This window comes from Anoplopoma fimbria, chromosome 17 (assembly GCF_027596085.1).
Source record: "Anoplopoma fimbria isolate UVic2021 breed Golden Eagle Sablefish chromosome 17, Afim_UVic_2022, whole genome shotgun sequence".
NCBI lineage: Eukaryota > Metazoa > Chordata > Actinopteri > Perciformes > Anoplopomatidae > Anoplopoma > Anoplopoma fimbria.
This window is the reverse complement of record NC_072465.1, coordinates 21,139,371-21,283,549: the sequence shown is the minus strand read 5'-3', so window position 1 is coordinate 21,283,549 and position 144,179 is coordinate 21,139,371. Positions and strand designations below refer to the sequence as shown.

At 38.9% G+C, this 144,179-nt stretch overlaps 1 protein-coding gene across 1 annotated transcript; it reads right to left on the bottom strand.

Moving 5' to 3' along the window:
- Window positions 1–53,904: 53,904 nt before the first annotated feature.
- Window positions 53,905–124,341, bottom strand: LOC129105412 (cadherin-22). Its single transcript, XM_054616418.1, has 12 exons — window positions 124,114–124,341; window positions 113,501–113,795; window positions 98,003–98,122; window positions 94,941–95,108; window positions 92,913–93,094; window positions 92,567–92,823; window positions 88,213–88,349; window positions 78,368–78,489; window positions 64,970–65,087; window positions 61,464–61,613; window positions 61,019–61,120; window positions 53,905–54,437 (listed from the first exon to the last, which is right to left on the bottom strand). Exons 1-12 carry the CDS (start codon window positions 124,339–124,341, stop codon window positions 53,905–53,907), a joined length of 2,412 nt encoding a protein of 803 aa, XP_054472393.1.
- Between the last annotated feature and the right edge of the window lie 19,838 nt (window positions 124,342–144,179).

The following is a 144,179-nucleotide window of genomic DNA, read 5'->3' as shown; positions in this document are numbered from 1 at the left end:
GCTGTTTTTTTAACCTGAGGGACTGTGCTCAATCTGGGGGACATAATACTCGCCACACTCCCCCCCCCCACACACACACACACAACTGCTCACTCGGCTTGGCCTGCACACTCGCCTCCCCTCACTCCCCAACAAACTGATATCCTTTAAAGGCTGCCCCAGGCCAGGCCAGTTAACATATATCCAACTCGACAGGCGAGCCAGAAGGAAAGAAGACCAATGACCCGCATGGATCCATTCACATGCAAAGACTGGAGAAAATGAGACACTATCTTGTTCTCTCTTCGTCACACAGTCTTTTTTCCCTCCTTTCTAATTTTGTTGTTTTACTGCATCACAGTGTGTTTATGTATCTACACTGTCTCCACAATCCTTTTATCCGTGTTAAACTTTTGTTCATGAAATATTTTGTTTATTTTTCCTGGACAGAGTAAAAAAATAAATAATAATCAATTGAAGATATGGTTTTATTTCAGAATCCAAATTTTATTCAAATTAAGCTTTTTGTGAAATTGGGGAACATGTCATTATAAACCTTAAAGGGCCTGCAGTTTAAAGGCAAGTACTTCCTTTAAACTGATGAGCATTTGAGATGCGCTGAGCTCAGATCACAGAGGCTTCTCTAAAACACAACTTTTTGTTGTCATTTGCACCAAAATGCCCCAAAACAATAGGCACTGGAACTGTACCTACTTGCTGTTCAGCACAGTTTATAGGAATCAAGCCTAATCCGTCAAGAAACAAATGAGAAGAGAACATTTTTGATTTCCTTTTGGGGATAAAAAAGTCACTTTTTTATCATTTTGTTTTCATTTCTTATTGAAATAATTACCTATCTCTAGTTCCAGCTCTTTGCAATGGCCATACAGTAATATTGTACATTTGATTATAACAACAAATCTCTCCAGACACATAATACTTGTAGAATGCTTTCTGTATAACCTTTTTATCTAAAAAGGAGTTAACACAACAGTGGCATTTCAATAGAGCATGTGTTAAGGATTTATAAATTATGTTGCAGAAGGGACTCCATCAAGCCTCAATTCCAGCTCACCTGATGTGGTTTATTCACAGACTGAGCATTTGAAAGTGGATGGAACAGTAGAAAAGACTCAAGAACATTCTGTTACACTGCCGTTCTGACAAAAACAGCCCAAAGTTGGTTCAGAATGAACATGATGCCCATGTCATGTTTAGTAAAGCACCAATTTTCTGTGAAAGGACATCCCCCGCTCTTGATGTGTGATACTCAATGTGTGACGCAATATTTTGTAAAAAAAAAGAAAAAAGAAAAAGATTATAAAGCAGGCACATCCAGATGATTAATACTAGGTTCTGGACAGAAGAACATGTAAAATATGTATAAAATAGAGTACACATACTCTTCATCAGACCAAAAGAGGATTTTGATGCTCAAAACATAATTTGGTGTTGATTAAATATATGTTCATGTGAGCATTATCTAGCGTCCGTCTGTGTAACATCATTTAGCCATTGGGGAGGCCAATATCTAACCTGAGGCAGTCATTGTAAACAGTTTGGAAAAGGGCGTGCGCTTTCAAAAAAAACAACTTTTGGATGAACCATCTGTCAATCATATTCTTGCATAGCCTGTCAGGAGAAGAGCAAACACATCTTTTCATCAAGGAAATCCTTCAGTGCTCTTCTTACAATGAATAAATACTATTCAGTTCTGATATAACAGTTGCGTCCCCTCATACACACCTAAACCATGCCTGTAGCTCCTCCTCCAGGATGCTGGTTGGTCCAGATCATAAGCGCTTTACTTTTGTGTGATCTCTTGATGCTGCAAACATCCCACTGCTGTGCAAGGTAAGCCAAGAACAGCATGAATAAAATAATTGGAAAAATCATTTACTCAAAGTAGCTGTGTTACAAACGGTATATTACTAAACCTGACAAAAACAAACAAACAAAACATTACATTAAATTATCAGCAAATAAATGGGGTTTACAAGAGCACCAGTATTGAACATTATTGACCAGTAATGAGACAGGTTTTTTTTTACTTATTTCACCTTAATTCAGGAAGCTCCTAAATGTTAACTGGACTTGTCTTAGCAATATGAGCGACACATATATAGAGACCAGAAAGCCGGCCAACACATTGCTGCCAATGCAAACAGGACAGTACTGAATAAACTGGCCTGCACATGACAGGGTTACATCTGTCCCATATTCTGTACAGTGTGTGTGTTCCGGGCCGAGATTTCCTTCATCAGCTCTCTGTGACACTCACTAGACCCCACACAGTTCCAGCACCATGCTCATTTCTCCACAATGTTTTGGTGAATAAAACTTATTTATAAAAAGTATCTATAACTAAGGAGGGCAAACAATGTCAATACACATGTCCTGGTAGAGTATGTCAAATCTTTCTTGTCACAGACCATCCATCACATGAAAAACGATGATAAATGGTACCCTAACAAGCACTTTATCCACCTATCCAGTCTGGCGTATTGTATTCCACAGGGGCACCTTGATGTTTCTATATGATAATCTAACAGTGAAGCCCTAGGCTATGCTTTCAAGATGATATCTTAATTACTCAGGTTAAATCACAGTCTCTGTGCCACCAATCAGGTAGACGCAGCATCCTGGGCATGTGTTGATTGAGGAAGGCTGTTTTGAGAGACAGTTTATCTCTTGCTTTAATTAGGGGCAGATTTGGGGTGAGACGTTACAGGTTAATTACAGTTACATTCATTAGGTTGCACACGTGTATATTTCTTGTTCGGTGTTGTTATCGGCACAGATATAGAGTTATTAATTGGCTTTCACCTTTGGCTTTATTACCTGATCTACAAGAGTTTTTATTTTGGCTTGCAGCTCCAGACACTGCAGTCTGGTTGCAGCAGATCTCCTATTAATGTTTGTGCTTTGTCACTTTGGTAATTGGCAATACCTCCAGCACACAAACACCTATCTAATTAGGAGAGCTGAGAGACAGCTTGGAGAGACATCTGAGAGAATCGAAAATGTGATTCCGTAGAATCATTAAACCTTATTAATTTAATATATAAAAACAAGTTGCTTAATGATATTCCTAATCATAAGATCGTGGCTGAGGCTATATATTTGTTATAATAAAATTACCAGTCTAATATGCTGTAATTGAGCCTTGCCTTTAGCTGTTAAGTGTTGCTATACAGGGTGCACATCACTAATTAACAATTATTTTAAATATATTGAAAAAATAAATGTTTCTTTACTCAAGAAATCATCCATTTACTTTCCACTCCCCTTCGTTGTTTGTCAATTGATTTTTGTCACGTCCTCACAGAACCCTGGTAATGATTCTAATAATTGAATCAGATTTTCACATTATGTTTTTTAATCAAAAAACGCAGTAGCAGGATGAATCAGATACAAAGGATACTGTCAAATACTGCATACCAGTAACTTTGTAGCCACTCCTGTGCAAAGGATAGCAGTTGTAGAACCTGGGGCTTCAATTATAAAAGCATTATGTAGGCTACTCAACAGAGCTGAGCTCAAATTGAGCTCATTATCAAAAACTGCATTCTGAGTGAAACTGTTGAGTTGAGGTCTCAAGAAAATATGGAAAAAACACAGATGAATTCCGTGCTCACAGGGAGTTTATGTAAGGTTCGTTATTTCTGATTTTGTAATTACATACATGGTTGAATGGTTGTCAAGTTTAAAAGCAGGTTGTTATGTAATTTTGAATAGAATCACACTTTCGGATCATTGTGATTCAACTAAACTTCAATTTCACTGAGACAGACCTACCTCCACAGTGCTGTGTCCGCACATATAAAAAGGTCAGGTTCCAAGCATTATCATTCTGGTATATGAAAAAAAACACTCTGGCAATACAGCATAATGGTCACAAACTGAGAAAGCTCCCATTAAGGCTGGACTATTCCTATTTTCTCCATCATCTGTGATATAGTAAGTGTTGGGCAGAAGCAGTGCTACAAGTATCAGCTTTACTAGTTTAATTATATTTCTTAGTAGCAGGGTGGTATCATTGCTATTTTCAGAATCAAATAGCTTTTCAGTAGCTACGTTCTTTTATTGATCAAATACTGTAGTAGCATCCACACAAGCTACATTTAACCAAGCATTTCTGTATAGCTCAAGCATATGGAAATGTTTTGTTGCCGTCTGAAGTAAAACTGCGGATGATCAGTAAGTGACATCATCATCAAACACAGATGTGTTTGTAAAGCCGTCAGAAGCACTTCCCTATGACTGGAACTGCAACATTATTTACCAATTCTTGGACTGCTGCCTACAACGTCTATGCTGCAACGCAATAAAGACAAGCAAGCTGTTGTTTTCTTAATGGAAAGGTGACAGAGGGCGAGGATAAAGAGGATTGATCACGATGGGTTAACTATGGCAGTATGTGTAGGCCTACGGCTATAAACATACATGGTTTAATTAAATGAATATGTTACAGTTTAGTACACCGTGCATTAGTGCAAGGCAGGTGCCATGGTAATAAGGTGCATGATTGTCAATGGATGTTAGAAGTATGTGTGCATTGATAGTTGGATGTACATTATAATATATAGTTAACATAGCATTGCCTTGAAATTAAGTTGGTTTGATGTAAAAAAAACATTTTAATTTATTGTAGAGTAACTGATAGCTTAGCTCACAACATTTTCTAAGTAGCTTTCCCAACAATGGATATAGTAAGCGTCTAAGACATTTTATGAATGTTCCTCCATGTATATTATCCATCATGTTCTTAAGATGAATAATATATTGCAATTGTCATGTGTCATTTTATTATTTTTCGCCTGCTCAAAAAGAATGCCTTGTACTTGAAATCAGTGTTACTCAGTGCTGTTTAATAATGTCTGATCTATTAAACAGCAAAGAATTGTTGATGGTGAACAGGCCCCAGCTGAGAGAGGTAATGTCGGTTTTCTGAGATGCTGTTGGATGGTATTAGAATAACATCTACTTATACACTGCCAAAAAAAAATGTACGCGCACAGAGATAGGCAGATAACACTGGCCTGAGGTACTGCCTCTAGCAATATTTCTTGCTTTCCTTTAAAAGCAAGACAAATACAGAGGAGTGAAAGGGGGCGTAATTGATCTACAAACCTCTATCTTGAGACGAGACTGTGCTCACCGGAAAAACTGCTGCACTGGTAACTTATTAACACATACTTATAATAACATGTTATTGTGTGTGTTTTCCTGACAAGCAACCTGTTGTGGTCTTGAAAATAGTGACTACTCTTTCTCAAAATTTCCCAAGCAGTTTTAGTTGCTTAAAATGAACCAAACCTTTTCAGAACATCATATGGAAGACCTGTTGTTCATCTTAAACATGTTAGATATTTTCTGATAGGACATTGTCTTAATACCATTGGACTCTTTAATCGAATGGCTCAGTTGGATCTAAATTGACCCTACAATGCAGCATATGAAGGAGAGATGATTGATAGCCTCAAACTATGAAAAAGTTAAAGGCTTGTCTCAAGTGAAATATATATATATATATATATTTTCTTTTTACAGAGAGTAATGAAACACTTGAGGGCAGTGACCAGACAAGTCTGTCAGCCTTGCACCTTCATAAGTGTCAGGATGAACTAAAATTATCTTTAAAGAAGTTTGTCTAGTCTCATTGAGTTGGACACACCAGACTTGGACACAAATGACTAGTGATCTGAGATTACTGGCAATAAGCACTTTGACAGAATTTGCCTTTTTGTATGTTGCATGCAGTATTCCGTTGCTCATATTTACCAATGTTAGAGCGACACACAACTGCTTAATAAGCCTGGTCAAAAAATAAATAAATAAATGAACAAAAACAAAGAAACTAATTAATTCTGACAAACTGCAAGAGGAAGGGTTTAAATCCAGATCTGTAACTTTAAAAATCATCAGAAACCAATTTTTATTTGGAATATTTATAAATGGAAAACAAAACAGAGCTAATTACACATGCATTTGCAACTTGTTTTAATGGTTAATCATTTTTTTAAAGAGGACATATCAGGCTAATCTTCAGGGTTATACTTATATTTGGGGTTTCTACAAGAACACTTCAACTTAACTTGTGAAAAATTAACATAATATTCAGAAACCACCTACTTTCTGTCTGAATATAACTGTATTCACCCTCTGAAAAGCTCCATTTTAGCACCTGTCTCTCTGAGCCCCCACTCTGATTGGCCTGCAAAAAAATAGGGCGCACCTTTGCAAAAGTATTGAGCCATATATACATACGATATAAATTATATTAAAATAAGCCTGGTGGGGACATCAGAAGGGGATCCAAATTTGAATGGCTTGTTGATCATATGTTGTCTGATCTAGGCAGCTCACATTAAACTTACTGGGTTGTCTCATTTTACAGTTTGTGGGTTGGCAGGCACTCCAGTTACCCAAATGTAAGTGCACAAGTGCTGAAAAACTTAATATTCTGTAACGTTAAAAGAAATGTCATAGATAAACAAATGAAACAAATTATTGTGAAAATCTCAATAGAGTTAAAAGTCAATCATTGGTTGAAATATGCTGTATATCTACTAGTCTGACTTCTAGCTTCATGTTTGAACCTGCAAAGATCAGCCACCTTTACACAAGGGTAAAAAATGTTGACCTCAAACAACTCTTCAGACAAGGATGATTGAGTAATTAATAGTAGATTAATCACGATATCCTTAGTCTTTAGTCATCAATTCACTGTCAGTGTGATGTATGAGCATTAAAATGGGATTTGGTGGAAGATTTTTCCATGTTGAGGTGCCCTAAACTCACATTACAAGACATATTATGACACAAAAATAAGAGAACAAAACAAGATGGATGCAAGTGCAAAGGGCTCAAACACTGCAATACTTGTACTGATTGAAATTGAACCAAATAGCAACATCAAAATATATCCTACATCGAGAAAACTGGTAGCCAACCCTCTGGTTTTAATTCAAGTGGCTCTCATGTGGTTAGCAAGCGTGAAATTCAACAGATAGCATTTCATTTTGATCCAAAGAAATGGATGAAAAGACAGTACTATATGGCTGTCAATAAATATGGCAGATTGAGAAAAGATTGGAGAGGATCTGTCTGAGCTGAATTAAATTAATTAGCATTTTCCATTGAAATGTTGCATGAATGTTCTGATCACATAACACAGAAGTAATGATGACACGGTGCACAACACTGAAACAAATGAGGCAAAAAAGAAAGACAGTCACATTTCACTGCTTTTTTCTGTTGTTCCCTTGGCTCTCTAAATTAAATCTGTACAGACATGAGTGGGTTTGCATTAAAATGATCATTTATTGTGCCAGTTGTGTAAGACTTGTTCATATGTTATTCACATTAACTCTGTATGTTTAATACAGTATGTTAATCATATACACAAATTCAGTCACTGATACTTTTAACCTCTAAGGCAACAAAAGAGATATTCACACAGACAAACACACATGCATGCATAGGAATTCTGGGAAATATAACATACACAAAAACACTTTGCTTCAAAACTTTTACAAGTTTTACTCTTGAAGCAATAAAAAAACAAAACAAAGGAAAACTACTTTATTTTGCATTATTGTTGACTTAATGCAGTTATATTGTGTTGTTTGCATGTGTGAAGAAATTTAAAAGAAAATTGAGAAAAGAGATAATCGCAAAGAATACAAAATTCATGGCGGCAGAGAGTGTACAAGCACTTTTAAAAATGAAAACAGACACGCCAATGTCTGTAATTACACAATAACACAATTACAAGAACACACAGCCTTTGTGCCAGACAAAAACTCATTATCCTATCCCAAGTCAAAGTCTCTGGCAAGTTTTTATTCAGTATTGTCTACACTTCTTTGTATTTGCCTGTTCTTGAATAATATACTGTAAGTCATCATGGGAATTCAGATCTTGACTCAACCAATTTTCAACCCACACAGTCTGTAATTTGCAATTTGTATGCTCCGTAATGCAAGCTGCTCCTCAATCCAGGCACAGTAAAAAAAAACTAAATATTGTGAAGGTTCATAAACATACAAACAACCCACAAGTGAAGTCTGCATCTTTCGGTCAAAGTAATTCCTCTGCAGAAGCTCTGGGGTGCTATGTGTGGTGCAAAACATTTTACAAAACAAAATGTTCAAACTGGATAACGCAAGTCATTTCAGAAAGTGCTACATGATTGAAATTCAATGATATTACTTTCGAAGGGAAGAACTCAAAGGAAGTAGCTGCCTTTGCTTAACTCAACTTGGTATTATACGCCCTCAAACGCATATTGCCCCACATTGTATTTTGTCTGTTACTATTCTACAGTGCTATCAGCCACAGCCGCATGAGGATCCATAAGAGAAGTAGCATGGCAGAAGTTTGCCCTCAACTAGTCTCACACAGCCCAACCTATCTCCATAGCACTGTCAAAGCTGGAGAATGGTGGGGCTTTACCTATTATCATTCTGGTATAGGGGAAAAAAAACACCCTGGCTTGTTTGAAATTTGTTAAACAAATCGCAATCATCTCGGAGGGCGGCAAGCATATAATGCAACAACAGCACCCTTGCAAAACAGAACCACGCAAATAGTGGAGGCAGAGGAGAACAAATGTGCGCAATGACAAGCTTATACCCACAGTCTACGTCTGGTTAGTCAGACTAACCCTCAACCTACTCACAGAACCAAAGACTTAATTTTGAGAAAACTATAAATATGGATTTATTAACATACGCCCCTTTAAATTTTCTGATCAGAAGAGTGAAGTGGATATTGAAGAATTAAAGGGAAATTGGATGATATCCCTGATCTCTATTTCTGTCTTTTCCTTTGTCACTGTGAAATCACGAGTTTGGTATTATGTCTATGCAACTGTCTCATTTACTAATATGAATCATAGATGAAACATTCTATATTTTCTGTTTGGCTTGGATAACAGCTATAGTTATAGTAATAACAATAATAACAATAATGATAAAATATCAATAACAATAATTATAGCAATACTAAAACTATTACTACTACTAATAATAATACTAATAATAGTATAACTGCTAATACAACTACTACTACTAATAATTATACTTGTAAGATATGCAGCACAAAGTGCTTTACAACAAAGGAAGATGGATATAGAACGAACATTCAAAGAAACCTGCAGTGGAGGTAATTTGAAAATGTTTTAACGTAACAACAATTAAAACTAAACTCTGAAAGTGGGAAGCATTATGCACAATTGATATAAATATATTACAAAAGTATTCTCTTTATTTACAGTATGGTTAAGTAGTTGATCATTTTTGTGTTTTAAAATCGTAAAAGTTACAACAATTTGACAAACCTTTTTTCTACCTGTAAAAGGGTAATTTCTAATCCTCTACATAGATCATTTTGCGAGACACTCAGAGTTATTCTATTGCATTGGAATCTCATAGGTAAATCATCATTCTAAAGATAAACAAGAAACAAGAAATGTCTACTAAAAGTAGATGTAATAAGTCTGTGTACATAATTTGGGGTAGGATTAAACCACTACTCCCAAGCTTCTCCATAGCAAACATGGGTGAAGCTCATGGGTGTATTATCGTACTTAATGCCATCTGTGATGGAAAAATGATGACAATAATAATGTTATCCAGCATTTGCTGAAACAACTGATGCTGTTGTTTTTCTTGGGAGTGGCTTTTAAGTTTTGTTGTGCAAAGTATAGACATTCAAAAAATTGCTTACATACTAAATGTTTGGGAGACTTAAATCTAAATCAAATATATGAAGGATGTGACACAGATTGAAAGTTTGGATTAAATAAAACACCAGACATTTACACATTCATATTTTTCCTTTGATTGGATGTGGATTCATGAGTCCAACATTTCAAAACAGTGAGGGTGTATGGGCCCAATAGCTGATGTGAAGGAGACAGTTACCAGGTAACTGTGAAAGTGAAGAATGTGGCCAATTCTCAATGCTTAAGGATGCATCTCATCTTCAGGCAGAGTTGATAACCTCTGCTTTAATGATCCTGTCGGGGTCATTCAAATTAGAGACCTGCAAGTTAGTAAATGAGAATTAATCGAGATATAATCCTAAAACACTGCAGACTTCATCAGCAGGATGCCAGCGATATATCTCTTTTAAAAGGTTCTTTATGTGGGAAGGAGGAAGCTGTCCAATGACAAACCTATTATCTACCACTGTTCAAGGTTAAAGCCAGAAGATCCATAGAAATCAGAATTGGAAAAGAGGGCATTTCTACATGAACTTGGGTTTTTATCATATCTGAAACCGTTATAGATGATCAGTGTCATTATGAATGATGAGGTCCCACTCTCGTTATTCAAAATGCTAGTAAGAGGTGAGAATGACTTTCATTTCCCTTGATAACATCTTTTGTGTAGCTTGCAGATGTAGATGAGTTGGACAGAGGCTCTTGGGTAATAGGTGACCTGCAGCCAAGTTCAACATGGACAGCTACACAGTTTGAAATACAATTGATAATAACGGCTTATATTATTACGGCTGGACATTGTTACAGCTAAGTCCATTAACAATTATGTAGTAGTTAGTTGATAATTAATATATTTTTGAACTCACTATTTTTAAGCCCTTGATGATCTAGTATAAACATAACTTTTATTGCTTTGACATTTTTTTAAATAAATCAAAATTAAAAATTTCAACAAATGTCTTTATATCTAAATCAAAATTCTATATACGGTACACATATTTAAGAATAAAAATATGACAATGGGATTTTAATATTTTTTTTAAATTACCATATATTAAGTAAACAGATATTGTTAAACTGGTAAGTTTTGGGAAGCTGACATACAGATTTTCTAGCATTTTTTTTCGAGTACTGAAGTACTAAGTATTTATTATGATCATCCAGACAATGTCAAACATGTTAAATGCAAATGTCTTAAATTGGTTAAGTGATCTACATCTAAATCCATGTACTGAGGATTTGCACACTACTAATATAGCTGCATTTTGAGAACTGAGCATTTGATTTTAGGTTTATAATCAAAGTAGGCATTTTAAAGTCAGATTTTTAATGGCAAGGCAGACTATTGTTTGCATTAAGACAATCATAAAAATTCATACACAGCTGTACACAAGGCAAACTGTGGTGACAGTTTACAAATGAAACAAGTTACTTACTCCAATTGCAAGGGTTAAACTGACATTGTTTCAAAAAATATATTTCCTCACTCAGTGCTTTCTGTACTCAACTGTGATTTTTCAAATTCATTTTTAGCTGTGGCTGACTAAGCACTTCTAATATATTCTGTCAAGAGAGATCAGTAAGTTCTATTAAGATATATATAAGATATGTCATTGATTCGAAATGTATTTTCTATACCATGGGCATTTTTACAACAAGTGCAGTTTATAATACTTGTATCCCACATACATTGTACTTATTAGTCTCTTAGACATCAGACGTTGATGGACTGACACCATAGTGGACACTGTCTAACGTGACAGAAAGAACACAAAAGAAGGTTGGTTTCCCAGTTTACACAACAAACTCTACTAAAAGTAAATTTTCCTAGAATCTCAGCAGACTCACAATTTCTAGCTTTGATATTCTGCTTCCTATCAATTAGCCTATGTTATTCCTGCTTTTTTATCACCAACAATCTGCTCCAGCTCAGAGAGTTGGAAGCAAGGGGAACTATGGCTGATGCCTAATTGGATGCCTTTTGCAAGTGGGCACAGACAAAGAAAATTAAATCAAAACTAATGAACAACACAAAAAGGAAGATAAATAGTTTGATGGCAGAAAAAGACAGGGAAGGTTGAGGAACTCAAATAACTTTTTGCCTTCGTTATTTTTATTCGGCTTTAGAGGTATAATAATAGCTAGGAGACCAGGAACAGAAAATACATAAACAAGAAATTTCAATTTAATGGCAATTTTTTTGGTATTTGGTCATTTGTTCAATTCAATCGATTTTTTAGTAGCAATAACTAACATATATGTGTTTGTACATATATTCATATATGTTTATATACATATATCAGACTCTTTTGTCTCTTGGCATTAATAACAGACCTGTTTCGGATCTGTACATTTTACAAAGTGTTGTGGCAAGAAGTGGAGCCTTTAATCATAAATGACTTCCTTCATGCATTCACCAACCTTTTTACTAAAACACTATGTAAAAGCATTATAGATTTAAAGTAGTAAAATGAGTAAAGGAATGCCACTCATATTTGAGCATTGTACTAACACACAGTGAAATAGATTCTCTGTGTGATACATATACATACAAAACAGGGTTTTCTACTTGTTTGAAAACAAGGTTTTTTAAATGTGTCTTTCATCATGCTGCTCAAGACAAGATTACTGTAACATATTCATACAGCAATGATAATTGACCACATATAAAGCTAATGCCAACTGACACATTCAGCATATAGGTTTGTGGTTGTGGAACAATCACTTGTTTGTGTCCTACACTAAACAATAGGCTGTGTTACATGCCGGCGAATGGTTATTGTCAATTATGCCAATCAAAATCCAATTGTTCAAGCACAAATCTTGCATTATTGAATTTATGTCTGATGTTCTCACCCGGACATGCAGACCTATTATTAGATCACATTATCCTCTGACGCTACACTTCCTACCCCGTGTAAAGCTTAAAATGACAATAACATAATTAAGACAATTTCATTCATTAGATAACAGGAAAATGCTGATTGAGAAGTAACAGGCTTAGTAATGACACTGATGATCCCCCGACGAGTGGGCATTTTTACAGAGGTCAGCTCAAGCAGCTCATAAACAGTTTTCAAGGGATTCATGACCACGCTCGTGTGAGTTCTGTCCCAATGAAAACAATCTTTTTTCCCCCTTGGTACAGGCTTTGCAAAAGGAATGACTTTGATGTCATTGGCAATGTCAAAAGCTCAGATGAAATGTATCCACAAACATCTTTATTTATACACAAGACATTCAGCACTCAGAAGCTGACAAGACACTGGGGCCAGACGGCTGTGGCCTAATCAGCCAAGTAGAAAAGTAATTCTTCTCCATTGCCTGCAGATTAAGCTTCCACCCAGGAGTCATGACTTCCTGCTTTATCTTCTTGAAAAACGGGGGCGCAATTTAACAACTGTCTCGATTATTTCAATTAACCTTATTTTACAGAATTAGTACTAGTTACTTATGTAGTTTATTTAATTCTTCCATATTTGAAATCTTGACTATTTCAGCTGCAAAACGGTACCAATAGTTTGATATAATCACTGAATACAACCTGATCAATTAAAGACAGAATTAATGAAAAAATGACACAACATAGATAGACATTGTTATCCGTAAATATAAAGGATTAAACTTAACATTTCAGCACAAATCAGTGGTCTGGGTGAGACGCAAGATAGGGAGGGGAGAACTTATCACACATGCAGAGAGGGTACAATCATTACATCCATACTTAATAATAAAGCACTGATGCTTGCCCAAAGAACAAAAATGTACCTTATCCACTTATTTTAACTGCTTAGTAAATCCTCTCCAATTTGCGGACCCTGACCTTCTCTCATCAAACAACTGTGATGCAAAGAGACAAGACAATTAAGTTGGTTGGGTTTATTGTCTGCAGAAGTACCGCACACTATCGATGTCTCAGTGAAGATTGATTTTCCTTTAACTTTGTCTTGGCCTCCTCTGAAAAAAGCATTCCAATAACATGACTAACTCTTCTTTTTAGTTCAGGTTTAAAATAAATGCCCATCAGCAAGGTTCCAGAGTTGGTGTTCAACAGTGACAAAAGTGAAAACACTGCATGGGCTTCCTAACGAGGAGCATGGCTGAACAGCAGTAACAAAATGATTTGAGTGCAAAATCAAAATGACAAATATTCTACCTGGCAAGAGGAAAGTGAGGGAGCAAAGCAATCTGACACTCACCAGCAAAAGAGAAATAACGCTGTACGATACTGTGGTTGGAAACAGGCCTCAGCTAATCATCCTTAGCCACCTGCACACATGGGCATGTGAAGAATCTAGGACATGGACTGTACGGAGTAGTGGGTCTGGGATAGTCAGCTGTCCATGTATATGTAACAAACTCATTGCACATTGTTAATAAAGGGGTCATACTTGTTGAGCAGTGAGAAAAGACGCAGCAACATCTTAATTCAGGATGGTCTCATCCAGTATTCGTACCTATACCTACAAAAAATAATGCACCGTTATTTGTGAAATCCCCCAAAATATTGGGGATGTAATGCATGCATCATGAACAATGAAGTATATTAACCTCAAAAGTCCAGACGGAGCGGGTGGAAATTGAGGTGGATGGGTCCAACAAACAGCAAATTTCAACAAAAAACGAGGAGTAACTTTCATAAGATATCTCACATAGCCTGTCAGTCAGGTTGTCTCATGAGCTGGAATGGGGGCCTTATACTTTGACAGGTTCTAACCGCCAACAACATTCCAAGTCCAAAACATAATGTAGTTGGTGCTGAGCAGTTCAGGCAGGCAGAGAGTTAGGCGCTTGCCTGCAAATGACATATGTCACTGTCTGACTACTGGCAGATCGACAGAAGAATAGTCTAGATGTATGTTGTCATGCAAAGGCTGGGGAAGCTACAAACCAATGGGAGCAGCAGTGCCAGAAGATGAGGCTGACACTGAACCAGTGAAGCTGGATCCGAATTTGTTTTCCATGTATAGACATGTATTTAGACATACAGTCCCATTTCTTCAGCTATTGAAATGAGTCAGATGTAGTGCACATTGATGGCAATTTCTGCGAGTTGGAGAAACAATTAGCTATTTGAGCTTGTATGCAAGTTAAACAATGAATATGTTGCTATCACTAACTAGTTAGCCACTGTAGCAACATCAGTGAAGATTACTGACAGAAAAACTGCCACAAAAATGGCCAAAGGCATTGATTCAATCCCCTGATTGAAGGACGACCCTGCTCTACCACTGAGCCACATATGCCCCCTAATCCAAATAGATCCACATTTTAATGCATTAGTTACAAGATGCACCACGAAATTAACTAACACATGAAAAGCTTCTCTCTCCTAAGCTGTGTACCTATACAGTTCAACACAGATAAAGCCTCTCTGATTACTTCATCTCAGTTTGCAATTGGTTATCCTTGGCATGCCAATATAAGATGATTGGATAAAGTGGATTGAAATTAATATACTTCAACAAAACAATCCACGGGCATTCAGGTGCATTCCTCCAGGATTAATAGTGTGATTACAGTTGAGACGACACACAATCAACCACAACAAAATAACTTATTTTCACTGATCTCGCAAAATCACGGAATTGCACAAACGAATGTATTTTTTCTCTCCTTATTTTTTTTTTTTATGTTCTCTATGTTGGGAGGTGTTAGACCCAAATCACCTTAAAAGGATGAATAAAAGCTCATGCTCATGCTCTCATATTTTAGACACGTTTTTTAGACAAACCTGAGACAACCTAAAATGTCTCACTTTAAATATGCCATTTACTGTGTATCACATTGCATGTTGGAAGGGTGGAAGCATTCTTGTATATGCCACCTCAGTCCACTATTGATATAAAGCACCAGTACAGCTCACATTGCATGTGGCCTTGGCTAGGCAGCATCATCACTAGCTAGGGCTTTGAAGATGCTGAGAGCAGTTTTTGTTGGATTTTGCAGATGCCAGTACAGAGAGAAGGTGACATGGGGGTTATTTACTTCAAAAATAAACCTAGCAAAGCAGTGGTTCCTAATGCTAGCTATTTAGCAAAGCAAAAATGGGGACTTAACCACTTTAACCTCCAAAAGTTAGTGTTCATTGTTGCATTGCCTATTTAAAAAAAAAAGTTACGTACAAATTACGTGACCTTGTAGATCACTTCAGATATTTTGCAGCAGTATACCAACTGCACACTACTTCCACCTTTGTTCCTGACAGACAACAATCATTATTCACACGGCTACAAGGTGTCTGAAAATTGTAGGTTGATTCAAATGCGGACAGTATTTTTTTTTTAAAAAGTAAAAAATTACACTTACCCATGCCTTTACCCTCAAATTAGTGTCTGCTGTCTTTAACATTAATATTGCACAGGACTTAATATAAACATAATCAGCAGTGATATTTCCCCAATATATTACCATTATATGGTAAATGGACTTGCATTGGCAGAGCACACTTCTAGTCTTCTGACAACTTAAGCCCTAAACACTACATGTCAACGTTCACCCATTCATACACTGATGGCAGAGGCTACCATGCAGAGTGTCACCTGCCCATCAGGACTCTAAACTAATTCACATTCCGGGGATCAAACTGCCGATCTTCCGGTTGGGAAATGAACTGCTCTACGAGCCACAGCTGCCCCCTAATTTGGTCTTGCAACCATATGATACATCTATTGTCACAATGAATCATTGATTCCTGTTACCTAGACTAAGAAATGGTTGGTGGATTTACAATACTGTACAGTCATCCAGTATGAGGTCAGTACAGTATGGCAGTATGGTGTTTCATGCAGGGGTAATCTACCATGCAAAATTCCCAAACTAATGAACCATGACTATTCTCCAGGCTTTGAACTTCTTGCGCAAAACATCCAACTGCAGCCATTGCTTCTACCATAGCTGGAGAGGAGGGGTACATTATAATTTACCATTTAAATACAGTGGGGAGAGGGAGGAAGTCCTAATTGCTTTGTGAGATTACCCCTCTGAAGTAGATCGGCAGAAGACAGATCGCTGGGCTGATAGGGACCAAAGGTGTAATGACAGGTGCTGTTGACTGAGCTAGGCAAGTCCCCCATCCCATTCACATTATCAGCCCATCAAGATAGGAAAGCAATTTCCCAGCCTTTCATTTCATAAGCTATGCATATAAATGCTCCATTAATCAAATGATAAAGTTCCCAAAAACCTGCCCTGAAACACATCCTTCTCCTGCCCTTTCAGGTTCTGAATACTATCAGGATTATCTAAAGGAACTCACCTTTATTGGACTAAACTGATAATGCAAGTTTCCTTAATTGATACAGCCAAATAGAGTTTTCCCTAGCATTGACTCTACTGTGTACAACATTTTGTACATCTTTCAGTGAATACTGATTTAGTTAAATCTGCATATGAGCATGTTTTGCAGCAAAATTACTCATTGATTATTCAGTAATTATCCGCACACTATAAATGATCAATTGAGAGTGAACACAAAATGAAGATTGACAGATTATAAAATCACCACATTATGAAAAATCCTCACATTTTCTCCCATTGACTGTAAAAAATATTTTAGGCAGTGGAAAAGTGCTTTGTTTGAAAGAAAAGATGGAATAGTGTCCCTGATCTATTTCACGGCTGGACAGTATGACAGGTAACTAGTGAATGGTATGATTGATTGCCACTTTGTTAAACAAAGCAATTAAGTAGGAGAGTAGAGGAGTTGTTGCTGTGAAGCGCAGAATAGCTTAAATAACAGCAACCACTGGAAAGACCCTGAAACAGGCACTAATTAAAATGGATGATAGAAGAACGTGCCGCAAAGATTTTGACATCATATAATACGTGTATGCAAATTACACAAAAGAAGTATATAGAAAGTCTTTTTATGTGTGTCAAGCATTTGTATCTTGCTGCACACTATTCAAAACATCTGAGATAAGAGAGATAAAATAAGATAATCCTTTATTAGTCCCGCAGCAGGGACATTTGCAGGTTTACAGCAGCATAGAGTAAAGTGCACACAAGAGACATAGTAAAAGAAAGACAAGATAAAAATAAAAAATGAAATAAAAAACAAGTATTATAAATAAGCAATAAGAAACAGTAGAAAATCAACAATAACTGAAATATTATATTTACAGACAGAAAAACTATTATAACTATTATTGCACAGTGTATTGTATTGCACAGGTTTTTATTGTCATGTGTCATGTGTCATGTGTCATGTGGTCTGCTGGGAGCAGAGTTGGTCTACATTATAATTTAACAAAAATACAACATCTGGAATACAAGAATAAAAGTTTAGCCTTCAACATCAATAACTCCTGATTTTCAAAGCAGTCCATTAAATCTTTCCAAGCGGTATTTTTCTATGAGCTCTGCAATTTTCTCTCTTTTCACTAAAACTGTAAGGGACTGGATTAAAGCCAAAACACTGGACAAGAGAGAGGTGACTAGTACCCTCTGAAGTGGACAAACAACACCTTTTCTGCTCTTATCATCAATGACATGAACACAAGCCAAGCCAATTAAAGGGCACAAGCAATCAGTATACCCTTCAATCAGGACATGTTAACAATAGTTCAATTTGTTCATTAGTTGGCTCACACACTAATAGAATCACAAATAAGGCCAGCCAGTGAATCGATGGTGTTCATGTAATTCCATCAACCTGGTATGCTTAGACCATGTGGGGGCTGATCCAGTTTTCTGGTTTTCTTTTATTGGCTGATTCTTCCTAGAAGAGGATGATGCAAAACACATACAGTAGTGTTCAGTATCTTATTGCTAGACAGCAGAGATGGAAATACCACAAGCTATTGTAAAGGTTTATTTTTTCTTCTTGACGATCATTGCAGCCATTACAGCTGAAGCAGGTTTAAAAACATTTTTGGCAAGTATGCTGCATTTTCTTTTTTGAGTTTCTTTGCCCTTCCATAAAGTCTTGGTTAGGCTAAATGTTTATGACAAGTCTATTCATTTAGAATAGGTTGCAGAGGCTGCACAAGTGAAGGTTAGTTGCTGAAAGGGAAGTTGCTTGATGATGAAAACTTTAAACATTTTTCACAAATATGCTGTAATCTTAAATCTTGTTGGGAAATAGATTGAAATGCCCTTCATGGGTGATACAGTGATGTAACAGCTTTCCGGAGCCTTTGATAGGGAACATTTACGGCGAATGGCTACATTGGCAGACTCTTTATCTTTGGGACGTTTAAAGCAGATCAAGTCATCACCTCACACTACAATACACTCACACACATACGCACACTGAGAGGGAGGACTACTCCATAAGACATAGGCTAACTGTGGGAACTAGACGTTTGTCCCCTGAAATTACTTAGAAGCAGAGTACAACACTAAATAGACCTTGTTAGCTCTTGCCTGAAGGTATTGATTTGATTTTACCTCTGGGGGGCCACCCTCCCTTCTCCTCAAACAACTCTCATAGAAAGCAACCAACTAGCCTCAAGCTGAAGGAGCTCTTATAGTAAGTGATGTAGAAATTGCATAATGAGTTTAATGAAGGCGCCCAGTTGGGTTCTGAGGCTAACATTACTAAATTAAACGGACGGATTTGTTTGCCCATTGAAACAAATGAAATACAAGGAGAATAACAATGACAAACCATAATCTGAGTTGACAGATTCTTCAACATTTTTAGACACTTACTATATTTTGTATTTATAGTATCTCCAAGACAGGAAATGTGCAGTATTTAAACTGGTAATTGGTCTTCCATATTGACTTTTGTGAAGTTGTGGGAGGCAGAGATTACAGGCTTAGCAAGGTCTCAAACCTTTCCAGGAGCACAGGGGATTATGAAGCGAAGATGCTGTCTTGTCTGAAATAAAAAATCACCTCCCTTCTTCCTATTTTTACATCTGCAGGGTAAAATTGGCTGACTTTTCAGTACAGCTTTGCTGGGTTTAATGAATGACATGCACCATGGAGTGGATCCAATGTGAAAATGCCTCTTGCAAACCTCAACCAAGTGTTAAAATAATTTACTGGAGGTCAAAATAATTTTTCCTCAGGAGAATGACTGTATCAACTCAAATCAAACAGCAGAAAAACTGTCAAGTTTAAATGAAAATCTGACTTATTTTTGTCTGCTGTTTCACATAATAGTATGTTTGCCAAGTCTTAAATCACCATACATTTGCCAAAGCAATATTGGTTGATGGTAAAACAGACGTATATTTTAGTAAACAGATGTCTTTTTCTTTACAAAGATAATTCCCAGCAATATGGGGACATAAAAAAACTATCACAAGGATCCATGGGGAAAAAATGTTTGGTTTGACCCTGGGTGGTTTTAATTTAAGGCCTTACAATTCAATTTAATGTAATGTAATTTTAACAGGACTCCCTGTGGGTCATCATTCATTTAGTTGCCCAGAGACTCTTATCCTCAATATGAGTAAGTGATAATGCGACTGGGTAGGTTTTCATTTTTTTTTACACAGAGAGATTGAATGGATATGAAAATGGTATGTTATATAGTAATGATTAATTATTTTTTACTCTTTGCTTTGAAAAGTAATAATAAAATAAAATAACAAGTATGTTGGAGGAAGTTTCTTAAGAGACTACTGAATATTTTGACATTTCTTTATACTTCAAGAATTGTATGTGTGAACCATAATATGTAAACATTTCAAAACCTTTTTTACTTCAATTATAAACATTTTACAGCCAATAAATACATCCACAAAAAACTGTTATATGTTTCTCATTCTGTGGACTTTGACAATAAATTAATCTAGTAACTTGTAAAACATGTTTACAACGAAATAAAATACAGATAATTGGCCATTGTACAACAGGCTGGTGCAAAGGAATGCAGTTTGTAGTCCTATTTTGCACGATAACATAAAAAAAAAGAAGAAAAAAACGTATATATGGAAGGTGGAGGATGAATTTAGGAGTCTCTCAGTCTCTCAACCTATCTGGTGGTATTGAAGTTGATCATCCATAACGCTTGCCAGAAGGCAGCAGGGTGAACATGTCATGGCGGGTATTGTCTTTTAATATGCTTCGGGCTCTTTGCAGGCACCTCTTATCACCAATATCACTGAGGATCAGGGTATGGATACCAATAATGTTATGGTTTTAATCACCCTCACTCCAGTCCTGGGCTGTGCACATCCCATGCCAGCTTGTAATGTTTTCAGTCAGGATGCTTTCTATTGCTCCTCTGTAAAAGTTGATAAGAACTTGGCAGGGGAATTGTGTCTTCTTAAGTTTTCTTAAAAAATTCAGCTGTTTACGAGATTTATTTACTGGAATGGAAAAGTGTAATGATCATGTCAGGTTGTTTGTGATGCTTTTTCGCAGGAATTTGAAACTGTTCAATTAGTCCACCTCAGCTCCATATACGTATCTAGATGGGGTTAGGTTTCTTTGACTCCTTTATATCTGAAGTCAACAAGCAGCTCCTTGTATTTACTGGAGTGGATCATAAGGTTGTTCTCTGAGCACCACTCTGTGATTTCTGCTCTGTATGAAGTCTTGTCGTTTGCAATTTGGCAGATGACGGTAGTATCATATGCACATTAAGGATTGTTTTAGCCACATCAGTAATTATTAATTGAGAGACACTGTGTATTGCAAAAGATTATGCCATATAGCTTATTAGTACTGATCATGTAAATTCCAGAAAGCAGTTTCTGAACTGCTGGAGTACATGAGTGGGTAACATCAGCAGCAGTAGAAGTACTTCGCTCTTGAGGCAGCAGGGCTTGACCACTTGAAGAAATCAGAGTTTTGGAGAAGTGCTGCACTCAGAGTCACCGCAGGGGCAAGCAAAGAAGCAATGATTTTAGATAGTATGCGCCATAGTGTTTAAATGCCATTTTGAGGGTAAAAAAGTTTGTCATGGGAATAATAAATGAAGACTCTTCATCTATTTGATTATATCACTCCTATGCCATCCATAGGTCAAACATTAATGCCTCAGTGATTAAATGTACTTATTCGGGAAAATCCTGCTCTGAAAATTTAAGTAATCTTAATTAAAAACCTCATTAAATATGATTGCTGACGGATTTGTATTGCCATTTGAGGGGGACAATCATCGTGAAGATAATCATATTAAGAGGAATCTTTTTTGTACAATGCCTCTGACATGCTAACCTTTTACAGCTAACCACCCACAGCCTGAAGCCTAAAGCCAGTGATTCAGACTTGGCTGTTTCATCAGTCACCATGTCCAAAAGCGACATTGTAAGGGGCCCACACTGTCACAGAAGATATTGTGTGAAGGGAGAAGAGATGGAGAGGACAGGAAATACCATTGTGCCCTTAATGCATTTCTTTGATAGGAGTAGCAAAAAAGAATAAAGGAAAAAAGGAAAAACTCCACAAAAGCATTCATGTCCCTGTAGGAACTGCTTAAAATACAAAACAAGTGGAGGAAAATAAGTTGAAAAGGGGTGACGAGGAAGAAAATGCATAACCCAGGGTCAGAGACTGAAGACAGAGGTTTGTCTTCAAAGTCATTAATTGCCTATGTGGATGGCTGCATCCCTCAAACACACACCTCCCCTTCTTTCTCCACTTGTCCCTCTTATTCTCACCCCTCCTTCTCTGAATGCAGTTAGCCAAAGGTTTAGCTGGAATCTAAAACTATTACAGCTGTGCAGCCTCAGTGAGTAGCCAGACTAAAGAGAAGTGACAACACTGTCTCAGGGGAAGGTTGACAACAGAGGACAAAGGGAGTTCAAGAGAGAGTAACAGAGACAAGGGAGAGCAAGAAAGCAGATGGAAAATAGCAAAAAGCTGTAAGGGAATTAAAGCAACATGAGATAGAGAAGACTGGAGAAGATGAGTACGGCAAAAAAACAAAGATGCAAGGGATGGAGATTCGTAGGATCAGCCACAAAGAGACCCTCTGCAAATGATAAGAATGCCAAAAAGATGAACACTTATTGTATTCCTGCCCTGGTGTCATACAAGACATTTAGGATACTTAACCACTTCCTCACCTACTAGCCCTGCACAGTGGCAGAGGGCTGATTACCATTGTCAACAGACTGCAGACTCAACACTTTATCACTTCCACTGTTAGTGCAGCTCTGTTGGGCATTATGGATAGTGTTCAATTTTAACTCTTCCTCCCAGCTACATGATAAAAAAGATCTCATCTATGCTCAGGAAAAGCACATCATTGTTTTCCCTACCACCCTAACATAGCAGGTATATGTATTTAGACATACTTATACTTACATGTTGTTTTTGCATAGGCATTTGTGAGACACATTTATGGGGGTATTTATGAAAACATGCATGCATTTACTAGCAATGGCATAATTATTATTCATGCTGTATTCTCCAACATGCATAGGTACACAAATGACAATCGGATGTAGTTTTGGTGTTGACACGGATGTCTGATTACATGTTAATGACCTTGCCCTGTACACAGTAATTGCAAGAAAGATTAATGTAACCTACAGAAACGTTCTCAGGATGGATGACTTGAATCCGATCAATCATTCTTGAACGATGCGTGAAGGAGGAAGAGGTGTGAGATTGGCAGACAGTTAACCATGAAATTCACTTTTACTGACTTTTAGAGGGTTGAATCATTTTCACTCACGTGTCACATGCAGTAAGAGTGTGTATGTGGGGGTGAGAGGGCATTCCATTTTCCGTAACCTGCTTATCCAGTTAAGGGTCGCAGGGTGCTGGAGCCGATCTCAGCTGTCAATGGGCGAAGGCAGGGTACACCCTGGAGAGGTCGCCAGTCTGTCGCAGGGCTGACATATAGAGACAAACAACCATTCACACTCACATTCACACCTACGGGCAATTTAGAGTCTTCAATGAACCTAAGCTGCATGTCTTTTGACTGTGGGAGGAAGCCGGAGAACCCGGAGAGAACCCACGCTGACACAGGGAGAACATGCAAACTCCACACAGAAGGTTGTCTAGCCCGGGAATTGAACCCGGGCCCCTCTTGCTGTGAGGCAACAGTGCTAACCACTACACCACCGTGCAGCCCAGACTTCAACTTGTTATGATAAAAAAAATTACCGAAATTATTTTACTTAATGGCTTAGTGCATAGGAGAATGCATTGGAAAAAAAGGCAAGAAGGTGGATTGTTCTATTTAGAAATACCCTATGGATTGTGTGCATATACACTATTAATTTATATTTCTCTTTTCTTTCCTTGCAAATATGCCTTTGTTCGAAACAGTCTTACACTCACGTTTTCTCTCCAGAAGGACATGGGTGAGTCTGATTGCACCCCTGAGACAGGTTTTTAGAGAGGAAAGTAAAGGCCAAACAGCTCCATCAATCACAATCAAATGGAGATGTGTTTGGAATAATTTGAGTTTCATTGGAGGTGATAGCAGATTATACATCTTTTTCAATTGTTAACATTGAAGCATTCAATGGTTTTTTTTTAACATGTAGGTGATCCTTGTTGACTGACCTCTGCTTTGCTTTGACTGATGCTGCAAAGTCGTCATAGAAGTGGTAAGTATAAGTAATATTAAATCATTTGCCTTTATTTTTAACTGCATTGTATGGTGGTTAAATAATCACTTAGACTGACTTTCCTGCATGATTACGTTTTATTTTTCATGAAATCCGACCCCATGGCATCGATGATAATCATTAAGAATAACTACAAAGGAATAGCAAATCTTCTCGCTAATGGTCTTATACGACCTTTATACGACCTACTTGTTCAGTTTGTAAAAGGGCATCAGTATTAAATTGATGGGCTGCATGTTGGCTAGCACTGTTGCCTCACAGCAAGAGGAGTCTGTGTTTGAGTTTGCATGTTCTCCCTGTGTCAGCTTGGGTTCCCTCCGGGTTCTCCAGCTTCCTCCCACAATCTAAAGACATGCAGTTTAGGTTAATTGATGACTCTTAATTGTCCGTAGGTGTGGATATGAGCGTGAATGGTTGCCGTCTATATGTGTCAGCCCTGCAATAGTCAGGAGAAGATAAACTGTTACGGATAATGGATGAATAGAGTATTACATTGAGACCGTTTCATAACCAGTTAAAAGTTCATCACAGTAACTTTTAGGATATTTGGATACTATTTATTGTGCATGTGTATATTTGATTTGATCTTATATTGTTTTACATCAAAATATTTGATCATAAAGTTCTCATCCAGGGATTTGTTGAGGAGACCACTGAAGCAATACATGTTATCAAAGAACAGGATGCCTGTGTATAAACCAGAGGACATCTGTACCATCCTCAGGGGCAAGTCAATGTTGCAAGATTTGAATAACTCAATTTGTTTGAAGACAAACTGCCCTACTGAACTGTAGTACACCTTTGCAGCACTCCAGTAGTCTACCAAAGTGTAACGGCGAAGCGGGCAGGATGCAGTTTTCAGTGTTTGCCATCTTGGATTAGGTCAATATTGCTCCCTCCCTCTATTACACTCATGATGGACTCTGTGTTATTTTTCTTTCTAATGGCTTTGGAGAAAAGGTCATCTCATGGACAAGGACTTGTTACATCCTTCCTGCTTTTTAATTTGTTGTTCCACTTAGACGTAGTATTCCTCTAATGTTCTTTGGTGGATGACGACTTTGCTGTACTGATATTGTCCTGCTTTTTACAAATAGAGACGTTTGACAGTCTTGTGACATGATACAATTTTAGTAAGTAAGTCAAAACTTTTTATTTGCACAAAATTCATCTGTCATTAATTATTGATATTTACTACACTGCAGTGTAGTGCTTTTTCTTGTCAAAAATAATTGTCTTATTGTTTTGAAAAAAGTAGGTAATGCTCAGAATGATCAAGAAAAAAATTGATTCATTGTATTATTATTAGACACAAAATATATTTGATTGCTGAAATTTGAATTTATAAACACATAAACCTAATTCATTAAAATATTTTGTTTTAATTATTATTTAATTAAAGTGATCAAAGGGTCAAATTTCAATAACTTTATATCAAAACAAAGTAATTGTGTTTATTGAACTTAAATAGGTTGTATTTATTTAACAAAATTATTTAGGGTACTGCCAAAGCAATCAATGTCAACTATGGAATTAAATTAATTCAATATCTTATTTTTTTTCCAGGTTCGGCATGATAACATAAATTGTGTTGATTCACATTTACAATATTACAAATGTAGTGCTTTGTGAAGTGGAAAAAAAATGCTAATTTGCCCAAAGCACATTATACCTCTGCACTTGTTGACTTGGCAAATAGAAACACTCCGGACTACTTTTACCACTTGTGAATTATTTATTTATCATTGGCTCTTGGCATAGCTCAAGGCAATAGATACACACTTCATTGTGCGGATAACAAGGTTTAGAAAAGTCCATACCAGTGTTAATTTTTTTAGCTTTTATTCCCAATTAGGATATGTTTCCCATTGCCTGTTAATGACTTTTGACAACCACTGCCTGAACCTCGAAGCCTCTCTACTCTGCCAAGATGTTGGGCCATTTGCTGGTGTAGTATATGGGTATGTTCAGTAAATTATATGGATTTCCGTGGATGTCAACCGCGAGGGCTCGAGGGGTTCTGGTTCATCAACCTTGCCAGTGGTCAAAGAGCGGGGGAGTGGATCGGGCCAATGACAGCCTGCAAGTAAACAGGAAATGTATCAGACAGGGAGAATGAACACAAACTACCATGATATGAGAGAAATCAGTCAGTTATAAGGCTGGAGAGAGACAGAGAGAGGAAGACAGAGAGAGGGGGAAAGAGACGATGGTTATACTAGAGCGCTCTCACCCAAATCTGGATTCCCTGCAGCATGAATTAACATTTTATTTTCACAGTGAGTCGCTCTGGCTCAGCTGAGAGCTCAGTGAACTCTCATAAACTTGGCAAGCTCTGTAGGCTTCTACACTGGCATTTATAATTAGCCATCCACAGACAGCCTTTGGGAGACAAACAAAGTGTTCTATTATAATTATACGTATTATTATAATAACAATTATACTTATTATTACTTATTATTAATATTCATATTATTGTTACTATTATTAATAGTCTTACTTCTATTACTATTATTTTTAAATATTATTCGCATTATTCGCATTATTCACATTATTATTATTAATATTATTCAATTACTATCATCATCAAAAAAATATAAACTAGAACTATCACCATCACCATGCTAACCGGGCTAAGTGTAATTGTTTTTTTCCAAAAGGTCAAATGATTGTGATGTATGTATGTGTGTTTTAAAAGGTATGTCAAAAAAGAATGGTGCGATAACCACAATTCTGTGAAATGACACAATTGTACCCTGAAAGCTTCAAAAAGATTTATGAACAATTAGCCTACAAATTACAGTGGACGTTTTCAAAGGGAAAGCCAAACAGAGAGGTATCTCTTTTGACTGAGAGTGAGTTTTGTTGGTAGCAGCATCCATGTGGAAATGTGTGTGCACGTGGGCTTATGCACTGCACATGCATGCATGAATACATGCCCTCCTCTGTTTGTTGAAGTGGCTAAGGTCGAGTTTGCAATGGCTTTGCTCTGTTGAGAGCTCTGTATAGGCCATGAGAGTACAGAGGTGATGAAAGAGTGTTCAACCTGACGGCATCCTTGCAGGGAAGGACTTAATGACATGCTCAATATCGTAACAACAACGTCGTTAGGAACAAACAGATCCTGCCTTCTCCATCATTGATGGGCAAGATAATTATCCCCCAATTTGCATAAGAAATGTTGTCAAACCGATTGGGGTCTTGAGCAAATAAGCATGTACATAATACAGCTGATGCAGAATTAAAGGTGAAGAGGTACTGATAATTAACCAATGACCTTAGGAAATGTCAATCAAAATGTTATCTTACGATCAGAGGGCAAAGGGAACAGAAGTAGAACAGAGTGGTGAGATAAACACAGACTACATCCCTGTACTTTCTAACTATCTTTTACCCTAGTCCCATATTTGAAGATTCATATTATTATTACTGAGCAAGTAAAAGTATCAGGGTCTCTTCAGGGTCTAGTGACTTTCAATAATGGACTAGAAATTCATCATGAGTTGGAATAGTAATCTTTGAAATGCATATTTTTGTGTCACCACAACGTAAGGCAATCGCAATCCATTATCGCCCATTAGGTCTTGGGGTTTGAAAGGGAACACAGGTTTGATCAAATTACTCGTAAAAAAAGACAACCCCCCAGGTTTTTAACTCTGTTCAATTTTATGAACTCACCTTAATTGATTCAGGACTGCCTCTCTCCAGCTGGCGTCAATCCATCACCAGTGCTGCCTGTGTGGAATGTAATACAGCCACCAGTTAGGCCGGCTGCATACCTGCTTCTGCTTGCCCTCCACCACTCCCCTCCCCATGTCATTCCCTGTTTGAAAGACAGATTATATTTGGCCTCCTCTCAACACACAAAACCCTCACCCCTCAGCCGTATCATAACAAGCTGTAAATGAACTCAAATCGTGCCGTCAATTGGAGAGCAATCTGGCAATGGACAGGAGCATGTTCCCGTTCTTTCTCTTTTTTTCTCCCTTTTTTTCCAACCATGGGCGAGTAGTTGGATTTACTGTTTTAATAAAAGTACCATAAATCTTCCTCCACTGTATCCACCAGCCACATATTTATGGTACCATGAATTATTCCACCAAACATTGTGCCAGTACGGACAGAGTTATGAGGACATCATCACGCATCACCACAGATGTATCGCGTGATGAAAGATTACCGCACAAGGCGTTGCTGTACGGCCCTGCCATGTGGATAAACTGTCAGATGGTCTTACAGCAGAGAGCAGAGAGAGCAGGATGATATTTCTGCTTATTGCTTTACATGCAGTAGACTCAAACATCAGTCATTGCTGCTACATTTCCCTCCTCAGCCTCCCAGAGACAGCAACAGGTCCTCGATCACAATAAATGCCTATAGCAGGTGTTTTCACAATGGCTCTTTTCAAAAGTCAACTGTTTTCTGCTTCTTGCCTGCCACAAACTGGACCTGTAAATCAAAGCAAGTCAAGTGGAATAGCATTGTTTCTGATAACTGTCAAAATTCAAGACACTAGAAGTCCAAAGAGAAAGATATTCACTTAAAGAGGAATTTCACAGTAGTATTTCTGTTACAGTGAAAGCCCAGAGGCAGGAGGCTCGCCATAGATCCTGATGTCAGTGTGTTCGACATCAAGAAGAGCATAAAAATAAGAGCTACCTTTTAACATCGTATCATGTGGCAAAGCTTGCCCCGGTTGTCTCCTCAAAACTGTTTAACTAAATGTTCATAAATCAATTATTGTAGCCTATTTTTAAAGGCTATTGTCAATAATGTATAGAAGAAAGATCATTTAATTTGTGGGAACTACTCATGAGGGACACCCAAAGCCGTTTTAGGCCCCAAGCAGAATTTGATCTTCCGTCACCCTTAATAAAATATAAGAACTGAATTGTTGACATACACTGCTTTTAAAAGCAAGTGCTACCTCTTTCAAACAGGGGATCCATGTGGTGCCTTTATCAGCTGCTATGGTAGGAAGGAGGGTGTATAAAACAAAGGGTCCCCACTTGGACTTGTATTGGGGACTTTGTGATTACACGTTTATTGTCATTAGGAAACACAGGGTTTCAAAATGAAATGCAGTTGTAGCCAATTCGCTACAGGAAAAAAATGACAAACAACAAAACAAAAACAGTAGAACATTCCTGTGAATTTTTTTATTGGATATTTTTTATTTTTAGGGGGTCTCTGATGGAGTGAATGTATGTAACAATAAATGGAAAAACAGAAACATTTTGTCTGAAGTAGAAGCAGCAGAAGTGAGTTAGGCAATGTCAAGGTATATTTGAAAATGTCACCTTTTTATTTTTTAGATGCTAAAATTGAAGATTTACACTAAAAAGGATTATTGAGATCTTTTTTTCTCTTTGTCTTGTTCTGCCTTGTTGTTAACTTGCTCTTGTTTAAAAACAATAAAAGTGTGAAACACTGAAGAAGAACAGTGTCATGAAGGGCATCCAGTGTAAAACCTATGCCTAATCAAATAGGCAGATCATAAAATCTGATTTGGGAACAGCTAAAAGAAGAAGAAGATTAAAGTAGTATTTTTGAGGAGAAAAGGTACAGTATGTTCTGAATGTTATGCCATGAATATAATCAAGCAGTATGGGCAGAAGATGACATGGCCCATGAACTGCTTACAATGTTCTGAATGTCCCCCTAAGCTGTTCGACATATACAGATGATCTGCAGCTACACGGCCAACAGAATGACCAGAGAGCTAGAGGATCACTGTTCACCATGTCAACCACTTCAGCCCAATCTTCCTCCCAGCTTTTGCTCCTAACTCACTCCATCATAATGCGAGACATGTCAATCAGAGCTCTGAGATGGAACACTCATCTCCTAAGGAGATTATATGTCATCAGAGGATGGAGGAACTTGCAAATCCCCCTTTCCTTTCATTGCTCCTGTTGAGGGCTCGAGGAGTAGCCCATCTCCTCCTTGGTGATTAAAGTGGGAGATTGAGTGTGTTTGCAAAGCACATAGAGAGGCTCATTACAATGCACTAGCATGTTGTTGGAAATAGCCCCGGCCAGGAGCTTTAATCCAAAATGAGCTTAATGAGGGGCCACACAGCCTCTACATGGGCCAAAAAAGTCAGTCAGACCTGGAGGGAAGAAAGATACAGCTCTCTCCACCACCATATCAATCTTCACAGTGATTGAAAAATTATAATAATAGAGCTCACCGATGATATTTCAGCCTCTCCGTCTCACAATGCCTTTGCTTTAATGAGATTCATGTCAGATGTCTATTCAAGGGAGAAAATGAGAAAGTATGGAGTGTTACAGGAGCGTGCTAGCAACTGATAAACAAAGATAATGCAAGAGAAGACTTGACAAGATGTTATGGTGATTAAGGGTATATTGAAGAGACAATTGGAATCATTGCATCTGCTTGAAGCTCTAGGGTGGCTTATTTATCTGTGCTAAAGACCCTACGTAATGTCTGTAAAAGTATACTTTTTTTTAAAAGTACACTTTTCTTTCAAGATAATGAATAAAAAGTGTCACTCTCGCTTTGCAACACTAAAAACCAGTGGAATACATAGCGCTCATGGCTTCACTACTACAAACCAAATTCCATCAATCCATCAACATAGTGGCGGTAACAGTAATGCAAGAGCTCCAAACAAATAACAGCTGATAAGGATTGACATCTAGAAAGGGAACTTTTACCTGTGAATGCAGTCACAACTGTGCAAAATGAAGCTAACTTGTTCTTTATTCCACTGCAGCATACTTTACTTTTAGCTGGTCAGGCCATTAGGCATTTGTCCACAGCCATTACTCAGCATGCCACAAATCTACATCTTAATTATTGATGAAAAATAAAAAATAATAATGATAAAAAAAAGGATGTGTGTCTCCCTAAAACAAGAATAATGCCTTAGGTATTATTGTGTTATGTTGGCAATTCCAAATAAGTAGTGGAAATCTTTAATAGGTTAACGATGCTGGAAATAATGTAAACAGTATAAAGATAATAGACCATTGTGTTGTATTGGGCATTTAATATGGTATAACAATTCATGGTGGTACATTAAACACATGATTCATAAAAGATTGCTTATTACTTGTTACTACTTGTACTATAGGCCCATATAATCAATTGGAGTATACTCAAACCCAGTATTATCATTTGATTTGTTTATATATTACAGGTGCTCTGCGCCCCCGTAAATCTAAAATCGAGTTAAGTGAAATAATCACACAACAAATCAGGTCTAACAGATCACTTTTATGCAACATTGTGTTGTTATTAATTCTCATTCAAATAGTTATTTTGCAATATAACTATAATGGAAAAGGAAAATAATATTGTCAGAAGACAAATAGCCTAATTTGAAGAGATTCCACGTACAAGTGAGTCCCAAGCTTCCAATGTTATATGAAACAATAGCCTGATACATAATTGTGAGAAGATTAGTTTTTCTCTCCCTAGTTTTCTCGATGCATCTTCCCACAGGAGAGCCTGCATACATATTTCTCAATTCCTTGTTTTGGGTCTTTTCAATTAATTTACTTAATATTTTTTCATCCCCTGGCTTCTATCTAGTCAAAAGTAACTGCCTCCATCTAGCCGGGGGACCAGTGGTATTATCACAATCATTCATCCTTGCTGCGCTCTCTTGGGTCAGTATGTGACTAGAGTACTGTGCACATAGCTTGTTGTGCAGTGACATACAGCTTGTCCTTTTATAGTCCCAAATTAGCCAAACAATTTCTAACTCCACAAAGAGTGTTTAGAACTAAACAGGAAAAGTGAGTGTTATAATACTTTTGTTTAAATAAATATATATATACATATTAATGTTGCTGCATGTATTTCAATAATAGTAAATCATTGTCAAATTACACTATTCAGTAGTTACCGTGAAAAACTAAACCAACAATTAAGGGATTGGCAGTGTTGCTGACTCACAAAACAGGCCATTGTCTAGTCTTCCTGTTCTTCCTTTTCTGCTCTAAGAGAAAATCACCTCCACATTAAAACAAGGGAGAAAACAATCATAAGTACTGAAACACACCCAATGTGCCATTGTATCTTCTCTACAGGCATGCATGCAAATCTATACATATTTTGGCATTTGTGACTTAATGCGTTGATGTAAAGAAAATTTTGAAGGCAACCGAAAAAGTGGATTTGTTTTTTTCTTTTTAGTGAATGCCATTTAATTTTGACATTTACATTCTGTAAAGTAGTGTGACATGGAAATTTGTTCAAAAAATACAATTAAAATTAATTTTACAGATTATTAAAATTGTGCAAACAGTAGCATTCTCATTAGTTTGTGGTGTAGAGTTATTTTGGTGCTGTGGTTTTTAAGGAGCCGGGCATTTAGTATAGCTCATGCTGGCCATCAGTCACCAACAATCAGCTGTGTGTGCAATTGGCACATCCACAAAGAGCAATTTTTCAAATTTTGAGACACACTCACCAGGCCTGCACACATGGTGTAATTATGCGACTTGAACATGCAAGCTTGTGCCAACAGCTGTGAGTGCCATGCAAGGGCCTTAAGCCACACGGCTCTAAAAACATATGGTCTTATTGTTGACACAGTCTCTGGTAAAAGATGCACTTTTGGTATTCCTTTTAAATTTCCTCTAGTAATCTGATATATAGGCTCTGTATATTTGCTCCTCTTTATATGTGTCCTGACTTACATCATCAATTGCCATATTGAAATTGGTTGTTTATGTAATTTTTTTTTTTTTCAATGGTTTGTGTGTTTTGCACATCACCATATGTAATACTTTTCACATTAATAATCAGAATAACATCATCTAGTTAATTGATTGGTGGTGAGTGGTAGAAGCAAAGCGTTGACAGGGCCACCAAAGCAATTCCTTTTTTTTTTTTAATGCCCACACTGGTAGATAGATGGATCGAAATGCTGGGTAACATCTTTTCTGAAGCTGTTGTGTTGTTGAAACCAAGATGTTACCTTATCTGTACAACACCACTTCAATGTAAAGCTTTACATTACTGTAGCTCTGTAAATTGTGTACGCTTAGTTAGTTCAATGTGTTGAATAAACAGCATTACATTGAGTTTAAGTTTATTTCTACATAACATTTATAGACCTACATGTGACTGAATATTAGCAACAACTAGAAAAACAATTACAACAGAAGCAAATGATTAGACACATTCTTCATAACATAGCTCATGCTATTTTAATTACTTTATTAATGCTTGTGTGAAGCAGCTAAATGTGAAATCTTGTTTGTTGACATTTTAAATATTGGAAGGTTAGAAAATTTGTTGCCAAACCCAGTAAATCTCAAAAATGCTGTAATATAAAACAACATCCCATCATTCAGAAACTTCCACCCTTATGATGTCTGTGGAGACACATTTCACAGTACAACAGAGTGCTTTTCAGAAATTGACTGAAATTAGCTCTGCGCCACAGAACCATAAAAACACAGAGACGGAGAGATGGAGTGGCTGGTGGCTGAATGCCAGGTGAAGCTCTCCTTAGAGGACCATGGGCATTGTGGCAGAGAGATCCAGCCAAAGAGCTTTGTTGTGATAAATCAGATTCACAACCTTATTTTTACTCATCTATAAATCTCATTGAGGGGGTGGGGAAACATCAGAGCCAGGGAGCCATGGAGGCTTCATATGCAGGAAATTAGCAAGTTACTTCCTGGTGCTGCATTGGTTGAACATGCTCTAATGACCATTATTTATTTCTGCTGTCGTCCCACTCCCCGATTCTAATCTGTAAAAGATCTGTATACCGAAATGAGAGGATCATTAGGGAAGGGAGAGAGGGAGAGAGGGAGAGAGAGAGAGAGAGAGAGAGAGAGAAAGAGAGAGAAAGAAAAACAGTGCAAGAGGGAGATAGGTAGGCAATTACCATGCTTTGTTAATTGCACTTATTTGCACTTATCATGGCAATTACAGGCCCCTGTGAAAACAAATACAACAATGGTGTTATTGAATGCTGGCGGAAAAAAATTCAGGTGCTGTTGTGGTAAAAGATGGAATTGGCAGTAGTTCATATACAATCGGTCGTAATGCAATTACTCAAAGAATTTAATCTTGGCTATACCTCAGACGTCATAGTGCAATGAATTCCAGCTCTGCAGCAGATGATCCATCAGCACACCATAAAGAAATCCATTTACATTATAAAGCAACAGCTTCTCTCACAGTTTATGAGAACAGTAGTAAACTAGTGATGTATTGTCAGTGTATAAGTGGTCAGTCACCTACACAGACCATAATTAGAAGTAATATGTGCAGAGCTCAAAGCATTTTAGACTGAGAATCACAGTGAGCAGACTATAATATTCAGACAGAGAGAGAGAGTTGATCGAGGTCATACACTCTACTGCAAGATGTACGTGACTCACCACACTTGATACATGTGCTAATAGGGGCATTTTAAGTTAATGAAATGATATGGAGGATACTGGCTAATGAACCACACAGTTTATGGTAATGATTGGTCCTGGTCCATAATTTAACCAACCCTTCCGCTTTGACAAGAATATTATTGATTGCCTTTTCTGAATCCAAGAGCTCCACTCCGTCTGATTCAGGGTCTGTTTCCAGACATCGTGTCTCAATTCTGAATTATTCAGAGGATGTCTTTACATTACATTAAATGCATTAGAGTTCATTATTTTATTTTAACTTCTTTGCAAGCTTGTACTTTTTTTATCTCTTGACATGGCAATGATCTGTTTATCCATTTAATTAGTGTGTGAGAGAATCATCTCACTCACACATGCAGGTAAAAATTAATGATGTACAAACACTGATAATTAATAGTGTGGCATATCTGCTTTCTTGCACTACCAGCTTACTCAGCAAAGGGCAAATACTGTATATGCTGGTTGTGTATATATTCAAAATTCCTTGTTGGATTAACATTGGATTGAGGAGTTGAAGCTCCATGAGCAAGATCATTTTTGATCCAGCAATAAAGGTTCAAGTTAAGCAATATTGTGATACTTTACCAAAGCAAAGTATCATTATGTTTGTTTGAATAAATTAAACAATAAACACCAAGACCAATAGTCTTTATTTTGACTGCCACTGGAAACAGAAGCACCAGGTTTTTTTCTACTTCAATTCACTAAATGAGCAAACTTTAAAAGCAGTGGTTCAACATTTTGGTCAACACATTTATTTGCTAGATGAGAAGATCGATACTCTCTCATGTCTCAATGCCTTAGGTATTATTGTGTTATGTTGGCAATTCCAAATAAGTAGTGGAAATCTTTAATAGGTTAACGATGCTGGAAATAATGTAAACAGTATAAAGATAATAGACCATTGTGTTGTATTGGGCATTTAATATGGTATAACAATTCATGGTGGTACATTAAACACATGATTCATAAAAGATTGCTTATTACTTGTTACTACTTGTACTATAGGCCCATATAATCAATTGGAGTATACTCAAACCCAGTATTATAATTTGATTTGTTTATATATTACAGGTGCTCTGCGCCCCCGTAAATCTAAAATCGAGTTAAGTGAAATAATCACACAACAAATTAGGTCTAACAGATCACTTTTATGCAACATTGTGTTGTTATTAATTCTCATTCAAATAGTTATTTTGCAATATAACTATAATGGAAAAGGAAAATAATATTGTCAGAAGACAAATAGCCTAATTTGAAGAGATTCCACGTACAAGTGAGTCCCAAGCTTCCAATGTTATATGAAACAATAGCCTGATACATAATTGTGAGAAGATTAGTTTTTCTCTCCCTAGTTTTCTCGATGCATCTTCCCACAGGAGAGCCTGCATACATATTTCTCAATTCCTTGTTTTGGGTCTTTTCAATTAATTTACTTAATATTTTTTCATCCCCTGGCTTCTATCTAGTCAAAAGTAACTGCCTCCATCTAGCCGGGGGACCAGTGGTATTATCACAATCATTCATCCTTGCTGCGCTCTCTTGGGTCAGTATGTGACTAGAGTACTGTGCACATAGCTTGTTGTGCAGTGACATACAGCTTGTCCTTTTATAGTCCCAAATTAGCCAAACAATTTCTAACTCCACAAAGAGTGTTTAGAACTAAACAGGAAAAGTGAGTGTTATAATACTTTTGCAGCTTAGTTTAAATAAAGATATATATACATATTAATGTTGCTGCATGTATTTCAATAATAGTAAATCATTGTCAAATTACACTATTCAGTAGTTACCGTGAAAAACTAAACCAACAATTAAGGGATTGGCAGTGTTGCTGACCTTCATTCTACATTCAACAGACTTTTTTTCCCAATTTTTTGGCATGAATCACAAAACAGGCCATTGTCTAGTCTTCCTGTTCTTCCTTTTCTGCTCTAAGAGAAAATCACCTCCACATTAAAACAAGGGAGAAAACAATCATAAGTACTGAAACACACTCAATGTGCCATTGTATCTTCTCTACAGGCATGCATGCAAATCTATACATATTTTGGCATTTGTTACTTAATGCGTTGATGTAAAGAAAATTTTGAAGGCAACCAAAAAAGTGGATTTATTTTTTTCTTTTTAGTGAATGCCATTTAATTTTGACATTTACATTCTGTAAAGTAGTGTGACATGGAAATTTGTTCAAAAAATACAATTAAAATTAAAATCAAAGAGCAAATACTGTATATGCTGGTTGTGTATATATTCAAAATTCCTTGTTGGATTAACATTGGATTGAGGAGTTGAAGCTCCATGAGCAAGATCATTTTTGATCCAGCAATAAAGGTTCAAGTTAAGCAATATTGTGATACTTTACCAAAGCAAAGTATCATTATGTTTGTTTGAATAAATTAAACAATAAACACCAAGACCAATAGTCTTTATTTTGACTGCCACTGGACTGTCTGTCCATTAAATATAGGGCAACTTAGGTTAGCTTAGCATAAAGACTAGAAACAGGTGATTTATTGGCCAGTTGCTGGGCAACCAGCAGAGACTCGAGGAGGTTAGTGCTCCCGACCACAAAATAGTTGACTTGACACAATAAAGTCCTCTCATACTCTCATACTCTTTCTCCAGACGGCAGAAATTAATTAGTGGTAAGGATCTGGTTCTTAGACCCTCCATTCCACTGACCAAAGCTCAAGTGCTGAGTGCAGCGAGCTCTACAGAACCCATCAATGCTGCTGTCTTGGCTAGGACAAGAGTGAAGCATCATCTTGTTTGAGGGCTGTAGGGGGAACACTACTGCCATCTCTACACCACCAACATCCAGGTGGGCTTCCACAATTTCCGTGGTGCTGCTAGTACTCTGTCATCTCTGTGTACAAGACAGTGTTATGAACGAGAGGCAGCGTCTCTCAGGGCTCTTGAGCCACACCGAGACTTGAGTGTCGACTGCAGGCTGATGTCCTAGAAAGGCCGGAACAGCAAAGACTGCAGTTCTTGTCTTGACAAAGAAGAAAAGTCTTACTGATGGATTTTTGTGTTGTTTTTAATCAGCCCCCTGACGCTCTATGCAGTCAGTGTAATTTGATTGTATGTAATTGTATCAAATGAAAAAAACAGCTTATTAATTAAGGCTTGATTAGGTTGGAGAAACCAGAAAGAGTAAGACTAATCCACTCAAAACCCTGGTTATTGTTGCCAACTCTCTTCCAATACAAGTAGATAGCATCACTACTGCAAATGTTGCTAAATCTAGCAAGAAACGTGTCAAGGTGGCAACACTTCCATCCGACCGAATAAAATAATTTCAGTCCTGCAACAGCCTCAGATACAAGATTTTTTCTTTATTTTGTCAGAGCATTTCATTTATTGATTTCTAGTGGGATAGTGACAGTCTCATGACTATTCAAACATGTGACAGAGAAATAGACTCAGTTCACGCATGTTCTTCATTTGGACTAATCATAAACTTTAATATTAATTCTGATTAGATGACAATTATAAAATTAAACTAAAGCTCTCATTTGGACCTATTTTCTGGTGTGAGAGCTGATGTAGTTCTAAAGACCCCATACTTAGTTAATCAAGTTAACGGATGTCCCAATCAATTTCTTTGGACAAATCAGTAATCAGTGCAAACATGGATTTGATAAATCTTTTCACCAAGAATGAGTACATCCAAATTGCACGAATCATCCCCCTTTCTCAATTCACATGTCAGAAATTCATGAGGTTAAAGTTGCTAAGTGTATTATGTATATTAGTACCATTGCATTCCATTAAGAACAGCAGCAGCAGCAGCAGATTTCTCCACCACAAGTTGAGATGGAAATAATGGCTCTGGCTCTACCTATCGGGTCAGCCACAGGCAGCTGTGTGAGGAAAAGTAGGCTGTTGTACCTGTCCTCCTTTTCTCCATAGTTTTGTTGACATCAGCATCACATCGAGGCTTTATACAGATGTTTTTGAGAACTGGCGGTATCAAGCAGAAGCAGCAACATCATTCTTCACTGAGCCCTACTGAGTGTGCATCTTTGTTTACTCTGACATTATGAGCCATTTTCTTGATCAATGTAAAATGAAAAGCCCATTGTGAATCTGGAGCTGCAATTTTATGAAGACATTTCTTTCTGCCTGTTCAAAACCCTCTGTTAATTTGAAGCACTGGTGAAGGGGTTTGATTCAGATACAAATGTATCTGCTATTTAACCCATAAATGTTAGAGACTTGTTAGAATGTTAGAAATTTCTGTGACACATTTCCATTTTTGACTAGGCTACTAAACTCCTGTAGAGTCTTTGTACAGTGAGTTGCACCAAAAGTTAGCAAATAAGAGTGTCCTCTTGAGATGGTGCCGAGAAGTGGTTTGGTTGACCCTGCTGCTTTGTAGGTGACTAAAATATAGGACACTATCTTCAATCAACAGATTAATACTATCATATATCTTCTGGTTTTCAATAACATTCTGTTTTGGAATTAAATGGATTGACTCAAATTATACTGACATTGTATTTTCCATCAATAGCACCAACTATGCTGATTAAATGAACACCAAATAAACTTTATTTATCCTGCAATTGGGTATTATATGTTGTAAACTTAACTGATAGCCTAAAAATGTGGGCTCTAATGATAGCATTTAGTTTGATTGATAATGCTGCTAATACATTATCGGGGTTACAATTGTTGTAAAAAGCAACGTATATTTTCATTATAAAAATCTTTTAGAAGTCATGTTTTAAAGATAGAATAATGAAATGTAATTATTAATCTGCACACACAGTGACTGCTCAACCAATAGTTTAATTTATTCATCCTTTGTACAACCATATCATTTATGTATAATCCAGAATAATTAACCACTGAACATGTCTGACCCGTCCAAACAATTTAAGAGCAGTGGGTTGCTTTGACATGTGTACAGGAGTAGCCAGGGATTGAACCACCGACCTTGTGAACGACATTAATACCCACTCTACTAACTTATTAAGTGAAGAAACAGAGAGTACTTTATCAAAATAGACTTAGAAAATGTTAAATATTTGTTGTGATGATGATTTTAGAATCTGTTTGCACAGATTTTTCCCAGTTTCCCTGCATGAGTAACTACTTCTCTTTCACTCAGCCCCAAGCTGACCCTGAGAATTTGCCAGGCAGTATACAAACAGAATATACAAGATCACAATAGCATTGAAAATAAATAAATTACACATTTCATTCATAGAGTTCCTAACTTCTATCAGGAAGCACAACAGCAACTTCTGAAAACATGTCTTAAACTCCCTGAGCAGAAAAGCTTGTCAAGTAAAAGCCAGGAAACAGGAGTTGGCAGCACTTGTTCTTGGCTGAAACTGAGGCCATGAATACCATAAACAATCCTCATGTACAAAACGTCCCAGCTACAAACCACTTGGCATTTTATAAGTCAAGATAGCATTTTTAATCAGCATCAGGTCACTCTGGTATGAAAAATACAGGCTGCAGACCTCAAACAATCTATCTTTATGCAACATTGTACAATTGCTGTGCACACACAGTGTAAAAGCTTTTTCCAATAGTACTCAATTGTTGTTGTTGTGGGTTGATTCAATGCAATTGTAATTTTGGAGTGTGTTTGATTGAGATGCCTAAAATACAGACAACTGAATGAATGAATGAATTCCAAATGTCAGATTAAAGTGTGCACTTAGGCATTTTTTCTTTTTTTAATCAGCCAAAATAGAAAACCTCCAACACTCATGAAGATGACGATGGACCTCTTTGATGTATCTGCAATGACGTCCTCATTATTTTTCATAGAAAAAAGAGAACAGATCAAAAAGTAGAGAAGAGAGAGAGATTGTAAGGACACATGAGACTGAGTAATAACCTTGCCAATGGCATTCATTGTCTGAAAATATGTGTGTGTGTGTGTGTGTGTGTTTGTGTGTGTGTGTGTGTGTGTTTAGTGTGTGTGTGTGTGTGTGTGTGTGTGTGTGTGTGTGTGTGTGTGTGTGTGTGTGTGTGTGTGTAGTGTGTGTGTGTGTGTGTGTGTGTGTGTGTGTGTGTGTGTGTGTGTGTGTGTGTGTGTGTGTGTGTGTGTGTGTGTGTGTGTTGGGGCATGCACTGTGTGGGCATGGACTGGCCAACTGAGACAGCTTGTACAGATCGCCGAGCCCGTCTGGCCCCATACAGATACATAAAACACACACACACACACACACACACACACACACACACACACACACACACACACACTCACACACACACACACACACGGAGCAGAGCATGTACACTCATCGGGTGGTTCCATGTAGAGAGGAGTTGCAACCTTCTCACCATGGGGTCTGGCCTGTTGCCTTCACATCACTTAGCAGACTGCTTGATTGCGAACTCTTTGGTAATGGTAATTACATTTGTCAAGGGTGTAGGAGTAACAGCAATTTAGAGGAAATGTCAGTGGTAAACATGCCAGATTGTGAGCAAGTGTGGTCTGCAATAAATGAACATCAAAGTAAAGAAAAAAAAAAAAAAAATCCTGCTTTTGTGACAGGGGGAAATAAATTAAATCAAAATACAAAGAAAAAAAGGAATCTTTGTGCTGCATAAACATTTTCTATCACACAGCAGCCTTCTTTGCAATATTGAAAATGTCAGATAGTAATTTTATTATTTCCACATCACAATTTCATAGACCTAAAGTAAGTAGAACCTACTCTATCGCTGTAAATATTACATGAGCCAGGTCATTGAGAAAGTAATTGGCTTTTAGAGTTGGCTGATACAGCTCCACTGTCTCAGCTGATATTTATAATGTTGACTTACTGTACAAGACAGAGAGGGTAATCACTGAGACAGTTTATCCTAAAGCTCCATCTGTCTCTCACCCTCCAACATTGGGTGAGGAGTGCAATTGTTTTGGGGCAAAACAGGTGTCAAACTAAATCAAGTTGGCATGCTTCATGGATAAAAAGGCCGAACAGGAAACAAAATGGAAGGTTTAATCTATTGAAATTAGATCCAGGGAGAATCTAATGCTTCATTCCAAATGCATTTTGTTGTATTTCCTTTTCATCTTTTTCAAATTCATCTTCCTCTCTCGCCAAGCCTCTCTCACTTTGTCTCTCCAGGTTTTAGCTGACATTAAATCTATTTGCATAATGATAGGAGATCAAATGTACTGTACAGAAGTAAAATAGAAAATAAAGGGGACCTTCCTCTGAGGGCGGATGGGGTATGAGCCACAAGAGGAAGGGAGAGGTGAAAGAAAGAAACAATAAAATGCAATTATACAGCTTCAATAAACCCATAATTCCAGCACGAACAAAAATACCCAGATAGGCGGCTCACATTATTTAATTCGACAAAGCTATAAAGACTCATTCAAAGCCGCAGAGAGCCTTTACAATGCCACAAATGGGCTAAATACTGGTGTTTTTAAAAAAAAAGGAAATTAGAATGTCGCTAACCCTAGTGACAGCCTCCACTTTTAAGGTGTTATTACTAATTACATTTCTATTATCATGGTAATGCTTGGCAACCTTCAATAAAGAATCTCATCCAATTATTCTGTCATTTGTTATATCTCTGTTCTGGGTACCATTGTGAGGTGTGCGATTGCTTGTGATTCTGATACATCCGGGCCTATAATCTCCCAAATGATGACATAAATATGCTAGAGATGAGGGAAATGTGAAGCGAGTAAATCACCATTTGTAAATTCAGATCAGTTAAATTAGTTTTGAAGTAAACTTTTATGGTATGGAAGGATCATTAAAAGCCCAAAACATGCACTATAAGGGCTGTTTGCAGACGCACTATTGTCATATCAATTCGCTTTTTACATGAGCTTCGTTCATGGATCGAACTTTACATAAAATCAGACCAATGTGTTTCTCTTTATTGTCAGAGAAATCAACTACAACTCAGCTGGATGGGAATAGACATAAAAGTGTCTCAGAGGATTGATATCTATAGACCTGCTGCAGCTCCACTGCTTTGCACTTAATAATGTATGAAGGCTAAGTTTTCATGTCTGCTTCCTCTGTTCATTCCTGAAATGTCAGTGGTGAGAAGAAAGGAGGTGTGAACAAAGAGAATTAGCACACTATTTGAAGCAGCAATGCAAGCTTTATACCTACAGTACATGCGGGCATGCACACAAACATACCTGCACATTTTCCTGAAGTGTTAATTTTCCAAAAAAGTGGAATGTGTAAGATCTGGCCTCAAAATTCAACGAACCTCCTGAAAGAGATGATCAGAATTACACTGCTATCTTGTAATCTTCACATGTGGCATTGGCCTATTATTTTCTTTAGCCATCTTTGTGTTTACTGTGCCCTTAACCTCAGGCTGTACATTTTGAAGGTTTCTTCAGTGAATCCAAAGTAGCAGAAACAAGAAAAACTACTTGTATTTTCATTTCATACTCCCCACCACCAGGACACTACTTTGCTAGGAGGTGTATGTGTGCAGCTTGAGGAAGAGGAACCTAATTCAGTAGAAACATGAAGTTAGAGTAAACTATTTTTCCTTTTTGTAAAGATTTTCCCTCGAAACATCACTGACAATGCAGTTAAGTTGTATGGTAATTTCATTTTTAAGAGTAAGGGTTGCATACAACTTAGATTCGGGGCCCTGAGTCATAAATGGAATACAGGACACAGACTTCATGTCCCCTGAATTGAGTCCCTATTCATGTGACTCTCGTGAGTCTTATAACAACGTGGGTGGGTTTTACGTTGAAGTCTTCTGAATGCGCAGTGCAGCGGTATCAGACGGGGCACTGACCAACAGTTGGTATTTGATGAGTTGGGAGTGAGACCAGGTATGAAATTGTTTGAAATGATCATGCCAGGGGGAGCAATGCCCCACCTCACATGGTATCATGTGGAAGCCAATTCAAACATAATACGGACTGTGGTACGGAAACCTAATAATGCTCTCATGTGAAAAAAATCAAAAGCAGGCAACTAAAGCAGTCTGGATGAGAAACGGTGGGGGAGGTGCGTCATGCGTTGTCTATTGTTCAGCGGGGTCTGGAAATGAGATTTTAACTGACAGTTTTAATATCAGTTAACATTAATATGCTAGCTAGTTAGCCTCAATGTCTACAATGTTTACTGGAAGCTTGGAACCACCATCAGCTGCTCCCGCTTGTCACTTTCATTGGCCTTTGTGGTCCCTGTTACTGACATAAACATCCAAATTGATATCTCCAAAATGTTTGAAATTACATCAGCAGCCCTGGTGAGTCTGTGAACAGTTTGGGAGGTTCCAAAAAATGTATCTGCAAACGTCTCACATAACCAGATTATCAGATCTCGGCCAAACATAGTTACCCACCGAGGTCCCGGACCAGATTTCCCCTCTGATTCTTGGAAAGGGTGAATCAAGGTAAAATCAGCCCAGGACTCCTGGTGTCTGAGCCTGGCTTAACTGACTGCTGACGGCTTCATATTAAGTCAGGCTGAGTGATATTGTTTTTCTGATCTTACTCTTGGTAAGAAAGCAAATATAATTTCCCAAATTGTCAAACTATTACTTCAAACATCTTAGAGACCTTTTTCTTGGTGTCTGAGACAAATTTTCTTTGCTCTAAAAATGTTAGAATTCCACTTAACCTATGTTTTTACCAATATATCAAATACTCAGGCTCAATCATAATTTGGCTTGTAATGAAACATGTTTTTTGTAACCTTGGAGGGAAACTGAAATATAACGCTGTCTAGAACTGGAGGTTGTTCATGGGAAAATGAACAGCTGCTCATAGATGAGGTGGCAGTAATGTAAAGAGCGCTGACACTATTAGTTTCGGGAAATTACCTGATTCAGCAAGAAAGCACTCAGTATGCTGGAACTATTGGTGTCAAGTTGTACAACTGATTTTAGAAGTTGTAACAGAAAAAATAGGGCCTTCGCATTTTAGGGCCCACTAAAGTTGGAGCTTGAACTGGGATACATTAAGGATGTATGATTGAGTTTGGTCAGTTGCTTTCGAGACAGACTTGGTTTACTGACTCATTTTTTATCTATTCACATGACATTTTAATGTTTGTTTTTTGTCCTTGTTTCTTATTTGTTATTCAGTTCTAAGAAGCAGTGTGGCGCAGAACCTAAACCATTAGACAAGGGTAAGGTTTTTTTTGGTTTCCCGCAGTGCTATGTCTGAGTGTGGTTGCCTGCACATCACTGTCCACAGCTAATCTCGGATGCCGCTGCACCGAACTGCATAATATTTATGGCTGCATGCACAAGGACCTCTCGTGGTTGCTGTGACTCACTCTCATTGCCAGTTTGATACTGCCAAAGATTGACTGCTGACTCTTCACCCTACTTGGCAACCCTCACGATTTCCCCAGGAGACTCACAATTTTCATTGTCCTCTCAGTTTGGTCCCGGGGTCACAACACCTATTTTTTACCCTTTTTTTCTGGAGGAGGACCCATAGATGCTTTGGTTTGAAACACCTCCATATTTTTTAGGTCTAAGGTTGGAAAATATGCTCCTCAAACATTACTCTTACTCCACAGTAAGTGCATTGGTCGTTGGAGACACACCTGCCGGATCTCGGCACTCCACTGAGTTTACCTTTCTAGCTTTTTACTAGACCCAACACACACATATGCCATCACACACATACATAATTACGCCGCAGACAATGCCATTCTGGTATAAACACAAGACGAGATATTCATCTCAAGGTGCATAGATATAAGATTCACAAGCCTGCCAACGTAAATGCACTTAAATATAACATTTCACACAATTATGCAACAGATACGGCTTGCACAAGCAGCAGACAACAGAAACAGATGTGTGCACATTTCAGCCTCAGATTCTGAGATCACAAACTCATTCTACTAGAACCTTGACTAATGAATCAACAGTATTCCATTCCATAAACCTCATGGTATATAAATGAGTATTGGATCACAACCTTTTCGAGCCACGACCTCCCAGAATAATCAGGTTAGTGTTCAGAGATGCATAAATGGCATACACAGCTTTTATGTGCCTCCCCCAGCAGTTTTGAGTGATTTTTGTAAATGTTCCCTTTATTAAATGTAAATGAATAATGCTTTGTTTATGATGACAGTTTTGTTCAGTTTTAACAGCAAGCATCTAGCCATTGTTCAGTGTGCTCCACTCATTGTGCACGCACACTTTCACCCTAAAAAACACGCTCAATTATATCTGTTATGATGTACTTAAATAAGAATGAACCACATGCATTTCTTGGAGGTGCTAGGGCAACACATTCTCACTCCCAACTTGTCAAATACCCACGCTTCAGTGACCCTAAGCTTCAAATTATGACTCTCTCTCTAGATACCCCTCTAGCATCAAAAAACACCACTAGTAAATAATCATTACAATAATAATAATAATACATTCAATCGTTATACTACGTCAGTGCCATCTGACAATGACGCAAGTGCATTTGTGGCCTAGGGGCTCTGGCCATCTTCTGTAATTAATGAGTTGGGAGTAAGACTGGGTTGACTAGGGGGTTGCTATGGACAACCTAGAGGTAACTACAGCCCCACCATGCCCTTCCCTGGAAACTGCCTATGCTACACTGACACATGATGAACTTGCAACTCCTCACAGAAATGCCCCAGCTTGCAGACCACTGTCATATCTTCTTTTTCTATTTAAAGGAGAGGTTTAGTGTTCAGTCACTGGAATGACCCTACATATATATGGGTTGTCTCATATTAATGCAGGCACATGTGATTTCTAATCAAAAGACTGAAGCCAAGGCAGACCGAGGATTAGGTCCATGGTTGAAGAAGCCTCTTCAGTGTCTCGAGCTCTTATATTTCGAGATGACCTTATAACATCTTCTGCTCATGAATAGCAATGACTCGTAACAGCATTGATATAATTTCTATTACCAAAGTCTGAGGACATTTTTGAAAAGACAATGCTAATTCATGTGAGACCCAGACGTGCGCCATATACCCTGTGCATTACTTTTCCTTTATCTTCACAACATCTGTTGTGCCAAATGCCGTTTTAATGGCCAATTATAGCACAAGTGAAAACAAAGTGCTGGCAAGCACATCAAACTGGCAGAACAAGCCTAGGCCAGGTATTCCTGCTCAGTTACCATTTACTCAATTTACATAGCATTGGTATTGAATATTGAATACCAATCAAGTGATTGGTCATTGTTGCTGTGTAGCTCATGTCTGTAGGACCACTTTGCGATTTGAATAGTCAATCAAGAGGGAGAAAGTGTTAAAAAACACATTAAGTAATCACACGTAAAAATATATATATAGTATCCCAGAAAATTATGATTTATAGCGTGACTGGACTAGACATCGAATAAAAAAAATGGAGGAACACAGTAAGACAGCGTTACCCTTGCCCTTGAGGTATTTGGTACTTTGTCAACCCTGAGCTGAATTATGACCTCCATTTAAAGGACAATTGATCCAACCAGGGTAAGAAATCGTGAAAGATAGGGGGAGAACACCTCTGCATGGAGTGATATATGCTCCATCTGTGTCTTCCTACCATTACATAGAGGCTAATGCAGTATGGCTTGAGGCAAGAGAAACTCAGTCTACCTCCCTGTGGGAATAGAGACTTATGCTTGAAACACTTCCCAGTAGAGAGATCAACTACATGGACACCCATTAATTCATCCATAAATTTTAAATGTGAACATCACTGATGAAGTGCTGCATGTTCAATAAAACAACTTTTGACGTGACGGTATGGGCCTATATGTCTCCTTGGATGAGGTCTATGCAAGGTGCTAGTTAAATGGCTGGATTAGGTAATATTAGTATGCAGCCTGTGTTGCATGCACTGGATCAGACTCTGCAGACGCGTTCCCGCTGCATGGGGCTTGAAAGGAAAACAAAAGTAGCCTTTAGTTGTGGCATCAAACATGGTCGTCTTCAACTTTTTGAATGTGGCATTTTATATCATTTTATTTTTTAAGAAATTGAAGCCTCAAGGGGGCTCCTGTTAAGTGACAAGGAGATGTTTTGAAAACATTTACGGCGGATGTGATGACCGTTGTTGTGGAGTGATGTTCTTAGGGAAGGGGAGGGATCATCTAACAGCTCTGGCAGAGTGTAATGCCAAAGAAATAGGTTCTCAAGAGCATCTGGGAAAAGAGACACGAGAATGGATCAAGCCACATTTCAACTGTGTAAACTTGCTAGTTAGATCGTCAGGTTTCTACTCATCAAGCAATGTTTTTGTTGTGGTTTGCCAGAAATGAGAAAGAAAGGTGTGAGAAAAGACAAAGTCAATGATATTCATCATGTCATGTTATACCTTTCTGTTAATAAAGCAATTCATATGCAGGTAGTTCTTGTCAAAGTAATCTTGTACAACGGTTGCTATGATATCTTTTGAAGAGTAGTTCTCCTTTTATTTATAGATTAATGTTAGATCAATAGATTAATGTTAAATGAAAATGAATACAATACCAGCAATTGTGGCTTCTGTCAAAAGAAGTTCACAAACGCTCTCCATGTTTGTAATAATGTGTTTCCTCGCTGCCTAGGGGAGCAGTCCGAGTAACACTTAATGGTTTGCTGCCGTATATTTGTTAGCAATGTGTAAAAAACCCTTAAATTATTTTTTCCCTTGTGCATCTAAAGCTGTGAAACAATGCACTTCACACAACCCACACAAACCGCTGCATGTCAGGAGACTATACGGCATTAATGTTTTCCACATTGCATATTGAGGCCTCAGCGGGATGTACTCCTTTATTTAAAGTGACAGACATGCCGTCGAGGCAGACTCAGATGTAGTAACAAAGACAAGCTCAGATCAATTGTGTGCTACACTGTCAGTGTGCAATGAGTTATAGAGGACTCACCACCACTGTCCTGGTGCTTTCACACCTGTAGTTTGGTCCCTTTGGTCTGGACAAAGGGAAAAAAAATAAAAATAAACATTGTTGCATGTAAGTACTGGGGCGATTCCTGTACTGTTTATTTTTGGCGGAAATGTAATATGTAATATGTAAAATATTAATATAAGTATTTGTGTAAACAATGTGCCATTGATTGTTTAAATGTGTATTATTTTAGCGAAGTACAGCTTTTAGAGTCTTAAAGACCCCCTCCAAAGAAAATATTTTTTTTTAACCTTGAAAACATGCCAATATGGTGTTTTTTTCTATGCTACAAGACATATGATCAAAATAAACCACGGCTAATCATTTCCAACTTGGAAATGCAGTGTTCCAGTCACAGTCTTTATATTTTGGATCAGACATCCAAGGTTTCATACATCACATAAGTAAACAAGCAATCCCATCAACTCGCAGCATCGAGCTTTCCATATCATTAGGGTACCACTATGCCGAAACGTGGGTCCCAGAAGAGAAGCCATACATAAATAAGTATTTTGCAAGTCAAAGTTCACTGTATTAACAATTACATATTTCTCCCATGTGCACTTCTTCTCATGGGCGAGGCTAGCCTAAAGGGATTTTTGAGATAAAGTAGACACTTTCGGGCAAAGAACATTGAGCGGTTAACTTCTTCTATGTGCGGAGCAGAGTATTGCCATCTTGATGTTCACTGCTCAACCCAGCTAGAGCATTGGTTGTTGGTGGGCGAGGCCATATCCACCCTTTTTTTCCAGGGAAAACAATGTCCAACAAAATATTATTCATAGCAGAGTATTTTACACATTTAAAAACGTGTCTGGAGGGGTACTTTAATTTCTCTTACTTTAAAGGGAGTAAAGGACAATGTTTTTTGGTGGTTTGACAATCTAAAAACTAGAGGCCCACAGGTTTGATCCCTGCAGTACCCAAAGTGCTTCATTGTAGTAGTCACCAAACCCTTGGGTTGGGAATGGATTTTAAAGCCTTTTTATGAGGTTTTTGGGCCAGCAAATCTGTGAGGCTTGGAGATCGAACAATAGAAGCAATAATTTAAAGACTTGGATCAGAGCTTATGGTTTTTCATTCTGTCTCCTTCACTGAGCAAAGCAATGATTGCAAAACAAACACAAAAACAGAGAGAGGAGTTCCCTCATCCAAAACACCAAACCCTTGCAGTAGGACACAGCAGCTTTAAATACCCCATGGCCCAAACCTCCTACATATTTACAAGGGTCAGACAAAAAATGACAAACTTAATCGATTACTTTTACAAAATACATAAAGTCTAGGGATTTACTTTAGTCACTTTTACTGGAAGGGAAGATAAATACTGAATATAAAGGCAAAAAGCCATGGCTTCATCCCTCTTACAAATCACTTTTGGTACGGTCCAAATGCCAACACCTGTTGGAGCACAGATCATGTCCACCTGTTAAAGAGAGCACAACACCCAACCAGAACAAAGAACAGACGAGGTCAGGGAGTGAATGTAGCTCCGTCACACTCTGCGTCCCTTTTGAGTGAACAACAATGATGAAACACTATTAGTAACCTTGGGGAGGGACTGTAGGAAAATATAGTTAGAGTCATAAACCTTGCAATGACACTAAGAAAATAAACTTTTCACAGTTGTGATAGCGATAGACCAACAAACCAAAAGAAGAAAACTCAAGCTAATGAAATTTGTGAGAAGCGGTTGATTTTGTGGTCAATACTTACATCCCTTTGGAAAAAAAATGTTTTAGGACATTTCTATCCTTGTTTAGACAACTGTAACTTTCTTTATTGTAGAATAAATCAAAAGTATCCATGTCAGCAGCCTGCCAAAAGCAAAATCCTCTCTTAACCATTTTACTGATTATCTTTTAAAACCCTGTTTGGCGTGGCCGCTGGCTGTACTGAACACATTGGACCCTGTTATGAGCCAGTGCACAGCCTCTGATCCTCCAGCAGGGCCCCTCTGGCAGATCCACTTTTAGAATTAAAAGAAGGGGTAACTGGGCATTTTCCATCAGGGCCTCTGTGATTTGAAACAAACTACCTGAGGAGCTCAGGCAATAACTGAATCAATATCATTTTACCGACATCAAACGTATTTTTGTAGATGTGTTTTTATTTGATGGGGGCACTGTTGCCTCAAAGGCACTTTTCTCTGTTGTTGTCCTCATGCAGTCCAAAGCCATGCATGCTGGGAAAGACCACTGCTCAAAAAGTATATGCATGTTAGTATTTGATTTTCTTCTTTTTATCCTTAAAAAAATACAAGCCTTATATTGTTGTACTGTTGTTGTTTTTTGTTTTATCTCACAAGCTTGATTTGATTAGATTTTCAAGCTCTGAGTTTTTTAAGTGCTTTACAAATAAATGGTAAACAAATTGTTCTATTTAATTAAGTATAATTAAATGATCTTCACAACCACAAGTAATATATTTTCACAAAACAACTAAAAAGTCATCATCATTATCCAAGCTTTGAATTGAGTGCTTATCAGAGCATGGGAAAGGTGTGTGTGTGTGTGTGTGTATGTGTGTGAGAGAGAATAAAACACACACATTCTCAACCTGAATGCAGCTTTCGTAAAGAGTCAATGGTCTTCTAACTATAACAGTCATCTCACATAATTAATTCAGCTTGCATTTGCTGTGGTAAAGTCAGGTTTGTGCAGGTTACTTTAGATTAATGGATTTGTTGTTGCCTTGGAGGAGGTGAAGCCTTATAGTTTTGATTGTGTCTGAAAACTAAATAACTAATGCTTTCAGGCTACAAATGATTGCTATTTTCTGTGGTGCACAATCATATTTCCCTCCCAATGTTTAATCAATCGTCATTACCCAACCAAATATAGAGAGAAGAGAAAAGGTTATTTAACAGCACACATTTGTCCCTCCAGAGAACTGTCAATCACTAAACCTATCTCGTGATTTGCTTCCTTTTGCCCTTGAGTTAGAGAGGGTTGGCATTCATAGGTACATATGTGCGGGACATCACTGAGGCACTGAGGAATGACAATCATGTAAGATGAATCACGGCTTGTTTGCGGCAAAAAAGTATCGAAATGACCTGGGAAATGTGCTTACTCTTTAACCTCAGCTTTCACAGCATTAGTCACATGACCTGTAGCCATTCGGATGACATTGTCTTGAACAGAGCTTCTTCTTAAGGATCATTCTGCTCCCTTCCATGACTGTGACTGTGAAGTACATTCATCCAGACCATGACATTTGCTTGTCACTTAGCAAATACTGTTGGGCTCAAGGCTATGATTAATGATGAACGGCCAAATCACTGCTTGGCAAAGATACCCAAATAAATACATACAATACACTATTATGAGGTCAATGCAGAATAAGACAGTTTGCATAATGATGAAGGCAGTAGTGTAAAATGTGATTCAAATTGTAAGTTTGAACTTTAGCCTCAATTACCTCACACATTTCTCCAGACTATTTCTCCATGCCTTTGATGATTTACACAGTTTTAAGATGGTCAATCAGACCATTTATAATTATAAGTAAAACTTGCCAATTTGCAGTCACACAGTGATTGCAAGACTGTTGTAAAATGAGTAAAATCTGCTGGCTTTGGCATCACTCCAATACTAGTTTAGACAAAAGGGAGTGTGACAGCTGCAATAGTTTGTATATTTCCAAGTTGCTGCCACTTCAGCTCCATAACAGAACCCTAAGAGCTTCCTTTTTGTTTAGCACTGATGCATAATGTAGCTCAGCTCTCAAGTCAGTATAGCAGTATGACAGCTTTCAGCAGTCAATAACTGGATACAGTAGACCTGCTAATGATAAATAGCTGACATTTTCTTTGAAACTCAGCAATGAAAGCAAGTCAGTGTCTGACTGTCTGACTGGCCATTTTAGCAGCAGATCATAAAGATCAAAGCATCCACGTACGCCTCAGCATCCTCTGAAGACTTTTACAATTACAGCAGTTTGGCAGAAGGCCTCCAGGAGGGAGCCATGCTGAGAGGAAAGTCTTTGTCTGGCTGTGGCCTGTCATATGGTCTGTTTGTTTCCATCTAGGACTATTCTCTGAACCTACCCCTAGTGTAAACGCAAGCTAGCACCACAATTATTCATAATTCAGGAGACATCTTCAGCAAACATTTCGCAAATACTAATTAGTGTCATAGATTCTCCATTTACTTCGTCACTGATCTCATTACTGAGGCATTCACTCAGCAATTTAAGTTTATTGAACACAGTGAGATGTAGGATTTTACCAAAAAAATTAAATATTTATTTCTTTTCTTTTTTTTTAATTTTCAATACATTTGCAAGTTAAGGTCAACATTGAACAGGTTGTGGAAATCAGGTGGATGTGACCAGTCCATTCATCATGTGTTACCCTTAAACCGCTCCCTCTTAATTAGGCATCACCATCCTTTTGTCACTAGTTCCCACCTCCCTCCACTAAAAGAAACAAAATGTGAAAAACGAAATCAAATGTCTCAGGATATAAAATGAATTAAACATATTGTACACACACACACAAAATCTGGCATGAAAATTGGCTCCCTGTGGGTCAATGCTGGCAACCAGCCAACTCCATGAAACAGTCATTTTGTTAAGTGTTAAATCATTGTTGCGGTTTGTGCCTTATTGCCTTACAATTGGCTGTGGTGAGAATAAGAAAAGAAACTGTTTACACACAATTGTCCTCAGTTTGTAACCTTCAAAAAACCCTTTATAAATCACTAAAATACAGCAAAAGTAAGTCAGTCTCAATTGTTCAGAAATAACTGGCAGCTTTTTTTCTTCTGCAGTTCTTTCACTCCATATGTTCCCTATTTTTACTTGTCACTGCTTTTCATCGGTCTTACGTTTTTTTTTTAAAAGTGGTCATAGAAAATAAATACAAATATTTTCCAGAATGTAATTTTTGTATAACCCAGATGTCACCCAATTTGACTGTTTTCTGTAGTTATCTGCCACTGCAGTCCGTCTTTCTTTCATCCATGTTGTCTCTCGTTTTCTTTTATAATGTCCTCCTCCCCTCACTGTTCCTTTAGCACTTCAGCAGAGTTCACTGTTGCAGTTACCATAGTGATCATGGTGTAAATAAATAAATAAATAAATACAAAAAACCCCAAATAAATACATAAATATTTCCTCCTCAAATAAATACATGTTTGTCAGACAGTTTGCATTGGCATAGTTTGACCCTACCTATGAAATGTTGTTACTATGAAAACAGTCTCACAATTTATATCTTTTTCCTTACTCTTTTGTCATATCAGCAAGAGCTTCAATGTGTAAAACGAAAAAAAAAAGTTCAGATTTCGACACTGGGATTTTTCTTGAATGGAAACAAAGAGGAGGTGCTCGGTCTTTAAGGAGTACACAGTGCTGGCTCTGAGTGCCAGAGGGTGAGCATTGGAGGCAGAGAAGGAGGAAGTACTTTAAACGTCTCTCTGCTGAGGAGAAGCTGTGCTAGGACCCTTCTTCCTCAGGGTTTCCTGGAGCGTAGTAGCCCGCCAGCTGCCTGAAACGTGGTCCCCAGTCGCTGAGGTAGGAGAAATCCTGCTCGGAGGTGGTGGACAGCGTGTGGATGGAGCTTAGTGAAAGCGCTGGCGAACTGTTGCCCTCAAAGGCGTACGTCTGGAAGGAGTCATACGGCGGCACCGACAGGTCAGCATCGGCCTGCTCCACCTTCTTTCGGATGTAGCCTTTGAATAGGGAGAAGTCTGCCGCCGCTGCTGCAGCTCCGTCTGCACCACCACCACTCGGCCGGTTGGACTGTATCCACTGCGGCAGTGAGCGGATGTCCGGGCCAGAGTCACAGCTCTTTGCCTCTGGGAAATCATAGAGGTTCCTCAGAGCGCTCATGTCATACGCCTGAGTGTCCTGCTCCCCTCCGCCCTCGTCGTTGTACTTGATGACGTTATCTCTCATGTCCTCCTCATCCTCCGTCATCCTCTGGCCCTTCCTGTGGCGTTTCAGGGTCAGGATCAGCAAGACGAGGACTGATGGAGAAGGAGACATAACAAAACAGAGCGAGAGAGGGGGAAAGACAAAGGTTATATTTCGACACAATTTGTTTAGTTATTGAACGAGTTTAAAAAGAAGACCTTGATATTCTAAAGTTGCTCCTCATTTTTTGCAGAAAATAAAGGTTAACTACGAATTAATCAGATTAACCTGAAAAGTTGCTGTCAGTATGTGGGTTTAACTCTCTTACTGCACTGTGGTCATGGATTTAGAGTTATCATACTGACTTTAAAAAGCTTGCATGCAGAAATGAAGTTCCTCTTCATCTTGCTCAGAATAACGGCATACCAATGCCATATTCAGTACACAACTGTAGGAAAATAAATGTGCTCAAGATGTTCTTGGTTTCTGTTGGTTGCTTCACATCAAACACGCATTGTGTCTGAGGGATCTACTTTTCATTGGAAAGTTTCAAACTACGCCCATTGCAATTTTGGTTTCACCTCTCAGGGCAAAGGCACAGCAGGGGAAGATAATATATTATCAAGTTTTACATTTCAAATGCATGAGCATTGATTTTTCACAATCCTGATTGCCTTGCCCAGAAATATGATTCAAAAGGCCTAATGGAGACCAATCTGTATATCAATACTCATCCAAATCGACTGAAACTAAGACCCTGTGGTTCAATCACTAATAAAAAAGCAGAGGCAACTGCATACAAAGACAAAGAAATGCCTCATAAAATAAAGTCTGGATTAAAGAAGGGAAAGCAACTGAGATTTATCACGTTATAGACTAATGAGACGAGAGGAAAACAAAGGCTGTATGCAGAGATAAATCAATGAGTCTTTAATTTCAGCTTAGTTATTTTAATTACTGCCTACATTTGTGATTAGACAGGTCCTTACTTAGCTCAAACACCCACCCCCTGACTCTATCAGCCCTCCTAATGGCTGCACACTTCCCTACGATACCTCCACCAGATTTGTCCCAGACTTGCAGCAACATCAAATGCAATTTTTATTTATGATAAAATCATATTACAAGCAGTTATGAATTAATTATGCACACTGGGGAGTATGAGGAATATAATGACCAACTTCATTTACAATAGTATTATGGATAAAATGCAATCTAGCCAATTTTTGATCAACTCATTACAGTTTTTCTCAGTTGTTAACACACAAAAAGCGAAAATTCGGCACAATTTGCACAACCTTCACTTCATGTACCAATCGCTCGACCCAATTTGGCACTACTTCACACTCCCTTATCTGCATTAGACTCTGACTTTCCTTCTTTACACTCTGATGTCAATTACACATCACCTTGTTGTCAAAACACTACACACAATGTTCAGTTGTTGCACAAACTTCTCAAGTAAAATCTCAAAGCATCAACCTACAACACACAAATATTCAAATCTCTAAACATTCAGGTCTGTTGAGCAATTTGCAATCAGGACTGCAGCATAAAAGTGCCTTGAGCCTCTGTTTTGTTTGGTGAACAATGGAGAACTTTGAAGAGATCGACAACCAGAGAAGGAGAGGGGTAAGAGTGAGAGGAGGAGGAGGAAGAGGAGGAGAAGGAGGAGGAGGAGGAGGACAAGGAGGAGGAAGAGGAGGAGAAGGACAAGGAGAAGAAGGAGGAGGAGGAGGAGAAAGAAGAAGGAGAACGGTCATCTCTAATGAGATTCGGGCCACTGTGGTAGACCATGTGCTCAACCATGGTTTGAGCATGAGGGAGGCTGGCCAGAGGGTCCAACCAAATCTCAGCCGCTTCACAGTTGCTGCCATCATTAGAACCTTCAGGATGGAGAACAGGTACGAAATCTATTTGCCTTGTGTGCTGTAATACTGCATATCAATAGAATACAGTGTGCTCACAGTATTTGTATTTTGCAGGACTGAAAGAGAACCACACCGTGGAGGAAGAACACACACTTTCACAGCCGAACAGGAGACTGAAATTGTAAATATGGTTCGTGAGAACAACGCTATCACACTCCGACAAATACAAACTAGGATCCTGGCTGACCATGCTACATTCAGGAACGTCCAGACCGTCAGGCCGGTTTACAGTACTGTACTGTTCTCTGTGTGTACCGAAATAAAACTTTTTTTGCTGCATATTTGTGTGCTGTTTTATGTTTGACTATGAAAAAAGTAGGCCTACACTGAGACATTTTACAAAAGGAGAAATGGCTCATTCTCCAGAGTCGTTGTCATTCATATGGTGTGTTCCATTTCTATGATTGTGTTTTCAATTTTGCACTTCAGTGTGCTGTAAATGCTTGGTAGTGTGCAGCAAATGCTTAGTTGTGTGTACTCAATGAATGGTATGTGTGTGTCATTTGAAAATATGGCTGTGTGTACCAAATGAAAACACGAGTTCCATTTTGTGAACAGTTAAGAGATTTGATGGCAAAGAGCCATCTTGCAAAGGGAGTGTCAGGTTTAGCATTTTGTGTGTGAGGTTTTCAGTTTTGTGTGTGCAGTTTTGAGAAAGCCGTTATTGTTTTGAGAAACGTGTGTTAACAATTGTGAAAAACTGTAATAAGAAAAGAAGGATTGATATGCAGTACGTGGTAAATACAACCATGATACAAAATGTTAAAAATGATTGACATCATCATAATATTTGTGTCACTAAAATTGTGCAAAAAAAATTACATCAATTGAATGATTACAAACCTATGTGCCAGAATACATGGATTCACAGTAGCTGGTAGTAGATCAGTTCATTCATTCTCTTCTCTATGATGGATTACTAATCAAAATATTAGTTTTTTCTGTTCTCCCACTTCACAATATCAACTGAATTATTAAGTGAGATACGAGTGGCCTTCAAGAAAATGTCATACATGCTGAGAAAAACTCTATTGATGATAAAAAAAACGTGTTATTAATAATTCATTTCTGTGACAAAAAAGTACAAAGCTCTCAGATGAAGAGATGAATATGTTTGTCCTTAATTATTGAGCTTTGATTAGCAGCAGGATGTGTTTCCTGTGGCCAGTGGACTGTTCAACTGTTTCAAGAAACAGTTGAACAAATCCTTTTTCTTCCCTTTAGCAGGGACAATGAGCAACTACTCTAAAGGGATGCCAGTGAAGGGACATTTAGATGGATCATTAACCAGTGGGCACCATGCATCTTCTAGAACAGATAGACTGTTGCCTAAACAAATGCCTACAAGCCCACAGAGATAAAAAGACTATCAATTATAACGGAGCCTGTGCTGCCTGGGACATTGTTTCAAGCTCTGAACCCACCAGAACACCTATCAATTGTGAAAATGAGATATGCCCACATCGTTTCACAGTGTTGCAAAATCAATGTCATGACTTTATGTGCCCTGTACAGGATGTTCACACATGTGAAAGCACATTAGTATGCGTTGAAAAAGCCCATGGACAAATGCACTCTTTCAAAGTGACCCTGGAAATCAGGATGTGGCTATAAAACACCGTGCTTCACCTTTTTCCTTTCAACGCCTTCCATTAGTGTTTTTCTCCGTAGAAAAGAGCAAAAATCAACCCAAAAACATCAGTTTCAAACATATTATCTGCACAAATGACTTGTTGCTGTTCCTGGTAATTGTCTTCATTTGGCTTAAATGGCCAACTTGTGGAGTGAAAATGCCCGGTGTGTTCCTTGCCTAAAGAGCTGTGCCAGTCTAAAGAGCCTTGTTGATCTTGAATGGGGACTTAAGCAGTATCTCTGACTGATAATGTACACTTGTTCTCCCCTCACATTGTTTGCTGGGCTCCATTGGGAGTGTGTTGTCTGTAACCATTGTGTTTATTCTTCTCCTCCATGAATGGGGTGAATTAATTGCCACTGGGTGGAAGAAACAGTCACGGTTTGTGGTAAATTGCGGCGCACACTGCCATGCATACTAATTAAGCAGTAAGACAATTACACTAAATTCAGACTAATGAGGAGAGTAATAGGAGGTAGAAAACTTGATGGTATGAACTCCCTTATATGTGCAGATCTGCTGCTTTTTCAGGAAATAGTATTAAAGGAGTGACGGTAGGTGGCAGTTCAGTCTATATCAGATAACCTCACTTCTGAAAAAGCTTTCCTCACTGATAACAGTGTCTGTGAGTGTCACTGCCTATTAGGGACACAGACGCTTACACTGTAAGCTATTGGAAACCTATTTATTCTATTGGAGATAAGCATGCCTTAGGCAACGTTAATACAACACCATGTACAGAGCTTACCTATGTAGGAAGCATATGCACCTGTGCATAGCTGCCTCCTATACATACAAAGCTGGTCCCCTTGTGTACATATGCTATAATAAGCGTTCCTGACAAGACAGTTAATTTACCCTTGGGCTGCGCTGGTTGCCCCCACCCAGGAGTTCATCACAAGCAGATGGGAGGTAATTGGAATGGATGCATGCAGATGCTGCGACGCAGTGGAATGGATTCATCACATCAGGCCTATAAATGAACTGATGGAGGGACTGTTTGTTTGTAAGGTAATTAGGCAGAAATTTGTTTTCATTTTTCTCATCATCCAAAAATTGATGTTATAGAGGCGGTTGAGCCTCTGGAGAGAGGGAGTGCAGGCAGGCTGGCTGGTTAGGTAGATGCTGTGTGTGCGGAAGGTGTGTGTCTGTGTGTGTGTGTGTGTGTGTGTGTGTGTGTGTGTGTGTGTGTGTGTGTGTGTGTGTGTGTGTGTGTGTGAGAGAGAGAAGAAAAGGAACAAACAGTAATTGCACGTTGAGAGAACGGATTACATTGCAGTTTATAGGTAAGGAGTGATTTGTCTAAGGGTGTGGATGTGTGCTTCCCATGCACAATCAGATACGCACTGTGTTTGTGTTTTTGAGTGTGTGTGTGTGTGTGTGTGTGTGTGTGTGTGTGTGTGTGTGTGTGTGTGTATGGTAAAGCAGGAAAGGGAGAGTGTTGGGCAATGTGCAATCGATAAGATTGCTGCCACATGCCTCTGACCGGTCTGTTATTCACACCACATGATAGTTGTGAAAACACTGCTCATCCCCCTGACACCAGACCCCACAGCCCGGAGACTGCGCTGCCCACATGATGACTGGCAGAAGCCAGGCACTCCGACTTTGACTGTCCTTCAGTGCTTCAATTAGGCCTGTTCAGTCAATTTCCTACCCATCTATCAATCACTCAAAGTGGCATTGACTTAGCACTGATTATAGTCACTGACACTATTGGAATCAACGTTGCATCATTTCATTTATCGAGTCAAAATTGTCCAAATCATGAAGAATTATCAAAATAGTTCACTCACAACAGCCTTTAGCATCAGCGTGTTTCTCTGCATAATGGTTTCATCCAAATCACCACGGCAATGAAAATTAATCTTTGCACCAGGTGACTTTATTCTCCTGCACAGTGTCTACCTTTCCACAGGTTTTAAGACCAGACAATTGTTTTGAAACAACAGCCTTTGAGTGGATGCCATCTATCCCAGAACACCCAAACCACAATCCACTGCAAACACAGTTTTTTATAGCCAGCAGAGGATGCCTTAGATTTGTACACAACAATTTTGTTGTGGCTTTTAAAACCACAATGAATAAATGATGCTCTGCTTTTGAAGTTCACTTCAGTAGATGGTTTGGTTAATGTAGACAGAGCTTTAACAACTCTCATTAGAAAGGCTCTTCAAAGAAATAGATAGCAATGTAAGTCACAGTTAAAGCTGCCGGGTGTCACATCATCCATCATTCACTGCCTGCACAATGTAAAACGGGTGTAGGCGCGAGTGGGGCAAACAAAACACCGTGACAGCGCTGTCGTTTCTTTCTGTCAATGAGGAGTGGGATGCTGAGACATGCAGAGGGGGGAGAACTCAAAGCTTGCTCATAAATTTTTTACATTTGACAATACTAAACCTCTTCGGGCTCTGAGAGGGTGAGCGTGAGCATGCATGTGCATGTTGGCGAGTGTGTACGTGTCTGTGTATAAAAATCAGAGAATGTCTGGAAAGCCACGTCTATTTAAAGCCTGCTGTTCCAGGGCTTTACAAGTGCTGAGGCAGCTCTTTTGCCTGTTTGCTCTCTCTAACCTTACCCACCTTCACTTCCATTCATTCCATCTCCGTCTGTGTTCCGAGGATCAAAGTGCCTTGATATCATTCATAAACCCAGGCATCATCTGTGCTCTTGTTTAAACAAAAGCTTTCTCTTCAGAAAAGCAGCAACAAAATGTTCAACAGGAAAAGCCACTCATGAAAGGCAGATGAAAAATTGATCTTGTTTTATGTCATTCGACTTGGTTTTTCTGCCACTGCATGTGCAATTTCATTCGTGAAGTATAGATAACTTAAAAGTGTTCAATCCATTTAAAGACACATGCTTGATTGCATGATTTTATGAGCATTAGACATGTTGTGTCTTTAGGTTCAGACCTCAGTGTTGCCTTTTTACTTACACATACCACTATTGAATATAATGCTTGTGGTGGTCTTTGCCGGAGTAGTTGGACTTAGCAATGACGCCGAAAAAGCATTACTAATGAATTGTGCTTTTCCATCAGTCTAGTCATCCATCATACAGCAATACATTTATATCCTTATTCATCCATCAGTACATACATACACGAGTAGATCCATCTGCTTACCTATGAGGATGAGCATGCAGACCAGAAGTGCTATGAGTGCCCCTGGGCTGAGAGCAGCACTCATTACATAGGCTGTGGCATTGCAGGACTGGATGGCTCCCTCTATGTTGCAAAAGAAAAGAAAATGTATTTACTGTACAGATTGAAACCTAGTTATGAGTCACTTCATTGGATAAAGATTAAGCACTGTTTTTATCAAAAGAAAAACATTTTTTTTTATCGTGCATATATTATATTTCACCTCTCTGAAATCCCTGTTGATGGCCTTTTGTCTGCAGATTTGTGCCCTTGTGTTTATTGTTTTCCACAAATATAAGCTGATAAGAACTGTTTGCTAAGCAAAACAATAGCATGCAGATGACCTTTTTAGCACTGCTGCTGATGACCATGGAGGTGACATTGATGACCATGGTAATAATTGTGCAGCTCCTTCAGTAGATCTCACCTGTGTCGCAGCCACAGACATGAATGGTCAGGGTGCCTGTGGAGCTCAGGGAAGGAGGTCCACTGTCAACCACCAGGATAGGCAGGAAGTACACATTCTGCTCATGGCGGTTAAAGCCTGACCGCTGGGTCCGGATGCCAGCTGTGTTGTCTGGGTGGGTGGTGTGAGTGTTTCGGAGGGTGGGGGTCAGAGAGACAAGGAAAAGCAGAGGATAACACATGAGCGACTTAAGAACAAAACCTCTTTGCTTGCCAACTGATTTTCTTTATTCTAATCAACTGTGTACTGATGGAAGTAGAACAAAAGTGGTAGTTTTGATCTTGCAGACTTCTTTGACATTACCAAAATGTCAGGACAAATCATTGTTTTCAACATTGACACTTGACAATGTAATTTGTTTGCCATATGATTCAAAAATTACAATGAAAATAACTGAAGAAAATTACAGAAAAGTACCATCCTCGTATACATAGTCTGAATAAATCATTTGCTGTAATGCATAGTTCAAGGGCTCTGGCCAGGATTGTCAAGTAAAACTTGAGGTTGAATGATTTCACCGTGGAGGATAACTGCTTTTGTGCTATTAACATTTATCATGTGTCCTTTTCTTTTCTTTAAACAACAACAGGAGAGAAAATGAGTGAGCCACTGCTTGAAATTAAACTTCACCTGTGTTTGTATATATGAGCCTTCTCCCGGAGACATAGATAAATGTAACACAGAATGCAGGAGGAGGCTATGACAAATAGAGTCAGAGAAGCTTTGTGAGTAGACTTGCAGATACCAAGCAATCCATCTCCCAGAGCATATATCACTGTTATCCATGTCGCCCTAGAGCTCTTCTGGCACATGTAGAACAATCTTCATATTACTGTTTATGTGCGGGAACGTTACGCCCCTGAGTTTGTCCTTTTGACTTTAACACAGCATTTTCCACCATGGCTGTCTGCTTTAGAAAAATATTCTCTTCAAAACAAACAGTGTGAATACTTATAGACTGAGGCATCCTGTGTTGTTTTTGAATCAAAACCAACAAACTTCAATACTTGGCTGTACATACTTGTTTGATTAGAACAACCTCCCACATCCACCTTTATCCAAAAGTAGTTAATAAGAAGTTGACTAACAAAAAGACTGATATTAAGAGCCACATACTAAAAAGAAGTACTTTGTTAAGGTAAGGGAAAGACCGTGGTAATAGTTTTAAAAAGCAAAGTTGACTGCTTGAAGGAAACTGGATGCAATTAGCGGTCTCATGGCCACCCGGAAGCAATGGTCATTCAATGCATTTTGGGGGTTTTCTTTTGATGACAATCTTTAACTTGAACTTGAACGTCTGCCACAATATATTAAAAAAGTTTCTTCATATTTTGTACTCAGTTAGAGGCACAAAGTCACAGAAAAGAAATGCAGTAAAACAAAACAAAATGAGTGAAGAGAAACGTGAGGACATGTACAGTATAGCATTACATGAACAACATTCTGTGTGGCTGTTGTGCTGAAAACTATGACTTCTTCCAGATGTTGTTTTACTTTAGCCTTGCCATTCCGGCTTTCTAAATGTGACCCACAGTAGCACATGTGTAAAAAGGTTTTTGAAATGTTGTGAAAGACTGATAAACCCTTAGAAAATAAAATAATAACTGCAAGAATTTTCACAAAGGCTTCAGACACAAGTAAAGGTAATCCATTTAAAAATGAATTCCTTTTTTTCCTTTCAGCTTCATATAATATGAGATTTATTTTTAAGCATAACGTAGGACATTTTCCAGGTAACATGGAGGCAGGTTGTCATGTAACCGCAAAGTGTATTTGGTAAAGATGAGGTTTTGCTCTACAGACTGCTTCAGCCTCTTAAAAGAATTAAGGAACAAGGGAGGGAAACAAGACTTTTCATCACTTTGTGTCAAGACACGTGGAGACAGAACGCTATGTGAGGCCATGATGTGACAGATTGAAAGTGACAGGTTGACAAATGTGTCAATGAAAAGAGACACCATAGTGAAAAAAAGAGGGGTGGGAGGATCAAAAGTCTATGCAGGGTTCTGTTTGTCTTTCTCTAAAATACATACAGTCTACAGTGGCATTTATGTGTGTGTATACATATATGTAAACAAATGTATGTAATAATTTGCGTATTTGTATGTTGGGTAAATAGGGTAAATAGTGACATTTTTATATCTAGGCATGAATATACTGTGATTATGAATCATTCTCTCTAGTCATCAACATATACGCAACCAGAGGTTATGGTGGAAAATTTTAACAAAGAAAAGTAGATGATGTTTCCGTTTGTGTGTGTGTGTGCGTGTGTTCGTTATTTGTGTGTGGGAGAGAATGAAATAGCCGGAGGGACACTGTTGTCATACTTCTTCATGCTGGTCTATGCATATGTGTGTACAGTGTGTGTGTGTACTTTACACAAGTCCCATATTTATGTATCCATTCACATGCATGTAAAGGGGCTGCAGTCGGCCTCGCAGCCTTCATGCGGTGACATTTCCCTTGCTAGGCCTGCTCCCCTGACATTTTACTGGTGTCAGATCAATCTTGATTTAACCAGATGTCACATTCACTTTGGTACACATCTCTAAACGAGGCATCTGAAAGAGCGTTTGCAAAAACACAGACAAGCATGAAAAAAAATAATCTTCCTGACAAAGCAATGTCATCACTGGGGAGCACGGTGATTTTAATGTTTCCTTACAATGTGCAGATACAGCACGTGTATGGTTTTAATACTAAATGCAATTTTCATGATGACGCCTGAGAAAATGATGTTAGCTGTTAACATTCTATTAGATGAATCAAGGAAATATTCTGTGTTAAAAAGTGTTCAAAAAAGAGAGAAAATGTCACTAATATAAAACGCTGATGCTGTAAAAAAATATTATAAACTCAAAATGGTGTATGACATGCAATGGCATGTAATACTTTCTAATTGTATAATGCTGCTAGGAGGACAGGAACATGTATGACAGAAAAAATAAAACAATTGTCCTTTTACTTTTAAAAGACTCCTGTGATTTGTAAAATCTTCTGGTAGTGTACTCTATGAATTGTCTTTGTTCTAAAAAAATCAAACATCTGGCACCTGAATTAGGTAACTAAGACACTGTCAAAATACTCAGGAATAATTCTAAGTCTTCAGAGCTGCAGTATTTTAAATAAACTCAATATTGTCTTCAGGTCTACATTTGCAGAATGCCCTCAAGCATTTCACCAAACTCACATTGCCAATTACTCAGGAAAAGAGTGAGGGGATCTGAAACCCATCTGTATGGGCTTCATCGTGACTTTTCAGTCAAGCACAATGTTGCTGTAACTGTGCACGTTTAACATGCGTACACACCCACTGACAAAAAAATCTTAAAACCATTCTTATGGACCCCTGCTTAGTACCATCATACCCTAAAAATCAAATAATGCTGACAATGTGAACAGAACAGCTACAAAAATATGCTACTTTGTCAATAACCCCCATTATAAGACTTTTGCTCTCTCACCTTTGACATCCCAGAGGGTGAAGTGTCGATTGCCGGAGGCTTCAGGGGCCAAGGTGAAGTAAAAGCGATGACCAGATTGTGGTTCGTCTCTATCCACCACACTGATAGTGTGAATTAGCTAAGAAAAGAGAAGCAATCGATGCAGAGAAGGAAAAAAAAAGGACAAGAACGAAAAGAAACAGAGGTTAGATTTTCTGCTCAGATCCACTCAATGGGAACAAGAAAGTAAATATAAAAAAACAGTTTACAGTTTACATTTCAAATGCCTCTTTAGTGGGGGAGGGAGTGAGGTGGAGCGAGTGTACTTGGATGCAACAGATTCCTGTGAAAGTGCAGTTCAAAGGGGCTTTAGTCACAAAGAGATAAAAAAAACATATTTCTCCAGAAAGTTGACGCAGCACCATACATTTTTTTATTAATGTTAGAAAGGCAAAACTATCATAAAAAGCCTTGCTGAAAGGCTTTTTCTGAACAGGAAAAGAATAACATATTCTGTGAGGCTGCCTTATTTGCTCCAAAAGACAGTAAAGAATAAATGCAAATGTGCAGAGGAACAGAAAAGACAGACGGCGAGACTCAGTGAGGGTGTAGTCCTCCTATCTAATGCTTCCTAATAATAGTGATCTACATTCAAAGATAAAACTCAACTGTGATCCAATTTTGAAAACTCTGTGTGAACACAATAAGGTGAGATATGATTCACTGTGAGCTGAACAGACATCAAACAGCCCCCATGGATCCTTTCACCCAAACACAGGCCTGTTGGTGACAATTCATCCTCCTTTCATCCTATGAATCTGCAGCCAGCATCAAACCACAAGCTGAAGAATGATATTTTCATATCGCATCCGTCATCTCTGTTTATTTTCCTACTATGACACTTGAGTCCACCTATTTTTATTTTTTTTGATTTCCCTCACCTTTTGTTTACGACGCACTCTTACTAAACACAACTTAAACATAAATCTACTCTTCAGTGTAGCTGAACAAAATAAAGAATGAAAGTTGAAGACAATGTTTTTTTAAGATAGCTTAAATGTCAAAACGCTCTCCATTATGGTAAGACAGTAGATCAACAGCACAGAGGCATGCTGAGCCAAGCTATTCGATTTTTTAAAGGTATTACTCTTAAGGTTCTTAAAATTGAATCCTCTTGTGGTATTATACTACATTTTATATTAGTATCTTAAAACTATCTTAACTGAAAAACTCCAATAAAGAAGTAATTTGCCCAAAAACATGTAGCCCATTTGTATAATCTATAATCAGTCAGTGATTTGAATGATTATAGATTATGCATTCCTTGAGCTAAGAATAGCTATTTATTATGTGTGAGAAACATATTTGTACATTTTGCCAGAGAATATTTTAAGCTTTATTTTCTTAGCGTTTTTTAAATAAACAGTTTGAATGATCTGTTTTTCTTGATTTGTTAATTGTAAACCTAAATCACTTTGGTAGTTATTCCTGTAATTGTGATAGCAGTATTTGTAGGTGTAAAATATGAAGATACTATGTTACAAAAGAAGCAGGTTGTTTTTCTGCTTTTGGCTGAGACTCCTTATTTATGAAATATGTCAGCTATTGCAATTATTGGGCAATTACGTGACACACAGAACTCTGACTCTGAAGTGCCCTTTAAAGCTAGGGGTGGTAATCTTAAGAAACTAGCAAGATTGCGCTAAACTTTAAAACATTTCCAACCAAAAAACAAAGTCTAGTGTTGCCAACTCTTTTCCAATGAATGCTACTAGCAGCACTAGCTCCAGGTGCTAGATGTCGCGAGAAAGTCAGCAACACTGACGGCCCTTCCCTGTTAGTATTTACAGCTGTCAGGTTAGCAGCATGTGAAAAACTGACGTGCAAGGCAGGTAGCCCGTCCAATCATTTCATTCAGCCCTTATTACAGTCCTGCAATTTTCTTTTTCTATTCATTTTTTTATTCATTGTTTCCTGTCCGAGCAATTGATGAATTGATGTTGGGATGTAATGAGAATTTCAACAAATATAACAAACAATTTTGAAGAGGATTAAAAAAGACTATTTTAATGAAATATGATTACATTTTCTACAAGCATTTCTAAAACTCACCAATTAACGTGGCCATTTTATTTGTTTAATAGATTAATAAAACTAAATGTAAACAACAAAGATTTGCAGTTTTACAAGAAGTCGCCTATCAGAATAGACTCAAGAAAATGATGGATTCCTCCTAGGACAAAAACTGTAAATTCTTGCTGTCACGCTTCAATTTTTGAGGTAATCACTGTGATTTATTTTGTAAACCCCAAAAATAAGTGTTCATTTGTGATATTTAGAGGGGCTGGTAGGTTAGTTTTTTGGAAACGTTGAACAGCACTAGGCTAGCTGTTTCCATCTGCCTCCAGTCTTTGTGCGAGACAAAGAATGGTATCAATCTGCCTTCCAAAATGCTGAACTATACTTATTTTTTTTTAAGAAAATGTTTAGAATTATTATATAGCTATAGCACCCAGAATTAAACTAATTTCTAATTCTAACCCTTTTAACAAGTTTGTACAGTTCAGAATGCTTGTGTCCCTCTTTTTTTTTAATACCAAACAACAGCTGTCTTCATGATCTGAATCAACTACTGTTTTGTTTTCTGTCACAGAATGCAACGGACACGTAGCACAGATGGAAAAATTTCAATGTCAATGTCAATAACGCAATAAATGTTTTTTTTTTATCTTGGTTTACAGGAAAAACTGAGTAATGCTTCAGATTTTATGGTTGCTCAATTTCTTTATTTTATTCATAAATTATATTCACACACATTTCTAATAGGATAAAACAATGATGTGATGACATTTTGGACAGACATGGATACAAACTACATCTGTTTCATTTTTGTAAAACCTTGTTAAACGCCCCTGAATATACATTGATAGGAAGTCAAAGAAATACAAATATTAGTTTTTGCTAACAGAATCTCCCCCTCCTCACTACTCTTTTTCTCCCTCAAATGCACACAAGCAAATTGCTCAGAGGCACTGTTAGAGATCCACAGAGATGCACACGACAAACAAGTCCCATAACTATTATTAAGTGAGGCGTTTCTCAGAATGATTAAAGCAGGGTGTTAAATGGCTGTAACTCCTTTGTATTGTCTCACAAGACCTTTGAGTATCAGATACGATCGACAGAAATATATCAAACCGATAGCTGTTACAATAACAGTCTCCTCTTTAAGGGGCAAAGCACTTATTGTAATGTTAAAAATGGCTTTGTATACTGGACATAATTCTCCTTCCATCTATCTTTTCCTCTCCAAAACCTCTCTCCATCTTCAGCTATTCACCACTGTGATTTCCGTTTCCTCTTGATTCCTTGTCTTTTGCATTTATCTTTTCCAAAGTATCTGGCTTGCCGTTTCCAGAAAAATGTGTGCCTCGCTTATCATCCACCTGCATATTGATTATTCAAACAACAATACTGTTGATATACTCCACACGCTTCTTGCACATAAAGACGTCTGCTTTATTGTCTAACTCGTGTTGGCTGCCCGCGAAAGACAGCCTCATTCTCTTTTTTTATGAGCCATGGCTATGCATTACTGTGACTAAGCGACTGCCGAACACACTTCCGGGCCACAATTGTACCTTCACAATAAACAGCTCCTCAGCACTGACGTTGCATCACAGACACAGAACAGGCTTAGTCATACCCACAGCTCAGGGAGGTTGTTTGGGATAATATGGCTTACTTTGTAATTACAAAACGCTAAGGCATGATTTCAGGGTAAATCACACGCTTCTTCCTTGGAGCGCCGCAGAATCTGCCCTCGAGAAACACACAAACACTTGGAAATGAACCAGGAATTTCTGCCTGTATTCTTACAAAGGCGAATATAAGAGGAAACATATCATTACCTTCTATCTCAAATCCTGACCCTGGCCCAGGTTACTATGATTTCATAAACTGTGATGACTTTTATGGCTTTTGAGACTGAGGCTCTGAGTCGTAGAAAAATACATTTTGTAAAATGTTCAGAATGTGTTTCTCTTTAACATACAGTTTCAGACCCTACGTTCATACTGTGTTGAATGTATCTGTGAATATTGCCAATGTTTTAGACCTTATTGATGCTTGGCAACAAATAATATTACAGTACCATTCATATTTAAAGTTAAGCAAATAAAACAATACAGCAATAGACACCAGAATGTTTTCCCTATCATGATAAGGGTTAGTTAAACTTTACACTACGCCATGCTTTGCCTCTGAACCTTACCATTATCACCAAGCACAAGCTGTTAATGCACAGTTGTTGAATATACTAATGACAGATATCATATAGTTAAACATTTTTTAAGATAGCTTAAATGTCAAAACGCTCTCCATTATGGTAAGACAGTAGATCAACAGCACAGAGGCATGCTGAGCCAAGCTATTCGATTATTTAAAGGTATTACTCTTAAGGTTCTTAAAATTGAATCCTCTTGTGGTATTATACTACATTTTATATTAGTATCTTAAAACTATCTTAACTGAAAAACTCCAATTAAGAAGTAATTTGCCCAAAAACATGTAGCCCATTTGTATAATCTATAATCAGTCAGTGATTTGAATGATGCTTGCATTCCTTGAGCTAAGAATAGCTATTTATTATGTGTGAGAAAAATATTTGTACATTTTGCCAGAGAATATTTTAAGCTTTATTTTCTTAGCGTTTTTTAAATAAACAGTTTGAATGATCTGTTTTTCTTGATTTGTTAATTGTAAACCTAAAGCACTTTGGTAGTTATTCCTGTAATTGTGATAGCGGTATTTGTAGGTGTAAAATATGAAGATACTATGTTACAAAAGAAGCAGGTTGTCTTTCTCCTTATTTATGAAATATGTCAGGGTTTTCAAAAGCTGCCACACTACTGTATGACTAACTCACATGAATAACTGTACCATGCGGTTTTTAAGTTAAGTTTCATTATTTCAAAGACCACCACGCATCTAGTCAATCTACAGTGACCTATGAAGAATCCCACTGAGTGTGTTGTATGCCAAAGCAAGCCTGGTCTTATCTTCTCATCCATCCTTTGAGCCCTTTCAGGTTTAATTGCATCTGAAGGTAGAAGAATAAAGAGCCAAAGAGTAAACACTTAAAGCAAAAGCTTTGTTAACAGCTGAGGGATGAAACTCCTCATTTATTTGACGAAATAGTGAAGATTTAGAAAGTCAGCCATGATCTGCTTCCTGTGACTGTGGCCTTAGCAGGGGGAGGCGGCATCTCTGGGAGAGTGCAAACTGCTGAGAGAGAGAGAGAGAGAGAGAGACTGAAGCGAGAGAGGGAAATGAGAGAGGAGCAGAGCGAGTGTGTGGGAGTTTATCGAGTAGCTAGCGAAGCTCCCTCAAGCACAATCACCTAATTAGATTTCTATCTAGCAGTCCCCTTTCCTGACCCCCTCAAATCTCTTGCATCCCTGGAAAGCTAGGAGGAGGACTTTCCCAAAAGTACATTCCACATCATATGCACTAGAGCTGTGTGAAAGGTCAAGGTTGTGAGAAGGGGGTGGCTTACTCATTCACAGCAGAAATCCACCATTCCACGATGGGAGCAGGGAGGTAACGAATAAATAAATAAGTAAACACACAACTACTTATTATGGGCTGAGAGTGGTTTATATCTGAAGCCTGGAATGCACTATAAGCGTCAGAGGTGTGTTTTCAAACACATCCATTATTTTCAGTGGTAAAGAGCATCCTCATTGTGTCCAGTGGAGCATTAAATGTCTTGATGCAGTGGTCTGAACTTGATTCAATTTAAGGATGAAATAAAGTTTTTTTTATACTTTTTTGGACCAGCGTCAAAAGGAAAAAGCTGAAATAGGATTAAAAGCCAAGCATTTTTTTCAAAATAATTTTATATACATTATATTATATAAAAAAGAAAATAATTACCTAATTACCATAGCTACAAGGCTAAATTTGATAGACTTTTTAATTAGCAAGCTAAACCATGTAATAACATTATATGTTTTGGGATGTACATCATTAAAAAATATAGAGAAAATATACTACCATTTGTGTTGGTGAAGCTAGCCAGTGTAAAGCAGTAAATCTAAAACCTTTCTCATCAGAAAACAAAACAAACATTGATTGTTTACTTAAATCGGCTCATGATTACACGAGTCTTTTGACAGAAAGAAAGATGGACATGCTGGTTGGTTAAAACAATCAATATTTACATTGAACCACAGAGAAGATGACAGAATAATGCATAGTATAAACCTGTTTGCTGTCAACATTGACATGAACAGGAAAAATAAATCAAAAATATTGCAGGAAAAACTGAATATTCCAGTCTCCATAGTCTGCTGGTTAGTCTGATTCAACGTTAACATTTTAGGGATAAAAGGAAGAGACATTTGGTGAATAGAACAAATGACTCATTCAATCTCCTACTCATGAAATAGTCTGGCAAAACTGAGTCTCTCTGGCTTTTTTCCTCGTCTGTGTTTGTTTGCTTCTTCGTTTACTCACTTCTGTTGTGTGTGTGTGTGTGTGTGTGTGTGTGTGTGTGTGTGTGTGTGTGTGTGTGTTTTAGCATCCTTTCTGTATGTGAATGAGGTGAGTAATTGTTGCACTCACGTGTATGTGATGTGTGTGTTTCAGACAGGCTTAACATTTAGCTATTTCAAACCTACTCTCCCAGGGGTTGGAGGTTGGCGGTGACGTGGCCAAACTGAGGTGATCTGTCGCAGTGACCCACTCAGCCAGCTGTGAGGCGGCACGGCAGAGATGACAGGCCTCCATTACCCCAGGCCATACTTAGTATTTGGCTTTCCACCCAGTCCTTTTTTTTCTGCACACATGGCACTATATGATATCTGTCCCTCTGTATTCAGTCAGATAAATACCACAAGGTGGGCGAGGAAGGGGCTGAGAGGCGAAGATTGTGTTCACGTTTCATTCAGTGAGGTGCAGCAGATTTGGAAAATGGGCAAATCAGGAAATGAATCCATAATGGTGGAAATCCAAAGGGGATTTAAGTCTTCTGAACTATAATAACTATAACATCACTAAGCCTTTCATTATTTTTGATTGATCCAATACATGGCTGAATGTTCATACTAGTTAAAATTAATCACATCTTAAAAACTGTGAGGCTCATGAAGAAATTGGTGGTTTTGAGCAGAGTGATCTGTGTGGCCCTATTCTCCACTTACAATAATTCATTTACATTTGCGAGCCTTAATTCTAAGTGTATAAAAGTTAAATATTAGTTATAAGGAATAACTGACCTATAGACCGGGGCTTGTGTAGGCCTACATCATGGAAAGCACATCTGATGTCATGTTACCTGTTTTGGAGCCCAACAAGTTTTTAAACATGCAAAGACGCTCACTGTGAATCATGACACTTTGTATAGCTTCAAAGTGAGAACATGTTTGGACAATGAGTTGGGCAGTCATCACTTTCTACAGGGTAGTTTTTTCATTAGGACTGGGCTTCAGTGGAAAGGGAAGAATAATTTATTATAGTTATGGAAAGGTTAGGGGAAGGATTGGGTTGGTTGTGAGGGGTTAAGATAATGGGCTACGGAATATGTTAGGCCAATGAGGGTCCTACAAGGAGGGCAGTTCAAATTTGTGTTTGTCAGTTTGTGTTGCTTTCTAAGGCTAAAGGCAAAAAGGGAAGTATGCTCTCTCTGTCCTGCTTCACGTAGTCACTGCTAATGGCACAAGAACTCGCTTCTAGCCAAGTCAGGACATGTAAAAATATACTGAACTGACGTGGATAAACCTTTTTGCAGTTTTTTGTCTTTGTTTGTAATGTACAGCTTTTCTACATGTGTACGCTAAATTCTTAAATGGAGCTAAAATGAGGTGGATATAATTATATTACTGTACTGATGAACCTGTAACTAATACTCTAGAAATAGATTGTTCTGCATGATGGTATCATAGAAGCGCGAATCCAAGCTGTATTCACCAAATGCCTTTTCCCATGCGTTATCCTCATTCATTCTGTCTTACTGTAAAAGTCACTTATTTATATTTGCATCTCTGATGAACTGAAAGAGTAGTTAACAGGTGATAAGCTATTTAACACGGCCCTGGCTTGAACTGTGACCCCGAGCAAAAGCTGCTTAGCCTGTGTCACCCATTTTTTATTTTATTTACTTCTCTGCCAACCCCTCCCCCCCACGCGCCACATGCATTCTGCCTCTGAACACAAACAAAATAGATTGTGTTGCCAAGTCTCAAATGGGATCAAATCCAACCGCAGTTAAAAGGCTTAGGTTAATCAGATTTTCTCTGTGGTTCCACCGAATGCTAGACCTGAGCCAAGGAGCTGACACTCCATGAACGAGACTGGGTGATAACACAGCGCACAACAGGAGACAAAGGAACACTCCTCATTAGCTCAGTAAACCGGGGGTGGATCTGACGTGTTTAGAGTGTGACAGTGAAGGCTGTGTGTATACAGCATGTGTGTTGGTGTGTGCATGCATGTCTTTATTTCCTTGTAGCATGCCTCTGTGACGGGTAAGGCATGTATAATTGTGTTTATGATATAATTTGTGGTAAACAGAAAGAGAGCAAGCAGATTCAGCTGAGATGGAAAGGCGGGCTGACAGACAGACAAGAGGGAAGAGATGAATGCAATGATTTATACTGTTGTGGGTAAAAGGTCCCCAGATGGAAGGCGAGTCCCCACAACGTCACGGTGAAAACAGCTCTTGGTCCCCGCAATGCAATATATACGAACAAACACAAACACACACAAAGAAGGAAATTACCTAAACAAATTACTTGCTGACCTGTGCTTTCATAGAATGTGTAACATAAGTGCCTTGTTCCACTGATAGCCTGATTAATCGATTTATGTACAAAATAAATGACTGTTAATTTATAATTAGCCACAATCAAGTCCTGCTATCAATCAAGTGATACTCATTACGCCTCATGAGTGGGTTATAGCTGATGTGCAATGTCAACATGGAAAAGTTGTCAATATTGAGCCAAGCAATTTGACAGTTGATTCAATTGAACAAATAAAAGGTAAAGCCAGTGTAGGGGGACCTTTAAAGAAGGTGAAACAGGCTAGACACTGAACAAACAGCAGTAACACTGTCTTACTTCTGATTTTCTTTTCACAGAGGCCAGATAAAGTGAGCAAAAGGGTCTTGGTCCAGAAGCATATGCATTAGGCAAAGGAGGCTAGCTCGCCGATGTTTGACATCAAAAGTTAACTCAATTATACTTCTTTCGAAAAGCTGTTGCTCTGTCCAATTTAAAAAAAAAAAATGAGGGGAGCTGAAACAAAATTGAAGCATGTTTTACATGCACACATCTCTTGGCTGATGCTTATATCTCTAGGCCCCTCCTTTGGCAGCCTGTTTTGTTGAATAAATAAGCCCCTATCCCATTAGTAAACTCTGTTAGTTAAAATATACCACTAATGCATTTCCAGTTGTAGTCTTCATGTCAATACTACTGTATAATTCAGCAGACCTGCTTTTAGAAGACAATGAGATGAGATTTAATGGGACATCCTTGACTAGTATTAGTTTGATTCAAAGCTGACACCTAGGTAACACAATGCACAGATGTAACCAATTATTGACAATGTTAGCATTATGTGCTAAGACTGTGTGACTCTGCTGTATGATAATTAATGACAAGAGAATGTATAATAACCCAGCACTGCTCACATGCTGGATCAAACAAACATAAATACGTGCAACCTTTCTGCAGTGTCACTTCTGCTCCTATGTATCGTGAAGTCAAAAGTAGAAGTACACATGTGATTTTGATAATAAGAATAACTTAATGGCAATAATAAAGTATATGTGCTTGTAAGTGTGTGTGTGTGTGTGTGTGTGTGTGTGTGTGTGTGTGTGTGTGTGTGTGTGTGTGTGTGTGTGTGTGTGTGTGTGTGTGTGTGGCTGGTATTTCAGAAAGTGGCACAGAGCTCTTCTAAGCTGCAGAGGCAGAATGAGGAGAGCAAAATATGCATCAATTTATCAATGGCATAGATGCATAAAGGCTGTGTGACAACATCTTGTTTGCTTTAAATCCCTGTGCAAGTGCAAGCTTAAATATCGGACGTCGCCAAATTGCTCTGATCGGACAGTTGCCAAACAACTTGATTACCTCTCAAGAGACCAAAGAGTTTTTGATGAGGGCAGTGTGCCAGCATCTCTGATTTCCTGTGTACTGCGAATCAAAATTTCACTTATTTAGTGGGAGAAATTCAGTAATTAATTAAATTGACTTCTGTTTGCAAGGCAATTTTTTGGTTCAACGTTGTTCATCCTGTCATTACCTTAATGTTTATTGCTCTGGGTTCAATGGAAAGGTGTATATACATCTATATGATATACGAGTAATTCATTCAAGTGATTTGCTCATTCACTTCTCTCTGAGAAAGGCCAGCAATAGAAAGGCTCTGTCCTTGCTATTAATCAGAGAATAAATCCTACAAAAAACAACTCTCTGCACCAGCGCAGGCAAAGCAAATCTAGAGACCTCAAAAAATGTTCTTCACACCACTCACTCCATTTTTCAAAGGTAAAAATGTACTGACTGCCAACAACAAATGGAAAACTTTTTTTCTTTTTTATATTATTCTGAAAATAACATAGAGGAGAAAATTGTTTCCCCCATGCCCCCAGTGGTTACCCCCAAGGGTGAAAATGAGCATTAGAAAGCCTTTGACCCAAGGCAACACATTTTCATTCAATCTCAGCAGCCGACTCAGACAGAGCTCCACACAAAAGCGTACAAAGAAAGACTCTACAGAGAGGAGGCAAACCTGGGATACAAAATTCGAGCTGAAGAAAATAAATGAAATTGAACAGATATTATCAGATGTACCTGTCATTTTACGGCCACTTGTAAATAGACATTCATAAATTGCAGGAAAAAAAGGAGAAATTGGTGGACAGACGCACGGACGGCATTGAAGCTGAATGTCACATTCTCCTGTATGTCTTTGGATTTGTAATTACAATGTGGAATATTTCTCTGCATTTCTCTCTAATGAGGGCATTAAACACCTTTTATTTTACAATGCTGAGAGCCAGCAATGATCTTTTTGCTGGAAGACTAATCATCTCAGTGTGATTAGGAGCTGAAGGTTAATGTGGGCTCTCGCATATGGGAGAGGGAGCGAGGTGGGGGTGAGGCGATCATACCAGACAATGTTCTCGAAAGGCACATGGGTGGCGTTGCGGAGGCACAGGGGGGCAATGAGTGGTTAACAGTCTATGGATCAAGGGAAGGGGAGGCCTGAGACTCATTACACATGTAAATGCAGCTTCTAGCACGGAGGCCCCACTTTAAAGCCTTGCTTTTTCTAATTATTCCTTTGCTCTGCACATGATAATTGGGTTTAACTTAGCCCTACGGCCTGTTGACTGCATCAGGAGAATAAAACCCCCTAATGACTCTGCCCGTTTTTAATGGTGATTCAGGATCGGAAATAACCATGGTATTACCTTTTTGTCTTGATTTTTTCAAACAGGCTCCCATTGATTGATTGGTGCTGGGTAATGATGCACATAAAATTTGTCACCTGTTTGCCATTAAGGAATTTATGTTCATCTGTGCTAACTGCTGTATAACTTTTTGTGTGACATCGTTAAAGAAAAATTACTAGAGAACTACCATAAGCAGAACTACATTTCTTTGACTGTTTAGATTTTTTAATGGAACAAATGAATGATTGTTTGTTTACGAGAAATGGCTAGTTAAATGGCAAATTGAAATCTTTGAAATATGAATTGTAAATACCTTTGGACCACTCATAGCTACGGACTTTTAATCTGCATCCAGCTTGAAAAAAAATAGCGAGAAGATGAATTTTACTATTTGGAAAACTGTTTGCTTCTGGCCCGCTTTCTGACAGTCTTTGGCAAATTGTGCTTTAAAAAAATATTTGCGATAAAATACTCTAAACTCAAAGGCTTTTGACCATAGGGTGGTATCCAGCAAATGAATTTGACTACATGTCATCATCTGTAATAGTACACGTTTTTAGGTCATGTCTGAGCAAATTCAATTTGCAGATTATGCCTTTGGTTGAAACTTTTATTTTAGAATATTCTATCACAGATATTCTATATGTTCCCAAGGACAAAATAAATCTCCACTCTCAAGATTCAACAATACATTGTGCTACGCTCTTTTGCTTTGCTGTATCCATGAGCTGGCACAGATATCACAAAGCTAACTAGTGATGCTGATGTACATTTGAATTGTTAATTTACTCCTTAGATTTTATCTTCACAGGCTACTGCCCTCTGGCAGTTCTTCCAGTTTATGTTTTTTTAAATTAAAATGACCACACGCATCTATTTGTTACTGTTGGTATGTTAAAAAGAGCTCAGATTAAATTTTTATCATGGATATTTTTTATAATTTATTCTTCAGTCTTTTTATATATCCTTTCACATGCTATGTATTATTGTAGACTGATGTCACGCATAGAATGGCTGTATCGTCATGGTGCATGTAAATTGGGGGAAACTTGATGTCAATGTCTAAATCGAGAAACATGCAGTAGGAAGGAAGCTGTCACACTTTAGATAAGCCGGTGACCATGCTGCTATCTGTGGCTCACCAATTTAGTCTAAATCAAATGAGCTCACAGATAAAATAGTTCTCAGTATCAGACATCTTCATTGACGTAGATCCAAACTTTTCTTCTGTCTCATCATATTTTCAGTGAAAAGAGAGGTCAGAATCAATGATGCTTTAACAATGTGGCTTTTTGAATAGAGACATGTGAAAATTAAGAATATTAATAATTCATTTTCTGTTTTTACTTTCATGATGGTTGATGTAATGATGAATTTATTGAAATGGAGTTATGTTACGTTGATATCTGTGTGTATTGTTTAATGTATGAATTGCTTACTTGCTCATCTACTTCTTCCTACAGTACTGTTGTGATTAATGTGTATAATGCAAAAACCAATCACTAATGTTCTATTATACTACCCACACCCAAGTACACTTCAGCTCGCTTCACGTCAATAACTAGCTTCGAGTTTTGCACACTAATAAATGTGCTGGGCTCAATATTGTATGGGCTGTGCACTGTTTTTGGTGCTTCCTTTCAAACTGAATTACCCACAGGTAATTGGTTTCTTTGTGGCATTGCTACAAGTATTTGTTTGTTATGCTATTAATGTAATTCATTAGTGCTTTGGAACAGCGCTGTTTCTCCAAGTGCTTTAACTCCTGCCTTCAATATCATCAACACTAGTGAAATGGAGGATCTGTGACGGAGGATCATGTTGCTCAGCAAACAGATATCATGAGGTTTTGTCCATCTCGTTTAGACTTTATACATTTTCAGATTAAATTCTTACTGTGAAAATACATATGAAATTACCTGATTTTAAATTTTAAATCAGGAAAAACTTACCTGGCCTGGTTTGGCATCTTCACATATAGAGGCTTCGTACGGTGTGGCCAGTTCAGGAGGATTGTCATTTACATCCAAAATCCGAATACTCACTGCTGAGTGGGACGCCATGGTGTGGTTATCTACAGGAGAGACAGAAAGAAAACACATCAACGTCTAGTCCTATTTTAATAGCGTAAAGAGTGTTCTAGCTGCATCTGCAACAACATTCACAAACAAATCACAACGTGTATAGTGGTTGGATAAAGAAAGAGTACACAGCCACACATAAGACCAGCGCCTGGCAACTGAGTGGCGGACGTTCTGATCCTGGTTGGAGTGTTTTCTTCGAATAACAAACTGTCTACACTGGAGGCATTTCAGTCACAGTTTTCAGCTGTGCATCTCGGGCACATCTGACGCTACAAATTATTTTGTTTGAATCAATAAAGTAGTGTGCCCAGGCTGCATTAAAACGTAAGTTTAACTTATGGTTTACGCATGTAGCTGCAACCCCAAAAATTTTTTTTACTCTTCAATTTTTCTTCAATTGTAGGTACAGGGATTGCATGTTGGGCTGCGAGCATTGCCAAAGCGCAACAGACCAAACAGCAGTCTTTTTGCTAAACTGATCAGATGTAGATTAAGAGGATGGCAGCTGCTACTAACATGCTGCCAAGATTTGGGGATTTTGACAACAGAGACTTGTGTAAGAGTCCATGTGGAAGACCCTTAAACCACTTCTTGTCTGCCGCTGGTATGAGCGGGACAAGACTCAGATGGATGCAAATTCCCACAAGAAAGCAAACAATTTGTTTGGAAGTGCTGAATGGTTTTAATGACATGCCTCCTGAAATTGCACCCATTACCTGAATAACACTTTCTGACATCATTGAGTGACATGGAAATGTCACTAAGTCCTCTCTATCCAATAATGACAGTTCAGCATAGAGCTGTTTAATAGTCTGCGTGAAAGAGGCACACCTCAGCATGAAAAACCACAAATAAATGCTTTTGACAAAATTGCAAATCTAACGCTGTAATTTCATTTCTCATGACATTTACGACAAGATAAAACACAGCGAAAAACACCACAATGCACTCTCAAGACATTTTTCTTAATGGGCCAGAATAAAAATGTGGGGGTGGAGAAAATTATATAATTAGTACAAGCAAAACCCACTTCAAATTATCTCGCCTTCTCCTTGAATCTTAATTCCCATTCGTAATCATATGATAATGTCTGATGGAGTTTCCGTTTTACTCATAAAACACTATGTATAGTATAGGAGGGAGCCTGAGGGCCCCAGCGTGTGTGCGTTTGTATGTGAGAGGGGAGTAACAGAGGAAGAGAGAGAACATTAGTTCTGTGCTAAATGAGTGTCCTGGTGGCTTCAAGTGTTGGTCTGGGTATCCTGGTTAATTAGAATACATAGTGTATGAATAAATCAGTATACACAGCTGTCACCACCCAGTTCATGCACCCTACAGAAAATGTAAGGACATGCAGCTACTGACAATTATTTAATGACGGAAAAAGACACATAAATCCTTGCAGTAAAAAGAGCTTTGGTGAATGGATTTAAATAGGTGCAATTATGTAAATATTGCAGATTGTTAAGTGCAATTCAGTGAACTCCCTCTTAAGAATGAGTACCTTCACTTTGTGAAACGACTGATGCGTGTACTTGTGAAAGCTTAATTAACACTTGTTAGTGCTTCAGGTTAGTGTTTGTTAATTTAATGGTTAGTTAATTCTAAGTAATAGTAACTTAGTAATGCTATCAGATAAATGATTGTAAACAACAAGTCACACACATCCTTGTAAGCTGGCAGTGCCTTAAAACTACAAAATGTAACTACACTTTTGTAAATGCATTTTTTGAGTTTGCACCAAAAGGTTCCATGTCTAATTTTTGGACACCATATTTATCAATTTGGTGTATTCAAGTAAAGAACAAAAAAAATAATATTTAGACACCCTTTCCCATACGGGACTAATTACAGTGTAGCATCTATTACATTACATTTGCAAGTATTAAAAAAGGGAAATGGAAAGTGTTTCTTAGCAAAACTATGCAGCTGTAATTATTTAAAAATAAGAAAGTTAACTTTATCTTCCACAAAGAGACCACTAAACATTGTCAACCCATTCCTGCATGTTTGAAAGACAGCCTCAATTTGAGAACTAGGTAACAGGTGATTGTCAACTCACGGGAATGTTTGTTAACTTCTGGTTTAAGTTTAAAGTTTTTAACAACTGGGCTCAGGCTTTGGAGAATAAAACACTCTAGGATAGATATAGGTAAATGTAGTGAACTGGAAATATGTTCAATAAGGGCACATGTTTCTCCTTGTTTGTTTTCACAAATTGAAATCCACTAATTCATTTTAGAAATGTTAGGTGCACAGTACTACAAAAATAATTTAGGGAAACATAGCCCCCCCTGTGCACTGCTTGCTAAAATGCTATCCTTGGGAAGCCAAATGCCCCCAAAAAGTTAATACAACAATGTTGTTAATATGTTATCCCTATCCCACAGATATGGATCAGTTTAGAAAATACAATTACCTTCAGGAAATGCTGTTTTCCAGGTTAAGGTATGGGAGAGATCACATTCACGATTAAAATACGCAAATGTTTACTGTTGCTGGACCTCGAAATACTGCTGGTTTAGTAACTGCAAATAAACATTTAACATCAATAAAAAATCAGCAGTTATAAACTATTATAAATAGACTATTATAAACTATGTGTATTGTTTGCACTGTTGCAAGAGGTCACTTTTTAGGATCAACTACAAATTGGTAGTTTGACTAATGATTAATTCTGTTTCTGATAACTGCCACTGGAGACCGGACTGATGTCCTTAGAAGAACCATAACTCCTCTACAAAGTCAGATTGTTATTTTCTTGGGTCTCAATAGTCACTCCTCTAATTTGTGCTTTGTAATTAGTGTTCCATAAAGAGGACATTAAGGCTCAACAGATGACATGTTTGGAGGCGTGTTTGCTTTAATTGATAAATTTCCTCCCCACCCAGCCGTGGTAATTGCCCCACCTCATCTCCACCCAGTTTCCTCTCAGTTGCCCACATTTGGATTTTCTGATGATGTCAAGGTTAAAAACAGAAAACTTTTGGTGAACTCAGAGACACGGTGTCTACAATTTGCTTAGGTTTATGAGCAGGACAGAGAGCATAACTGAGGAAAGACAAAATACAGGTGGGCCACAGGTCAGATAGAGGAAAAAGAACAAAAACAGATTTACTAAAAACAGCCCCGCAAACCGGTAAGCAACAGACCTTTTTGGACGAATTCAAGCTCCGTCCCTCTATCTCACCACACAGTTCTACCCAGCACTGGCACAGCCGCTAATGTGAATGCTGGTCTCAACTAATAGCATAATCCTTACATCTATGCAGGGTTTTAATTGACTGCTTTTCGCCAGAGCGGCAAGAACATAAATGCACAGAGAGTTCCACCAGGATATCTCTTCTCTTCTCCTCTCCGTCTAATTTTGTCCTCTCATTGTGCTGCTGTCCCCGCTGTGTCAAAATGAAAACCAGCAATCATCAGATGTTACACATTTTACATTTCAATTCCCAGAATTGAAAACAGATGAAACAATATGAGACTGCCCCGCCTTTACCCATCCCGAACTCCCTCAATGGAGAAAAAGAGTCATGCAGTGAGACAGGTTCATTCATCTGGACCAAGTGGTGTCGTTCTAAATCGGTCTTCAGATACAGAAGAAGAATAAAAGGATTTCAACAGATTATTGGCAAGCGGCCCTCACCAGCTGTTGTTAGTCTTTCAGAATGACTGTATAGTAGATCTCTCAGGCACCGCATCATACTGACATAACTTCAGGTGAGACAGATAGAGGATGTGAGAGTGTGTGTATGCATGTCTTTGAATACATGTGCGTGCTTGCATGTGTGTGCATGGGTGTCACTAGCCGCATGCTTCTTGTGACCAAATGGCTCATCTTCTTTGCTGGAGGAAACAGTTTGCTTTAAAATGTCACTTTTGTCAGGAGCAGAAATTCAGAATACAAATGTCCTCAAAAATGTCTGCTTCTGGTCTATTTACTGAGCCAGAGGGCCAGCCATGTAGGCACAGAGGCTATGAAATAGTATGGTCATTTTTCCTCTGCTGCATTGTTACAATATTACACAGACTTACTAACGTACAACAACAATATCTTCATAACAGTTTGAGTTTTTGAGTGTTTAAGAACTAACAGCTGTAAATGCTTTGTAAGTAACAAAACAAAACATCTCAGGGCCATCTGAACACACTGAATAATGGAAATATTCATATTTGCTTTTCACAAAAAATAACAGATTCAGGTGCTGGTGACAGGCGCCCAATTCATTACAATATTCAGCCAACAAATATGGAAAGTAACGTCCACCACCATCAAGATTAAACAGCTTTAGCAGCAGGGAATACACACATGTCTGATCCAAGGATAATCGAAACATGCTTCTAAATGCAAAGGTTTTGTATTTGCTGCTTTTCGTTCATTTCTCTGACAAAAAGACCTCATGGAAAAAATTAATGCAAACCAATCTAATACATAGAATCCCAATTGGACTTTCCATTCAAACACCAGGTGAAACATGTTTACTGGAAACTCTAGATGAAAAATCCTATACACACTATTTGATGCTTTGTAAATATGACCGAAATGATTGTGTTCCAAAAATAAAACCTCCTGCTGATTCATTTTCTTTTGTTGTGGTCCAACAATGAGACGTGATCAAAGGAACAGTGTGTAATATTTAGGGGAATTTAATGGCAGAATTGCAATATAATATCAATACATATGTTTTCTTTGGTGTATAATCAACTGAAAATAAGAACCGTTTTGTTACCTCAGAATGAGCCGTGTATATCTTCACAGGGAGCAGGTGTTCTTCAAGGAGTTGGCTGCCATGTTTCTACAGTAACCCAGAATGGACAAACCGTCCTCGGGAAACATCATTGTTTTGGTCTCCAGGGCCGGTAAACAAAACACAGGAAATCTCTGTTTTTCTGGAGGAGCTGCGGCAGTTTTTCCAGCACAAACTGAAACTTCCACTGTACATGCACTTGAAATCCTCACAGCTAAATCTACTTTCTTCTGCCCCACTTCAAACTCGCTCGCTCACACACATTCACTGCTGCTCCACTCTTTCTTACACAGTTGCAGCTGCCAAACGCAGGAAAGACAGCTGGCAAAGAAATTGCTGACTGTGTGAATGTGTGAATTATCAGGTGTATAATATCACTGCCCCATTTGGGCACTAATAGATCTGATTATACTTATAATAATTATTAATAATTATTATATATTGTGTATATTTAGACTTTTTTGACTTTACAATGCTCTGGAGAAATAGGAAATACACGAGTCAGAAACAATCCTGAGCAGCCACCAATGTAATCAAATTCTACATATAGTATAATACTAAAAGGCCTCCAAGCCTAATCTTATAGCCTATTTAGTATTATATACTCCTGTAAGTCTGTTTCCCACCAGCAGGGTGGCAGATCAAAGAATAAGGTTAAATTATTGTAATACACGTCATTCAAATACATCCAAGCAACACGGTAATTTGAAGGAATACACACATGCAATTGTAGTCAGATCTATGGTGCCCTAGATGGGTCAGTGATATTATAGGCCTGTTAATTTACGCATTCATACAGTCTGCATTCTTGACTTTAACTTCTTCATATTTGTCCAATATTATTTCACACCATTTAGAAGTGAACCACTGTCATAGAACTGAAAACCAGGGTTAAAGTTGTTAAAACCTTGCTGCATTTTCCAGAAAGGAAATCATTAATATACAACTATTTGTTTGAAAACAGATAATTAAATTGGCAGTGATCGTAACCTCCCATAGTCTTTGCCAACACACCTCTGCTGTTGATTGGAAACTCATCATCAGTGGGGTTCTTTTTTTGGTCTTGTCAATAAGGTGCAATCCCAGTTAAGAAGCTATTTAACATCCCTCCAGAATCACATGCTGTTTTAGTGAGAGACAAATAAGTCATGGTAATCAGTGCATTAGTGGGATTATCAACATGCTGCACTCCAGTTGGTGAATGCATCAATTCTTATCAAGACTAACTGAGTGGAGTTTATTCAGCAATGCATAGATGATGAAGCAACCAACAAAAAGTTCACTTCATATTTATCTCAAGAAGACTGCTACTCTATAAAGCACACAATTAGACATCAAACAACATTTACATAACCCGGATGACTGTCATATCAATGTAATCATTCATCTTTACATTATTCTGAGACTCTGTTGCCTTTAATGATACAATTTCCCCCCAAGTGCAAATAAATTATGTCAACCTACTAAATGTAGGAAAACAAAACACATCATACAACTGTTTGAGTATTCAGGATCTCCTCCTCCTCTGCAGCTAACCTGACAGTAAGGACATGTAAGTAATTATATAACAGGACAGACGAACAGTACACATCAACCAGGTCACAGCCTCTGATTACACATCTCCTCACCCTTGTTGACAGATGTGCGTTGCACCACAATAGCATCCAATACACTAATCCAAGCAAAGCAGTTAAAACTCTTTGTGGTGCATCATTTATAAGAAATAGCATTCCCTGTTTCGTATAATGTAGTCTCATTTTGACTCCCTGTTTAATGTGAAGAATGTTTTGTACTCCACAAATAGGCTTTGCTTCTTTTTTTCTTCCCTTTTAAGATCCATTTTCATTTTCATTTTCCAACCGTGATTGGAAAGAGACACTTATCTCCCTTTACAATGTTGCAACAAGTGTATGAATCATTTTGAGTCAGGGAGAATAATGTTCAAATGGTAAAAGAAATCAAATGGTGTAGCATTTGTTTGTCAGACAGTAGGTGAGAAAAGTTATGCTGTAGAAAATGTCTCTTCCCTACAACAGTGCAAGAGATAAAGACTTTCCAGCTTGGTATCTTTTTGCCCTCAGGGTGATGCTTTTTTTTCTTCCACCTACCTGTCTGGGGAAAAAAGCAGTTTTGCAAGGTGATATCATCCTTGCTATCAGTTCTCGAAAATTATATGTCAATCTAACTTACCCTGAAATGTTTCTATGGAGAAGACTGTCAGGAAGTATGCGTACCCCAGCTAGTGACAGTGCAGTTAAATGCTTCTCCTGCACTCAGGAGATTCTGTGTTCTGTGGAAGGGAGACGGGTACTATACTTATGAGAGGTTATTTCCTCTACAGTGACAATGTTTGAAGAACGAGATGCTAGCGGGTGCTACTTTTAAACAGGTGAATTTAAAGACATGCTGAGCATATGTGTGTATTTGTGTTCGATTGAGAGGGTACCATCACAGCTTCTTTACCCTGAGCACTGCACAGTCACATTTGCCTTAATTGACATTTAGTGTGTTTCTTGCAGTTTTGTAGAGGGGGTTAATCCTAGGGCACGGACTCCTAGCATTGTCAGAAAGCTGCTGTCACTTGTCCAATACTAATATAGTGGCAATGTAATAGTTCAAAGGTCAGTAATGGACTGGGGGAATAATTAAGGGTTGTGCCACAAAACTGTAGTTTTAACAACTCCTTTAGACATGTTGACCTTGTGGCTCTCCAGCCTTAATGACCCAAGAAAAATAAGAGAAGAACAAAATCACTATGTTGAAAATGAAGTCCTTTCTTAAAATACTCTTGCTAGCTGCTTCAAAAGTCCCTTCCCCCCTATATTCCCATCTCTCTTGTGGACCTTTTTTGCTTTCAATGTCTTTGTATTTGTCTCTGTCTCCTGCCTGTTCGTGTACAGCTCTCAGGACTCTGTGAGCTAACTGGTGATAAAGAAAGATTCTGGATGGGTATTCTGATGTGGTTGACCACTGACTCAGTCCGTCGGGATGTTTCCTTGGAAGGCAATGTGAGAGGCTTTATCTTTCAAGTGCAGGCATGTGTTTATGTCTGATATTGGAAGGGTTAGGGCCGCTTTAAATGTTCAATTAACATTAAAATGTGCCTATGACATAATGCCAAGCACAAAGGAGAGGAGAACAAAAGCGCCCAAATTGCTCTGGGAAATGAGCTCGGAAAAAAAAGCAGACTAAGAAAGTCTAATTTTGTCTAAATGTTTGTGTTGGGTGAGACTGCTTAACGTTCAGTTTAGGTTGTATTGATTATTGGAATAGTCGGAAACTTAGGCTATATGGGAGTGGAGCAAATATGAAGACATTTTAAAATCAGCTTTGTTTATGTGCTTTGTTTCCTTCTTGTGTGCGATAGCGAAAAAAACAGTTAGATTCTGAATGCAATCTCCTCTGCTTTCACTACAATCCCAAAATCACTTCATCTGTATGAGATTGAAAAAGTGAGGGATACCAGGCGTCCTCATTTTCTCAAGTTTACTTCTAATGGTTTAGTAATAACTTCCCAGCGCCCCAAAGTTATTACATTCTTTATTTTTTTTGCTATGGCAAGAACACCCAAAATGATGAAAAAAAAATAATGTAAGCGCTTTCTTCTTTTTCAGTGAGGTTTTTCAGCTCTAATAGAAGCGACAAATGATGACTATAATTTCCACTGTTATCAGAAAGATAATATTCATGGCTACTACGGAGGACTATGATGTCCTTGATGAGTTGGCAGAACATATGAAAACCAGCTCAACTGTGTGTCTTGAAGTTGAATGACATACAGTTGTAGCAACTCATAATGTAATGAAAGATCATAATGTAAACTATGAGTGCATATTGCAATAACAGTTTATATTATATTATATTGTATATATAACAGTATATATTATTATATTATATTATTACATTATACACAGTTATTGCTAACAATTTGTCCCAATAGTAAAGAGATGGAAGCTCAACCACAATAATTCTAAAATTTAAAAAAAAGTCAATTGAAAACAAAACAGAAGTTATTCATGTTTTTCTAATGTTCTCAAAGTTATGTTTACACCAGTGATTTTTATGACCAGTACATAATAGTATTTAAAACCACATCTCACATAAAAAAAAATTGATTATTAAATTAATTATGTTGGCATTTTATAATTATTATTGTATTTTCATAACATGAAACTTACTGTATCTGGTTCTCAGATGATACATTTAGTTTACACTGCCTATTGAAATGCTGTTCTGCTGAACTACATTACTTTCCGAGTCCTAGAAAGCTGAAAGTCACTATACACTTCTGCTCTAAATATGCCAGAAGCCTTGGTAGCTAATGATCATAGCAGTTTGAGGATGTCTGTCACCCCTTATCACCCTGGTGGGAGTAGACAAATGTTGGGAGAGCTAATTCAACATGCACAGTCTTCATCACTGGCACGCACTGGGTGTAGGCAAAGCTTGCCAATCATCAGAGCAATTCCAACTTTCCTGTTTTCATAACTAGGACAGGACTTGTTCAAACAAATACAAATGTTCTTTAATAGAGCAGTTTCAGTTGCCGCTTATCCAACTAAGTTTCAGTGTTTATTTAGTTTTACAGGTGACATGAGAAGGAGTACATGGCTGTTATTAACTATGATTGTGAAGGATTATAAAGTTGAATTTTAATTATTTGTTTATTTCATTGCTGTTATATTGGTGCTGTCTTAATGGCACATTCTATTAATGCTTTGTTTTATCAACTTAAAATATGCATGTCTCTTGCAGTCAAAAATGTCAACACTTGGATGGACCTGGTGGAGTTAGTTATAAATACTTGTCAAACTGCATTTTGCACAGTAGTTTCACCAACTTTCAGAAGCTTTGGCAAGATTAAATGGTAACCACATAATAAATAATATCACATTATTGCGAGCAGTATGAAGACGTACAAATCGTATGAGTGATAAACACAATTTGTGATGGGCAGCAATGTACCTGCTTCTACAGCCCTCACTGTAATGTTGTGCCATCCTGCGGTCTCTCGATCCAAATTCTTTCCCAGTGTGATGGCACCCGAATCAGGATCAATATGGAAGATCATCTCCTGGTCTGTGGTCCGATCGATGGAAAACCTGTAACAAACACAAGATAAGATATAGATGTTGCCGATGACTAGCAGTAAGTGAGAGGAAGGAGACGGAGTCAATAATTATACAGGAATCACAATTTTTAAGTCATTTTATGAAGTTATTCAGATTCATTTTTTTAATTAACCCTAATACTAGCACGGTGTCTCTTAACTGCAAGTGGCTAGCACACTTTCTTTGCTTATTCAGAGAAAAAAAATATTCATTAATTTGTTATTGTGCGCTCTAGAAAAAACACAAACGCATCTTTCCTTCCTGGGTTACTGGGTGTTGGGGAAAGATTGGTGAGTCTACAAAAATCTGCTAAAAGGTTTCTTTGTTCTTAGTTCGACCCAGCCACCACACACACACACACACACACAGTTGGTTGACTTACTCATGCCCGCATAAACCATAATAATGTCCCATGGGCATTATAAGCTCTTAAAGCCCCTATGACAAACATGCCAGCCAGCAGTCTCCTCTATCATGATGTTCATTATGGTCACATGTTGTTTATAAAACATAATTTTAAGAGAACCATATGCTATATACCTATTATGCTATTTTCCGGGTGCATATTTTTATCTCAAGTTACAGTTACAACATGTTTACATGCGTTAATGCTCATAATCCTCCTTGTTTTTCTCCTCCTGGCTGTCCTGCAGCACCTCTTCTCACCCTCTATCTGAAATGCTCCGTTGTAGCGCTTGCTCCTCCCTCCAGAAAGCAAAGTCTGCACTGATTGGTCAGCTAGCCCACTCTGTTGTGATTGGTCAGCGTTTCACATTTCCAGAAACTCTTCCTCCGGAGCTTCAGCTCCGTCTCTCTTTTGTTGTTTGAGGGCGGGCAAAACTAGCCGGAAGGAGTTTTACATCACTTCCGTAACATTATGACCTCATAAAGTTACGGTGGTGAAGGAGATAATTCAATCAAGCCATTTAAGGCTGCTCTAACCCTAACCCTTTTAGGCCTGCACTTCAGGTTTATCCGTGGACATTTACATAACGTCAAATACCATGGCATAGACTCACCGATTAACACGGTCACTTGTTTAACCCAAACACCTGTGGCAGCTACAGCTGGAAGCTATTAAACATGTTTGTAGTGCCCTTTTAGCTTTAACACTCAATAAACTCAAAGCAAAGAGTCTATGCCATGGCATTTGACGTTATGTAAATGACCACGGATAACATAGTTGTAAGCATTGTAAGCATCTACCGACTTATATGCTTGTTCTTTCTGGTGTAATGTTACACACTAAGTTTCTTCACCAAATACAGACATATATCTGAGTTCTACCCACTGATAGCACACAGATCCATTTGTTTAGGTTGCATTCGCCATCTTTGGTGGTTAATGTCCTTACGTAGCTTGACAAGCTATTTCACTCTGCTGTACTAACGCTGTCGAACTGCTCGTGTATCATTGTTTACAAAGTGTAAAAGAGTCAATTAAAGTTTTGTTAAGGGAAATAAAAATATGTTTTAATGTTTAACGTACATCTATTGCAGCCAAATCAAATCATTGCCCGAAATATGAAACAATTTTAATTAAAGCAGTGCCATACACTGACAGATAGAATGCACATTCACATACATGTAGGCTGTTTCTTTGTATCGATATGTGTATCCTTTGTTCAGTATCTTAAACACTGAGTGGGTCACCAAATGTTGACTGTTTATCTTGAGGTAATTGTAATTAGTAAAGAGTGAAATACATATTTGTCTTCCTGGAGTTAGTAATCGGTATTAGAATCAAATATTGACATGTGACATGCAACAAGCAGACATTTTGATGCTAGTAACATTTTTAATTAAATGTTCAAAGCTTGATAACTCGTCTGGATGGCTGGGGCAAAACGCCACTTCCATTGCCAACATGCAAGAGCATATTCTTGATGATGTCTGCTGTAAAAGTGTATATTGTGCTGCACAATATCTTGTTTTATCCAGTTTTCAACAGTCCAAAAAAAGACAACAACTCTTAATTGGTTTCGGCCATTGTTGTCTCCCTACTTGCATACCATCACTGTTGTTCAAAAGTAAACAAAAAATTATCCTTTGGTTTTCAGTATATGACAGTTTTAGTGGGATGGCAGTAGGGGGACAACAACACCATATTTTTAGTCTCTTAACAATCCTTTTGCACATAACCACTGAGTCTCACCATAAGAAAAAAAAAGCACTTTCTTTCCAAGACAAGACGCCCACATCGCAAAGAACACACTTGGCTGCTTAACACAGGGTTTTCCACATCCCAATCATAGGCAAAGTAGTATTTGTGTCTTTAAAACTAGTGAATAATCATTTTATCTTGTTTGTTTTGTATTGAAGAGCATCTTTTGACAAGTGCATCTGCCAGCGTTTGATAACCTGCTTGCAACGTTGTATGTCGGACTTTCTTTGTTTTGGTTGTTACATGAGGATTGGTTCCATTAGCAGAACCTTGTTTCTATTGTGACAGAATTAATCTCTTAGCAATAGAGGCTAGTCTTGCTGGTCAGTTCCACAGCGCATGCATATTTTGCACTTAAACTTCATCACTCAGGGTGCATGATTATGCAGAGTTCAGGGATGCTTAATGCCAGAGGCCATGAGCTCACTAACTTTACCCATTAGTGGCTCCTAATCAATGTCTCTCTCTCCTTTTCACTCACTCATCCACTAACTCAAACACATCCACACACAAACACACACACACACACACACACACACACACACACACACACACACACACACACACACACACACACACACACACACACACACACACACACACACACACATACACTCATATATCCTTGTACATGTGTTGCACGCACACTTTCAGCTCCAGGCTGCCAAGACACTGGTGAACGACAGCTCTGCCATTGTGTTATACTTTATTACACCTGAAACTCTGAGCCTCATGCATTTTTAATCGAGGTAATTTGCACAGGCACTGCGTGTGTCTGTGTATACTCTTTCAGTGAGACTGTCTTAGCCCTTATCTACATTCCCCTCTCACACTGCAATTGCTCATCTGAGGACATATAAACCACAGACCTTGGTACGAAAGATAACCAGACGATATTGTTTTTATCACACACTGATCTGAGAGCAAAAAGAGACATACAGCGTACAAGTCCCATCATTCACCGTTTCTTTGAGCTCTCACTCCATCTTCAAGAGAAATTGTAAAAAAAAAAAAAAAAAGGTTTTGCTTTCAAACCCATCATCTACCTGTTTATTTACTTTCAACTAGTGAGTTTTGTTCTTTAAAGTTACATTTTTTTATAGTACAAGTATTATACAGTTCATGTAAGGTGCACTGAGTGCATGACAGTAGGCAAAACATTGCTCTCTAATGTTATTATTCCTTTTAGCAGCAATCTTTCAACAGCAACAGTTTCTTGTCAGTGTTGTAATTTATATATTTTATCAGGCTACCTACTGTTGCAAAAATAGGCTGTGTGCCAATAGTATCAAAGTGCTGTTTAATATAATTTCTTCATTTTCACTCTTTCTGAGTGTTTCATTAATGGCAAATTTGATAATATTACCAAATACAAAATGCATGAGTAAGTAAGAGGGTGAGTGACGGTGCACCTCTTTTTTTTCCACAGCTAATATTATATTCTGCTGCTGCAGCTAATGGAACTACACACATATTTATTCTTTATTTTTGTCTTAAAAATAAAACTTGAAACCTAAATAAATGCTTCAAGTCCCAGTTACGCCTGTGAGACGGAGCTGAGACATGCACCTGCACAGAGGTGGTGCAGAAATCTGCAAAGATTAAAATGAGAGGATGTGAGACATGCAAATGAAGTACAGGTCTGATACACTTGCAGACCAGGCGGGTGGTTAGCCAATTATAGGTTGTGTTCATTCAGTCACACGATACAGCAGTCCTCATTGCAGACAACTCTGCGGGAGATCTGCCCTCTAAAGAGTGAACCTTTATAGTTTTTGAGTGGCAGTGGTTTGCATTCCATTGTGGACCATGATTGTTTTAGACATTGTCCTATGTTATCCATATGGACAATACAAACCGATCAGTTTGGTAGTATATAAAACATGTAAAACTAACAATTCACATGTAACACATTTAACTAAAAGTAAGCCATAACCTTTTTTTTTTTCTGACACAACAAGTAGCTCAAGTCTGGTAACTATTCTACCATTTTAAGTAGGGTGAATTACTATATTTAGTATTTGGCCTTAGAGCCCTTGCCATACCTGACAGGTTTATTCTTCACATCTGGATCCCTGGCAGTGATGATGCCAACCACTGCTCCTACTTTGGCATCTTCCTGCACCTCCATCATAGCGCCCTCCGCTGGCTGAAAGATGGGTGGCTCATCTATGTCCGACACACTGACGCGTACAATGGTCTGGTCCCGGAAGGAACCAAGGTCTACGAAGCGAGGGTCAACGTGCTTATTCACCGCCTCCACAACAACATTGTGTGTGCGCTTGCTCTCGAAGTCCAGTGGCTGAAAGAAAGACAAAGATTCTGTTTCAAGACTGTTTCATTTAACATAAGCTATTTAAAGCGACATCGTATGTAGTACTGACACTGTACCTTCTTGATGGAGACAATAGCTTCCTGTGTCTCTACATCTGTAGTGACCTTGAAGAGCTCCCCTTCCTCTTTGATCAGATAGCTCATGTCAGTGTTCTCTCCCATGTCTGCATCTGTGGCAATGACGCGTCCAACCGGTGTCCCCACAGCCGCCCCCTCTGACACAGAAAACTGGTACATCTCTGGTATGTGGAGAAGGCGGCCGAAGGTGGAAATCGCATTGACGGATAAAACAAGAAGAGTTTGGTTTAGCGAAGCAACAGAGGGAAGACTTGACAAAAAAAACGGCGTAGGAGTTATAAAACACCACAAAAGAGGAAGGATGAGAGACAAAAGTGACGTGAGGAAGAAGAGGAAAAACAACTGCCATGGAGGAAAGATAGATGGATTGCTGTAGGCGGAGAGGTTGGAAGTGAGAATACTGGTAGAAGAGATGGATTGGGAGCAGAAAAGAAAAGTAGGAGGCGGAAGGGATGAGAGAGTAACAACGATAAAGAAGCCTAAGAGAGGTAGAGACGGGTAGTGAAAAAATGAAGTTTGGTTGGAATTATAATGAATTAACAGCAATAAATATACTTTAGGCAATTACTGTAAGTGTGACTATAGCACTCACATAAAAGGTGGTGTGCAAAATAATCTTTTTTCCATACAAAACAATGTCTTCCATCTGAATACATTACAGTAAACAGTAGCCATACTTGTATCCCTGTTACAATAAAATTAGATCAATATAATATGCAATTATAACTGTTGAAATTGCATTAATGAAAAATAACAACAACAAAGCTTGTATTATATTTAGTAATCTGAATGATCAAATATATGAAGACTTTTAGTTGTGATGGCACATGTAGGCACTCCTTAATCTGAAGTTCTATTTCAAATGACAGAATAGACTAAAGAAAATGTATAAGATCTGCCAGAGTACATTATGAAAAAGGTAAATAGATAAAAAAGATAAAAGTAAGAAGATGAATCTTCATGTGAAAACATCATAGTCCTTACATATACAGAATGTCATCTTCCCGTGCATCTTATTTTTGAAGCTGCTTTCCAAACCCTATCTATTCCCCACAACATACACTGAAGATATTATAATCCAGTAGGGTTTATCCCTCTGACTGGGTAAATATGATTTACTGAGATGGAAAAAAAGGATTTATACAGAAATAAGAAAAGGTGTGTGGAGACATATCAAATACAATCCACAAGGCTGTCAGATGCTGTTCCCCCAGCTGTAACAAAAGTAACAGTGTTATGGTTTAACTCCAAAAGAGAGGGCGAAGTAAAGAGTTGAAATGAAAGCAAGAAAAGGAAGTAGCCTAATAATTCTGAATTTTATTCATAAAGCAAATTATTTCAACATGCCGGTTATTGGGAAGAATATTAGGTGTTAGGGAAATCTGACTTTTAAATACACTCACTTCTTATTGTGCTACAAGAACTTCGGTTGGTCCAATATGTAAAAAAAAATAAACCAGACTCTGTTTGCTCTAAAGAGACTTTCTTTCAAATCTTTGTGTGGAGAGCTGCAATTTTTAACTCTTAACTGTTGCGCATCTGTGCAATTGAAAGATATGTGAAAGCCATTCAGCCCCAATACGACCTGACCATCATAAACCCATAACATTACAATGAGGGAACAATCAACTGTATTGATTCTCTTGAGCCTAGCCTTAAACGACTGATCAAATGTGCGGTGGAACGTATCAATTCTCCACACTTTGTTATGGGTTTGGGTTTGATAGGCTCATGAATTTAAGTTAGTTGACTTTCTTGGACTACACGCAGGCCATTCAATATGGTCTCTGATGCTGCCATTGCAGATTGGTGTCAGCAGCCGGCAGGTTGCAAACTATATTGTGCGTTTTTTATCATCCTCTCAGTGTTTTCTATGTCTTGGCTCATTACTTTCCCCTCTTCTCTTAACTCTCACTCATGTTTTTTACATTCTCAGACATTTCCTCCCTGTGTCTCATCATCTCTTCTCACTGCCCTAAAGTAAGATCATATGCAGGAGACACTTACTCTGTGGGAAGCGCGGTGGGTTGTCATTAACATCTGTGATCACTATGGTCACCGTAGTGGAGCCAGAGAGACCGCCCATTTGTCCTGCCATGTCTGTTGCCTTGACGACCAACTCATACCGTTCCTGTGTCTCGCGGTCCAAATCTGCCACTGCTGTCATGATGATTCCTAATGATTGAGGGATGGAGGAGAGATTGAAGGAGAGAGACAGAGCGAGAGGGTTGGGAAAGTAAGGAGTAGTAAGTGAGGTCAATGGAAAGATTGCATTAGCGGTTAGCACATACGCAAGAACCAACTATATTTCCCCTTGCAGTTTGAATATCAACTTCTGCGAAGCACTGTATTATGGAGACAAAAGTGCAGCACATTCCACTTCACCTCCTCAGGCTGGCTGGATGAAGAGATTGTGTCATATTTGCGCCTCTGCTCATACACCATTTTATGGCTCAGCTGTATTAAAATTAATAATATATAGGGGTGAAATGAAGGCATGCCTCAGCCACATTGAATAGCATCAAAACTCTTCCATGGTAGGTAAGACTGCACTAAAACTTAAGAAGTGGATTTCCAAAGAGCAAGCGAGGGACATGGATAAAGTGATATGAGATAGTGAGTGAGTTAGATTGCACAGAGACAGAGGGAAAATGAAATGAAATGGCGTTGTTCATCCACAGTGCACATTCCACTGCATTTTAGCAGAGTTAGTGGTGAGATGAAAACAGACGTTGACTGATGACTGCTAGTCTTCCAATTAGAAGAACTATGGAAACATTTGAAAGTGCAACTCCCCCACATGCAACTGAAGATCAGCAGAATTACAAAGAACTAAAAAACCATTGACAAAACAAATCTGTTCAGCTTACTATGACCAAGTGAAGTCTGACCAATGCTAGTAACATGTGATCTCTATTAACATATCTCTGAATAAGAGTGTTGGTATTGGTATCGGAAGCGTTCTGGTTTCCATTTGTAGTAAATTTTGGTCCAAGGACTGTTGTTTGAGAGGGCTTTGGTTGTATGCAGGTAAACAGTCTGTGTGGCAGAAGAGGCTGAACTTATTTACCAAAATGCTATCATGGAACCGATTGGCTTTCATCTTATCGTGGTCAGACTGATGCAATGGGTTCTGAGATTAGTTAGATGTGACTCTGGAACATAATGCCTTGTTGTCAGGACGAGAAAATATGACATTTGCCTCCTGAAGTTTCCTTCCCCTATATTTTGTTACTCAAACAGCAAGTACTGTGGTCTCTCTATTTATTCTGTATGTCTCTCTCTCACAAACTAGCATATAGTCCTTCTTGGTTTAAAAGAGATATCATCCTTGTCGGCCCAGTAGCAGCATCAGTAGCTATCTGGTTTACTGTGCAATAGTAATATAATTCCACTTTACCCCTTGGGATTTTCCATATCAGAATCTATTGATGCATTTCCTGAGCTTGGTGTGCTGTCTCACTCCCAAAGGTTTGCATTGTGTTGGGTACACAACTCACTGATTCACATTTAGCCCAGGGCCATTTTCTATGAGTAGCCAAAATACAGTACATGCAGCACTGGAGTTAAGGAGAGAGACAGATGACATGCTCTTCTTTCATCCACCAAAGGCCAGAGGGGATGCATCTAAATTAGGGTTGTCACAAGTAAAGCCCCAATCCACAGCTAGTATACAGCCCCATTGCTCCAACATTTTGGTAGAGACTATATCTAGATGGGTCTACATGGACCCATGCAGTCAGTTAATTCTATGCGTTCCACATCCCAATGCTGATCACGGAGCCTTAACATTAACCAATTTAACACAGTAATAGGGCCGTGTACACCAACTGTGAAATAGAGCGGCCTCAGTATGATAATGCATTACATTAATATAAAATAAATGATGATGTTCAGATATATTTTTATGCATATCAATTGCATTTCTGTTCTTTCTCTCGCCAGGCAATGATTCTACTGTGCATCTACAAAACTATCTATCCTGTCTTTTGGGTCTTGGCTTCCATAATAATTTAGAAGAAATATGCTGTATTCCCAGATAAAGGATTCAGCTCTTATTTGTTTGTTGTTTTTGTATATTTTGAGTTATAATAGGAATATAATACTATTCATAATCAGTACTTGGAATATATATTTTAGTCAATGCTTTTAAAAATAATAATAATTTTGTAGTTTTTACATCACAGTGAGATGTCCTCATATGGTTAAGCTTTTGTAAAATCACCCCTTGACTCAGACACTCGAAAACACCTACAATACATGTCAGCATGGCAAAAAACGTCAGAAAAAACACAGTGTCTTGCTGCTCAGTATGTTATGAGGGTGAGAGAGAGAGTGATATTAATGAGGCAGATTTAAATGCTGTTTTGTCTCTTCTTCATTTTGACCTTTTTGACTTGCACCTATTAGGCTAGGCCGTTTCTCTACCATATGGGGAGAGGGGGTGGGTGGAATGGGGGTGGTGAGACAGGAGCTGGGATGAACCATCCAGTCCTACAGAGGCAGAGCCATTTATCATCCACACATCCAGGCTGACCATATCAATAAGTGGTTAAGACCAAAAAAGGAATCATTAAAAGTTAGTGCTGTTCCCTGGTGGGGAGGATTCAAAGGAAACACTGAGGCTAAGCTACCCCTGGAAGACTTTTGGTCACTCATATCAACCAGTAAGGGAATATGGAATCTCCAATTAAATAGTTCGGAAATTCCCACTAGTGTGGCAAAACAAAAAAACTACTTCAAGGCTTTAATGAACTGAACATCCAGTGCATTTGGTCTTCCCAGGTAATGTGTGCAATGTTTGTGCTTACTTTAGGTTTCACTAAAAACTGTGTGGAGCCAAGTAATTTATACCATATGTTTTTTTTCAGTGTTTGCTTCAAGTAGCCAGTAGTTAAAGGCTGATACTTTATAAGATGCTTGTTTTTTGCCAATTGATTATACAATTTGGGGAATGTTGCTCTCTGGGCTTAAGATTGATTCATGTTTTGTAACAAAAGAGAAGAAGCACATAAAAAACGAAGCAGGTGTAGGTAGAGGGCTGAATGTGTGGCTGTTATCATTCTTACCTGTAAGTCTGCCAACAGTGAAAATCTTTTCTCCATCCAGTACGCTGTACACCACTTTGGCACTGCTGCCGTATGCAGGGTCGTCAGCATCTGATGCAGTAACCGTCATAACGGATGTTCCTGTTGAAAAGGGACACAATTGTGTCAAGAAATGGTTTAATAAAAGTTTCTGAGCCAGGTGGCCACTGGGGAAACTTTAGACAAGTGCTGGAATTGTACACTGTTTATCTGTTTATAGAAGGGCTGATGTGGGAGTGTGTGTGTGTGTGTGTGTGTGTGTGTGTGTGTGTGTGTGTGTGTGTGTGTGTGTGTGTGTGTGTGTGTGTGTGTGTGTGTGTGTGTGTGTGTGTGTGTGTGAAAAACTCGACTTATATTGTACTTATTCCTTTGCAAGGACCAATATGAGTTTAAGAAGTTGAGAGTGAGGGGATTTGTACAAAGTAGTGCCTGTACTTGCTCTTTCAAAGGTCAGTCTGGGGGCAACACGTTGTCGTAATGGTTCAAATGCAAAAAATTGGTTTAGGTCAAGGTTAAGAGACACAATTGATGGGTATGGGTAAGTATAGTAACAGTAATGAACGTATGAGTGTGTGCGTACATGCATACTCTGTGATTATACTTGGGAGAAGCAGGTTAATGCATTAGGATAGCACTGCACCAGGTAGCTATTTTATTTTGATTTCTAAACAAAAAAATGTATGTTTCAAATTACCTCTTCACAACACCGATGCTCAGAGTTGTTTTGCCTCTCATCGGCAAGGAAGTTGCGCTCCGAGATAAAAGGAAACATGGAGTCATAAAGTCAACAATTATCTTCAAAGACTGTTAGAAGCTCAAGAAATCTACAAGCAAACAACTACTTGTTATTACCGCGCATTGGCAGAAAATAGAGTAATTTCCACATAAAGCCTCAAAATTTGAATTTGTGGAGCAGGTGTTAGTCATTATTTATAGTATATTTGTCAACAGTGTGCATACACAAGCCTATGGCAGCGAATACGCTGGCACATCTCTCCACTTAGTCACACGTTTTAGTTAAAGCTTGGCTTAAAGCCTTTGAAACTTCCTTTTTAGGGTTAAGAAACAACCGTAAACTTGCCTTTTAGCAATTGAGCACATGTTCTTTCCTTCTATAAATAATTTCACACTCAGGAAAAATAAAATAAAAAGGGAGACGTTACTGGGCGCCGTAGGTCCTCAAGGACAAAAAGTCGGTCTTTGTCTCCATCCTTCTGGCCAATGCTACGGGTAATTACTGACAGCTGGTGTTGTCCACCAAAGGTCACCGCTGTAGCCTTTCTCAGGGCCCTGTCATGCTACTGTCCAGCCACATAATGGCCGTATGCTAATGATGCTAATTAGCGGGTAGTGTCAGAGCACTGTTTGTTTCCTGTCATCCAATGGAGCTCTTAAGGGGCAAAGAGGGAAAGAGAGGCCAGTGGATTATCATTAAAGTCAGCTGGCCATTAAATCAGACAGCTCAGATCACTATCCGGTTCCTGTCATCTGTATCACTCTTTTGTTCTCCCTGTATGGAGATGGGAACTGGCCCGTTTGCATGCGAACGTATAGCTAGAATATGATGCAGTATTCTAACTGGTGGATGATGAAGAGTGAAACCAGCGAGGCTGTTCAATTTTGCAGCTATTCTGAGCTACATTGGGATGTGATAAATGAGCTCAAAGGTAAATTATCCTAAAAACAATTGGTGTGAAATGGGATAAGTGAGGAAACACAGAAATGCATGGATGGAGGGATGGATGGATCAACGTTTCTCCTGCATGTGCAATGCCAAAGAACCATGAATTCTGGCACTGTCAACAGCCTTGTATCCTGATATATTGCTGCTCCCACTGGAGTCAAAGCACTGCATATTAACTAGGATTGAAATGAGCCTTTAATTCATATTCTGAGTCGCACCATACAGTCATTACTCCATCCAAACATACCAAAGTGCACACCACCCTGATCCTTAGAAGATCAGGATATGCTGCATCCCAGTTGGGGGGTGAGTGAGATATCGTCCTTATCGTATTAAAAACATAAGGCTGTATAGGTATTTTCATTACTGGCAGCAGGCAGGGGAGAGCTAACTCTGCTTGTTCGGCCCTACCACTGTGGGTCCATCAAAGTCATTTTCGTCCATGGGATTAGTCCCTTATCTTAATTTTCCCCAGGTAACAAGCAGTCTGATGCTCAGCTGTTTCTTGGTACTGGCTTGCAGCAACATCAGATGGCTTGGGAGAACTATATAAATGCAAATGCTTCTTTATTGTGTTTATGTAAAAAAGAGAAGTGAAGTTTGGCACTTGGGTTCTTATTAAAGCTCTGGCCTGCATCAGTGTCTTTAGTGGGAGAAGTCATTACTTACAGTATCTCTTGACGTGGTTGGCATCTCACTTAAGTAGATTCTACTGTTGATGGAGTTGTGGGAATTCAATAAAAACTATTGACTTTCTCAGATTCGAATGTAATGCATATTGGAATAGGAGAAGTATGTCTAATGGAGAGAAGCTCCAGTTATTCATTAGCTCAAGAGTTGTTTTTCTCTCACTAACTCAAACTTCAATCACAAATTGCTCTCAGATGAGATAGCACGCACTGTAGCAATAATAATTTTAATTACCAAAATATACAGGTTTGTTTCTCTTTATTTCCCCTGATGAGCACATTTGTTAGAATTAGTTTTTTTGGTTTGGTTACACAACAAAAGTTTATTTTGTGCAACAAATCTATGCATTAACACTAATAATGAAACTGAATTACCCAGTCAATTATACCTTATGTTATTGCAGTTCTTTTTTTATTTAAAAATCACTTCAAACTTTTGTTATGGCTGAAGTTGTTTAGACAGATGTGAGTGTGTGTGTTTACTATAGTACGTCACTGTTGGGTGACCTGGTGATGTCAGGTTAGTTCAAAAATGTAACTGTCAACAAGAAGTCAGAGGGCCTGGGAAACAATACTTTCAGCTTGGTGTTACATAAAGCTTTTTCCATATACGACCTTTGTAGTTCTCTCAGAATTGTTTATTTATTCACCTCACTTACTCATGCATTCAGAGCCTGCAGGTATTTACACCATCAAAAATATTCAAATAGAAAAGTCAGCAACGTGCTAATTTTCATATGCAAAATTTTTTCAAATGTAACAAAAGTGATTTTCATTATACTAATTATATGATATGACAGCAAATTACCTTTTTTGTTTTGTTTCCCTAGCATTCACCAAAGCATTCATGAGAAAAATGTTTAGCAAGCTTTCTCATGGCCGTACAGCTTTAACAAGGATATGGCTGGGTTAATCATTCAACCCTCTAGCAGAGCAAAATGCTTCAGACATAATTGGGGTTGAATACCAGCTGTTTATTTAACACTTTTTACTACTTCTATTCCATTATTAATGTTTCTATAATTCTTTTGTTATAGTATAACGACTCTTTATTGCATTCAAAAAAATCCCAGCAGGTATGGGAGATTAACAGCTAATGAAGTGAATAAAATATCCTTAGAATATGCAGTATAGGCATTAGTCCTTTCTATGAATTTGTCTGTTTCTAACTGGTACACACAATACTTTTGACAATGTCGTAACATTGTCATGGTAACAAGAACATGACAGAAGCAACAGTCATTACAAAACAATAACATGCATTCTTTGTCGCAAATTATTTTTAAGAAGTGTACTGTTTCGCTCGAAGGATTATGTAAATAATATTCAGATGCAAGCTAACCCGGAGACCATCACTGGTTAAATGGAGTAAGAAGTAAGGTAGTTTTTTCAGGGCGTGGAGGACTCCGTGGATGCTGGGTGACGATAGCTATATAGTTAGATTTATGCACAAGTTTGGTTTAATGGTATCAACACAGGCTGTCGGAATGGCTTCCCACACCATTTCAACACTCTGGGAGAGATGGTTCAATTACTGTGAGGGGAGCTGGAGGAGTGCGCCACGTGTGAGACACTAGACTGACAGCTATTTAAGAGGCAGCCTCATAAAAGAGATTTGTGTCTAGCTCAGCCGGTGCCGTACTGGTGCGAGCTTCAGTGGAGGGGTCTAACGGCTGCAGCACTGAGCCTCTTTCCCACTAGGACCCGCCTTAATCTGCAGGACTGAGTGCTCCCCGCCCGCATTATGGATCATTTAGTAAAGCCATAAAAGCTGAGGTGTTTTCACATGAAAAGTTATTTCTTCACTACTTCCACTGTGATTCATTCCTCTCTCATCCACATAAATGCCCCAGGAGAGAGAGAGGAGGGTGAGCGAGACTGAAGTATAAAGGGGAGAAAAATCTGCCATGTCATAAAAGCCAATGGCCTGCTTACATTGATCCTCTTCCAGATCACGACAAGGATTTGGGGATATTTTTCATCTTTTCTGACAGACATTGTAAATCTTATCTTTAGAACATATGTCTTTTAAAATAATTGATCATTATTTGTTTTGGAGACAATTTTACGGGGCAAGCATTGCAAGTCAACTTTAAATTTGAATATCTTCGTACTTTTAAGCATTAGTGTCTGGACAAACAAAGAAAAAAAGTTGTTATTCTAGAAGAGTGAACATTGAGGAACAGAACCTTTCCTTTGCAGAAACCTTTCGACACCCCTGTATCTGCATCAAACTTTTTTGTTTTAGACAGGGCATATTCCTTAAAGATAAAGATAAAGAGGTTTTTATTGTCATTGTAGTGATACAACGTAATTCCGTTTGGTAACCCTAAGGCAGCCAGCAGCAGCGGACAACAACAGGTCGAAATGTATAATGCACAATAAAGACAGTGTCAATGCTTCTCTTTAATTATGAAGAAATAAGAGCCTTAATCAATTTCACAATCTATCGCATTGCCGTTGTCAGAAACATCTTCCATGCCTTGAATCCCTCTTTCCCTCTCTCTCCCATCCCTCCCTCTGCCACATCCACCCTGATTCATGCACATGACCACACACACATCAGCCTAACGCAATTATGTCAAGCACTGTTGTTAAGCACATAATGGTGGACGTTACTGGTCATATACATAAAGGAGGTTGGCAGAGAATATTGATTGTAAGTTGCACCTGCCTTGTCGCATTGCTCTCTCCTGTGATTGCACTGCTCTAAATGTCTCATCTTGTGTTAGCATGACAGGGCCCGGCTGTCCTAATGGTGACTGCAGCAATTTGCAGCCTCGTGGGCAACCTCTCTGGACCACAGCAACAGGAAGGGTGATTATTACTTTAATCCCCTTGTGGAGTTCTCACATTATATAGAAAAGGAGTGGGGGATTTCTCTCATATGCTGACTATACTGAGGGTTAGAGCGAGATTGAAAAGTACAGAGAGAAAGAGCTGAAGATCAAAAGAACAGGAGAGAACACAAGAGAAAAATCAAAGAAAAATAGACAAGCATTGATTGTTTTTTAACAACTTGTCCACAAAAGAACCCCTAACTGAATGCTTTATGCTTTTTGTTGAATTACAACTTCATTCATACAAATGCCACTTGATTCTTGATTTTACGCTAGGATTTGCTGCATGTGTACAGGTCAGTTGCAAAACAATACTGGAAAAAATATTTTTGGGCGTCACAAAAATGTTGTTAAATTTTGGCCAATTGTTAAACCATTATTGACACAGCTTTCTTTTAATACAGCTTTATTATAGCCTAGTGCTATTCTCTGTGTCAATCACCACAAACGTCCTTCAAAATGTCAGTTATTGAGTGTATTTTGTATATACTTTTGTTCAGTGATAGATGGGCAGTGACCTTCATAATGACACTTGAATCATACATTCCACAAAGCTTCTCCTGTGCTGCACTGTTGGGTTTCAGTCTAGTCAATCTCCATAACTCATTTCAGATATTTTGAAAAGGAAGCACCAGTTTACTAGTAAATATATTTTCCAGTAGCAAATCTTCCTATGCAGATACTGCTTATGTTTAACGTATTTAAGAAATGTGGGCAAGTCATGTTATCCTAAAAAATGGGTGCTTGATTCTTAAACTCCTCATAGTTTCCGCTGAAGTAAACATTTGGGCCAAAGACACACTGCTTCCACATAGTTTTATTAAAATAATCCTACAAAATGCCCTGGGTTTTATGGCATTTACAGAGATAACATGTCTTGAGGTCACAAGGAATGCAAGAAAGCCTCAGATGCTGAGCTTTGTTCACTAGATAAACATACAGGACATTTATTTCAAACATGTCCCTATTGTTAAATGGATTTAGCAGTTTGTCAATTTCTCTCATCTGGCTTTATATAAAAGATAAATGCCAGTCCAAGGCTATTATTGTGCTACTTCGAACTTTGTTGTTTGTTCTTTGTGTTTGGTGATTCTACACTGCATCATCTTGTATCATTAGTAGATAATAGCTGAGGATAGCGGTCAGCTTAATGTCTGTTATCAGACTGCTATTTGCCTGCCTGTTGTTCTTAGGACACTGTGACTTGTCAGTCAGCGTTACCTAAGGTTAGAGGTTACGGAACAGATGTCGTGTCGTGTCACGTCTCTGCCACTCAGAGGTCCTCAGGTCCTCTCTAATGGAACCACATCAATCACAGGATTAGCTCTGTGGAAACGTTTCACCCTGTTGTGATTCCACCATCAAGAGCTGCCCCTCCTAGCCACATTTCCACCAGACTCCCTCGCTGTCACCCGACCTTTGAGTGGTAGGAAAGGATTTCTGCCTCAGTGACTAAATGGTTCCAAACCCAACAAACTGCGCTGGGATTTTGTCAGTCAGCTCACAGAAGGGCAGAAAAAAAAGTGAAGGATGTCTCACTATGCCTGTTGTAACACGATGTAATACTGATTTCAAATTGGAAAAGGGCTGTCTTTATTACTTCAATATTAGCTGGGCGTGTGGAGCATAAGCATTAGCTTGGGGTGCCACTGTGTCACTGCCAATAATGTCTGTGCAGTATGTGTCCCAGACATTGTGTCTAAAAACTTAATCTATCCAATGCTTTACTGTACAATATGCCAAACTATACCTATCCAGTATTGTCTGGCATTAAACTATTTTGACAGTACATTAGCCTGTGGGTTTTTAAAACTTTTGAGGCGTAGCTCAAAGCTACATCAATATTTAAACACCTACCATGGCTGGGAAAAACCAAAGGGAAAAAAGGATGCATCCAATTCAAATATTAATGATGCTTTCTAAAACATAAATATTTGCCCAAAATGTCATCCTACATAAGCTACCTGGTATTAACATATAAGCACCATGGAAAAGCTGTTGTTCATATATAAAGGTATAGTCACAGCCTAAACTCTTGTGATCACATCTGTTAGTTGCAGTGCTATTGGAAATACACTACCATAGGCAGCACAAATTAGGAAAGAAATAGTTTCCCATTTCTGTATAATTCTACATTCACCTTTATTTATCGTAGTCTCTATAGCAATGTCCATCACATTTCTTTGAATAAATAATCATACTAAACCACAAAAAAATGTTTACTGTCTCTAAGGTAACAAAACTCATCATAAATACCATTATTATTATTATTATTATTATTATTATTATTATTATTATTATTATCACTATACAAACATTAGGTTATTTTCAGCTAAGTGGATTTTTCAGTCTTAAATGCACTGATTAAAGCAAATCTCAACCTACCTTCTCAAGCATGTGTTCATTTTTAATTTGGGAAAAAAGCTAAGTACAAAGAGGAAAAATAACACCATACTTTCTTAAACAAGAAACCGCAAGCAAATGTGGAATATGCATATAATTTAAAAATAATTAGAAAACTCCTGAGGAAGTACGGCAACAGAAAAACACAAAATTATCTAAGACACAAACTCAATTCCAAACAGTGAAAAATATAAAAATAATTGATGCAAATTCAAATTAAACGATAAAAAACATGAATTAGTTATTACAGTGAAAGGAAAAAAAAGTGCATAATACATCCACAGGGTCCATAGGTACTTAAATAAGTACTGATTTTTAAAGGTCCTACTTATATTCAACAAAACCTAAATTAAGAAGGCAGCAGCTCTATTCATCTGTTACATCTCCCTCAAGACCAAGACAACAAATTCCCTAAAACTACCAAATTAATTCTCACTTGCACACATTAATTTGCCTCCTATGACAACACCAGAAAGTTGGCTTCCCCCTGGCTTCTTCAAACATCTCCTGACAATAGCAGTTCTGCATTTACCATTGAAGAAAATTTCATTAACAAATAATACGCCATGTGTACTCTCTGCTGAGGACTCCCAGCTGTAACCCACACTGGAGTCCACGGAGCACTTTTGGCGGAGGTAGAAAGATTTCAAATCTGAGGGACATATGGAAAAATATATCTTGCAACTTGATACTTGACACATCAGGTCCAAGGGCCTGGCAAACATAAAACCTCTTAGGTAATCCTTGTCTGGGTCATTCAGGTTTTTATGATCATATTTTGTCGATTGTTGACCCCTGAGGATCCTCCATATCAGAAAAATCCAGAGGTTGTTCTGCAACCTCAGCCTTGATCCAGTGCAGCAGAAAAAGCGAATGCTGACCATCTCTCTCTCAGTGCACTGAGACCTGGCATACGACTCAGGGGTTCCCTTAGGGAGTATGACCTCACACGAATACGTCCTTCTTTGGATGGGGTGGAAACCTGTCGCACACTCCCTAGCACCACAGTAGGATTTACCTGGTGCTGGATGCTTTTAGGGGTCCCCCTTTTAATTCAATAGGGCAAATCTCTCTCACAATACTTTCTCTCAAGACAGCACCTATGTGCTCTATTGGTCGCACCGTCTTGCCTATCTTTAAAAGAGGACCGAAGTGCATCATCCTGGCAAAACTTCGTCAAGATGCATTTCTCTGTAATGATTTTTCCCTCCGGCTCATTGGAAAGACAAGTGCCTCACCGACTATACCCAGTGCATGCTTTGTCTCAGTACGTCGTAAGCACGTTTAAGATGGAGAGGATGCAGTAGTTGTTTGTTCATTAGACAGGGCACTCTCAGATCTCAGATCCTCCTGCTGGTTTGGATCAGCTGGTCGCTCTCTCCATTCGTATCGACAGCCGTCTGCAGTAATGGACAAGGGAGAGGGGCTTTTCCGGGTGTGGGGGCGGTTCTTTCTCAGCGGTCGGCTGAGGATCAAAAGGTCCATCCCTGTGCCTTCTTCTCTGGGAAGCTGTCTCCTGCGGAGAGGAATCATGATATTGGGAACCCGGAGCTGTTGGTGGTTAAACTTGCACAGGAGGGGTGGAGACACTGGTTGGAGGGAGCAGAGCACCTGTTTGTGGTCTGGACGGATCACAAAAATCTGGAATACATGCATTCTGCCAAGCGGCTGAACTCTTGGCAAACTAGGTGGGCTCTTTTTTCTAACCATTTTGGAATTTTCACTTTCTTACAGACCAGGCTACAAGAACGTCAAACCCGACCCCTTGTCTGGTCACTTCCAGCAGGAAAGCTCTCCTTCCCATTGTGATGGTATCCTCTCTCCGGAGGGTGTTATTGATGTGGTAACCTGGGAGGTGTAGGACAAGGTTAAGCGCTCCCCTGCTGAACCCCCTGCCGCCAGTGCTTGCCTGATGACCATTTGTTTGTTCCTGCAAATCTCTGTCAGACGCACTCTAGCACTGCTACTGCAACGGTTTTGGTGGTCTTCCATGGAGAAGGACACCAAGGGGTTCATCAGTGCTTGCCAGGTCTGCTCAAAACATAAAAGCACTCGCCAAACTCCCTTAGGCCTTTTTCATCCTCTGCTAGTTCCTTCTCGTCCTTGGTCCCAATTCGCTTTGGATTTTGGACTTTGTTACCTCCCTCTGACGGTAACAAAGTAATTCTCACTGTCATTGATCGGTTTTCCAAGTCTGCTCTGCTCATCCCACAACCCAAGTTACCCAGTGCCAATGAAACTGTCTGCCTGTTTCGACCCTGCCTGCCCGTTTGGATTTTGGATTTTCTGCCTGCCCCTCTTCGGATTTCTTTGCCTGAGTAACCGATTTCCCGGTTTTGACCCTGCCTGACTACTAAATTAACTGAATTATCCTTGTAACTCTGTCTCTTTGTCATGCTTTTGGGTTCCAGTTTGCAGGTACTAGTAACCATTAACGATGTTGGCTTGTTAACACGTTGCAATAAAGTGTTAACGGAGGCTTTGAATGCATCCCTGTTGCTATTGTTACTCATGTATTCTATGCACTAGTGTGTGTGAATGAACATTTAGAATAGATCCTGATGGGCATGTGGAATCTTGCACAGGAGCCTCCGCCATCAGCGTATGAATGTGTGTGGGAATTGGAGAATTTTGACAACCAGCTCTCTGTGTGGTCAGAAGACTAGAAAGGAGCTGTATAAATGTAAAACCATTTATCATTTTCTTTTGCCAAATATCAATTTTAGGTTTTTAAAATGGAAGGATGGGTGTTTTAAATGAACGGACCAATAAATCTCAGATTACCTTGCAAATGGACATGAGGCAACATTAGCTTTTCGAATCGCAGATGATTTACATAATGCTGGGTCCACTTTTATTCAGAAAATATACAATGGATGGTGAGTCATAGAGAGAAGGATGACCTGTTAGTTTGTAAGTGAACATCCATTAATCAAATAGACCTATAATGCCATTTTTTATTTCATCTCCTTTAAAGGAGCTGAATCTAAAATTCTGACCATTAATATATAATCAAATTATATTTATGTTAAGATATAGTGGAGTAATGTCTACCTGAGCAGAAAATGAAGTTGCTCTTCCTCTGTGTGTATTGTAATCGGAGCTTCTCGCTGGGCTGGCTGCGGATGCTTTTAGTGCATGTGAGCACCACTGGTTAGTTCCCGGCTGCTGCTCTGCAATGCACTAATAAAGCGGTTAAAGCTGACAATTCCATCCAGACCGACAGCTTTATCATGCAAGTGTAGCACACACTCTCTGGTTCCCCCTCAAGTAAACACTGTTAACTCTGTCAGCACTTTTGCTGTAGTTTGCGCTGTTGTTTTTGCATATAGCACCTTTTAGCTGTGAGTAGCAGGTTTACTGTCACTATGCTCAGAGCCGTTTAGAGGCGATAGAAATGCTCCCAATCTCAGTTTTTGCACCTAAAACCAGAAATATGTAAAATAATAAAAATGACAGAAGGCAATTAAAACTACATTATTCATATATCATATTAAACTGTTTTCTTTCCATATATACGTATGATGCAATCTTACATTTAGTGCATATGCATACAACTTTTAAATGGCAGCTAACCTAGTTTTAAGACAAAAGCGCAGAGAAATGCACTTCTGGTGTGGACAACATGGCTCTAGCCAGCTCTATTTATTATTGCTGATGAGAAATTAAGCAAAGTTGATTTTCTAATTTGTATAATTAAAAAAAAAAAAATTTAATGTTAGTTTCAGTTTTAGAGGTTAAGAAGATTTTAACATTTTTAATAATGACTTTATTCCTGTTAAATTGCAACTTTATTCTTTTATACTACAACTTTATCCTCAAAAAATTACAACTTCATTCTCAACATCTCAGAGAACACATCTATGTGGGATATGTTTTGAATATGCAGAAAGTGTTCAACTTGGAATCTTGCTGAAACACATATGAGCTATTTAATACCAGGGGTTTATAAATAAATTAAAACAAATGAATGAATCATTGAGTTAAACAGGTCTTACATGCCCATTTAAAGAGGCTACTACTGCCCCACATAATACACACAAACGTGGAGGGAAGAGTAATTCATGCCTACACATGTGTTGACTCAGCAGCAGAGATAGCATTAAATGAGAAAAAATGGAATAGAATACATTTTGAAAGCAAAACAGATATATACCATTATATTGTCATCTTTTGAACTGTCCCCTCAACAATCCTGAATTTAGTTTTTTCCTTTCCATAAATAAAGACATTTACACCATTAATTGATGCAGAAAAATTCACTGGAATGCCGGTAATAAAGTGTAATATGCTCGAAATTTAGTTAGTATGTGTTGTGTCCCCACCAATGAAGACACCATACCTACGCCCTTGTAAAGGGAGGAAGATAAAACAAAAACTAAGATTGTGAGGATTCATTATTCCAACGCACCACTATACCAATTAATTGAACCAATCTTGGTTAACTCTTGTTTTCACCATGTCATTCACGTGTTTTATTTCTCTCAGCAACACTAGCTACAAATACACCCTGCTATTGGTGGTCATTAGTGGGCCAGCAAACTTCAGTCATTTGTCAGTGAAGCACTTTACCTCTAGGCCACACTGTAGTCTTAGCTTGCTCAAACTAAACAACATATCAAATATTTTGAATTTGTATAATAAAGAAATAGAACAGATATTTATTTGGGCTGTAATTAATACGGTTAGTCCCTACGCCTCATCTTCTAGTCAGTTTCTTTTTGGTTGTGTTCGGTCCAGAATGTCCTCTACCAAGAAATTGTATTAAATCAATTCTTCACAGTCTTTATCATCATGAGTCAGAGGACACAGCTAGCGTTCTGCAGAATGACTCCATCCATGTTCCCTCTTCTTCCCCTATATAAAGACATGCACGCTTCTCAAAGCAACATTCAATCACCCACGCACTACAAATTTGATTTAAGACTGCAATTTCATTAGCCGCAAATTTTCCAAAGGACAACACAGCACAGGCCCTCACATTTCATCATCATCTTTGCTGCTCGTACTTTATTTGCCCTCCCTTCTCCTTTTCAGAGTTAACCAAACCCTTAAAAACAGACGGACAATGTACACAAGTATTTTTTGTAGCAGATGCTGAGCAAGCACGCAGACAGATTGAGAGACAGACAGGAAGCCTTTGCACAAAGAGGGATGGGTTGAGGCGGTATAGCTATGACAGAGACCGGCACTGGGAGACATGACAGGAGTGATAAGTAACAATGTATATGCCTCAAGCAGCGGACTACTGATTACTTTTTTACTATTATGGCCTCACGTTTTCCAAAGCTGTTTTCTGTATGGTTGGGCTTAAAACAGCACAGTGAGCATATCACTGGTGCGGCTGATGTCTGCAACCTGCTTCCAATACGGCATAAAAAGCAACCCTGTATCAGATCACAGGAGCTGTGTCCAAATTACATAAAAATACTAACCAGGTTTTGGGTATATTGTGCGTTCACACAGTAAATGTGAAAATATCAAGTCTATACAGCATTAAAGGCGACAGAATTCTTGTCTGGTGTTAACGGACAGTATCGCCGGGCAAGGCAATGCAAAAAAGAAATAGAAGAGCTGCCTACAGCTGGGGAAAAAATGAAAGCAATTGTAGATGTTGTTGAGTTAACTCAAAGGACATATTGCAAAAGCAAATAAGCGGCTGGTGTTTTTTGGGTTTTCTTGATTATTCTAGTGTTCCGACTCTGTTTCTGTCTCTCAATGAATTCGGACTAATACGTATACAGCACTCAGCCCAAAAATCCATTTGTAATTATCTACATTCAAAGCAGGTTGTAAAAAATATAGTTACATTTTTAGAGAAGGCACTGGGCACTACAGTTTTGAGCAATTTCTATTGATACTTTTTAAATAATATATTTGTTGGGGATATTTTGAGCTGTGGATTAATCCCATTTGGTGCTGGCGTGATGTTTCAGCGGCACAGTGTATGTGGAATTGTCCCAAAATAAACTGCAGTGCCCATGCCCATCGTAATCACCCAGGGTTACGGCAACAACAGACATTTACGGCAAAGAGGAATAAATCTAGCTAAGGCTAAGCTCAGGCCTTGGCAACAACGGCAATACTTGTTAGTAAGGTAGGTTGTTGGTTTGGAATTTGTTGACAAAAAGTAAAAGATTCTGCACTTCAAAATGAACTGATAATATTCTCCAGCTATTTGAGCTATACCAAACACAGAAGATGGTAGGAGGTCAATGTGCAGCAAAACCGAGGAGCCGGTAAGTGACGTGGCGTTCAAGGAGGTTTGTGAGGTACCTTTTTATTTAATTTTTAATCCCTTCAGTTATTGTCATTGTGCTTGTGACTTTATCAAAGTGAAATGACAAAAAAATACTGCTGGCCCTAGCTGATGTTGGACAGTGGAACAGCGTGACAAAAAGGAGACGGGGACAGGGCAGTAGAATGCTTGACTAAGCAGTAGCTGTTACCTTATTAGGGCCAGCGCTCCACAACGATGTTTAAAACATGAACTGCACACTCATTTAGTCCGTAATTTGACTGAGGTGCGACAGGGTTGAACAAAGGGGGAGCAGCCAAAGTGGAAGGGTCGTGATCATTAAGATTACATTAACTAACATTAACTAAGCGTGATCTCCATGACTCCTTTTATCTCTTTATATATTATTGAGGAGATAATAGCCGTCTTGCTTCCAAAGCGACTTCATCTTTTCTAAATCTCTGGATTATTTCTTTTCTATTTATCTCTCTCCTATTTTGTGCTCCCCTTCAATTGCTATGTCTTTGTCTCTCTGCCGCTCCCTCCCATACACACAGGCACACACACTTACACACACACACACACACACACGTACACACCTCATTCAGTTTTAGAGAGCACTGTAGGCAGAAATGCCCATGGTTTGGATCATGCTGAGGAAGCAGGAATTAATTCCAATCAGGCTTGAACAGGGGAAGAGCCATTCCATTCTCCACCACTCCTGGAGTCACTCACCCAAGAAGCACACCCACATCTACTGCATTTGCATGATAACACACACGCACACACACATGCAAATATCACTATCACACACAACATTCTGAGCACACATGGTATTGTGATATCGCTTGGCAGCCAAACAGAATTTTGTTTATTAAACATCAGCGGGGTGTGTGACATTAATATCATGCTAATGAAGCCCCTGACACCCTCGTTCACCTGACTTTTCCATTTTGCTGAGAACTATAAGCAGCCACGGTGTGCCGCTAATACTGTTGCTTACAATAACAACATGTTTGTCAAGATTAAAAGCATTGTGGTTTCAATGTCAAAAGCCTCTTTGAAAATATGATACACCCCTTTGCCATTATCTACTCTTCTGGAGCACCGCTCCCCCATTCCCCCCCGTCATGATTTACCTCATAACACAGTCAGAGAACACAGCCACAAAGCTCATCTGGGAGTAATGCAATTCACGTCTCCTTTCTTTATGTGCCTGCTCGGTCTCCGTCATTTTCCATATTATTCCTACCTACCGGGCATAGCTCTGACACAGCGCAATCGGGGATCCTCCTCAAATGTCCATGACACCATTCTACTTTCTTATCCACAAGGGATTCACTGACTCCAAATTTATTTTCATCGACAGTAAAATCTCCTGTCTGCTTTTTTCCAATCTTGACAATGGGGGAGAATTTTAGCATATTGCTCCTCATGGCAATTTCTAGCTCCCCCCTGAGCCAAGGTGGACAATGCATTATGTTACAGGTCCTACTTATGCATCATGAAAATAGCTGTTAAACTGGTGATTTCATACAGTATGAGCACCTTTAGGCCATCCTGAGCTCAAAGCATGAAACTGCAATCCAGATGGCCCCTGTCTGGCTGCAATGTTTCTTGCCTTACCTATGGGTGACAGCTCTGCCACACTGCCGATGTAGGGAGCCTTCAAGAACTTGGGCTCACTGTCATTGATGTCCTGGACCTTGATGACAAATTCAGACTCTGATTCCAGAGGGTCATTGGAAAGCCGGTCCCAGGCCCGGGCCCTAAGTGTGTAAAGAGCCTTCTGTTCTCGGTCCAGTCTCTCTGTGGCATGGATGTCTCCTGTTAGCTCGTCGATGATAAAGATAGAGCCCGCCCCTTCTCCAGAGATAGTGTACTTGATGTTCCCCTCACCTTCGTCAGAGTCTGTATGGATCTGTAAATTGGGACAAAATAAACGTCAAAATTACATTTGTATAATACTACTTTGCAACAGAAAATACAGTTAATTAGAAACGTAAAGTAACGGAGTCCAGATTATGAGTTTACAAACTTATTGGGGGAAAATGTTGACACAGAGAATTGTTGCAGTGGCTTCTAGGAATACATTACAGAATAGTCCAATACTGTTTATCTTTGTGGACTAATCGTTCATCTGTGGTTTTAGCATGGTGCAGTAATAAAGCAGTGGCAATGCATAAGTGAAAGATACTGTGTGAGGTGTAAAGGATGACTGAATGCTGGTGTTCTTAAAATAATGGGAACTTTTTGTTCTTTAATGTATATCTACTTTTGTACTCAACTGAAAAGTAAGTTTAGTTTTGGACATTTGTTTATTAAAAACAATGGGCATCATCCTTCTGTTCCTTTGAGTCTATCTGCATTTGGGTCCATTCCCTAGTTGCCTTTTTGCTGAGCCGTGAGACGTGGACCTTGAAGTTGATATGACTACATCACACGTTTTGGATGGAATTTTACTACTACATTTCAACCGCTGTGAATACTAATAGTTTGTGTAATTGATAGTTGTCAGAAAAAACACATTTATTATCCGCCCATTATCCGTGACCAAAATAATGCTCATTCATTTCGACCATTCCCTTATGTTATTCCCAGCGAAAGGCCTTCTCATTGCTCCCTTTAGAGCAGCCATCATCGTTGTCGTGAAAAAAAAGACACCAGAGTTCTAGTGATGATTTACACCTTTTCTGCACACTGTGCCCTTCACAGGATGTGACGCCCAAATTAGGAGATCAAAGTCATTTCAAAGATTGTTAAAGGTAGAGACATAGAGATGCCCGAGCTGAAAAGTGAACTTAAAAGAGCCCTTATAAATCAGAGCTATAGTTCCCCTCTAATGTGATTAGAAGACATTCCAGAGGCAGCAATAGGAGCAGCATTGGTCCCCCATCTCAACCTCCCCTTTGGCTCTTTAGTGAGCACTAGACCTGCTCTCTCTCTTTCTCTCTCGCTCTCACCTTGTATCTGAAATTATAATTCAGTGCTGTCTATGCAGTGTAACTGTGGTTCAATCTACTGAGAAGACCAGGAGAGGGGGAATTGCCCTGGCCTCCCTGGTTAATATTTTATAAAGGCTTAATTAAATACAGGCTTCTATCACCCTCGCGGGGTTTTCATTAAGTATTTGTCGTAAAACCGCGGAATAATGCAAGCCTGTGCCTTGATATTGCTTCCCTCATCCATTTTCCCCTCCCTGTTTTTGCCTTTTCTCACCATTCTGAATCATCCTGAAGACAAAATGCATGAACAGTCAGAGGAAATATACTGCCGGATACTTTGGCGGTATCAATATTTCAGTTATAATAAAAGAAGTTTCATTGGTCCAAACTCTCAGAGTTATCCAATAAAAGTGTCTATAGTCATGCGCCACTGGATATGTCTCCAAAAGACACTCTCTTACCCACTCTCTGTATTTCTTAATTTGATTCTGCAGACATAATGTGTGTGAAATGTTGTCATCATCGGCTAATTCAATTGCACAAATGCTGGCACCATGCTGTTCCTACCTACTGTACATTTGTTCACCCAGCAACACACACGTACCTACCTATCTACCGTGTGTGTGCTTGCTCACATATGCACAAACACACACGCACACACACATACATACATAGTGAGTTCATCATTCTGCTGGAATGATGCTATTTCTCCCCCCTCAGGCCGGATATACCCATCCGTCTGTCAGTCTATCCTCACTGGAGTGATTCAAGTTGGCAGCTTGAAAAACACACACACTACGCTTAGCTAAGTTGTTCTAAGCAAACTAAAGGTCAGAGCCAGGACGTCACTCTGTTAGCAAAAAAATGACAAGGAGTGCAAATCTACCCTTAACGAATTCACATGAGAAGACGACTACTGGGCAAATATCATGTCCGCTTCATTGGTCAAGAATTTGCATCTTTCTGAGCTCTTTGTGTTCTAGATTTTGCAGCTGTGTCACAAAATGAGTATCTGGAGCAGTGGTTATGTCATTGTTCAACTGTGCTTCCTGTTGTGTTCATGCTATCATGGGTGTCTGCACATTTAAATGATGGACTCAATTGCATTGTCCCTTAAATATAATAAACACAAATACAGTAAAATTAAGTTTTGCTTTACCGGGGCTGTTTGGGCTTGATGTGTGTGGGTTTCATTGGCCAGGTAGGTAGTATTAGTAGAGAGAAAGGTATAAACAATACAAACAAACACTTGCCACACCATAAATGTTAAATGATACATAACAAAAAGCTTATATTTTCATGATCAAGCACTCAGTATGCTCACAATGCAGCCATTGGTGTTTGACACAATTGAGAGTGGCAGTTTGAAACAATTTTATAGCCAACAGTGAAAGTAGGTTACCATTGGATTTCATTTAATTTGTTTTACCTTCATGACTGAGGACATAATGTTATCAAATTTAAAGGCAGGAGCACAAATTATTTCACAAATACGGAAATGACCAGCATTCAGAATTGGTCAGTCCAGTACATTATTTTCTGTATTTTGTGTAATACATGAAAAACAGTGTGTTGTATCGGTTGGATACGATATTGTTACTTAAATGGTTATGTTAAATGGACTTGTAATTGTATCGCAAATCTCAACAAAAACTAAAAACACCCATTCACACATATTCTTCCACTGATGGCAGGGGCTACCATGCAAGGTTTCACCGTCCCTTCAAGAATATCTAAGTATTCACACTCATTCATACACCGATGCCTTTGAGAGCAATTTGGGGTTAAGTGTCCTGCCCAAGGACACATCGACATAAACCAGAGAAGCCGGGGATCGAAATCTTATTGAGGGACGACCCGCTCTAACTCCTGAGCCACAGTATCCCATGCTCTGAAGAATTTAAGTATGACATTAAGAAGAATCTTTTGGGTCTGCTAACTTCATGTGTCATTATGCTAACCTCAAACTGTGAGGCAAGAACTGAAAGGGATGGGGTGTTGAGCGGAAACATGCAGAAACTGCAAGATGTGAAAGGGATGATGAATGCTGGTGATCTAAAAACAATAGGAAGTGAATGATTGTCATTTAATCCTGTGAAAATTGAACATCCCCGGTTAAACACGAAACAGGATCTTCCAATACTGTAAGTAATTCGGCAAACTAAATGGTACCAATTTACTAATCTGTAAACAAATACTAATATATACTTTATAATTTTTGACCACAACATAACTCACTGAATCTGAATGTATAATGATTATTGTACATCAAAAACTATAAAATAAGTTTCAGTTAAAGGATTACGTTTTTTTATTTTTTTATTTACGTTTACAAATAATTACCAAGAAATACTTATAACACAATGTGTATACTGAAATAGTAATTGGTTGTTCATTTGATAATATGAGAAACAAGAATGTAGATATTCTTATTTCAAAGCGATTACTTCATGACCAGAATGGAAATAATGATTACAGTGACCAATAACTCTCTGAACATACATACTGCAAAGCAATATAGTAGTAACATATTGTACAATAGATGTGTCTGACTTTAAAATGTGCATTTGTAACTGCAGCATAGCAGACATTCTGTTCCAGTCTCTGGCTTTAAGAAAAACTTTATACAAGTAGTAGTTAGGAACGCCTTAGGGTCTACAGTGGAGGGCTGTGGGGTGACTCAGGGGAGAGTAAGGTTGCTGATGCCCTGTCAGGTTCACCTTTGGGTCATAACAAAGTGTCTAGCTGTCACTGTAGGCTAACCTGCTGAAGGGGATGACATATGACTCACATGCAGTGTCGGAAAGTTTCTTTATTGTTTGGTAGTCAGCTATTTTGAGTTTGTGTATTAAAAGTATGTTAAAGCACACACTCTGCTTGAGTAGATGTATGACAGAATGGTGATTTGGTATTGGAAAAACATTACATTATGGAAAGTAAAAAGAGCTGCCGGAACCTGCAAGTCGCACATGTTCTGTTGACGACCTTGTGAATTATAAATGTTTACAGTCTTCTTAGCACAAGTAAACGTACTATAATAACATAATCACACAACAGAATAATATAATAGAATAAAATAGAATAGAATGGCGAGACATCTAGGATCACGATGTTACATTTCCAGGGGAGGTATCAGAACGTGGGCTGCACTGAAGCCTTGGTTTATTGAGGGTTTCAAAGCGAGAGCAAATTGGCTGTCTTATATTTAAGTCTGTGTAATCAGGAGTAGGCCTGCCACATTTCACTGCAGCTTGTCAAGCTCTCTGATCTTAACAGCTTCAAAGTGCTAACAAGGTGACTGTATCAGAGACGGGCCTAGGTGGAGACAGCTATGGCAGAAGGAAGGGTACAGACCGTTGGAGACAGAGCCAGAGACAAGAGTAAATGGTAGCATTGTGGAGAGAAAAAAAAGAAAGAGAAGAAAGTCAGTGGGGGAGAGGAGAAATGAAAATGAGTGGGCGATGGTGCTGGGTTGATATGTGAATGGAGGCAGACCTGCAGAGGCTTAGACAGAACATAGAGAATGGAAACACACAAATAGGGAATTAAAGAGCCACATAACATGATAATAACATTATTTAAGATGACAAAGCAGAGTAAACTAAAGGCTTTTTCATCTTCCAAAATGGAAAATGTGGCTCCCTTAAACACCATGTCCCACAACACCACATTTTCTGTTTTTTCCATTCCTCCGATCTTAAGCTGATTTGTTTCTCTTTGATGACAGCCTTGCAATGTTTAGACCCAGATTTGACGAATTATAGCTTGGATCATTACAATGGGGAGAATTGCTCCAACAAGCATAATACGTGCATTTTTTCTGTTGTCTGATTGACTGTGTCCACGGCCAACCACTTTTCCCTTTCATCCATAAACAAACACAATGAGTTAAAATGATGCCAACCAAGACTACTCAGGTATCACAAAGGAACTCTGTACTGGATCAGAGAAATATGAAACAGCAACAAAAAATGTCTCCTTTTTCACTTCTGTTACTTATTTTCTCTGAAAAAAATGCAATTAAAGATAAAAGAAACAGCATATAGAATACAACATACATAGGCTTATTGTGAGGATTAGGCTATACTACATTTTCAAAACTACACTAAACCTGCTTTAGACACCATTAAGATAAGGGCTTCTGTGCCGTCTGGCTATAACTTGAATGCTGAGTTTTAAAAAAAGGGACAAAGAACCATCTTGGACATGGACAATAACAATTTTTTAACAGTTCATGGTGAGACAGGATAAGAAAATATATTCCAGGTACATCCATCAAAATCAAAGAGCTGGATTGATACAAAAGAGACTTTGAAAACTGTACACAAAACCCTTGAACTATATTCTTTTTGTTGCTGAAATATAAAAGCATATGCACTTGCTGCAGTCATAGTCCAACTCTCTCTCTCACATACACCCTCAAAATTGATTTATGTCTGACAGCTTTCGTCCAAATAGTGGAGAAAGAATCATGACTGAGGAGAAGAAGAATATGTCATTTTTGCTTCCTTTACTTCCTTTAACAGCCATTTAGGATTATCTGGGCTCAGCAGCATCTCCCCCTCTTACAAAAGTACACTTCCTGTAAGTTCCCCACTCCCTTACTTCCTTCCTTCACTCCAAAATATAGTTGTATCATTTAAGTCCGCAAAGAATTTATCTAAACGTACTGCCCAAAGCTTCCAGTTTAACGCCTTGTGAGTGACCATTTTATTGGTAAATCTGATTTCATTAGCAGAGTGGTGGCAGCCAACTTGTGAGAGAGAACGAGCTTGGCAAGTTCGCTGAGTCGGGGTGAAGTAATATGAAAAAAAAAAGCTTGTTGTAATTATCCAGTACAGAGGCACAGTGCTTGGCTTTAATCCTCTGCTGTTCATATTAAAGTGTTGATACCAGAAAATGGAGAAGAGTCCATCAGTGTGTGAGAGAGAGTTACACACAGACATCCACACTCACACGAACCATTAATATTACTAGCACTAGTCGGTGCCCTCGTCACATGAAGTCCTATAACTTTAGATAATTTTATTAATAAAATCATCCCTCTTCGCCTCCTGCTGTGTCACTCCCTCGAGCTCCCCTCAGCCCTTTTATATCAGTTCACTGCCTTCCCTAGCGCCCTGTCCTTTTATGAATCACAAGTCAGCGTATGAAGTCTCTTCTTGCCCAGCTTCCTTTTGCAACCTCCCGTCTTCCTCCGTTCCTCTCAATGGTTACCACTCAATTTCTCTCAATCTATCTCTCTGTTTTGCTGGCCTTGTTGTTGGTTTTCCATCAGGAATGCAATCCATTCCCAATGGCAAACAAATAGTGTCCAAGGGATAATGATTCTGTAACAACCCGACCGTTCTGCGGAGAACATCTCCATTCATTTGTAGAAATAGAGAGATCAATATATGCAGATGCAATATTAGCTGGTCAATTGCCATGTCTAAATGATAAGAAACAAGGGGATCACATGATTGATGTGTGTGACTCATCAGTGAGTCTCATGCTGTCTGCATTAATATCCCGTCTTTCCAAATCACGTCCTATGTAAGGCAATCGAATCGTACACGCTGTCCACTCTCATCAACTCACTGAAGTTCATTTGAGAAGCAGCTGATGAATGGGATGTGAACAAGAAGAGTGAAGAAAAGCAGGCAAAATGTAACCAAATGGCACTGAGGTGATAGCAAACATATTCGATTTTACCAATACTCATGCTCTATAATTACATGAAAATAATAACTTTCAATCATCACATTTCTGGTGTCAAGACATTAGCTGTCCCAATCCAGCAGCTGCTTCCTTCGGAGGGTGTATTTGTAGACGGATTGCGTCACAGCGGCCGACAAATGAAGCCTACTTTTCCCAGATTTGGAGGATACAACTGATGGATCCTTCACGGCCCAACATATCCCAAGATTCATTGCGTGCCGGTGAAGTTGATTTTTTTTTTTTTTTTTTTATGACATGGCGACTAGTTGACCAGCAAAGGGAGAATTCACATTTAAATGTAATTATTGGGTTTTAATTCATGTGAATATCGACAGATACAAGTGTTAAAACTAAAAACAAGGGACCTGATCAGATCACACTAATGTTAAATTGATCGGTTAACTGACTTGACGCTATTAACTAACCAGCTAACGCTACCGAGAGCCGCTGCGCTATTTATAGCAACTCGTCTTTTTTAACTTAGCTTTACCTCTTTTATGACAACCACAGCTGGTTGCTAGGAGACTGGAGCGGCAAAGGGGTGGGGGGTGCGAAAAGCTGGTGACGCAAACAGAAAATAATTTGTGGACCAGACCGTCTCCTTTCGGGGACCGCTCGGTCCAGCCTTCGCGGTATTCAAAGGACCCGGCTGACGTAGACCGCGAAGGCTGGGTCCTCCGAAGGCTGCAGCCGCTGGATTGGGACACAGCTATTGTCCTCAACATCAAAGAGTAGGACATCATTGAGGTCATCAGTGAGTTACAAACTAATAGTTCCAGAAACAAAGGAACCAGAGGAACTAAACAAAGTACTAGGAGACTCTTTTGTGAAGATTGGACAAATTACTCTCACAACCAATTGCAAAAAGAAATTCATGTTTGAGACACAGTTTTCACACACATCAAAACAACAACACAGACTGGATATATCGTCCTCATGCAAAGAAGGCATGCAGAAGTGGAAAAGCAGTCAGAAAACCATTTATGGTCCATTATTTACGCTTTAGTAGACAACAGCAATGAAACAATAAGCACATGATGATTTGTTTGCCTTGTTCACTCTCTTGTTGCTAACTGTTTGAATAAAGTTGTACACTGGGAGTCGTGTTTGACCAGTGAACTGTATAATCTGCCTTGATAGTTCCTCGAGGATCAGAAAGTACTTCCTTCTAAAGTAAAGACTTTTTGTGATCCTAGAACAAGGGCAAATTAACTAAATCTAGCCCCATGGTTTCTCTGGTGCAAAGGCAGGTAAGGCTCTTTAGGTAAATAAGCTAAATTATGTGTATGATTAGAACTTGTGATTCAGGCCCAGTGCTAGTGTTCCTCATGTGTAATGGAAATGGCACAGGCCATTAAAGGTGCAAAATCCGAGATTAGGAGCATTTCGATTGCCTGTTATCCGCTCTCAACATGTAGACGCCGAGCCGGCCGTTAACAGCTCACTCTGCTAACAGCCCCCTCAGTGCAAACTACGGGGAAAAAAACTGCTGACAGAGCTAACAGTGTGCTACGCTTCTGCTATGATGCTGCTGATTGGGACGTCATCATCAGCCACAACCGCCGTTTGGACCGGTGTTGAGTGGAGCAGTGAGTTTACCAGAGGGAGAGTCTCTAATTGTTTTACTCCACTATATCTTCACAATGCAAATAGTTGTTTGCTGATATATCACTCTTCAGAATGTTAAATATAGCTCCTTTAATGACATGAGAAGTGTGAAGGTTCCCAACAAGCGATTATAGCCTTTTATTTCCATCAGTTTGTCTTCAAGTAATATTTAAAGCTCATACAAAAGGAATCTCAAAATCTATAAGTATTATATGCTGTAGTATTTACTTTGTTTCTGAGCAAAAATTTGCAAAAAAGTTTGTATCATCATAACGTCGAAATTTAGTGTTGCAGCTCCACAAGAAACTGTTCCAGTTATTTGCCTTGGAAAGCTTTTCACATGAAGCATCAGAGGAAGTACTCAGTTTGTATTACAAGAAGCCAATGGACTTCTGCAGCTTTCAGAGATTCTACAGCACAACAAAGCAGAGTGGATCAGAGAACAATGAGGTTCCTATCGGTAGATAACAATGAGAACAAGAACGTGGGAGTGAAACAAAACTCAAAACCACAGCAACGCCTACGTTACACAGGAGCTTCACCAGTGACAGCCGAAGGTAGACACTATTTTAAAAACTGTCTGCTTCTTCTCAATTTAATGTGGTTATGGATGTGGCATGCCAGGGCTTTCCAAAGCAAAATATGTTTTTTTAGAAAAAATGACCAGTATAGTTGAAGAAAAATATTGAAAATATTTTGGACAATGTCATATGTGTTCAGAGCTTTAGAATCTTTGCAATGGCAAATGTTTTTACTGCTTACTGGTGATAGAGCACATTCCAGAGGTGTTTTGCAGAATACCACTGGGACTTGATCTTTATCTCTTCTTATTCTTAAACCCATGAACAATGTGTCTTTTTTTTCTTTGTCCTACAATCTGTAAGTAATAGTAGTGTAGTAATCCAATGGTTCCAGATAATCCTTTACTGATTAGTTGGGTTGAGTGGTTAAGCTGAAAACATGTTTATACTGATCAGGAGGTCATGTAGCCCTTACGTTTGGCAACAATCTTCAGTTTGTACCTACGTCTCGCAACGCAAACGCACTGAGCACTGTTTGTGGTAATTGTAAGGGGATTCTGTATCTGCAAAACTGCTGAATCATTATGAGCTTTTTTTTCTTAAAAGGTGCAATGTGTAAGGTATGTCCCAAAATGTATCTAACAACATTAACAGAAAATTAGGAGGTTATAGTGTTGATATTATGTCAAAGATGTCTACGTATGGTGTTGAGTTATCAACTGAAATAAGCATGCTAACTGATTAGCCCCACTTGTACCTCACTGTGATACCAGACTGCCCTCCTTCAATAATAAATAAAGAAGTAGATCTATCAACAGAATAGTTTGTTTACTTCATTTCCAAAGGGCCAGAAACGATAAAATGACTCTAACCCTCGCCACATCCTCAACGCCGTCCGGAGGCTGCTTTGCCGGGAGTACAGCACCACGTGGATGCAGTAGGCTGACGGAGCTTCCGCTAGCAGTTCAGGTACAGCAACCCCAAGAATCAGGGCTCTGATCCCAGGGGACTGCTGTCCTGACTCCCAGCCTGATAAACAAACTTTCTGTTGATGCAGTTACACAGCTTAGACCCAACTCTTCACCAGCCCACTGTGACTGTCGGCTCTGGTGTTTTCGCTAGAAACTCATCCCCCAGAGTCTCTGCCCACTCCCTCCTGAGCGAAACAGTCCCCCATCAGCAGGGAGGTCAAAACAAAAAACATGAGTCGCCCAGACACAAACCAATGAACAAACTATCAAAACTTATTGTTACACAGACAGTATAGAGTTTGCAGTGTTATTTTGAGTTCTCAGAGTTTGAGCAGTTTGGTTTGGTTTTATGTAATTGTGCTAGATGGCATTTTTTATAACTGAAGACTACAAATTTAGATTGCGTAAAAAAATGTATGAAATTCTCTTCAGTTTAAGGAATCAACACAAAGCTCTTATTACAATATTTAAATTATAAAATGAAATGTCCTTACCTTTCCTACGTAGAGTGGCTCTGTGCCCGTGTACTCCTCTACCACAAAAAACTGGTTCCACACCCATCCTCTCTTTACTCGTTCCAATGATGAGGGTCCTTGCTCCTGTCTACTTCCTCCTGGGGTCGAACCACTAGTCCTTGAGGCCTCACACCAGCCAAAACTACAGCAGCTAAGAAAACCCAATGCTGCCAGTGTCCAAGCCCCTGATGTCCATGAAAGAGCCATTTTGATGATGAAAAAAAAAATAGGAAAAGGAAAAAATAAATTCAGTCTGGGTCTACATGAAATATAAAAGATCCATGTAGAAAGTTAAAGGTTTATTCTTTCGGTTGTAGTTTACCAAATAAAAAAGGGCAAACTTAAAAAGGCCTTTGCGTAAAAACTTAAAAGTTAATCCATTAGATCACTAATAAATCTGAGGTTATCTTCTGAATACAGGGCACGTCATGGAGCACATTGAAGTCCTACCACCTGCAGAGTGCCTGTTTGTATTGTAGCATGATCAGTCATTTTGATTCTTTCAAAGTATCTGGCCCACTTTCCATAGCATTTTTTTTAAATTATGACCTTAAGTAATGATAAAAACAGGATTTGGATAAAGCCTTTCAGGCTGATTTTTTGAAGGCAACAAAAAAAACAAATTTTATTGGATTTCCTCACTGATCAGAGGGGAAACTAGTGGGAAACAGGAATACAACTGCAGTGAGGAGAAGGCCCCTGAAGAGAGATGGTGTCCATCCATTCTTGTCGTTTTTTACTGCTTCAGTGCATCTGATTTAACTTCTAGTCTCGTTCCTTTGAATGGTTGGTGTTTGTTTCAGGTGGTTTGATCCTAAGCTATCTAAAAATTACAATATTGAACTTCTTTTGTGATGAAAATTCTTGTAAAGTCCAGTTCCTTGAAAAGTCATGAATAATTTTGTCTCCTGAAGAAGAATCCTTGAACTGAGAAAAGGCCAACTAATTTTACTGTTGATGATTTTTTTTGCCCTTTGACGACTTTTTCCTCCAGAACAGTCCAGTGGTTTTGAAAGTTCATTCTTCAAAGGTCCAATGGTATTTCTTTGACCATCATGACAACTCCATCAGTGTTTCAAAGGCAAGAGCAGGACTAACCTGTAAAACAGAAAAGAACATGTATGTTATAACTGCAATTTGGGCTGAATCTCTAAATTCTTTAAGCAGCATCGATATAGCATTGATAGCATAGAATTTGTTGCAATTTATAAAACCTTATTAAATCCTAAAACACCACTTTTCTGCTCATCGTTCCTTTACCTATGTGTGTTCTGAGCCACAAAACCAATTATATGCTGGTTTTATTAGGATTAGCGGAAGGAAACTGTTTTCCACCAGCGTTTCTTGTGTTCAGCAAGAACTCTAACTATGTGCTTGAGAGCGATTGCAAACAGTGAGAAGAGGACAGGGAACCAGGTGTGTGGAAAATAGGAAGGGGAGAGAGAGACAGAGAGAGGGAGGGAGAGAGAGGGAGAGGTCAATGTTCATCACACACCAGACCCAAAGCATCTGTCTGCCTTTCGTCCGACTGATGAAGCAGCCATAACATCAGCCAGCTGATTAATTGCATGAGGGAGCACTAATTGGATAAAAGTATTAATCAATTAATTCTATCCAATAAGGCAACAACCCCCTAATACTTCAGACAAACATTGGAGAGTGTTACGGGGGAGCAGATACGGTCCTCGGCTGTTGCGAAACATGCATAGAGGTTAGAAAGAGAGACAGAGTTGATGGAGCAGAGACGCAGAAAGAGAGGTTAGAGGGAGGGTAAATGAAAAAGAGCATGAAAGAGAACTGAAAAAGGAAATAATGAGTGAAAGATTAAAACAGAGAGCCAGAGACAGACTGTGCTGTGTGTGGATGAGGGTGCAATTAATGGTTTCTTTGAAACATCCAGAACAAAAGGCGGATAACAGAGAAGGAGAAACAATAACATTTAGTACGTCTCTGGCCTTGCAACCTCAAGAAAGGAAGACCGCAACACCAGTCAAAGAAAAGCTCCTCAGGGCAGCAGGTGGTTTAACCTATTGTATTTCTGCCGGCTGGGAGAGGACTTCTAATCTCGCTCTCCTCCTGCCCGGTAGTGTGCTTGGAGCTTCCGGAAATAATTCCTTCTCAGACTTTTGGCCAAGGCAATGTCCGTGGTATTGGAAACCAACTGCTCTGGGGGTTTCCAATCTCTAGAGCAAACAGTTCAGGCGCAATGTAACAGCTTAGCCGTCTTTGTTCAGTCAGTACACTTGGTGTTGTTAATGGAGTATCCATGGGGGGATGTGCACATATAACATATTGGTTATGATGTCAAACATACGGTGTATTCAGTCATGTGATGCAGGGTTCGCTGCACAATACCCAGTTAAGTAGCCATGCCCTGGAGCTAAATGTGAAAGGTTAGCATGCTAACATGCTCTCCGTAACCATGCAAACACATTGATGTTAACATTTACATTGTAACTATCACTAAATTCAAAGTACAATTAAGGCTGATGGGAATGTCATTGGTTTAATGAAAATGAACCAAAGTATTGTAAAAATATATATATTTTGACCTAATAATACCATTAAATAAGGAGTCAGGGATAACTAAAGTAATAACATTTCATCCCATAGGGGACATACATATGTATACCGCAACTCACCCAAAAAAACAATTTCAACTTCATTATGGCGCTATAGGAAAAATCAAAGGATCACCAGGTCAGAAGACTTAATCTCTAGGGACATTGAATAGTTCCAAACAATTTTAATGGCAATCCATTCATTGGTTTTATATTAGATATTTCAATGTGAGCCAAGGTTTGAACCGACCAATCAATTGCGTGCTGGTGTGGCCAATTAAAGAATCCACGCATAGGCTGAGATATCTTAACCTTTAGATGTTAATATGGTTCAAGATCACAACAAACCTATTTGATAACACCTTTCATTAGACCCTCCAAGCTTTCTTTAAACATAAAGAACATAAAACATGAGATAACCATAATAACATAACTAGTATTATATTTGGTAACAAAGACATTATACAATGTTTTTCACAAGACATGTAGGACTCTCATACGTCTAAAGAATGTGCTTGTTGCATTACTTTGACAATAATCATCGTTGAATTACACAAATAGATAATCTATCAACAGGACCCTAAAGTCACCTTATGACCACACCTGACAACATAAATTATGATTATTATTAAACTTGTAAACATAAATCCACAACTTCCCCTCTGGGTCCTTTTTTCTTCCAGTGAGCACATCCAACCGATATGAACCATATGAACAAACAGGGCATCTACCGCCACGCTGCATTCAGAGTGTGAGCAGGCCTCAGTGTGAGGGTCTCGTTCAACTTGTCTTTATGCTTGGAAGATGGACTAAAAAAAACATTCTGCCAGGCATTTCTTGGATAGGGCTTTACCGGCCACACTATCCCAAATGCACATGAACAGCTGTTCAGTGTGTCTGATTTGGGCCATACTTTCAACATAACATGCCAATGTACAGACTGGGCAAAGAATATGTAACTGTCCCACACTTGGCTTGGAAGGCAAAAAGTATCCAGCTGTATAACTGTAAATATAATATTTCTATTATTATATTTACAGTTTATATAATAATATCTGTAAACATAATATTTCAGTTATTGTTACACTGTTTTTTATTGCTTTTTCATAATACTTTTTATTTTTCATTTTTTTTATCTTGTCTTTCTTTTACTATGTCTCTTGTGTGCACTTTACCCTAAGCTGCTGTAAGCCTGCAAATTTAACTAATAAAGGATTATCTTATCTCTTATCTTATCTTAACCCTTGACCTGAGATAACTTCTTATGTTCTTGGGAACAGAGGAGGGATGGGAATGGTTGATTGTCCGGCTGTGCCAGTGAGAATCAAAGCGGGCGGTGGGTTTTGCGTCGGTTTGCAGATCCAGATCCAAGGCCCCTACCGTCTGGACACTCCTTTTCCATGGTCATTTCTGTGTTGTTGATCCACTCCAAGTAGGAGCCCGGTGTTGATGTGGCGCCTCTGCACTCAGTTTTACCTGGTCAACTTGGCCGCAATGAGGGCGATGAGAAGCGGAGGCAGCCAGTGGCAGTGGGTGCTCTTCCCTGCTAACACCCCCTTCTTGTTGTGTTGTTACGCTTTGTCTCAGCTTTCATTTGAGGTTGAGTGAGCGGCTCTCTTCATCTTCACTATCCAATAAAGTAGAGTCCGAAGAGTCCTTCCATGGCAATGGAGGCTAGAAATTCCGGTGAAGAGATGTAGGCGGTGAACTTCCAGGGATGCTGATGTAGTGGACACCAATAAGATCTTGTCTTCATCATCTGCAGAGAAAGCCGTTGTCTCAGCAGGGATGACTTGAGGCAGCAGCGGTGTTGCCGGCTGGGGCGTGGACCATGATATCGTAGATCTTGAGCTCAAGTTTGCTCGCAGCCAAGCATCACATCAAAGCATTGTAAGTGATCTGACCAGTACTGGCTTCAAGTCTTGGGCAGAGTTCAGCTGGCCTGGCAGGCTGGTGGCTGTTGAACACCCCTTTCTGCGTGGTCTGTACCGAGCCAGCAGGCTTTGAGTGGCTCGGAGTGGAGAAAAAGGATGGCAGGCAGCGGTGTGAGATGCCTTACTCTTGTTGTTCTGTCAGTGTATTGTTTTTCTGATTAGCAATAAAATTAAGGACTAGACATGACAACACTGAACTCCAGAGAGACAGTGGTCATGGACAACTTTGTCGTTCACACAGAAACGCTCCCCATTGTGCCCTGGACTGATTGACGTGGCAGACCAACACCAGTGGTACATTGTGCCTTGGCACTGAGCATGTCGCCGCCTGCATCCACTAACAGTAGGAATGTGTTTTTTGGCAGTGATAGGCCTTTTTTTCCCAGCATTCTCCAGATTGCTGTGACAGCAGTGAAGCAGAATGTTACTGGGCTCTTCAGATCCACCACTTGCCCCTGCAGAGGATGACGGCCAATCGACGCTGTCTGGGAGTGATGATGACATACTATTATCACTCTCTGCTGAGGCAGAACTGTGTCCCTCTACAGCCTGGCCACCCATATTGTGTTGTTTAAAAGCAAGTTCCAACAGTCCTGAGTCTCCAGTTCGACAGTCGCTGTAAACCAAGGTTGTGGCTGAAAGACTGCAAAAGTCACAAACAGACCATCTTACTGTCAAATCACTGCAATTCAGCATCTTTGGTCAGCACAATTTAAGAGCAAAACCAAAAAAATCTGTTCATATTTAAAAAAAAAAGGTTTATTTTTAACTATGACTAATTTGTCAACTATTCCTTAAGTGAGATAAAAAGAGGTACATTTCTTGTTGCATTTTGAACAATTGTCGATTGAAAAACAAAAAAACAGAGAAAACTCATTAAGTCCGTCGTTTGATTGGAATTGATCAAAATATTTATTTTCATGTTTCCAATTAGATATTTTTGAGCTGTGGAGTGATAACTTCAAAGAAATAATAAAAAAAATATGTTCATACTGTTTATTACTCTGTGCCTCAAAGGCAAACAGCATTGGGAGGGTAAAATTAATTTGTTTTTGCCTATCTACACTTTCCCTGTTCCCTTACAGTAGATGACTTAACAGTGCGGCAGGCAGTTTGAATATGTTTAATTAGAAAGCATTTGTACCAATTTTATTTCTGCGTGCACCAACATCCCAGAAGTTGCCTTGCAAACTGAAACATTTGCTGAGCACCAACTGTTTGGTATAAAAACAAAATCCGCAATCCTCCAACGGATTTGCTTCTCCTTCTGTTCTTCCTCCCCACTTGGGGAATTTCATTAAGTGTGTACACATTTACTCATCATTACATGTAGGTCAAAATGTAGGGAACTCTAATGAGTCAGAGGGGAAGACAGAGAAAAAAAAAGCATGTCAGTGTGTTCGTGTTTCACTCAAACTTGGCCATCACTACAGTAGAGTCCGAAGCCGTCACTAGCAGAGGCAAATTATCGTAAATTACTGCAGTTTCTTTTTAAGCAGTGGCTGGCAAAACCTGTTGTTTGAAGTTGAAAATGTGGCTGACATATCTCTGTCTCTGCCTGTGTATCTCTCTCTTTACTCTATGTCATTCCAATACCTCTTCTACTCATTCTCCAATCCAAAGCTATTGGCAAGCACTGTGCAGCCATACGTGACCTATTAGAGTGCTGGATTGATTCTAGAGCATGGCTGCAGCCTCTCATCAGTGGGCATGCCCAGAGCATGCCCTTTGACAGCTGGCAGTGGACTGACGAAATCCAGACAAGACTGATCACTGTGAACTGATAGGCATGGGGCCAATGGCAAGCAGACAGCCCTCTCTGTCTCTGACACACACTATCACACACGCACAAATATCCACAAGTGTGCAATTACGCAATGTAGCTGTGTGTGTGTGTCTGTGTGTGTCTGTGTAAACTTGCCTTCCTATCCAAGGAAGGGGAAGGGACTCTTTAGCTCTAAGGGGACATTTTGGAAGTCCCCCTGTTGGTCATTCTCTAAATCATGCTAAAATCATGCATAAAAGCCTCTGATGTTTTTTTGGGGGGGGTTTTAGCCAAGAGGGGACAAGTGTGTAAATGCCTAAGGCTACTTCAACATCAATACGTTTTCCGTTTAAAACAAGAGTTTCATACAAAAACGTTTTACGTCCACACAGGCTTTTCATCATCGTTTTTGAAATGGTTCGGTCCATACTAGCACACTTCATGCAAAGGTAAGCACACTTTTTTTTTCAAGCTAACGTAATTTATATAAGCTAACCCGAGCAGCTCAACTTTAAATACAAGCTAAAAGAAACCACTTATGCCCTTTACTGATTAGAGAAGTAAATGGCTCAGAGTTGCTGATCTTGAATCATTAATTAAAAGATAAAATGTCATGATTTAGATAATAACAGTATAGTTTCGCTTTCCTCAAATTGAAAAGAATATGTACCAATAAGAGAAATACAAGCTTAAAGATATATTGTATACTTAATGTTAGATGTAAGACGGGAGAAAGAAGAAGAAATGTAGTGATAGAAACAACTTGGAGCTGTGTGTGTGCATGTATGTGAGTCAGAGAGGGTGAGAGAGAGAAAAATCTGAAAATCATTTTGTTATTCAACTTAACAGATACAGAAGACCTCCATGACAAGGATGGACCATTGAGTGCAAATAAAGCTATACGAACAAAATATATCAAAAGCTCTTCTATATGCTTCAAAGTACAAAAGTGAGTCAAAAGAACAACAGACAAAGGAGATGGCCCTGGCAGAATGGATCGGGCTGACATGACTACCGTCTGTCTATTACTGCATAATATATAACGGCATTGACTTGGGGACAAAAAAGCTCGCCAGATTAATTCCTTGCAATAAGTTCATGATACTTTTGTGTTGAACAAAATAAACTTAAACACACATGGTTGGCCCTATTGGTATACGGTAGCCCACACACTGCACAGTCAATAGGGGCATGTATGGATAAGTGTATGCAAGAGCGGGACATTATCCTTACAGTAATAACAGAAAATGACAGTAATATGGTAGCATCATTCAAAGACACCACCGGAAGGAGGAGAAACCAGCTCTAAAGACTTCCTGAGGACACACTGTGACTCTGAAATGTAATGTTACATGGCAGTCAGTGATCACATGAATATGAAAGTAATGTTGGAACTGTCTGCTGTTGTGTCTTTGCTTTGCTTTCCTTAGTATAGGAATTTCCATCATTAAGCTTTTGAATTATGCTTTTTTTGGCTGTGTTCTTTTTGTCAGTTACCATCATGTTGACGTGGTTATGGAAAGTAACATGTCCCTCTCATATCAGTAATATGAGAGGGAATCGTAAACATTACCACTTTTGTCGACAGGGACCGCCAAAATCAACAGAAAATTAAAGTTCCTTGTAGTAACTTTAAGCTAGCAACTTGTGGAAGACCAGTGACACGTAATGAGTCCATGGGCAAAATACGCAGAGGTAGGCAGGCTGGCGAGCTGGAAGCTAGGTAGACAGGAAGTTAGCCCGTCTGACCATTACTTTAGGCCGGGATGACATAATTGGACAGTCTTATTACTGCGTGAGACAGCTAAAACAAAATGCACAGTGCAAAACCTGTCTCAAAGCAGCAAGTAGATTATGATTAATTTTGACTCTGTATCTTTGGCTTAGAAATAAGTATGCTTTTATGGAATAAGAAACCAATAAGTCTTGTTATGGGCTACATTATGTAGCTTGTTCTAAAGTCATGTATATTTTTTTATCATTACAATGTAAGTGGAAAGTGCTATTATGTGGTGATGAATGAAACATCTGGAAGACATTTTTGATGAGTTGTGAAGATTGGGAACAGTACAAGATGTAGGGGGAATAAAATGCCTTCCTTAATGGGTAAAAATGACCCATATCCTGGGAAGCAAGTACTAAATGAATAAAGAAAACAAAAACGACAGCATGGAAATTAAATAAATGGTACCTCTTACAAAATGATGCATTGTTTTGCTTTGTTTGACATTTTATAAGGTTCATTTCTAAGGATTGGTTGAATGAGGCTGACACACCAGCTGATTGGTCAGTGGTTTATTTGAGTTTGTCTTAAAACAAGTTTTTTCATGCTTTTTCCAAACTGCGATAAGCTTGTTATCTTTGCCTCTCTGCACTGCCATTAGCCGGCTCTCCTCTCTATTGTGCCTTCCCTGACCAATCAGATTAGATGCCACTTCAGAGAGTTCTGTAGAGTGCATATATGAGTACTGTGAATTACTGAGTCAAAAATACAAGGCTGCTTCTTTTTCCACGGAAACACTGTTTAACTTTGTTTGGGAAATGATGACTCAGTCTCTGGCTTATTTCTAAGGTACTGACAATTATTGAAAACTGAGACATCCAAAGCTGACAAAACAGGTAGCTGACAACAACTCCTCAGATCCCTTAATGTGCTGGCAGGACAGTGCAATATCTCAAAAACCATTAAATGGATTGCCATGGCATATGGTACAGATCTTCAAGGGGCCCAAGGGGACAGATCCTGATGACATTTCATCTAGCGCTATTATTAGGTCAACATTTCAATGTCAAAGTTCCCTAAGCATGCTGACCCACAAAATGAAGACGTAACCATGTTAAACATTAGATCTGCTCAACATCATGTTATTGTCTTTGTGAGCACGTTACCATGCTGGTGTTAGAATTTAGCTCAAATCAAATATTATAGTAATACACATGTTTATAGATATAAAAGTAAAATGCTGGGCCATTATTGATCGTCTTACCCACAGATTTCATGAAAAGGGAAATGCCACAACCGTAATAGAAAAAGCTTTAAAATGGAGTCCAAAGGGCATCGCAACATGAGCTATCAGAGAGGTTCAAATAAGTGAAGGTGAATATGTCTTAATTATCCACTGATCCATTCACTGCTTAGGAAAACATAGCTAATGTGTACTGTAGGCATGGTGTGGTTCAAGGTCTTTTTGCTTTAAAGCTAGAAAGTCTACAGGGTTTCATTGGCAAGCAGACTCGTTTGAACAGTTCCTGAATAATAACTATTATAACAAAAGCATTGAGCCTGTAGTCAGCTCTTCCCATTAGACGATGCTACAGGTCTGAGGTCAAACATGACAGTCACTAACAGCTTAGTTGGACTGGTCCGAGTGCAGTGCAGCTGTGAGTTATAGCCTAGAACCAAATTTTGAACCATGCAATGTTTTGAGGCAGGGAAATTCGAAATTCATCATAGAATTGAGTTGCGCATTAGCAGAAAATGCTATGCTTTAATTCATGATTCATGTTTTCACAGACATTGGTGTGTATTGGAGCTGGCCAAAAAATGCAGTATGCTCCTGCTGGGCTGAAACATTATTTTTCCTCCCTGGGAGGCTGGTATAATCCAAAAAGTAAATATATGCAGACACTCTCTCACTCAGTCCGAAACATGTACACACTTTTTCAACACCAAAATATGCACAAAAAAGGTATGCGAACTTAATATGATTATTTGATTTGTTAATGTATGCAAGCGTGTGCACCACACTGAGCCTCTCTCTGTCCCTACTTGACCAATCCTCCCATTAGTTATCTTCTTCACTTTTCATTTCTTACCTCCCTTCACCATCTTATTCTATATTCCATGCACCTCTTTACCTTCTCTGTCTTTGCCTGTGTGTCTGTGTCTAACTCACTGTCAACAAGTTCTAAAACCTATTGCTTTTCAGCCTTCCACTCTTTCTCTGTGTCACTTTGTTTAGTTGTATTTTGCTTTGGCTTCTGCTCGCTCTTCTCCTCCGTCACCCTGCCCTTACACCTTTTCTATCATCTCGTATGCTGTCTCCCCTCACTCTCACTCATTTCTCCTTTGCACTCGACTGCCACTTTTATTTGTTCTTTTATTACCTTTTTTTGCCCCTTGTATGCTTAACAGTCTCAGCAGGTTCCCTCGGTTAGTCTCCCTCTGCAGGTTTATCTGTTTGTCCTCCTTTTTTAAAAATGTTTGTATCCATCTCTCCTTTTATTCTTTATGGGGTTTTTTTCAGTTCCATCCTGTATTACTTTGAAACCCATTTTCTCAGGTCAGTGTTCTATGATGTTCACTTTACCTCCTCTTGTGCTTTTTGCACATCGTCATGCATACACTAACATTTCTCTTTGCATCCTCACATACAACGTTGCAACTCAGTTGAGCCTAGTATCATTAGGGAATCTCTCTCTAATAATAACATTTCAAGGGCCACTGTGACAAATAATGGCAGTGATTACTATCTGAGGGAAGGTTTATATTTGGAAGTTAACAGCCTGAGGTTAACACATGGCCACATTTACTCCCCCCGGGCTTGCTCGCTAGCAGCAGTATATCTCCTCAGACTGATGTGTGCACTGATTTTGCATTTACTCAAAAACATCACTGTGCACACACACACACCCGCATGCAAAGCTTAACACACTCACACCAGAGATAGCGAGACTCCATCGGCTCCATCTTCCATTGCCAGAGTCTCCCCATCAGATGGATGAAAGCTGTCATCAAAGCCGGGCCCAGGAGGAGTTCAGACAGTCTGCTTAGTCGAGTGAACCCGACACCAGAGTCCAATCCCCTCTGCCATGCTTATTAAATAGCCTATTTTGTCATTTCCAATCCCAATTTGTTACAGTCACTTAGCTCAGCGGCCCTGTGCAATGTCACAGAGGAGTGAAAAAAATGGCACAACAGAAAACATGTCTGTTTATGTAGTGTATCTAGCAATGATATAGTTTTAATGGGCTGTTTGCCCTGAGACTGACAACAAGAAAAAAAAGGAATAAAATGAAAGGAAACAAAAAACCGTTGCCATGAAAACAAGGAAGTCGTGTACATTCAATTATATTAAACATATCTGCAACTTAAATTATTTTATTTTCAAAAAAGAAATACATAAAGTATTGTGCAAACATACATTAACTATATGATTGTCCTCTCATGTCATAATTATCCAAAGATCACTATCTAACCGACCACAACATATAATCCTCCACTCAAGCCACCTCTGCACAAACATCTAACACATTTCATCCATCTGAAATAATCAGTCCCCTTATCGTTTAACAAGGATCCAGGCTCCATTCTGTTTGGCTGCCAAACACCCAATCCTCCGGGAGCATGCTAGTTGGTTTCTGCTATTGTTTGGTTCTCTTTCCCCCCAACCGGACTCTATATTCTGAATCCAAAACTCCTTGTTGTATTGGCAAGTCAATGATATGCAGCGGAGCATGACTGGGGAGAACAAAATCTGCATTGACATAGGGAACTGTCTAGAGAATGGGTGCTGCCTTGCATTAGGCTGCTGTGTTTGCTTATGGGTTATAATGAGAGGTGACATATTGTCAGTGCCTTGCTAAAGCTGGTCTCCTAATTACACTAATTGCTGCTTTTCCACCCCCGTCCCTCCCTTTCTCTTCAAATCTCTGCCCTTCCCCCCACCACCTCCCTGTCCTCCTCCCTTGTTCCCTATCTCTCTTGCCAATACTGCTGCCACTGCTTCAAAACTCAAAAGCTTCCACCCACATACGAAGATGAGCTTGCACCCACTCGCTTGCTTTCTCTTTACGTCCATTTATTTTTCTTCGAGATCTCGTTCATGAACTACCCCCTGTTGCATTCCTTTAAGTGTGCCTGTCTCTCCATCTCTGCCTGTCTGTCTATCTCTCGCCTGTCCCCATTGGGCTAGCCTTTGTGCCCATACTTGTCACAGTGTCCACTACTGCTGCACAGACCCCCATGTCTGGGCTGCCAGCTGCACAATTACTAAATCGCTCATCTCACGGGTGGCTGGCGCTCTGTATCCCCAGATTTGGCTCGGAGAGAGAGAGAGAGAGAGAGAGAGAGAGAGAGAGAGGAAAGACTCTGAGAGAGAGAGAGAGAGAGAGAGAGAGAAAGACTCTGAGAGAGAGAGAGAGAGAGAGAGAGAGAGAGGGGGAAAGACTCGAGAGAGAGAGAGAGAGAGAGAGAGAGAGAGAGGGAAAGACTCTGAGAGAGAGAGAGAGAGAGAGGGAAAGACTCTGAGAGAGAGAGAGAGAGAGAGAGAGAGAAAGACTCTGAGAGAGAGAGAGAGAGAGAGAGAGAGAGAGGGAAAGACTCTGCGAGAGAGAGAGAGAGGGGGGGAAAGACTGAGAGAGAGAGAGAGAGTCGTGGGGGGTGAAGAAGAGAGCAAGATAAAGAGAGGCAGCATATGAATGCAACAAATAAAAAGGAAAGGGCAATGGGATCTTGAGGGCTAGACCGAACTAAGAGCCCGAGCCAAAGTCTTGCTCCTCTGTGACTCTGTGTGTGTGTGTGTGTGTGTGTGTGTGTGTGTGTGTGTGTGTGTGTGTGTGTGTGTGTGTGTGTGTGTGTGTGTGTGTGTGTGTGTTTCTACTTATGCTTGTGTGCATGCATGTGCACAAAGGAAATATTATGCGTGTCACTGTGTGTGTGCGTTCACGAATCCATGTACAGTAGGTGCGTGTGTGTCTTTGTGAAAGACAGGTGATGGCCAAGGTAGTTGACAGCTGTCAGTGCACATGGGGCTCGGGTTGGTAGAAGAGCGCTGGTGTCTGTCAACACACTGCTCTGACTCCGCCCTTAGCTTCAGGTCCACTAAACTCAGGACCCTCTCAGGACAACCGGAGACCATTGGTGCCTATCAGAGCGTCTACCAGCCAATTGCAAACTTATGGGAGCTGGATGGACTGTTATGATGTCAACAAGTTGGGCATTTTGCAGAAGTTTGTCAGGTTTCTTTGCTCTTTCTACCAAAGGAGGATTGATTCATCATGGAATAGGAGACTAGTCTGGATCAGAGGGATACACTTCCTACACTGAGCATTTTAGAGCAATAGATTCCTACACTCTTGCACACTAGCCTTAGGTTCACTTGGCATGGAGTCCTGATAACATCTTCCTATAAATGGGTATACTGTGCCATGGGCACCGGGTTCCTGTGCGACCTGTTCTGGCGTGTAAAGCTTTTAATGCCGGAAAGACTCTGCAACAACATGGAAAGGCAATTATTTTCAGCATCATTTTTAACTATACCATAAAAATAGAAATGTAGATATAGAGGGCAAATTCAGCTTTGCACATCGTGTCATCCAATTTTCTCTTTTTCCCAATTTGCCATCCCTCATTCCTTCTATACCCTGCCCATGGAAAATAGTGCAGGACTCATCCAGAGTCTACTTCCTCTTCCTTTTGCTCCACAGATACCCTGCACCCTGCTGGTCTGACTGCAAGATGCAATCTCCTCGCTCTACCACACGAAAGCTAAGTGGTATTGCTTTGGCTGGAAATTATTTATTTGACTTTGACTTAATAAAATATTTTATTTTATTAAGCCAAAGAATACTTTGCAGAATGTTAATTTGTGGGGCTGGCAAGCAACCAAGCACAACAGACCTAATCTATAATATTATACCACTCACAGAGGAAATGATACCACTTTAAACTTAAATGCATAAACTTGAGCCCTTTGGCCAAAAAAAAGAAAGCATCCACTTTACTTTAAATCCAGGATTATGTATTGTATTTAATTAATGCAAAAGCAAGCAATAGGCAGAGAAATTGGGTGACTAAATGTAGCCAAAAGGTTAAAAACACAAGAAAGCAAATTAGAGACTAAAACCTGTTGACTAAATCCATTTTACTGTTTCTATTTCTGTTTCTAACTCTTGAATAAATGGCAATTATGTTTTACATAGCATCATCAAAATAGCCTTAATAGAAAAGAACAATAAGGCACACACAACGATATTTAATTAACCCAATTGTTAATAAATAAAACAATTTATTTTTTTTGTATCTGTAAGCTTCCCTCACAATGACCTAGAAAAGAGCTGAAAGAAAAAAGTAAGAATAGAAAGGTATTTCTTTCAAGTGTTGAGCACAGGTTATTATTATAGTTTATTTCACCATTGTTGGCTCAGCTCTTGTCACTTAACTGCTTTGGCATTAGAACATTATCTTATAAAAGCATCTGTATGTTTTACACACAAGCACTGTGTAAACCATACCTTTATGTTGGAAAGTAAACATACTGGGGGAAAAAAACACTTAATTATGGCTTTCCAAGGATGTCATGTTTTGATACTTGAATGCTTACTTTGTGTACTGAACCTGCGAAAGCGAGAGCCCGATGGATATTTATGAAGCAGAGCTCTCATAAAATCATGGGTAAAACCTCAAAAGAATTTACATTTCTTCCATCTATTGCTTATGTTCTGTTTTTTCATTAATGAAAAAAAAAAAAAAATCCTGTACTGGAGTAATCTCTTAATCCGTTTCATAATTTCTGTTTATCCCTCACCTTTTCCACCTCCTGTGTATATGGCTATGTGTGTGTGTGTGTGTGTGTGTGTGTGTGTGTGTGTGTGTGTGTGTGTGTGTGTGTGTGTGTGTGTTTAGTCTCTCCCTCACTTTGATCAGACTTCAGCTGCTTTGTTCATAATCATGTTACATACAATCTCTAATCCTTTAATGTATTCAGAGGAACAGACATTTCAAGAAGACTTCAGAGGCAGTTACATGTTTATTTTACTTTTGCTTGTTTATCTCTATGTGAAAACAGAGAGCCAATGCAGTTTGCATTGAGCCAATCTCAAACTTCAAAACAAGTAACCAATATTTATCTCCATAATAAAAAATAACAAATGAATAATAATTGCTTGAATACAATAAAAATACATGGGAAAGGACAATTGGAGAACTTAAACACTTGTGTCTTATAAACAAGAGAGAAACACATTGTTGTCTTTCGTACCAAGCCTCATGTTGTTTCTTTTCAATCCCCCATCTTTCTGTCCTCCTGTTTTTCCCCTCCCACACCATTTTGCCCTACTTTTTCCTCTCAGTGTAGTTCATTTTTCCTGCTGGAATGCTTTCACTAGGTGGCCATACATCCTGACTCTGTGTGCTGTGTGGCGCACCCAGCCATAAGATTCCCATTAGGCCAGATTGTGGTCAGAAAGGAACGAACCTGACTGTGTGTTCCTTCTCACCCTCCACAACCCTGTGATGGTTGAGTGTGTGTGTGTGTGTGTGTGTGTGTGTGTGTGTGTGTGTGTGTGTGTGTGTGTGTGTGTGTGTGTGTGTGTGTGTGTGTGTGTGTGTGTGTGTGTGTGTGTGGTTGTGAAATTGTGTGTGAAGGCCTCCCAAAATGCCTCTCTGTTCAAGTCCTGGGCACAGCACCACCCTAGCCACGGCTGGATGACCAAATCCAAAATAGAAATAAAGAAATAACGACAACTCTCACAAAAGTTCACAGCGCATGGAGTTTATGCAAGATGACATCTTAATGTTGGGCTCTGAGCAGACAATAGGAAATGACATCCTTGTTTCACATTAAGGGAAATTAACATGTTATTTTCAGAAAAGGTCAAACCCCCGAGCCTTTGGACGGGTTGTATAACTGCAGTAATTATTACGTAGCTGCTCAGAAATTAGAGGAAACCTCATGTCAAATGTCAGCAGCCAGGACAAAAGCTATTTGAATCCTCATCTACGAGTTTTAGCAAACGACAGGGTTGAGGAAGTTGAGAAATTAAATTGGATTTCTTTACTTGGTTCCTCACATTATTCACTTTCTAAAAGCTGTAGCAGTCTTTGCTTGCCGTTTGTATCTTGCTCAGAATGCCTCTGAAAGACTGTATTGAGAAGCATTTCCTCCACTACACATCTCTGCATTTACCATCTACAAAATGGATTTTAGCCTGCTTGGAAGGAGCTGATTCACACTCACCAATATGTGAAACTAGAAGAGGCTCTCTTGCCATCAGTTTCATGTCCTAAATGCATTGACAGACTGCTTTGCTTAGTTTGCTGCTGTGGAGCGGTGTTCCTGTACACTTCTTACATTTTTAGTGATATAGTATTTTAGTTTGAATGCTTGCATGCTTCTTTGTGAGCAATCGGGAAAGTAGTTTTATAGACATTTCTCACTTTCTGCTTTGTGCATAACTGTTGCAATAACAAAGCATGTTTTCAACAGCCCAGTTACTGTACTGTTATTACTAAAGAATAAAGATAACATGCATTAGACTACAATGTCACTGGGAGGAGTCATTTACAGCAGAGGGTTAGGCAACATTGGTTCTTATGTTATTATTGAATCAACTACAAGCTTGGGCCTAAAATCCTGGATCATATATCCTGGATCATATTCAGAGACAGAAAAAAAACTTCCTTCCGCTCGGCATTCAAAGCAGTTAATAATGAAAATTGCCTGCACCTGCTGAGCATCGCATTGCGGCAACATATCATATTCTTTCTTTGAAGAATATGATAACACAGAATTGGTGGATTTCCACACAAATTTAAATCTTGCAAAGGGCAAAGACAATCAAAACAATAAATCCAACTCTTCTAAGAGCTGGAACAATTAAGGTGGATGCATCTGGAACTCATGTTTAGGCATTTAGTGTGTTCTTCAAACTATAGGGGATTTGAATGCAACGGGTGCATCCTTAGCAGATGCAGCCTAAGCTGTTTTAGAGAATTGGAAGCAATGAATATAGAGCACACAGAATCAGGCACCGGCAACTGATTTCACATAATAGGCACTTCGCAGGACACACCTCCTCATCATCTCAGAGCCTTTTTCCAAAATCAATAGTTGGCTGAACATCCACTTCTTCATAGTTTCACCCACATGAACACAAATGCCTCTCCCTCCCTCTGCAGCCGACATGGACACAAGTACACACCTAGGCACTTACATAGACACCAATACTAGTGTCTAGGATGTGATGAAGGTGTGTTTGTGAGAAACGCAACATTAAAATGTGTCCTGAATTTCATAACGGCTTTTCTGAAGACCTATAAATATATATAAGTTGTTCTTCAATCTTTAACAGCCCTCTAAGGAAATGATGAGATCCATGAAAAGATATAAGGAAAAGCACTGAGGCGCACAGGGGGGGACGCGGTAGTAGTTCATAAACAGAGCAAACGTTCCCGGATAAATACATAGTTCACACACCAAAAGTGAACTCTGTTGGAGAGGGTCATTACGGTGCCCATTTGTTTTCTGGAGCAAGCCTCTTCTGGGTTAGGAGAACCTGAGATGACAGTTTATGGGGCGAGAAGTCAAATAAAACAAATTGCCTCAGTTTCGGATACAAGCGAATTTGCTCTCCGTGCCCAGCAGCAAAACAAATGGGATGGCAAAGGAGAAGGTTTCTTTCCTTGAAGGTTTATAATGCACTTGTTCAGGCTGGAAATGACTGGGCTCGGCAAATGGCGTTTATATCAATCAGATGTGTGTGAAATGTGAAATGCCATCACTGTGTGATCGTTGACCCTCTGGGTTAGTCCATATCCCAGACTTAAAAAGACAGAGGAACACACAGGGTGACATGCAAATTAACTGATTATTCATTCAAAGTACCCCCACTTTAGCATTTTACATTTTTACTCTTTGACTTTATCTTTCGCACCAGCATTTCGCACAAGCTGTCTGTTCTTTTTTTCCTGCCGTCTTTGTATCTGGTTCTCTGGGCAATTCATAATGGCAGGCTTTTTGGACTGCGTCTACTAAACCACAATGTGGAGAGCATCTGGACAAGCCCACGCATGGCACGGCATGGGGGAGGGGGGGTGAGAACAAGGGTGCTGTGATTTATCAATCTCGTCCTTTTTATACGAATATTTAGTGAACTGTTGGTCATAACTATTTTTTATTTGTAAATCAATATAAATAATCTAACATTATTTCAGACTTTTATGAACCGATATTTTGATTAACAGAATCTGCTTTTACGGCAGATCTTTTTTTCCCAAAGAACTAAGTGCTCAGATGAAGGCGGTGATATGCAAATTCATAAAAATAACCCAATATCTCATTTTTTGTAGAAATTCAGAGTGACTGCTGATACTGGCAAATACACACGCCAACATGTGACTGAGGTGAGTACTGGCACTTCCTTATTGTCACTGGCACTGGGATAAGCCTCATATTAAAAGATTACGAGACAGAAACTAATTACCGTTGTGATCAACAGCTCATGTTTGTTGTATCAGACCAGGTGATATTTTGACAAATGCGGAACAATTTTAGTATGATTTGATTTTGATCGAACATTGCGTATTGTCACTTTTCGACTTCATAAGTCGGGACTAAAGTAAGACAAGGGTATAAACTTGAACTCTTCATATTATTATTGGGTTTTTTTAATCAAAATGTCATGTACCAATCACTCGACCCAATTTGGCACTACTTCACACTCCCTTATCTGCATTAGACTCTGACTTTCCTTCTTTACACTCTGATGTCAATTACACATCACCTTGTTGTCAAAACACTACACACAATGTTCAGTTGTTGCACACACTTCTCAAGTAAAATCTCAAAGCATCAACCTACAACACACAAATATTCAAATCTCTAAACATTCAGGTCTGTTGAGCAATTTGCAATCAGGACTGCAGCATAAAAGTGCCTTGAGCCTCTGTTTTGTTTGGTGAACAATGGAGAACTTTGAAGAGATCGACAACCAGAGAAGGAAAGGGGTAAGAGTGAGAGGAGGAGGAGGAGGAAGAGGAGGACAAGGAGGAGGAAGAGGAGGAGAAGGACAAGGAGAAGAAGAAGGAGGAGGAGGAGGAGAAAGAAGAAGGAGAACGGTCATATCGGGCCACTGTGGTAGACCATGTGCTCAACCATGGTTTGAGCATGAGGGAGGCTGGCCAGAGGGTCCAACCAAATCTCAGCCGCTTCACAGTTGCTGCCATCATTAGAACCTTCAGGATGGAGAACAGGTACGAAATCTATTTGCCTTGTGTGCTGTAATACTGCATATCAATAGAATACAGTGTGCTCACAGTATTTGTATTTTGCAGGACTGAAAGAGAACCACACCGTGGAGGAAGAACACACACTTTCACAGCCGAACAGGAGACTGAAATTGTAAATATGGTTCGTGAGAACAACGCTATCACACTCCGACAAATACAAACTAGGATCCTGGCTGACCACGCTACATTCAGGAACGTCCAGACCGTCAGGCCGGTTTACAGTACTGTACTGTTCTCTGTGTGTACCGAAATAAAACTTTTTTTGCTGCATATTTGTGTGCTGTTTTATGTTTGACTATGAAAAAAGTAGGCCTACACTGAGACATTTTACAAAAGGCGAAATGGCTCATTCTCCAGAGTCGTTGTCATTCATATGGTGTGTTCCATTTCTATGATTGTGTTTTCAATTTTGCACTTCAGTGTGCTGTAAATGCTTGGTAGTGTGCAGCAAATGCTTAGTTGTGTGTACTCAATGAATGGTATGTGTGTGTCATTTGAAAATATGGCTGTGTGTACCAAATGAAAACACAAGTTCCATTTTGTGAACAGTTAAGAGATTTGATGGCAAAGAGCCATCTTGCAAAGGGAGTGTCAGGTTTTGCATTTTGTGTGTGAGGTTTTCAGTTTTGTGTGTGCAGTTTTGAAAAAGCCGTTATTGTTTTGAGAAACGTGTGTTAACAATTGTGAAAAACTGTAAACCTGCTGAAAAACTCTGACATGGCAAACTTCAGGCTGAGTTAAAACACTAAATAAAAAAAGATATTACAGCTTGACTA

What these genes read in the sequence shown, in the direction of transcription:
- LOC129105412 (XM_054616418.1), bottom strand. Translation starts at nt 124,341, where the DNA reads ATGGCTCTTTCATGGACATCAGGGGCTTGGACACTGGCAGCATTGGGT. An exon ending in GTGAAGAATAAACCTGTCAG is followed by an intron (nt 88,350 to 92,566) that starts GTATGGCAAGGG and finishes TGTTTGTTACAG; the next exon opens with GTTTTCCATCGATCGGACCA. An exon ending in CTGCATGCTCATCCTCATAG is followed by an intron (nt 54,438 to 61,018) that starts GTAAGCAGATGG and finishes CTTCTCCATCAG; the next exon opens with TCCTCGTCTTGCTGATCCTG.